Source organism: Bombina bombina, chromosome 5, assembly GCF_027579735.1.
Source record: "Bombina bombina isolate aBomBom1 chromosome 5, aBomBom1.pri, whole genome shotgun sequence".
Taxonomy (NCBI): Eukaryota; Metazoa; Chordata; class Amphibia; order Anura; family Bombinatoridae; genus Bombina; species Bombina bombina.
Genome location: NC_069503.1, coordinates 296,456,309 through 296,600,487, shown reverse-complemented (window position 1 = coordinate 296,600,487; position 144,179 = coordinate 296,456,309).

Below are 144,179 nucleotides of genomic sequence, written 5' to 3'. Positions count from 1 at the left end.
AACCAAAGCGCCTAATAGGCTGGGTCTAAGTATATAATACCAGGCGGTAATGCTGAATAAAATTTATATAAAATTAACACTTTAATTGCTTACAGACATGGATCCATGTTACAATGAACATACATAATAATAGCAATAATAAAAACAGTAAAAAACACAGTAAAAGACAATAAAAGGCAATAAATAGACTTCAGAGGTATGTACTCTCTGTGGCTAATGTCTAGTGTGAGGTACTAGAAAGGGTCCCCTTTCTAAGTGGGATAGCCTAGATATGTGGCAATAAGGGTGATAAGGTACCTTGCTTATTGCCACATATCTAGGCTATCCCACTTAGAAAGGGGACCCTTTCTAGTACCTCACACTAGACATTAGCCACAGAGAGTACATACCTATGAAGTCTATTTATTGCCTTTTATTGTCTTTTACTGTGTTTTTTTTACTGTTTTTATTATTGCTATTATTATGTATGTTCATTGTAACATGGATCCATGTCTGTAAGCAATTAAAGTGTTAATTTTATATAAATTTTATTCAGCATTACCGCCTGGTATTATATACTTAGACCCAGCCTATTAGGCGCTTTGGTTTCTCTTTTCCGATTTATCTACTCACCCTTTTGACTACTAGGAGTCATTATCCAGAGTCAGGGTCATTTTGAGGCAGGCGCTTAGTGTACCACCCACTGTTTCTGTACATCCTGACAGCTGCTACTAAATATTTATTTAGTTGTTTAGTTTTTTATGAACAAAAATCGTTAAAAAAGAAATTTAAAATATTGTTTATTGATATATATATATATATATATATATATATATATATACATATATAAATATATATATATAAATATATATATATATATATTTTTGGTTATTTTTTTTTAAATATATATATATTTATATATATATACATGATATTTATATATATATATATATTAATATCTTAATATATTCATATATATTTATTTTTTGCTTTTTAATTATCACAGATACAGAAGAGTCATCGAGGGAGGTAATCTTAAACCTGGTTGCTGTACAACCAGAAAGACCCGAGGAGGAGGAACTTCAATCCAGGGATCATGGAAGTGAGACCCCAGAATTTTTGGATGATATCATGGATGCACAACCAATGGAGATCCATCAACCTGTCCCTGATGAATCCGAAGTACAAGAACCAACAATTCAAGGAAATGTACAGCCAGCAGAACCACAATCTAATGAAAGACCAGTGGTACCTGGCAACAATGAAATTGAAGAAGTGGATGATGTCTGTCTCAATGAAATGATCTCTCTTGCTAGACAATATAGGGTGGATCATAGAGAGTTACAGAATGTTATAATCGCACACCTGGACCGAAGTGCATCATTAGCAGAAAGACAATTGCAGTTAGACAGAGAGAGGTTTGATTGGCAGAGGCGAATGGACGAGGAGCACAACGAACAGATAAACCGTTCATTACACCTCGCAGAACAAACAATGAATTCTCTCCTGTCCATTATTCGAGAAAGACAGGGTCCTTCTGAACCCAATAGGCCAGGACAGTAGTGATAGACATCTTTATTAATTGTATTAATAACTTAAGTTTATACTGTTTTTGATGTTGCACTTTTTAATTTATTTTATATTTTTGTTCAAAATATATTTATATTTTCGAGTTCCACTAATATTTTTACAAATAATTTTTGGTGTTTTATTAAAATTTAAATAAAAAAAATGATTCAAATTTTTTTTTCATTGAAATTTTTTTTTATTGCTTACAATATTTTTTTTTTATATGAAATGGTAAAAAAACAAAATTTCGATTTTTATACAAAAAAATCATCATCCCTTATTTTTTGGATGTTTCAAAATGTGTAAATTTTTTTTTCAAAACAAAATATAGAAAGTGCTTTAAAATATTTATTTAAAAAAAAAAAAACTAAATGCCATATTTCTTGTACAAAAAATCAACTTGCTCCATCAACATTCCCATTGTAGACCTAATTTTTGCCAATTTAATTTTGAAGTAATCATCCAAAAAAGTTTGTGTGCTTTCATCGATTTTTTCTTCAAAAACTTCTATACCTTAAAATAAATAAAAATAAATTAAATTTACATATTAATCACATAACAAAATAGAAATAATATATTGATATCTGTATATACCTTAATTTTCTTTGGGAGGTATGATATCCATATAATTTTCTGTCTGCACAATTTTTTCCTCTAATGTGTAAACATCGCTTGAACCAGAGGCTAAAGTAAAATAAATAAATACAATTTTAACTTTTTAATTTATTGTTTTTACAATTATTCGATTTTTGCCAAAGGTAACTAAATAAAATACCTTTGTCTATCAGATTTTTTTTAGGAGGAACCATGTTTTGTCGAATATCATTACTTGTTGGGTATACCATGCCATCCAATTCTATTTCCACTTGTACCGCTTTGTCCAAAGATTGACCTTTTTATAAATATATAAAAAATGAAATTTAATATTACATTATTTTTTCAATATTTCACTTCCCTAAAAAACAAAGATTCTAATACCTCTTCCAAGATTAGTATCATCATCTTTTGGGCATGGCTCATCGACCTCAAGATCAAAATAATAATTATGTTCTTTTTCAACGGATGGAATTTCTTCATAAGAACATCCAGGGATATCTAAATGTGCATTAGATTATTAAACATAATTTTTTTTTAATTATTAGTTATTTTATTTACAATTTCTAAAACCTTGTTAACCCTGTTCTATCTTTATGTACCTTTTTGAGTGTTGACAGCCATTTTTTTCACTGCTCTGTTATTTTTGGGAGTCATTGGTATGTCCATAAGTGTGAAAGGAAGGGGTGGTGAAGTGATCCCACTATTTGGCGTTTCAATCCTTATTTCTCGTAAATAACGTGGAATTTTTTGAGTTTTTGATTTTGATTTTTTTCATATCTGTTTGTAAAAATTGACTTTATTTTTATAGTTGTAATGATTAATAGATGTTAATTTTCATTTCATATATGCAAGTTGAAGGTATACTAAAAACAAACATTTTCTTGATTAATAATACTAAAAATATATGATTAAATCGATTATCGAATGCTATTATCAATGTAAAATTGGATTTTGAGATATCTTGATATCAATATTATTAATTTAATGCTTATTAGACAGTACATTCTAGTTTAATCAACAAGTATATAGCTTACTTAAAGGTGAATACCTTTAGAAAAAAAATAAGATACTATAAACAAGGTGCAAAAAATTAAATAACAGTCTATTAAAGCTAAAGGAACAATGAACATAATTTTTGTCTTTCAATGTTCAGATAGAAAAGTTTTAACAGAATACTGAAAGTCATATGTGTTGTCCCTTGTTCCTACTATTATTGCAAATAAATCAATGGTGAAAGGTAAAAGATGACGCAGTTATTGGACTTACTATCAATAACGTTTACAATTGAAACTTACTATCAGTAACGCTAAACATTTATACTTACAGTTTCTTATTAGTCGTTTAATTGAATTGTAATACTTAGTTTCCCTACGCCTCAAATCGCTGTACTTTCTTAGGCATTGACGTCTTGTCCTTTTTATCTTTGATACTCTATACATCCTTCTTATCATTTCGTATATAATATGATCACGACTGTCCTGCTTTACCAAACTAACTCCTCCCATACGATGAGGAAAATATCGTTCCATTGCATATACCAGAATGACTATTTCTCCAGCTGTGAAAGGCTCCGTTAGCGACATGTTAGTATCTGACGTCACAACTATACTTGTCAATCAAATTGACGCATGACTATTTTTACAATGTAGCATTATTTTTTGTTGAATCTGTATTTTTCTAATAAAATGTAACATGAATAATATTGTTGATCCGACTAACCATTAATAACAAGAATTATATAAAATTTCTGTTGGAACGATAAATTTTGCATGAGGAATGAACAATGACGATATAAATATATCGTCATGGATAATTGTTTTTTTAGTACATAACTATATGTTTATTGGTTATTGACCACAGATAACACTACTAATATATATATTCTCAAATTTTGTGATTCATTTATATTTGATACAATTACTATGTAACAAAATCACTGGTTAAATGTAGAATAGTAAGTCTAATATGTAAACTTTTGAATAGATAAATGTTGTACTTTTTTAGTTATGTAAATATATTAGTTGTATTAGGATAGAAATAGTTATAATTCTTATTCTTGTTGCCTTTTGAACTTAAAATAAATTGTTATATTATTTTCATGAAAAAAAATTCTGTTTCATGTATTTTTTGGGTGTGACCAATGCAAATAAGGTTTGTTTAGAAAAAGGGCTAAAAAGAAATAACAATATGATGATGTTGCACAAAAATTTTATTTGAAAAAAAATAACACATAACTGCAGAACACAATTTACATACAAGAGGAAAAAAATTGGTCGAGAAAGATCAATCATCAAAATATTGGTTAGAAACCATATCCCTTGTGGCCATGCCACGTCTATTTGTGTTTTCTCTGAAAATTTCTTCTGGAAAGTCATTAAAAGGCATGGCAATATCGTCATCAATGGGGCATCCTCTTTTGGTGGCAATATTATGCAAGACAAAGCAAACTAATATGATTCTTGCTACTTTTTCTGTAGAATACTGCATTGCACCGCCAGATCTGTCCAGACATCGGAACCTCATTTTCAACAATCCATAAGTCCTTTCAATGACACCCCTTGTGCTCTTGTGTGCTTCATTAAAACGAATATGTTTCCGGAGTTGGGGGTTATTATAGGGTGTCAGAAGCCATTCATAGCAAGGGTAACCGGCATCCCCTGTAATTAAAAAAAAAAATATTGATGTAAGTCATTCCAAAAAGACAAAATAATTTTTATTAGTTATTGAGGCTAGCGTCAAATTAGTATAAATTTATAGTAACAAATTAAAAATTTAATTATATTATGTGTTTTTAAAATTTATTTATATATCCTTTGTTGAAAAAATAGCAATGCACATGTGTGAGCCAATCACACAAGGCCTCTAGGTGCAGCAACCAATCGACAGCTATTGAGCATATATCTAGATATGATTTTCAGCAAGTGATATAAAAAGAATAAAAAGTCAATTTGAAAGTCGTTTAAAATTACATGCTCTTTAAAAATCCTTAAAAAAATTTTTTTGAGTTCAATTCAAGCTTACCTAATAACCATCCCTCTGGCATTTCCCCATTCTCGAATTTTTGGTACAGTCCAGTCTGCCGCAGGATATAAGCATCATGGCAGGAGCCAGGGTAATTTGATCTCACGCTTATTATTCTCATTTTGGGGTCACAAACCATCTGTACATTCAAGGAATGGCAGGACTTTTGGTTGCGGTAAATCTCCTCCCGTAACCATGGCGGTCGAACTGCAATATGGGTACAGTCTATTGCCCCAAGAACATTTGGGATTCCAGCCACACTGTAGAATTGCGACTTTATCGATTGCCACTCTTCTGTGGTAGATGGTAGACAAACATATTCGGGGAATATATGCATGAGTGCATCGATAACTTTGGAAAGATGACGATAAAAGGCAGACTGACTGAAACCAATGATGACGCTGGACACTGCCTGAAAAGATCCGGTGGCAAAAAAGTGCAAGGCAGCAAGAAACTTGAGTATTCCGGGAATGGCCCTTGAACCAGCCGTCACAAGCTCTAGAAAATGTGCTATTTGAGCATATAAAGTCAATATTGAATGTCGATCCAGACGGAACCTTTGAATAACCTCTTGATCGGAAAGGGCATCTAAAGGAACCCGAGGAAGGAATACCCGCTGTACTCGTAATCGCCTTCTTCGAACCGGATTTGGGGCATCAGGTTGACGAATTTGCCTTCTACCCCTCATTTGCATCAGACGAATAATATAAAGTTGAAGAAGTGTCTCCATAATGGCTAACAGGATCAAAAGTGAGTAACCATTCAATTGTACACCTCTTTTAAATCAGTTGTAGGCGTTGATCTGATAGACCCTATTGTTTATTATGGTGCTCGCCACCTATTAGCTGGCGAGGGATTTTTAACGAGGTAGGTGCGGATAAATTCACGAGCGTATAAATAAATAGATAGTTTAGTAATTACTGTTTTGTGCGAGATTTATGTCGAGCGAGTATTTTCTAGCTACAAAAAAGACGAGAATTCAAGATTTGCGGGCAAGTTCGCTCGACGTTTGTTAATATAAGGTTTTCAATGGATTCGTGGGATAGTACATATGGTTATTGATCCGCACGCAGAAATTTAGACGGAAATAGTGACGAAGACCTCGCAGACAGCTTAGTACATGGAGCCCATAGTTTGGTTCCAAAGCAGATACAAGGATTTCATTCTCCACAACTGTAAACCTCTCAGCAACCATTTTCAAATATCTCATCAACTGCCTCACAGAATAAAATATGATATCTATATAAATATACATGTAACCAGAGTAAAATGTAAAATACGCTGTGATTGGAGAATATTAAGGAAGTACTCATAAATATGCGTACATAAATGTATTGCAAGGTATTATGGTAACAGAAATAATATAACAATAAATATGATTGGTTAACAAATATTGCACATTGAACATTGTTTAAAACATATACGCAATTTCGTAATAATACAAATGAGTGAAAATATCTAAATAAAGAGCGTAAAAATATTTATTGTACGATTTCAATAAAAAGAATAACAAAATATAACCAGAACAGTAAAAGCAGAATTCATTGCGAAGGAGAGTTTCATTGCGAAGGAGAGGGCGTAAGATGGGCATTCCATGGGCGTAACCTGAGTAAATCTAGCAAGTTTCACAGATATGTTACGATGATATAAAAACATACGCCATACGAATCGCACATTCAACTCACATACATATCTCGCCAGCCATCCTTTGGCAAAATAACATGAATAACATTATTTACAATATTTATTTCATTTTAAAAATAATACGATATAACGTATTTAGACAATATACTATAACTGTAGTTTTACATTTTGAAATATGCAAACACAAACTGAAATAAAGTGAATCATTAAAATTACGAAGCGACGCAATGATATATGGAAACCCATTTTGAGGTTCGTGAAATGATATAAGGAGGCGAAGTCTATAGTTTACTATGGACAGCTTATCGCGTAACGTATTGTTTACAATGGACTGCCCACTTTATACGATCATTACGCAAGGCGTGAAATTTGCAAGAGTTGCGAGTCAGAAATACACATTTCTTTCATGTAATTAGCAAGAGTCCATGAGCTAGTGACGTATGGGATATACATTCCTACCAGGAGGGGCAAAGTTTCCCAAACCTTAAAATGCCTATAAATACACCCCTCACCACACCCACAATTCAGTTTTATAAACTTTGCCTCCAAGGGAGGTGGTGAAGTAAGTTTGTGCTAGATTCTACGTTGATATGCGCTCCGCAGCAAGTTGGAGCCCGGTTTTCCTCTCAGCGTGCAGTGAATGTCAGAGGGATGTGAGAAGAGTATTGCCTATTGAATGCAGTGATCTCCTTCTACGGGGTCTATTTCATAAGGTTCTCTGTTATCGGTCGTAGAGATTCATCTCTTACCTCCCTTTTCAGATCGACGATATACTCTTATATTTACCATTTCCTCTACTGATTCTCGTTTCAGTACTGGTTTGGCTTTCTACAAACATGTAGATGAGTGTCCTGGGGTAAGTAAGTCTTATTTTCTGTGACACTCTAAGCTATGGTTGGGCACTTTATTTATAAAGTTCTAAATATATGTATTCAAACATTTATTTGCCTTGACTCAGAATGTTCAACTTTCCTTATTTCCAGACAGTCAGTTTCATATTTGGGATTATGCATTCAATTATCATATTTTTTCTTACCTCAAAAATGTGACTTTTTTCCCTGTGGGCTGTTAGGCTCGCGGGGGCTGAAAATGCTTCATTTTATTGCGTCATTCTTGGCGCGGACTTTTTTGGCGCAAAAATTCTTTTCCGTTTCCGGCGTCATACGTGTCGCCGGAAGTTGCGTCATTTTTTTACGTTATTTTGCGTCAAAGATGTCGGCGTTCCGGATGTGGCGTCATTTTTGGCGCCAAAAGCATTTAGGCGCCAAATAATGTGGGCGTCTTTTTTGGCGCTAAAAAATATGGGCGTCATTTTTGTCTCCACATTATTTAAGTCTCATTATTTATTGCTTCTGGTTGCTAGAAGCTTGTTCACTGGCATTTTTTTCCCATTCCTGAAACTGTCATTTAAGGAATTTGATCAATTTTGCTTTATATGTTGTTTTTTTCTTTTACATATTGCAAGATGTTCCACGTTGCAACTGAGTCAGAAGATACTACAGGAAAATCACTGCACAGTGCTGGAGCTACCAAGCTAAGTCTGCTATAAACTTTTGGTATCTGTTTTCTCCAGCTGTTATTTGTATTGCATGTCATGTCAAACTTATTAATGCAGATAAAATTTCCTTTAGTACTGTTACATTACCTGTTGCTGTCCGTCAACATCTAATTTTCAGAGTGTTCCTGATAACATAAGAGATTTTATTTTTTAAATCCATTAAGAAGGCTATGTCTGTTATTTCTCCTTCTAGTATACATAAAAGTCTTTTAAAACTTCTCTTTTTTTCAGATGAATTTTTAAATGAACATCATCATTCTGATACTGATAATGGTTCTTCTGGTTCAGAGGTTTCTGTCTCAGAGGTTGATGCTGATAAATCTTTGTATTTGTTCAAGATGGAATTTATTCGTTCTTTATTTAAAGAAGTGTTATTTGCATTAGAAATAGAGGATTCTGGTCCTCTTGATACTAAATGTAAACGTTTAAATAAGGTTTTTAAATCTCCTGTAGTTATTCCAGAAGTGTTTTATCTCCCTGATGCTATTTCTGAAGTAATTTCCAGGGAATGGAATAATTTGGGTAATTTATTTACTCCTTCTAGACGTTTAAGCAAATTATATCCTGTGCCATCTGACAGATTAGAGTTTTTTGGGACAAAAATCCCTAAGGTTATGGGGCTGTCTCTACTCCTGCTAATGTACTACTATTCCTATGGCAGATAGTACTTCATTAAGGATCCTTTAGATAGGAAAATTGAATCTTTTCTAAGAAAAGCTTACTTATGTTCAGGTAATCTTCTTAGACCTGCTATATTTTTAGCGGATGTTGCTGCAGCTTCAACTTTTTGGTTAGAAGCTTTAGCGCAACAAGTAACAGATCATAATTTTATAGCATTATTATTATTCTATAACATGCTAATAATTTTATTGGTGATACCATCTTTTGATATCATTAGAGTTGATGTCAGGTATATGTCTCTAGCTATTTTAGCTAGAAAAGCTTTATGGATTAAACTTGGAATGCTGACATGTCTTCTAAGTCAACTTTGCTTTCCCTTTCTTTCCAGGGTAAATAATCATTTCGTTCCTTTCCTCACAACAAGGAACAAAAGCCTGATCCTTCATCCTCAGGAGCGGTATCAGTTTGGAAACTATTTCCAGTTTGGAATATATCCAAGCCTTATAGAAACCTATAGCCAGCTCCTAAGTATCTATGAAGGTGCGGCCCTTATTCCAGCTCAGCTGGTATGGGGCAGATTACGTTTTCTTCAAAGAAATTTGGATCAATTCCGTTCTTAATCTCTGGTTTCAGAAACATTGTTTCAGAAAGGTACAGAATTGGCTTCAAGTTAAGGCCTCCTGCTAAGAGATTCTTTTCTTTCCCCGTGTCCCAGTTGACACAGCAAGGCTCAGCATTTCTGAAATGTGTTTCAGATCTAGAGTTGGCTGGAGTATTTATGCCAGTTCCAGTTCTGGAACAGGGGCTGGGGTTTTATTTTATCTCTTCATTGTACCAAAGAAGGTCAATTCCTTCAGACCAGTTCTGGATCTATCATTATTGAATCGTTATGTTAGGATACCAACATTCAAGATGGTTACTGTAGGACTATCCTGCCTTTTGTTTAGCAAGGGCATTATATGTCTACAATAGATTTACAGGATGTGTATCTGCATATTCCGATTCATCCAGATCACTTTTAGTGTCTGAGATTCTCTTTTTAGACAAGCATTACCAGTTTTGTGGCTCTACTGTTTGGCCTAGCCTCAGTTCCAAGAATTTTTTTCAAAGGTTCTCGGTGCCCTTCTTTCTGTAATCAGAGAATAGGGTTTTGGTATTTCCTTATTTGGACAATATCTTGGTACTTGCTCAGTCTTCTCATTTTCGAAGAATCTCATACGAATCGACTTGTGTTGTTTCTTCAAGTTCATGGTTGGAGGATCAATTTACCAATCAGTTCATTGATTCCTCAGACAAGGGTAACCTTTTTAGGTTTCTAGATAAATTCAGTGTCTATGACTCTGTCCTTGTCAGACAAGAGAAGTTTAACATTGATATCAGCTTGTCAAAACCTTCAGTCACAATCATTCCCTTTGGTAGCCTTATGCATGGAAATGTTGGGTCTTAGGACTGCCGCATCAGATGCGATCTCCTTTGCTCGTTTTCACATGCGACCTCTTCAGCTCTGTATGCTGAACCAATGGTGCAGGGATTACTCAAAGATATCTCAATTAATATCTTTAAACCGATTTTACAACACTCTCTGACATGGTGGACAGATCACCATCGTTTAGTTCAGGGGGCTTCTTTGTTCTTCCGACCTGGACTATAATCTCAACAGATGCAAGTCTTACAGGTTGGGGAGCTGTGTGGGGGTATCTGACGGCACAAGGGGTTTGGGAATCTCAGGAGGTGAGATTTCCGATCAATATTTTGGAACTCCGTGCAATTTTCAGAGCTCTTCAGTCTTGGCCTCTTCTGAAGAGAGAGTTGTTCATTTGTTTTCAGATAGACAATGTCACAACTGTGGCATACATCAATCATCAAGGAGGGACTCACAGTCCTCTGGCTATGAAAGAAGTATCTCGAATTTTGGTTTGGGCGGAATCCAGCTCCTGTCTAATCTCTGCGGTTCATATCCCAGGTATGGACAATTGGAAAGCGGATTATCTCAGTCGTCAAACGTTGCATCCGGGCGAATGGTCTCTTCACCCAGAGGTATTTCTTCAGATTGTTCAAATGTAGGAACTTCCAGAAATAGATCTGATGGCTTCTCATCTAAACAAGAAACTTCCCAGGTATCTGTCCAGATCCCGGGATCCTCAGGCGGAGGCAGTGGATGCATTATCACTTCCTTGGAAGTATCATCCTCCCTATATCTTTCCGCCTCTAGTTCTTCTTCCAAGAGTAACCTCCAAGATTCTGAAGGAATGCTCGTTTGTTCTGCTGGTAGCTCCGGCATGGCCTTACAGGTTTTGGTATGCGGATCTTGTCCGGATGGCCTCTTGCCAACCGTGGACTCTTCCGTTAAGACCAGACCTTTTGTCTCAAGGTCCTTTTTTTCCATCAGGATCTGAAATCCTTAAATTTAAAGGTATGGCGATTGAACGCTTGATTCTTGGTCAAAGAGGTTTCTCTGACTCTGTGATTAATACTATGTTACAGGCTCGTACATCTGTATTCAGAGAGATATATTATAGAGTCTGGAAGACTTATATTTCTTGGTGTCTTTCTCATCATTTTTCTTGGCATTCTTTTAGAATACCGAGAATATTACAGTATTCTTCAGGATGGTTTAGATAAGGGTTTGTCCGCAAGTTCCTTGAAAGGTCAAATCTCTGCTCTTTCTGTTCTTTTTCACAGAAAGATTGCTATTCTTCCTGATATTCATTGTTTTGTACAAGCTTTGGTTCGTATAAAGCCTGTCATTAAGTCAATTTCTCCTCCTTGGAGTTTGAATTTGGTTCTGGGGGCTCTTCAAGCTCCTCCATTTGAACCTATGCATTCATTGGATATTAAATTACTTTCTTGGAAAGTTTTTTGTTCCTTTTGGCCATCTCTTCTGCCAGAAGAGTTTCTGAATTATCTGCTCTTTCTTGTGAGTCTCCTTTTCTGATTTTTCATCAGGATAAGGCGGTGTTGCGAACTTCTTTTGAATTTTTACCTAAAGTTGTGAATTCCAACAACATTAGTAGAGAAATTGTGGTTCCTTCATTATGTCCTAATCCTAAGAATTCTAAGGAGAAATCGTTGCATTCTTTGGATGTTGTTAGAGCTTTGAAATATTATGTTGAAGCTAAGAAATCTTTTCGTAAGACTTCTAGTCTATTTGTTATTTTTTCCGGTTCTAGAAAAGGCCAGAAAGCTTCTGCCATTTCTTTGGCATCTTGGTTGAAATCTTTAATTCATCTTGCCTATGTTGAGTCGGGTAAAAACTCCGCCTCAGAGAATTACAGCTCATTCTACTAGGTCAGTTTCTACTTCCTGGGCGTTTAGGAATGAAGCTTCGGTTGACCAGATCTGCAAAGCAGCGACTTGGTCCTCTTTGCATACTTTTACTAAATTCTACCATTTTGATGTATTTTCTTCTTCTGAAGCAGTTTTTTGGTAGAAAAGTACTTCAGGCAGCGGTTTCAGTTTGAATCTTCTGCTTATGTTTTTCATTAAACTTTATTTTGGGTGTGGATTATTTTCAGCAGGAATTGGCTGTCTTTATTTTATCCCTCCCTCTCTAGTGACTCTTGTGTGGAAAGATCCACTTCTTGGGTAGTCATTATCCCATACGTCACTAGCTCATGGACTCTTGCTAATTACATGAAAGAAAACATAATTTATGTAAGAACTTACCTGATAAATTCATTTCTTTCATATTAGCAAGAGTCCATGAGGCCCGCCCTTTTTTTGTGGTGGTTATGATTTTGTATAAAGCACAATTATTCCAATTCCTTATTTTATATGCTTTCGCACTTTTTTCTTATCACCCCACTTCTTGGCTATTCGTTAAACTGAATTGTGGGTGTGGTGAGGGGTGTATTTATAGGCATTTTAAGGTTTGGGAAACTTTGCCCCTCCTGGTAGGAATGTATATCCCATACGTCACTAGCTCATGGACTCTTGCTAATATGAAAGAAATGAATTTATCAGGTAAGTTCTTACATAAATTATGTTTTTTTTGCCGCCAATTACGAACTTTCAATCATCGAGGCCTCAGTATCAGCTAAAAGCCACCAAGCTATATTAAAATATGTAAGAAAGGCATACTAAATTCAATAAGAAGAATATGAGTCAATGATTTATTTTTAAATGTAACATTTATTCCAAATTATAAATGAAAACATCATTATAAAAGCAAAAAACACTGACAAGTTCTACTTATCATTTGGGACCACAGATTTTGATAAATATGTATTATAATGAGAAAGAGACAATTCTCACATTTTTGCAACTGACTTCAATGAAAATTAGCAGCAAAATTGTGTTGACAAATATTTCATGGAAAACTGGGGCATTAATTAGTGCAACGCATATGACCTATAATTAGTTCATTGGTGTGGAAAAATAGACTAATGTGGCGTAACCTTGAAATAGCTACAATGCAAGAGTAAATGCATTATGTGTCAGCCTTCTATCATATAATTTGTTTTGAACCAACAATTATAATCATCATTTCGAACAGAAATATTTTCAGCAATATTACTAATCCATAATTATTTACAGTGGGCATATGAGTTGTTGCAATATTCCTTCCAATTACAGTTTCTCTAAAAAAAATAAAAATAATAATAAAAAAAATTCAGGAGTAATTTTCACAGACAATAATACATAAGTAACAGTTAGATTTTCCATAGGAACAAGGGGTAAATAATGTCTGATTCTTTTATACAATCAATAAAATACAAAATATGAAACCTAACCAACCAATCAAGATCCAGTTTTTATGGCCTGCAACTATGGCAGAAAATAAAATAATAGGCAGATATCTGGGAATAACCAATAAGGAAACATACTTAAACCAATAAAACATTGGATAACAAACAAACTTATAGAAGAATAATCATTAGGTCACTTTCTTAGGATTGACAGCTATAACAACAAATCAAATGATAGATCATTTTTTAGTATCTTATCTTTGCATATTGAAATTAATTATTTATCTCTGAATTTAAATGTCTCCCCATAATCCAAATACATTTACCTACCGACTTTATATTTGTAGTTTAAAGGGATAGTAAACACCAAAAATTGTATTGTTTAAAAAGAAAGATAATCCCTTTATTACCCATTCCCCAGTTTTGCATAACCAACACTCTTATATTTATACATCTTTTTCCTCTGTGATTAACCTTCTATCTAAGCGTCTGCAGACTGCCTCTTTATCTCAGATTTTTTGACAGATTTGCATTTCAGGCAACTAGTGCTGACTCTTAAATAACTTCACGTGCATTAGCACAGTGTTATCTATATGAAACACATGAACTAACGCCATCTAGCTGTGAAAAACTGTTAAATGCATTAGATGAGGCGGCCTTCAAGGGCTAAGAAATTAGCATATGAGCCTACCTAGGTTAAGCTATCAACTAAGAATAACAAGAGGACACAGCAAATTTGGTGATAAAAGTAAATTTAGAAAGTTGTTTAAAATGACATGTCCTATCTGAATCATGAAAGTTTAATTTGGACTTTACTATCCCTTTAGGAGAGATGGGTACATCCATATCAAATATTGAATTGGGCTTTGCAAGTACAAATTACAATATTTTAAAAAGAGAAACCAAATCCTAAAATAGGATAAATCTCACTAAAAAGGGGATGTCTGGTCACTCTACCATAATAGTATGCAATTGTTGTAACTTTTCTCTAAAACTGCAATTTGTCCTTCTCAACATCCAAGATATATGTTTTTATTGGTGGAGTCACAAAAGGTACCCATTATTATACCATTAATTTGGGATTAGAATATGTTGCCTCTCACGTTGCAACTGCTGCTTGTTCTTGACCAACCCCCTGTTGCCAAAACCTGCTTTCCCCCTAACCCTGCAACTAGCTACTTGTTTTGGTCTGACTGCTGTTACCAGTGGTGGTTCTAGAACATAATATTTGGGGGGGGGGTAATTGGGGGCTAACAAGGTGGTGAAAATAATATATAGAGCATTTTGCAGCTCAATGGGGATGCTACTTGTGTGTTAAAAGGTGCATAGCGCACCTCATCGCCCCCATAGAACCACTACACCTGTAAAAAAAGCCTGCTTCAACTAGTAAGTCCTTCCCACTGGTCATCTCCAAGTATTCAAGTGGTTCAAGTTCTCAGATTTCTGGTCAGGTTATACTATTCCCTTAAACAAAAAATAGTTGCTAGGAGCACCATGGATATAGGTAAAATTCAAATACTTTATTGGTAATTTTGCAGGGTGTCCTCACCCAGAGGGTAAAATACAGTGCCTATGCAATATGCATTTAGGGTATTGCATTTAAAAGATGTCCAGACTCAATCTGTATTGCAGCATGATACCCTAAATGCATTGGATTCTTATGAGCCGTTAATACAGAGTATGGTGATCAAGTGTAACTTCACTTGGATGCTGGTGTGAACATAAACCGGGACTGTACTGGATTCGGTTTTACCCTGTTTTGGCTCCCTAATGGGAGATGGTCCCTTGAGAGGAAAAGTTTTTTATTCCGTTTATCTACCTCCCAATGAGCAGTGCCCCTAGAATACAAGTCAGTTTGGTGTACGTTACACCAAAGTTATTTACACGCGGTCCAGTGACGTCAGAGAAGTAGGAGGACTTAACAGATGAAATCAAGTTACTTGTGTGTGTACGAGCTCCTGTGAAAGGGAGTCCCAGGAGGGGAATATAAGCCGCTTCTAACACTTTGGTCACGTAAGCATTATAATACTGACTTTGTTAGCTTTAACACAGTCTGGTTTAACCTAGAGTGCGGTGATAACCGCGGTTGTGAATACCGGAAGGTTTGGGCATCTACCTTATGATTCTGTGCATATAATGGCTATATTATTAATCATCTAACTTGGACGTTTATTCACCTGCCATTACTCTGCCTAACATATTAATATAATGCAGGACACTCTGTACTATACTGTGAATTTAGAGGCTTTTTATACGGCTCATATAAGATTGCAACATTAGGTGGTTTAATGTGAAACATAAGTTATCCTATATGTTTCTACAGCTAAGCATAAGCAGTAGTCTGCCCCAGAATGCCCATGTGCTGTGCTTTTAGGGACCTAAGGTACTGTGAGTGCGTCATTCATCTTATATGAAATCTCATTTGGGCATGAAGCTGCTCTAATGGGGGCCAAACCTTTAATGTTTTACTTGGGCATATAGATAGCAAATTGTGTCATCATATACCCATCACAATCAACTATTAACTATTAACCCCTATGTCTTTAACTATAAACCCCTTTCTCATCATATACCCACCGCAATAAACTAACTAGTAGCCCCTATGCTGCCATATACCCTAAACACAAGCTAATCTAAAAACTAACCCCTCTAAACTAAACCCCCTAAGTTAGAAATATAAAAAAACTAAATAAAAACAAACCAAACCATAAACCTAAACACAATCTAACCCTACTCTACCTAACACCTAACCCCCCCCCTCTAAACTAACCCACCCTCTACACTAACCACACTAAGTTACAAAAAAAGTTACAAAAAATAATAAACTACAGTATGCAAAATAAAAAATCATTATACCTAACACTTAACTACATGGCCCATAAAATAAAAAACCCACCCAAAAAACAAAACAAAAAACCTTTAAACCCTAACACTAAAATAAATCACAATTAAAAGGGCCTTTTGCAGGGCATTTTAGCTCTTTTTAAAAAAAAAAAAAAAAAGTTACAACACCTCATATTTACATTAAAGAAAGACCCCACCCCTAAAATAACAAAATCTAACTTTAAAAAGCCTAGCGTACAAAAGAAAATAAAAAATAAAAAAACCTATTCTTAAAAATAAAGAAAACACCCGCAAAAATCATATCTAGCCCCTAAAGTGTTACAGTAACTGAGGCAAACTTCCACAGCCTCTTCCACCGCCTCCACTCTGCAATCTTCTGTTCTTCAGCTCTCTTCGGGGAGCCCTCCACTTCATGTGGCCACCGCCGCTCACTGAAATCCCGGAAGTGCGGAACCCCAATAAATAAGGGTACCACTTAATTCTGATTGGCTGATTTCAAATCAGTGAATCTATATTGGCTGATTTGAATCAGTCAATAGCAAGAGCTTTTTTAAATTAAAATTTCACTTATCCTTTTCTATTGGATAAAAAAAGGATTTTGAGTTTGTTGAACAGATGTTAAAACAGATTAAATTTGTGTCATATGTTCTTTAAATTTCAACATTGACTGTAACATTGTCTGAAAAGATTTCTCAGGCGTTTGTGAAATATTATTCTGTGACATTTCAAATAATTATAATATATAATTCATAGGATTAAGAAAGAAGAAACTAAAAAGGATTATAGCTATATGTATGTACGAGAGAAATTATAGTAGATCATAAAAGACAATATGAAGAAATAAAGTATTTATTTGCACAATACATTTTTTATACTTTTCTCAATGACCAACAAAAAGAGGGAGTGTAACAGTTTATTTCATACTATATGGACTTTTGTGTGAGCTTATTGGACACTTGTTATTTGACCATTTTATTATTTGTCATTGGTTTACATTTTTCTGTTTGACTGTTTTTCTGTTAAACTGTTATATACTTTAAAAGTGCTATTTGAGAAGTAAAAGGAAAAGTATAGCAAAATATGAGTCTCTGTCCTTATGATAAAAATTGTCAATTATGCAAACCTGTATTTAATGGTCCTTTAACACTGCCAAAATGCTGGTGTTCATCAAAAACTATTTTGGCCACAACAGTATTTGGACTACTATATCAAAGACGTTTCCTGACTTGTGTCATATCCTGTACAGTGTTTTGACCTTCTTATATGGATGGGCAACTGTTAGAATATATCCTTTGACATTTGACCAGCAATTAATAATAAATATTCAAATATTAAATGGATTTTGGACATTACTTCCTTTGGATTAACAATGAAATCCCTGAAAATCAGCATTTAAATGTTAATATTGCATGCTCAACATTTTAATTGTTGTGTCATTAATTATATTCATACTAGTCCTAAAGCCAGTGTACACAGGCCATTTTTTGCAGTACAGTGGTCCCACCCCTTGCTCTCTCTCTATCCCCCCTCTCTTCTGCTCTCTCTTTCTCCCCTCTCTTTTGCTCTCTCTCTCCCCCTCTCTTTTGCTCTCTCTCTCTCCCCCCTCTTTTACTCTCTCTGTCCCCCTCTCTTTTGCTCTCTCTCTCCCCCCTCTCTTTTGCTCTCTCTCTCCCCCTCTCTTTCTCTCCCCCCTCTCTTTTGCTCTCCCTCTCCCCCCTCTCTTTTGCTCTCTCTCTCCCCCCTCTCTTTTGCTCTCTCTCTTCCCCCTCTCTTTTGCTCTCTCTCTCCACCCTCTATTTTGCTCTCGCCCCCCCTCTCTTTTGCTCTCTCTCCCCCTCTTTTGCTCTCTCCCCTCTCTTTTGCTCTCTCTCTCTCTCCCCCTCTTTTGCTGTCTCTCTCCCTCTCTTTTGCTCTCTCTCTTCCCCCCTCTCGTTTGCTCTCTCTCCTCTTGTTTGCTCTCTCTCTTCTCTCATTTGCTGTCTCTCTCCCTCTCTTTTGCTGTCTCTCTCCCCTCTCTTTTGGCTCTCTCCCCCTCTCTTTCGCGCTCTCTCCCCCTCTCTTTTGCGCTCTCTCCCCCTCTCTTTTGCTCTCTCTCCCCCCTCTTTTGCGCTCTCTCTCCCCCCTCTTTTGCGCTCTCTCCCCATCTCTTTTGTGCTCTCTCCCCCATCTCTTTTGCGCTCTCTCCCCCCTCTCTTTTTCTCTCTCTCCCCCCTCTCTTTTGCTCTCTCTCCCCCCTCTTTTGCGCTCTCTCTCACCTCTTTTGCGCTCTCTCCCCATCTCTTTTGTGCTCTCTCCCCATCTCTTTTGCTCTCTCTCCCTCCTCTCTTTTGTGCTCTCCCCCCTCTCTTTTGCGCTCTCTCCCCTCTCTCTTTTGCTGTCTCTCTCCCCTCTCTCTTTTGCTGTCTCTCTCCCCCCTCCCTTTTGCTGTCTTCTCTCTCCCCCCTCTCTTTTGCTGTCTCTCTCCCCCCTCCCTTTTGCTGTCTCTCTCCCCCCTCTCTTTTGCTGTCTCTCTCCACCTCTCTTTTGCTGTCTCTCTCCACCTCTCTCTTTTGCTGTCTCTCTCCCTCCTCTCTTTTGCTGTCTCTCTCCACCTCTCTTTTGCTGTCTCTCTCCTCCCTTTTGTTCTCTCTCTCTCCCCCTCTTTTGCTGTCTCTCTCCCTCTCTTTTGCTCTCTCTCTTCCCCCCTCTCGTTTGCTCTCTCTCCTCTCGTTTGCTGTCTCTATCCCTCTCTTTTGTTGTCTCTCTCCCCCTCTCTTTTGTGCTCTCTCCCCCTCTTTTTTGTGCTCTCTCCCCCTCTCTTTTGCGCTCTCTCCCCCTCTCTTTTGCTCTCTCTCCCCCCTCTTTTGCGCTCTCTCCCACCTCTTTTGCGCTCTCTCCCCATCTCTTTTGTGCTCTCTCCCCATCTCTTTTGCGCTCTCTCCCTCCTCTCTTTTGCGCTCTTCCCCCTCTCTTTTGCGCTCTCTCCCCTCTCTCTTTTGCTGTCTCTCTCCCCTCTCTCTTTTTCTGTCTCTCTCCACCCTCCCTTTTGCGGTCTCTCTCCCACCTCCCTTTTGCTGTCTTCTCTCTCCCCCCTCTCTTTTGCTGTCTCTCTCCCCCCTCCCTTTTGCTGTCTCTCTCCCCCCTCTCTTTTGCTGTCTCTCTCCACCTCTCTTTTGCTGTCTCTCTCCACCTCTCTCTTTTGCTGTCTCTCTCCCTCCTCTCTTTTGCTGTCTCTCTCCCCCTCTCTTTTGCTGTCTCTCTCCCCCCTCTACTTTGCGGTCTCTCTCCCCCCTCTCTTTTGCGGTCTCTCTCCCCCTTCTCTTTTGCTGTCTCTCTCCCCCCTCTCCTTTGTGGTCTCTCTCCCCCTCTCTTTTGCGGTCTCTCTCCCCCCCTCTCTTTTGCTGTCTCTCTCCCCCCTCTCTTTTGCTGTCTCTCTCCCCTTCTCTTTTGCTCTCCCTCTTCCCCCTCTCTTTTGCTCTCTCTCTTCCCCCTCTCTTTTGCTCTCTCTCCCCCCTCTCTTTTGATCTCTCTCCCCCTCTTTTGATGTCTCTCCCCTCCCTTTTGTTCTCTCTCTCTCCCCCTCTTTTGCTGTCTCTCTCCCTCTCTTTTGCTCTCTCTCTTCCCCCCTCTCGTTTGCTCTCTCTCCTCTTGTTTGCTGTCTCTATCCCTCTCTTTTGTTGTCTCTCTCCCCCTCTCTTTTGTGCTCTCTCCCCCCTCTTTTTTGTGCTCTCTCCCCCTCTCTTTTGCGCTCTCTCCCCCTCTCTTTTGCGCTCTCTCCCCCTCTCTTTTGCGCTCTCTCCCCCCTCTCGTTTGCGCTCTCTCCCCCTCTCTTTTGTGCTCTCTCCCCCTCTCTTTTGCGCTCTCTTCCCCTCTCTTTCACGCTCTCTCCCCCTCTCTTTTGCGCTCTCTCTCCCCCCTCTCTTTTGTGCTCTCTCCCCCCTCTTTTGCGCTCTCTCCCCCCTCTTTTTTGCTCTCTCCCCCCTCTCTTTTGCGCTCTCTCCCCATCTCTTTTGTGCTCTTTCCCTCCTCTCTTTTGCGCTCTCTCCCCCTCTTTTTTGCGCTCTCTCCTCCCTCTCTTTTGCAGTCTCTCTCCCCCCCCCTCCCTTTCACACTCTCTCCCCCTCTCTTTTGCGCTCTCTCCCCCCCCCCCTCTCTTTTGTGGTCTCTCCCCCCTCTTTTGCTCTCTCTCCCCCCTCTTTTTTGCTCTCTCCCCCCTTCTGTTTTGCGCTCTCTCCCCATCTCTTTTGCGCTCTCTCCCCCCTCTCTTTTGCGCTCTCCCCCCCTCTCTTTTGCTCTCTCTCCCCCCTCTCTTTTGCTGTCTCTCTCCCCCTCCCTTTTGCTGCCTTTCTTCCCCTCTCTCTTTTGCTGTCTCTCTTCCCCTTTCTCTTTTGCTGTCTCTCTCCCCCTCTCTTTTGCGCTCTCTCTCCCCCCTCTCTTTTGTGCTCTCTCCCCCCACTTTTTTGCTCTCTCCCCCCTCTCTTTTGCGCTCTCTCCCCATCTCTTTTGCGCTCTCTCCCCCCTCTCTTTTGCGCTCCCCCCTCTCTTTTGCGCTCTCTCCCCCTCTCTTTTGCACTCTCTCCCCCCTCTCTTTTGCTGTCTCTCTCCCCCCTCTCTTTTGCTGTCTCTTTCCCTCCTCCCTTTTGCTGTCTCTACCCCCTCTCTTTTGCTGTCTCTCTCCACCTCTCTTTTGCTGTATCTCTCCACCTCTCTTTTGCTGTCTCTCTCCCCCTCTCTTTTGCTGTCTCTCTCCCCCTCTCTTTTGCTGTCTCTCTCCCTCCTCTCTTTTGCTGTCTCTCCCTCCTCTCTTTTGCTGTCTCTCCCCCCCTCTCTTTTGCTGTCTCTCCCCCCTCTCTTTTGCTGTCTCTCTGCCCCCTCTCTTTTGTTGTCTCTCTCCCCCCTCCCTTTTGCTGTCTCTCTCTCACCTCCCTTTTGCTGTCTCTCCCCCCCTCTTTTTTGCTGTCTCTCTCCCCCCTCTCTTTTGCTGTGTCTCTCCTCCTCCCTTTTGCTGTCTCTCTCCCCCCCTCTCTTTTGCTGTCTCTCTCCCCCCTCTCTTTTGCTGTCTCTCTCCCTCCTCTCTTTTGCTGTCTCTCTCCCCCCTCTCTTTTGCTGTCTCTCTCCCCCCTCCCTTTTGCTGTCTCTCTCCCCCTCCCTTTTGCTGTATCTCTCCCCCTCCCTTTTGCTGTCTCTCTCCCCCCTCCCTTTTGCTGTCTCTATCCACCCTCTTCTGCTCTCTCTATCCCCCCTCTTTAGAGCTCTCTGTCTCTCTGCAGACCGCCCCGGCATTTGGCCCCGCCCGGCCATGCCCATGTCACGCCCAGCCACCCCCACATTGTGCCCACCGGCCAGGCCCACGTCACACCCGTCTGGCCATGCCCACTCCACCACACAATGCCAGGTCAGTTGGAAGGCCAGGTGTGTTTGTCCTTGTGCGCAGTCTCTACTGCGCATGACAGCTTCGGACAAACACACTTGGCCTTTTATTATATAGGATATACAGGCATACCTTGGAGATATTGCGGGTTTGGTTTCAGACTTTTTTGTTCAGGGAAGCCTATCACCCAAATCAGTAACAAATAAATTCCACTTGCCTAATAGTTGCTCTCATCTAACTCCGCTCTAACATCAATTTCACCTTTACAGTCCCCACCTTCTGTTTCTCACCTTCCTACCCATCTAGATTGTAAATTCCCATGGGAATAGGGCTCTCAATTACCCCCTGTACTTGTTAGTTAAATTTTGTCTGGTGTCTTATATTGTATTGAATTTTATTGTATCACCGTTGCACTTTTATCTTTGTACCCATGGACAGCGTTGCAAAATCTGTTGGCACTTTATAAATAAAGAGTAATAATAAAATAATAATCACAATTGTTTTGGTTTCCCAGTGCATATAAAAGTTGTGTTTACACTACTGTATTCTATTAAGTGTGCAATAGCAGTATGTCTAAAAATCAATGTACATAGCTTAATTAAAAAATACTTTAATGCTAAAAATTGCTAATCATTACCTGAGCCTTCAGCTAGTTATACTCTTTTTGCTGGTGTTGTGTATATACATACAATTTTTCTCTGTCCTTATGATAAACATTGTCAATTATGCAAACCTGTATTTAATGGTCCTTTAACACTGCCAAAATGCTGGTGTTCATCAAAAACTATTTTGGCCACAACAGTATTTGGACTACTATATCAAAGACGTTTCCTGACTTGTGTCATATCCTGTACAGTGTTTTGACCTTCTTATTTGGATGGGCAACTGTTAGAATATATCCTTTGACATTTGACCAGCAATTAATAATAAATATTCAAATATTAAATTGATTTTGGACATTACTTCTTTTGGATTTACAATGAAATCCCTGAAAATCAGCATTTAAATGTTAATATTGCATGCTCAACATTTTAATTGTTGTGTCATTAATTATATTCATATTAGTCCTAAAGCCAGTGTACACAGGCCATTTTTTGCAGTACAGTGGTCCCACCCATTGCTCTCTCTCTATCCCCCCCTCTCTTCTGCTCTTTCTTTCTCCCCTCTCTTTTGCTCTCTCTCTCCCCCTCTCTTTTGCTCTCTCTCTCTCCCCCCTCTTTTACTCTCTCTCTCCCCCTCTCTTTTGCTCTCTCTCTCCCCCCTCTCTTTTGCTCTCTCTCTCCCCCTCTCTTTCTCTCCCCCTCTCTTTTGCTCTCTCTCTCTCCCCCCTCTTTTACTCTCTCTCTCCCCCTCTCTTTTGCTCTCTCTCTCCCCCCTCTCTTTTGCTCTCTCTCTTCCCCCTCTCTTTTGCTCTCTCCCTCCACCCTCTATTTTGCTCTCCCCCTCTTTTGCTCTCTCCCCTCTCTTTTGTTCTCTCTCTCTCCCCCTCTTTTGCTGTCTCTCTCCCTCTCTTTTGCTCTCTCTCTTCCCCCCTCTCGTTTGCTCTCTCTCCTCTTGTTTGCTCTCTCTCTTCTCTCATTTGCTGTCTCTCTCCCTCTCTTTTGCTGTCTCTCTCCCCCTCTCTTTTGGCTCTCTCCCCCTCTCTTTCGCGCTTTCTCCCCCTCTCTTTTGCGCTCTCTCCCCCTCTCTTTTGCTCTCTCTCCCCCCTCTTTTGCGCTCTCTCCCCCCTCTTTTGCGCTCTCTCCCCATCTCTTTTGTGCTCTCTCCCCATCTCTTTTGCGCTCTCTCCCCCCTCTCTTTTGCGCTCTCCCCCCCTCTCTTTTGCGCTCTCTCACCCCTCTCTTTTGCGCTCTCTCCCCTCTCTCTTTTGCTGTCTCTCTCCCCTCTCTCTTTTGCTGTCTCTCTCCCCCTCCCTTTTGCTGTCTCTCTCCCCCCTCCCTTTTGCTGTCTCTCTCCCCCCTCTCTTTTGCTGTCTCTCTCCCCCCTCCCTTTTGCTGTCTCTCTCCCCCCTCTCTTTTGCTGTCTCTCTCCACCTCTCTTTTGCTGTCTCTCTCCACCTCTCTTTTGCTGTCTCTCTCCCTCCTCTCTTTTGCTGTCTCTCTCCCCCTCTCTTTTGCTGTCTCTCTCCCCCTCTACTTTGCGGTCTCTCTCCCCCCTCTCTTTTGCGGTCTCTCTCCCCCTTCTCTTTTGCTGTCTCTCTCCCCCCCTCTCCTTTGCGGTCTCTCTCCCCCCTCTCTTTTGCGGTCTCTCTCCCCCCTCTCTTTTGCTGTCTCTCTCCCCCTCTCTTTTGCTGTCTCTCTCCCCTTCTCTTTTGCTCTCTCTCTTCCCCCTCTCTTTTGCTCTCTCTCCCCCTCTCTTTTACTCTCTCTCCCCCTCTCTTTTGCTCTCTCTCCCCCTCTTTTGCTGTCTCTCCCCTCCCTTTTGTTCTCTCTATCTCCCCCTCTTTTGCTGTCTCTCTACCTCTCTTTTGCTCTCTCTCTTCCCCCCTCTCATTTGCTCTCTCTCCTCTCGTTTGCTGTCTCTCTCCCCCTCTCTTTTGCGCTCTCTCCCCCTCTCTTTTGCGCTCTCTCCCCCCTCTCGTTTGCGCTCTCTCCTCCTCTCTTTTGCGTTCTCTTCCCCTCTCTTTTGTGCTCTCTCCCCCTCTCTTTCACGCTCTCTCCCCCTCTCTTTTGCGCTCTCTCTCCCCCCTCTCTTTTGTGCTCTCTCCCCCCTCTTTTGCGCTCTCTCCTCCCTCTTTTTTGCTCTCTCCCCCCTCTCTTTTGCGCTCTCTCCCCATCTCTTTTGCGCTCTCTCCCCCCTCTCTTTTGTGCTCTCCCCCCTCTCTTTTGCGCTCTCTCCCCCTCTTTTTTGCGCTCTCTGCCCCCTCTCTTTTGCGGTCTCTCTCCCCCCTCCCTTTTGCTGTCTTTCTTCCCCCTCTCTTTTGCGCTCTCTCCCCCTCTCTTTTGCGCTCTCTCCCCCTCTCTTTTGCGCTCTCTCTCCCCCCCTCTCTTTTGTGCTCTCTCCCCCTCTTTTGCTCTCTCTTCCCCCTCTTTTTTGCTCTCTCCCCCCTCTCTTTTGCGCTCTCTCCCCATCTCTTTTGCGCTCTCTCCCCCCTCTCTTTTGCACTCTCCCCCCCTCTCTTTTGCTGTCTCTCTCCCCCTCTCTTTTGCGCTCTCTCCCCCTCTCTTTTGCTGTCTCTCTCCCCCTCCCTTTTGCTGTCTTTCTTCCCCCTCTCTTTTGCTCTCTCTCCCCCCTCTCTTTTACTGTCTCTCTTCCCCTCTCTCTTTTGCTGTCTCTCTTCCCCTCTCTCTTTTGCTGTCTCTCTCCCCCTCTCTTTTGCGCTCTCTCTCCCCCCCTCTCTTTTGTGCTCTCTCCCCCCTCTTTTGCGCTCTCTCCTCCCTCTTTTTTGCTCTCTCCCCCCTCTCTTTTGCGCTCTCTCCCCATCTCTTTTGCGCTCTCTCCCCCCTCTCTTTTGTGCTCTCCCCCCTCTCCTTTGCGCTCTCTCCCCCTCTTTTTTGCGCTCTCTGCCCCCTCTCTTTTGCGGTCTCTCTCCCCCCTCCCTTTTGCTGTCTTTCTTCCCCCTCTCTTTTGCGCTCTCTCCCCCTCTCTTTTGCGCTCTCTCCCCCTCTCTTTTGCGCTCTCTCTCCCCCCCTCTCTTTTGTGCTCTCTCCCCCTCTTTTGCTCTCTCTTCCCCCTCTTTTTTGCTCTCTCCCCCCTCTCTTTTGCGCTCTCTCCCCATCTCTTTTGCGCTCTCTCCCCCCTCTCTTTTGCACTCTCCCCCCCCTCTCTTTTGCTGTCTCTCTCCCCCTCTCTTTTGCGCTCTCTCCCCCTCTCTTTTGCTGTCTCTCTCCCCCTCCCTTTTGCTGTCTTTCTTCCCCCTCTCTTTTGCTCTCTCTCCCCCCCTCTCTTTTACTGTCTCTCTTCCCCTCTCTCTTTTGCTGTCTCTCTTCCCCTCTCTCTTTTGCTGTCTCTCTCCCCCTCTCTTTTGCGCTCTCTCTCCCCCCCTCTCTTTTGTGCTCTCTCCCCCCTCTTTTGCGCTCTCTCCCCCCACATTTTTGCTCTCTCCCCCCTCTCTTTTGCGCTCTCTCCCCATCTCTTTTGCGCTCTCTCCCCCCTCTCTTTTGCGCTCTCCCCCCCTCTCTTTTGCGCTCTCTCCCCCTCTCTTTTGCGCTCTCTCCTCCCTCTCTTTTGCTGTCTCTCTCCCCCCTCCCTTTTGCTGTGTTTCTTCCCCCTCTCTTTTGCTGTCTCTTTCCCTCCTCCCTTTTGCTGTCTCTCTCCCCCCTCTCTTTTGCTGTCTCTCTCCACCTCTCTTTTGCTGTATCTCTCCACCTCTCTTTTGCTGTTTCTCTCCCCCTCTCTTTTGCTGTCTCTCTCCCTCCTCTCTTTTGCTGTCTCTCTCCCCCTCTCTTTTGCTGTCTCTCTCCCCCTCTCCTTTGCGGTCTCTCTCCCCCCTCTCTTTTTCTGTCTCTCTCCCCCTCTCTTTTGCTGTCTCTCTCCCTCCTCTCTTTTGCTGTCTCTCCCTCCTCTCTTTTGCTGTCTCTCCCCCCCTCTCTTTTGCTGTCTCTCCCCCCTCTCTTTTGCTGTCTCTCTGCCCCTCTCTTTTGTTGTCTCTCTCCCCCCTCCCTTTTGCTGTCTCTCTTACCTCCCTTTTGCTGTCTCTCCCCGCCTCTTTTTTGCTGTCTCTCTCCCCCTCTCTTTTGTTGTGTCTCTCCTCCTCCCTTTTGCTGTCTCTCTCCCCCCTCTCTTTTGCTGTCTCTCTCCCCCCTCTCTTTTGCTGTCTCTCTCCCTCCTCTCTTTTGCTGTCTCTCTCCCCCCTCTCTTTTGCTGTCTATCTCCCCCCTCCCTTTTTCTGTCTCTCTCCCCCTCCCTTTTGCTGTATCTCTCCCCCCTCCCTTTTGCTGTCTCTCTCCCCCCTCCCTTTTGCTGTCTCTATCCACCCTCTTCTGCTCTCTCTATCCCCCCCTCTTTAGAGCTCTCTGTCTCTCTGCAGCCGCCCCAGCATCTGGCCCCGCCCGACCCCGCCCATGTCACGCCCAGCCACCCCCACATTGCGCCCACAGGCCACGCCCACGTCACACCCGTCTGGCCATGCCCACTCCACCACACAATGCCAGGTCAGTTGGAAGGCCAGGTGTGTTTGTCCTTGTGCGCAGTCTCTACTGCGCATGACAGCTTCGGACAAACACACTTGGCCTTTTATTATATAGGATATACAGGCATACCTTGGAGATATTGCGGGTTTGGTTTCAGACTTTTTTGTTCAGGGAAGCCTATCACCCAAATCAGTAACAAATAAATTCCACTTGCCTAATAGTTGCTCTCATCTAACTCCGCACTAACATCAATTTCACCTTTACAGTCCCCACCTTCTGTTTCTCACCTTCCTACCCATCTAGATTGTAAGTTCCCATGGGAATAGGGCTCTCAACTCCCCCCTGTATTTGTTAGTTAAATTTTGTCTGGTGTCTTATATTGTATTGAATTTTATTGTATCACCGTTGCACTTTTATCTTTGTACCCATGGACAGCGCTGCAAAATCTGTTGGCACTTTATAAATAAAGAGTAATAATAAAATAATAATCACAATTGTTTTGGTTTCCCAGTGCATATAAAAGTTGTGTTTACACTACTGTATTCTATTAAGTGTGCAATAGCAGTATGTCTAAAAAACAATGTACATAGCTTAATTAAAAAATACTTTAATGCTAAAAATTGCTAATCATTACCTGAGCCTTCAGCTAGTTATACTCTTTTTGCTGGTGTTGTGTATATACATACAATTTTTTTAGAAATGAGTGCAGAACCAAACAAATTAAAGATGTATCTATTAATTTACCATACACTCCTGGGTTTCCCAGGGGTGCAAGGGGGGGCCTGAGTAAATATTACATAATTATTCAATACATAAAAAAAGAGGAAAAGAAGAGGTCTTTGAAAAAAGCTCAAATGAAACACGAGTCAGGCGTGTCGCATGCCTGTGTGTATTCTGGACATAATTATGAAATCATATATCTGATAAGTACAACTTTAATTGTGATAATATTTGTTTATTCCTATGAGCTTGATTATGCCCAGACCTTTTCCACAATAATTGTGAGTGTACATCCAACGAGAGGTATTTGTTAAGCCCAATGATATCTCACTGTTGTGGGGCTCACAAAATCATAGTATATATTTGATTAGGGATCTTTTTTAATCACTGGATGCGTCACAACTGGCCTCTAATTTTCCTTTTTCGGCTAGGTTGTTTTCAGTTGAAGCCACTGTTGCTACAATTGATTACTGTCACGTTGTATTTGTTTGTAATATTAAGCTCATTAGTGTATTTTCTCCAAATAACCAGGCAGTGCTACTAGTATTTTTCTCTTTTTTAAATTGATTTACAATTAGTATCTTATTGATAATTCTTAATAATATTAAAAGTTATGTTTTATACTTTGGTATGTTAAGGTAATTCTTTCTTGTGTGTGCCAAGGGGTTTATCTTCTTTTCCTCTTGCCAAAAATATTAGCACCCCTGCATTTCTGTCAGATAATGGACCACTTTGCCCAGAAAATTGTTGCAGTTACAAATGTTTAGGCATTCTCATTTTTATTTATTTTGTTTGTATTGGTATGACACAAAAAAGTGGTGAAAAAAATCCAAATCTACCATGAACTTTGTGTTATTGAAAGCAATGTTGAGGGTGTTCTAGAATTGTATGAGATATATAGCCAGACAGGGCTTAACTTACATGTCACAGGTTTGTTAAAGAGTGACTTGGATGCGCAATAGACTGAGTGAGATACTAAGTTTTGGAGGTGTACCATTTCATAATCCATAGAGCATAACTATATTAAGTATAGGGAATATTAGGAATTTTTTAAGTGTCTGTGATCACTAACACAATAGATTCACAACTGCATACAGAATATAGAAACTGGGCCTACTGTATGTTCATATTCTCTAGCAATATGATTTAGGAAGATATTACCGTACCTAGAAGACTGAAGTATATAGATATATATAGATGTAGATATATATAAATGGAAACTACTATAAAACATTGTCAATACTACTGTGAAGAGGATGCTTGTCCACCTTAGTATTCGTGTCTGTATTATCATGTGGTGGGTCTGGATAGGCCCCACCAATATAGCTAGCATCATCTCAATGTGAGCCATTGTATAATGTCAGACGAATGAGCTAGGTGATATTTTTATGGGCTATCACTTAATATCCTCAACCCATTCGCTGGCTGAGGGGGGCGGAGAAAGCATGTTAGCTAAATAAAAGTATGACCTTTACTATAGTTTAGTGCAATAAAGTGCTCTGTATCGTGACGAGCTAAAGGTGACGACTGTTCAGAGAGGACAGGCATCTCAAAATAGAATAAAATATTATATTAAAAAAATAAAGCTAATTACCAACGTTATAACTGTTGAGCCTAACCCAAACTTTACAATTGTTTGCTCTAATAAAAGTTTATTGGATCATAGGCTAATCATAAATTCAGACAGTGTATTTAAGCTATTGAGATAGTTCAGTTAGGTTAACCCTATTCCGAGTCAAAGGACAATAAGCCCCTTATTACTAAGGTAGAGATAGTAATTAAGGTGAAAAGTTGGTTAAGTACTGCCTACCAATGTTCCCTCTAATTTTTTTTTCCGTGCGTGCAATTATTTTTTTCTGTGTGCGGGCTTGATACCGCTTGTGTGCGGCACTATATATATATATATATATATATATATAGATGTATGTATGTGGATATATATATATGTATATATATATATATATATATACACACAATTAAACTTGAGAAGAAAGGATTGAAAACATTAACATTCAATCATTTATATATATAGGTATGTGTGTATATGGGTATATATATATATATATATATATATATGGGTGTATATATATATATACACATTATATATATATATATATATATATATATATATATGGGTGTATATATATATATATATACATTATATATATATATATATATGTGTATATATATATGGGTGTATATATATATATATATATATACACACACACACTGTATATAGGTATATACATATATATATATATATATATATAAAACACACAAAATTTGGTGAAACAGACTGAGCATAAAAGTTTAGTAGGTTGGGACTGAGAGCTATTATGTAAGTTTAGACTGTTAGTTACCTTCTCCTTCTGAATCTTGCTAGGGAGGGACTCGTGGGGGAGCAGCCCTAAAAATCATGCTGCCAGCCAGGAATCAGGATTACTGCACTTCAGCAGCCTGCCATCACACTGTCACAGTAAGGAGAGCGCAACCCAGTCCTCTCCACACTGGCCGCAATTTCCAACAGCAGGTAGTTGGTACCGTAAATGCAAGTGGCATCATGCAGGCCACAGAGACTGTGAGACACACAGCCACAGAACAGTGATTAGGTATAGAGCAAGCGGAAGCAGGCACATGCCGCGCAGCAGTCTTCTTTCAATGACGCTGAGACGCTCTGAGTCTGACCTCACCTAACTGCTGACTGTGCGTGCCTGTCAATCCCAACCATATCCCACCCAGTGACTGACTACTATACTTACCCGGTGTGAGCACTGACCCCGCGGACAGTCCGACCGACCCCATCTACCTATCTACTGAGTCTGAAATCACCTAACAACTGACCGTGCCTGTCAATCCCAGCCATATCCCACCCAGTGACTGACTACTATACTTACCCGGTGTGAGCACTGACCCCACGGACGGTCCGACCGACCCCATCTACCTATCTACTACCTGTCTGTTCCTTAGTTGTCTGAGTCAGAGTGAGACCGATGACTGAGACAGCAGGTGCTGTGCGGCCTGATATTCTGCCTGCGCTACACCAGAAGGGAAGGTGCGCGGCCACGCAGCCGCGCACCTTAGAGGGAACAGTGCTGCCTACCTATTCTACTTTTGAGCTCTGGTAGAGATATATAAATCCTGAAGTGTGTAGAAGTATGGGAGTTTAGAGCCAACCATCCTTCTTTGCAATAGTATGCTATATGATTCTTAAAGGGTACATATAATAAATAAAAGATAACAAATAGAACACTACGGCATCACCATTTCCCCATCGCCCCAAGTCTGCTGCCTTGGAGTTACACTTGACTCAAATCTATCCTTCGTCCCCCATATCCAATCGCTTTCTGCATCCTGCCGCAACCATCTACGCAACATTTCCAATATTCAACCTTTTCTGTGCGCTAACACCACAAAGCAAATAATCCACTCACTTGTTATTTCCCGACTTGACTACTGCAATAACCTACTTACTAGCCTTCCTCTTTCCTGCCTCTCCCCCCTTCAATCCATCCTAAATGCCTCTGCCAGGCTGATCCACCTTTCCCGTCGCTCTGTATGTGCTGCACCTCTCTTCGAGTCCCTTCATTGGCTCCCCATACACAGCAGAATAAAATTCAAAATTCTCACCCTTGCATACAAAGCGCTCACCAACGCCGCTCCCCTCTGCCTATCCACTCTAATCAACAAGTATACTCCAGCCCGCCCACTAAGATCCAACAATGACCTGCTCCTTGCATCTGCGACTATCACCTCCTCTCATGCTAGGATGCAAGACTTCTGTCGTGCAGCACTTACCCTCTGTCTTAGTGGACGGGCTGGAGTATACTTGTGTATTAGAGAGGATAGGTAGAGGGGAGCGGCATTGGTGAGAGTTTTGTATGTAAGGGTGAGAATTTTGAATTTAATTCTGCTGTGAATGGGGAGCCAATGAAGGGACTCACAGAGAGGTGCAGCAGATACAAATCGACGGGAAAGGTGGTTCAGCCTGGCAGAGGCATTTAGGATGGATTGAAGGGGGGAGAGGCGGAAAAGAGGAAGGCCAGCGAGTAGGTTGTTGCAGTAGTCAAGTCGGGAGATAACAAGGGAGTGGATTATTTGCTTTGTGGTGTCAGCGCTCAGAAAAGGGCGAATTTTAGAAATATTGCGTAGATGATTGCGGCAGGATGTAGAAAGCAATTGGATATGGGGGATGATCTAACTAATAACATCTAAATTTTATTTTCAATCAAGAGTTTGGAGACCCTCTGGCTAGTTAGATCATTTAATTTAACTTATCATACAATTATTTAAATATTGGTTTAGAATATGGTTAAAACAGCTGCACCTGTGTGCCCACGCTATATATGGCAGATCCTAGGGATTGATGTGGCATTTAGCTGAATATAAGTGTATAGCCTGAATTTTTTGAGTATTATTATTATTTTTATACTTTATTTATGAAGCTTCATCATATTCCGCAGCGCTGTCCTCAGATACAGTTCATTTAAATAAAACAATAATATAAAACTTCTAAGAGACAGGACACAATTTACAAACACATACAGGAGGAATCAAGGGCCCTATTCCTGTGGGAATTTACAATCTAGAAGGGTAGGAGGTTGAGAAACAGGAGGTGAGGACTGCAGGTTTGAGAACGATGTTAATGCAGAGTTAGATGAGGGTAATGTTAGGTAAGATAAATATTATTGAGTTGGGTGGTAGGCTTCTCTGAACAGAAAAGTCTTCAGAGAGCATTTAAAGGAAGAAAGATTAGGGCAAAACCTGACAGCATGAGGGAGAGTGTTCCGCAACTATCACCTCCTCTCATGCTAGACTGCAGGACTTCTGTGGTGCAGCACCTACCCTCTGGAACACTCTCCCTTGCGCTGTCAGGCTTTGCCCTAATCTTCCTTTCTTTAAATGCTCCCTGAAGACTTTTCTGTTCAGAGAAGCCTACCACCCAACTCAATAATAAATTAATTTCACTTACCTAACATTTCCCTCATCTAACTCTGTATTAACATCCTTCTCAATCTTGCAGTCCTCACCTCCTGTTTCTCAACCTCCTACCATTCTAGATTGTAAATTCCCACGGGAATAGGGCCCTCAATCCCTCCTGTAAGTGTTTGTAAATTTTGTCCTGTATCTTACAAGTCTTGTATTGTTTTATTTAAATGAATTGTATCCATGGACAGCGCTGCGGAATATGTTGGCGCTTCATAAAAAAAGTATAATAATAATAATAATAGATGTGAACTAAAAAAGAGACGCTGGAGACCAATAACAAAAGTTTATATATTAACCCCTTCAAGTCGTTAGGACATTCCATGCCATCCTAAATAGTGTTGGGCTTTAAAGCCGGACAGCATGGAATGTCCTACTTTATAAGGCATCCTGCAGTCTCCCCCTTTTGATGAACTCAAGACCGAACTGGGGGCGTGCCTAGCAACGTAGGCAGTCCCCCATGATCTGCTCCTAGCCTTGAAATCATGTGATCGCATAGACAATCGTGTGATTTCATTGTCGCATAAAGCGTTTACATCAGAATATTGCAATGCCAAGCTGGATTTCCAGCAATGTTACTGGCTAAGAGGTGGAAATGGCACCTCTTTGCCAGATAGCGAAAATAGCTTTCTGAAGGCGATCGCTTGGAACAAATAAAGGAGCTTTAAGCATGAAGTATTTTATACTTTATGAATGAAAGTCCGCTTTATTTGTTCCTATGGTAAATCCTAGCATTTAACAAACGCTAGGATTTACCATCACTTTAAAGACTTGTGTTGGGCATAAGGGTTAAGATAATGTAGTAAAATCTCATGTAAGCCTCAGCATAAAGCATTTTAGTTTTGCATAAGAATTCCCCAGTAAGTACACATTATCAGATTATCTCTTTTTATTTGAAAGATTATGTTACCACAATTTTTAATGTAACTTATTTATTCAGTTTGTGTAAATAAAATGACATAATATCATATGTGTTTATATAATTAATACCTGTATTAGTATAACTACTTGTGAACAACAAATTTCCAGTATTATTATATAGTGAACAAACTAATTATGTGTTCTTTTATTAAACAGACATGAGATGAGATAACATCATTTGTATTTGTATTGGCATTTTATAACAAAGACTTCAGCTGTTTTACCTTCTTTGTACAGAGTAATTCTGCTAGAACAGTACCAACATGGCTTGACAAAGAGTAATCTTTCTACAATATTAAATAAATATTTACACACAAAAATGTCAAAAGGATATGTAAAAGATTTGGTTAATGATACAATTGGATTTTTTTTTTAATTTTCTTATCTGCATGTAAAGCTAAAGAAATACTTATTAGTGCTATTTGAAAATTATTTACCAAAAAATCTTGCTTTATTCAAATAAGACTGAACAGCTTATCTTAAAATCCCTTTAAGAATTTCCCTTTTGCTCCAATGTATCACTCATAGCTTCTGCATCAACATTCAACAAGAAGAGCTCTTTATATCACTGGTCTACCAAGGCATTTTAACGGTATTATATAATCCCTCATTGGGCTAGATTACAAGTGACGCCCAAACTTTAGGTCTAACTATGTGTCGGGTTAGTGCACATGAAGAATTGATAATCTTACATCGCGTTTATGAAATATTATATATAAAACATTTTATAAAAAAATAATTATTAAAAATTGTTATAGATACTGTAAACATTTTTAATAATTCATAGAATATATGTAGATAGATGGATACATATATTACAGTACCTACAGTACCTACAGTACCTATAATAATTTGTATAGGTATATACACATATAGAAATATGTATTAACAAGAAAAATAACCTTATCCTTGTGAAGTACATTGGAATGTTGGGTTAGCACACGAGCGATAGGTGTTAGGTTTTTTCTTCTTCTGTGCTTTCCATTGACTTCTATGGGGAGAATAAATTGTAATATTTGATTTGCGCGTCTCGGGCTTCACTAGAACAAACATTTTACGTTTAACTTGTAATACGTGTGCAAAAAGCTTACTTCTAGTGAACATTATGCTCAAGCAAGAGAGCTAAATAGTGCACCACTTGTAATCTGGCCCAATGTTGGGTGGAAATAATAGAGGCATGGAGAGAAATCACACAATTGTTTTTTTCAAGCATTATATTGGAATTTATGCATCTATGCATATTTACAGTGTTTAGAAAAAGTTAAAATCATTTTTATTAATATTTTTTAATAGTTTATATTTAACATTTCAATAACGCGCATCGAAGATAGCAATTCTTCAGGTGCACTAACCCAATCACGTTAGTCCTAAATTGCGAACCCCAATGCGCATTAGGCATATTTTACATTCCTATGTTCTTCACATTAAAAATAATGTACTTTTTATTATTACATATATATATATATATATATATATATATAATATATACATATATATACATATATATATATATATATATATATATATATATATATATATATATATATATACAGGTAGCCCTCAGTTTACGGTTTTATCGAAACCGTTGTAAATTGAAACCCAGTTTATAATGTAAGTCAATGGGAAGTGAGGGAGTTAGGTTCCAGGCCCCTCTCTAAATTGTCATAAGTAACACCTAATACATTAATTTTAAAGCTTTGAAATGAAAACTTTAAATACTAAACAGCATAATAAACCTAAGTAAATAATCACACAACACAGAATATATAATTAAACTAAGTTAAATGAACAAAAACATTTGCTAAACATTATTATAAACCTAATAAAATAATCACACAACACAGACTTTACTTGCATTTTTTTGTAAACAGTTCTTTCTATGCATTCCAATCTGGACTGATTTATAGACAGGAAGATCTTGTTCCTTTGAAAGCTGCTCCATAGCTCAGGTCTAGCTAGCTACACTGATTCATTTCAGCCTGCTTGTGTGCTTGGCTTGCATATCTTTGCTGCAACACAAGCAGACAGCTCCACCTACTGGCTATTTTAATCAATGCACTGCTTCTCAATGCTTGTCAATAGCAGTCACATGACTGAAAAAAAAGGTTGTTATTCTGAAACGGTGCAAATTGAACTGTTGTAAACCGAGGGCCACCTGTATATACTTATATATGATATTATTAATGTAAAATACATATCTATACTTAAATATCCATAGGAATAGATATACAGGTATAGGTATATATAGATATATGTATAAATATGCATTTACAATAAAAAGTACATTGTTCTGTATCTGAAGAACATTGGAATATGAAATATTCATAAATCATGTTGGGTTTAGTGCACTTGAATAAACACGATTGGGTTAATGCGCAAGCAGGTTTTTTTTCAGTTTGCTTACTCCATTGAAGTGTATGGGGAAATATGTTAACGCAATTGTGACTTGCGAAGTCTATCTTTTTGCACGTGTTGGGTTTTGCTCACTCGCAAACTTTGTACTTTGAACTAATACGAGTGCAACCCAACACACGCTAAAAACCTCCATCTAACTGAAGTTAACACATAAGCAGGAGCGCAAAATAGCACCCCACTTGTAATCTAGCCCTTTATGAGGGAACAGTTTTGTTTTCATGGTGGTCAATGTATTAAGCATTCATTAAAGGGATGAGAATATCAAAATTAAATGTTCATGATTTAGATAGAGCATGCAATTTAAAACAAACAAAAACTTTACAATTCACTTTTACTATTATTATTTTATTAGTAAGAAAATGTTCATTAGATGGGGCATTGATACAACCTATAGGTCTGGGATTGAGCACAGTAAAAAAATCAGTACAGTGATACCCATACCCCTGTAATGCATACACAAAAGAAATATATATATATCTGTTTATATATATATATATATATATATATATATATATATATATATATATATATAAATATACATACAATCAGTTGTATATGCCCCTCATGAGACAACCACCTGGGTGCAACATAGGGATACCATATAGAAGCAAACAATATGCACTCACAGAATTTTCAATGAAAAAAAGTCCTAATTTATTGACGTTTCAGAGTCAGTGACAACCCCTTCTACAGAACCTTTTGCATTGAAAATCCTGTGAGTGCATGTTTTCTGCTTTATATATATATATATTATGCACTCTCACCATCAGCCAACAACTGCCAGGGTGCTATAATGATGCATATAGAACTTTGGAAATAAGCACTCACTGGTATTCTGCCATCAGTGACAAAACTCCTTTATTTGATAGTGACGTTTTGGGACCAGATGATGTTCCTTCCTCTGACAAACAACTATGGAACAAAACTTTTAAAAGCCTGTGTGCCCCTCCCCTCAAATAAGCAGCCCATCAGGCTATCCATGTGTGCAAGTAGTATAATAGATCATTGACAACACCTGTTCATTGAAAATGAAAATGTGCACAAGTGTAAAAATTGTGAAGAAATGTGTACATAATGTTCATCTCCTATAGTCTGATCAATCCAATATCTAGGTGGGCTATCGTACAAAAGAACAAAACACAAGAGTTTCGAAACTAATAATATGTATAATATAACCAACCAGGCGTCATCAGCAAGACGTGGTGAGCAGGGTCTAATTCCTGATGTAGATTGGCTAACGGAACGAATATACACCACTTGCACCAAAGCGTCATCGAGGAGGCGGGGCAAGTGTGTGTGTATTACAAGTAATAGCGCATCATCTTGAAGCCTGTAACACTAGTGGTCTCTGAGCTTTAAATATGAAAACAGCATAAAAAAATGAGCGACCACCTTAGATCCACACACAAAGGCACCGCCGCAATATCAGATATACACCTCCCGACTCTTATGTATAAAACAACCAGACTCACCCACCAATCATGGCTCAATATCACTGATGAGCCTCCCATCAGGATAATAACAGCAAAAATAGACGTGTGAAGAGTAAATAGTTAGTTACAGTGCCAGCTGGTAAGGTATACTTAATAGCAAAAAACATGAACCCTTATCTTCCTCTGAAACCTATGGTGACAATGTGTGGGGATGATTCCAAATTCCAAAAAACAATTAAAAAATGTTTAAAAAACAAAGTGACACTAATTTCTTCCTGCGTTTCCAATGTGTATCTACCTGTCAAATCAGTAAAGGATATTAGTGTGAGACCTATTTTGCAACCCTACAGCAATAAAGACCCAAGTATTATCAATACTATAGACTACCATTACTAGTAGAGACTAAAACATTAAACTTCTTCAATATTTGAAAAATCTAATATAATTTTAAAAATATGCATATTTTTCCTCATACTAATCTTTTTTTGAGAAGTCCTTCCCAGCCTATAATATCCCATTAATAGAAACATAGAAACATACGCCTAGATTACGAGTTTTGCGTTAGAGGCTGTGCAATGCTAACGAGCAGTTTATGCTCACTGCTCACTTACAGATAACACTGGTATTACGGGTTTTTACAAATCCGGCGTTAGAGTGTAGAGCAAAATTTAGCTCCACATCTCACCTCAATATCAGCGCTGCTTACATTAGCGATGAGCTGGTAAAACGTGCTCGTGCATGATTTCCCCATAAGAATCAGTGGAGGAGAGCTGGCTGAAAAAAAACCTAACACCTGCAAAAAAACAGCGTAAAGCTCCTAACGCAGCCCCATTGATTCCTATGGAGAAACACATTTTATGTCTACACCTAACACCCTAACATGAACCCCGAGTCTAAACACCCCTAATCTTACACTTATGAACCCCTAATCTGCTGCCCCCAACATCGCTGACACCTACATTTTATTTATTAACCCCTACTCTGCCACCCCCAATGTCGCAGCAACCTACCTACATTTATTAACCCCTAATCTGCCGCCCACAACGTCGCTGCCACTATAATAAAGTTATTAACCCCTAAACCTAAGTCTAGCCCTGACCCTAACACCCCCTAACTTAAATATAATTAAAATAAATCAAAATAAAATTACTACAATTAACTAAATAATTCCTATTTAAAACTAAATACTTACCTATAAAATAAACCCTAAGATAGCTACAATATAACTAATAGTTACATAGTAGCTAGCTTAGGGTTTATTTTTAATTTACAGGCAACTTTGTATTTATTTTAACTAGGTACAATAGTTATTAAATAGTTATTAACTATTTAATAACTTCCTAGTTAAAATAAAGACAAATTTACCTGTAAAATAAAACCTAACGTAAGTTACAATTACACCTAACACTACACTACAATTAAATTAATTACCTAAATTAAATACAATTAATTACAATTAAAAAAAATATCTAGGGGGGGCGGAGCCTACAGCTGTTGCGGGAGGTCAGGTTTTGAAGGAGCTCCTGGCCTTCATTAGGTTTTAAAGAATTATTTCCTATATAATTGGATACCTATAACAAAGATTTCAACTATAATCTTCTGGGAAGCCCTGGGAGATTTTAGAAACCTATCCTGTAAAGCTGATCCTCCCTATGCTCTTCAGCTAAGCGGCGAGGGACAGACCACATGGTAGTGAGAGCTGTGTCGTGTTTCTGTTTTCCTTCTCTGCTGGGGCTGCCGCATATACCCCCCCCAGGATTCGTAGGGTCCTGGGTTACAAGCAGCAAATGGTGCTGCTCTATATGCTCTACATTATCTACTAAAACCACATAAACATTTTTGAAAAGAACTGTGACAACAGTACTAGTCTGAGCAATGGCGACAACTGAATCAATTATTCAGGAACTCAGCATGCTTCTGGACTTCCATCAGACAGCCTTTGCAGAAAGGCTTCACGAAGCCTGTAGCTCAATCCGGGAAGTCATATACAATAAGGGCAATGGAGTTGCCTCAGATGGGGAGCTCTGTATGAGTGGTGACTTCCTGGGGTCCCGACACTCGCCATCCCTTAACTCTCACTACCGCGACGTGAAAGCAGGCCAACAAGCCTCATTGGAGTATTCACAAACTGCAGGTATACTCCGGACCTCATTGGATCAGGCTGAGCAGGCCGGTTGCAGTTAGGATACAGTAGCCCGGAGTACAGAGGTAAAGTACAGGCCTAAAGCATTATACACGGCTGAAGCCATGGCACAGCTTGAGGCGAGTAAAGTGGATAAGCAGCCCCAGATCTTAAAGAGTTCTGCAGAATCGGCTTACTGCTCTGATGAGGGTCCAGCAGGGGACTCAGGACTTCAAGATGTAAGGTTATACAGAACAGACATTTTCATGCCGGGAAGTACTGAACATGTGTGGGACCTTTATTTATTACAGCGCTACGTGGTAGAAACCCGGGACACTATGCATACTTCCCTAAAAGCTTTCACCTCACCATCTACCGACCAGCTGGAAAAGGACCTTATACATGCACGAAGAACACTGTTCCCAATCTTGCTTGACATACAGCTGACGCATGAACAGGTTCATTTATAAATAGAACAATCTATAGTAAAAGCTGGTGTAGGCTAGATGATATGTTGCTATGACAGTGAGTCCAGGCTATCATACTAGTCGGCAGAGGTCTTTGGCCATAAAGATTACAGTCTTGGCTCTGTTTGTTTATTCCTAAAGTTAACCCCTCGCATACCAGCCAATTGTGAGTTCCGGTGTGTGCAACTTTTAAGTTGGTTACTTGTTATGGTATGGCTGCCTAGATAAATGCTATATGCGGAGCTCTAATTTAGCACTGTTCTTATTTAAATATGTAACCGTTCAACTTTACTCAGCACCTGTACTGTTCGTGTAATAGATGTGTGACAATATTCTATTTGTCCCCTCTGAGGTCCATATCTTTTCCTTTTGCCACTATATAGCTTAACAATGTCTTATGATCATGCTGTGCTTACTGTGATGACATGCATGCTTGATAACACGGATGTAGTGGTGATATATGACTGATAGGATATTTAGCTGGACATATTCTATAATATTTATTATATTTGGAGTTTAGCCATACCCTAGATTAGTAAATCACACTATTCATGTTACCTGTAGTATAATATTTAGATGCCTATAATTAGCGCCCCTAGTTAATAATATATTGGCTACCCGAACAGGAGATCATTAGTCTCAGACACCTTATAGTGCAATCCACATGAGCTTCATTGCATTTGTGTATCAAGCTTTACTCCTCATCCCCATATGAGTTCTAACTTAAAATGGACAAAGTGGATGTTGCGCGGTCAGTGGCCGGGTTGATACGATGTTACCAGCAACTCTACTATATCTCGTTACTATTCAACAGAGACTATATACAATGTTTATTTATTTATTTTTTTTAGCTAGAGAAAAACAGTACAGCCAATTTCCAACACTAGGGACTTCTAGTTTATCATCCTGGGGCTATGTAAATAAAAGTGAATGGGACACCATACAGCTACGTCATTGGTCGCTTATTATTAACCTCTCTAAATGCTAGTTATTTTTGAGGAGTACTGTATGCCAGTTACATTGGCACCTATTGATATCGATATCTATTATGCATCCGTGTTAGGCAGCTGATATTCCATGTTTGTGAGGCAGGTTCCCATTGTTTTGGCTAGTTTTATTTTTGTGTCATTTCTACATTGTTATTCTAGAATGTGGTTTTTATTACTATAAGGTTCTATACTATATCAAGCCCAAAAGTGGCTAAAGATTATAAATACTTACCTCCAATGTATATGTATGCTATATCATGGTCCAAGAGTGACCTACTAATCTTAGAGGAGGTCTATATATGTTCATAAAATGAGGTTACAGCTATTTTTTGCCTTCTTTTTTTTTAAATTTGTATGTAACTGACTATGTGCCTTTTTTCTTTTCTCTTTTTTTTATGATTGTACATTATATTCCAACGTATATACTACTCCAGTTTTGGCAATTTTACATATACTGTACATGTTTGCAATAACCTCAATAAAAAAAAATAAAAAATTTCTAAAGTACAAAAACAAACAAACACTAAATTACAGAAAATAATAAACAAATTACAACATTTTTATTTCTATCAGCCAATTGGAATTAAGGTAGAAAAAATCCTATTGGCTAATGCAATTTGCCAATAGGATTGAACTGATATTCTATTGGTTGATTGGAGCAGCCAATAGAATGCCAGCTCAATCCTATTGGCTGATTGGATCAGCCAATAGGATTGAAGTTCAATCCTATTGGCTGATTGCATCAGCCAATAGGATTTTTTTCAACCTTAATTCCGATTGGCTGATAGAATTCTATCAGCTAAACAGAATTGAAGGGACGCCATCTTGGATGACGTCATTTAAAGGAACCTTCATTCAGTCGTCGCCTGTTGTCAGAAAAGGATGCTCCGCGTCGGATGTCTTGAAGATGGACCCGCTCCGAAGATAGAAGATGACGTCTGGATGAAGACTTCTGCCCGTCTGGAGGACCACTTCTGCCCGGTTGGATGAAGATTTATGCCCTTCTGGAGGACCACAACTGCCAGGTTGGGTGAAGATGTCTCCCGGTAGGGTGATCTTCAGGGGGTTAGTGTTAGGTTTTTTAAGGGGGGATTGGGTGGGTTTTAGAGTAGGGTTGGTTGTGTGGGTCGTGGGTTTTAATGTTGGGGGGGGATTTGTAATTTTTTTTACAGGTAAAAGAGCTGATTACTTTGGGGCAATGCCCCGCAAAAGGCCCTTTTAAGGACTATTTGTAATTTAGTGTAGGGTAGGGCTTTTTTATTTTGGGGGGGGGGCTTTTTTTTATTTTGTTAGGGGGATTAGATTAGGTGTAATTAGTTTAAAAATCTTGTAATTTCTTTATTATTTTCTGTAATTAAGTGTTTGTTTGTTTTTGTAATTTAGATAATTGTTTTAAATTGTAATTAATTGTATTTAATTTAGGTAATTAATTTAATTGTAGTGTAGTGTTAGGTGTAATTGTAACTTAGGTTAGGTTTTATTTTACAGGTAAATTTGTCTTTATTTTAACTAGGTAGTTATTAAATAGTTAATAACTATTTAATAACTATTCTACCTAGTTAAAATAAATACAACGTTGCCTGCAAAATAAAAATAAACCCTAAGCGTACTAGTTCCGGAGGAGGAGCTCAGGTGTGTGGTCATGCAAGACACCTGCTCTGACTTACCTCTCTTCAAGCCTGCTGGTGGGAAATCTGCGCCTCAACCCTCAGACCAAGGGTGGCTTGAGTGTCTGAAAACCATCGCTATCGGAACCTGTTTTAGTGCCATTCCAAAGCACTAAATTGCATTTAGTAGTCCTTATATAGACCTATAAAAACCCCTGTAAAATCCTTCGCTCAGATACTAAAAACTATGTAACTATTAACAAACTTGTTATACTAAGTATCGAAAGAAGCGCAGGGGGACTGATCCTTGGCTAACCAGTATACCTGTTATCCGCACCTTGCCGAACTCCCCTTCCCAGGTGCTAATGTCTATTTGTGGACATACTGGTTTTAAGGGCTAAACCTTATCTGAACTTTCAAACAAAAACTGGGTCAGCCTAAAAATAACAATCATCTTTTACCGACTGCTGATATTCCAGTTCTAGCCTTATCTGGCCCTTTGGAACAATGGAGATGAGTCTGGTACTCTGACCAGATACTGGCCTGAGATTCCTTCAAGCCCATTGACCCCTGTATGTTATATCTGACTCGGGGCGAAGACCTTGAACAGCGGGACTGCGCGGATTTGGTTGGCAGCCGACACACACTCTGATCCACAGCATCTTGAGCGTCAGGACAAAGCAGTGGCGTAGTGATATCCTGGGCGCTGACTCCCACTGGCGCGGGCTCTCCCTCCCACCGATGCTGCGTGAGGGACCCGGGCCACGTCTTCTTGCTGCGCCGCCCAACCTGACACAAGAAGCTGCTGCCTCTCGACGCTGGAATCAGGCTTCTTACTACCAGGTGGCGTGATTCAGGACTCTGCCAACTTCTTCTCTGTCTATCCGGTGCTTCCCCTCCCACCGGTGCTGCGTGTAGGGGAGGCACGGTTTTTGCTCTGAGAAGGGTCGCCCCAGTCATTCTACACTCCCGGCTAGGAGTTGGTAAAGTATAAGATATTCCAAGTGAATGCCCATGCACTTCTTCAGAAAATACAAACATTAGCCTCTGCATAAACTTTGTTAAATATCCTCATCTGCATGTTACAAGTTTGGCAGTTAAAAACAATCCTTGCTTGAAACACACTGACTTTCTTTGCCTCCTCCATAAAAATTGACATGAAGAAGGTTACCTCAGGGATCAATTCTCTCTAAGCTCTTCTGTTAAAACTCTGGGTTAAAAAGGAAGAAAAAATATATAAAAAAAAAACAGAAGGGGTAAAAAGAGAAGAGCTGAGTAATTGGAAGGATATTTTAATTTTGTCTAGTTAATTAACATATAACTGCCTCTATCATTAAGAAATTATCTGCTGCAATTATGAACTTAAACACACAGTTCAAATTTTGCTTAGATTCTTGGAAAAACAAGACTCAGGGAATTTGTAAATTGTTTATTGTTGTTGACTGCTATCTACATCTAACTATTTTCTCCCTCCCTGCATGTAATCTTGTATATATTAACCTAAGATTTAACTTTTGCTTCAACATATTGCTAATTTAATTAGCCTTTGCTTCTATAAAAAATACTGCTGTGTTTAATCACCTGAAGGGGCATTAGAAGGTTAACTTTTTCTGTTATACTTAGTCCCAATAGGATAGGTTAAGATTGAGATTTAAGTTAAGAAATCTCTCTAAACTAGCAGAAATGAGATCCCCTACAGCTGTCTGGATATTATATAAAGTATGTCATATTCAACTTAAGGTATAGACACCAGAGGAATTAATATATTGAGCACACAATATACTCCAGTGCAGGTGTAAAGCTATAAGTTTTCTTATGGTTGTTAAAAAATAGATATATACCTGGTTGATGTCTGCTATAACTATGTGGTCTTGAGCAATTTAAATCATAAAACATAAATCTTGCTCAACTGTTCTAAAAGAGAAGTTAGGAGTGGGGGAAATAGGAGGTGAAGGAGGAACAGCAGGATAGGGGGAACCCATATTTTGGTATTGCTTGCTGTTCTTCTGTGCTAGTAACTATTTTTTTCTATCCTTCTAACTAACCCTACGCATAATAATTTAAGATACTAACCGCAAGTTGACTTGTTTCTGCTCTGAATTTAAACATAGAAGTGTTTAAACTCCCTGTAGAGGAGGTAATTTACAAAGTATATCTTACAAAACTATTCATCAATCACAAAAATACCTTGTTTTGCTGTAGCAGGTAATTGAGGGTTTACCTGGGCTTCTTCCCTGTTAATTATTATATAGGCTTAGATTATAAGCCTAAAGTGAGCTCTAAGGCTGAGTATTATTCTGTAATTTAAAAAAGACATACTGCAGCAACTAACATGGGTCACAGATACTAAGGTACTAATGTACTTCACACATTAAACTATATACTATTTCAAATAAGAGTTGTGTTAGGGGAATAGTAACAACCTTTATTAATTAGATTAATAGGCCAGCTACAGTATAAATTGACTTGGGCTGGCAACTATGAGTTTATTGAGATAGACTCAGGTTTACTGATCTAATCCTGCTGTTGCTGAGCCAGATAGTTTAACTCTCTTATTTTATCAGATAAATTAATCTATATAAATGTAAAGCATTAATTTTGCTAAATATCTAGTTCGTCTCACATATAAAATCCTCCTCTAGGGTAACTGAAAGTTAGGCCATAAAACTGCCCCACCAATTTACAAACTTAAATCAGGAGTATTTTTTGCCTGCCTGGAATGGATAAGTGAAAGCCGTCCAGTGGTTTAAATAGCTAGAACAGGCGAAACAGAATCAGGCTGTTTCAATCCTACCTAGTCAGTGCTTGGTAGAACAGTCCATAGTTAAACACTTAAATAATTCACACCCCCTCGCGGATCACTGTTTTAGGTGGATTTTTTTTTTTTTGCACAAAATCAATGTTGGCAATTACACAATTCAGCCTTTTGCACCCTGTTTTACAGATTAATAACATAGAGGTTAACCTCCTTAAATTCACCCTACATCTCCCTCCCCCCCCTTTTTTTTTCCCCCTTTTTTTTTTTTTCTCTCCCCCCTTCCCCTCTCACTTTAGCAATTTACAATAACCTTCCCTCACACTATCACAGTCCACTCACTTACACTAATATAATCACGTTCACATTTTGACTTAGGGTCTATAACTCACAAGCTCTCACCCACACAGCTATTCACTCCCTTTACATAGTTCTCTTTTGTCCTATGGAAAGATTCCTTAATACTACCCCTAGAACTATTTCTCCAAGCATGGCAGGCAGAGGTAAGGATAAAAAAAACAAAGGAGTCTCAGAAAATGTATCAGATATCACTATACCTAGTACCAACCCTGCTACAGAGACTTTAAATATTCAAAATTTGGTCTCTAATATATCAGAAGCATTAACTCCTAAATTTGAAACCCTGAGATCTGAGATAAAACAGGATATAGTACAACTTTCCCAGGAAATAAGGCAATTCTCAAGCAGATTACAGGAGGCAGAACAGAGGGTTTCGGACCTAGAGGATCTTACCACCTCGCATAGCTCCAATCTAGAAGAAAATAATTCCAAAATCCAAAAATTAATGTTAAAAATCGAAGACCTTGAAAATAGATCTCGTAGGAACAATATAAGGATTATAGGAATACCTGAGGGTAAAAAATACGAAGATCTCTCCTTGTTTGTTGCTCAAACTCTAGTACAACTCTTAGAAATGCCTCATTCTCACATAATAATTGAAAGGGCTCATAGAATAGGCCCACCCCCAACTGACAATAGAATAAATAGGCCCAGACCAGTAATTGTGCGTTTCCTAAATTATAATGACAAAACTAATATACTTCAACAATTTAAAAAGAAACAACCAATCAGCTTAGATGCTGCCAAAATTTTATTGTTTCAAGACTTCTCAACTGAGACAGCCTCAAGGAGGAAAGAATTGGCACCAATATGCACAAAAATGATACAAAGAGGATATAAAGCGACACTATTATACCCACACAAACTCAGAATAATGGTCAGGGACAAGGTATATCTATTCGAAAATGCTTGCGAAGCTGAAATTTTTTTTTCTGAAATAGAATCTACAACTTAAAGAGTGTGTAGATAGACAGCAATAAATGGATAACAACTAGGTTAATAGGCCTCAATAGAAATGACATGGGTTTTTATAAATTAAAGCAGTCCTCTGAAGAGGACCATTATCAGACTAAGAACTCAGCAGGGGAAACTTCCCTGCTCAGTATTGAATTGAGATGTTATGGAGTTCTGAATAAATATCTGGAACAATTCTTTTTTTTTGCCCTCTCTCTCCCCTTCTCCCTTTGGGGGGAGGGGGTGGGGGGGATCTCTCCTTCTCCCCGTCCCCCCCCCTCCCTTTTTTTGTTTTTTTTGTTTTTTTGTTTGTTGTTTTGTTGTTCCCCTCCTCCTCTCGCCCCCATTCCTGTCTTCTGCCACATTTGCCCTATTTATATTAACAGATGGTTAAAAGACTAGATAGAATTAAACTTATATCATGGAACATTGGTGGTATTTCGACCCCCATTAAAAGGAAAGCAATTGTTTCCCATTTGAGAAAAATGCAAGCAGATCTTGCATTCCTGCAAGAAACACATCTAGACATGGATGAAATTAAAAAAATGAAAGGCTCCTGGGTTAAGGAGGTTGTTGCTTCTCCCAGTTTTGGAAGAAAAAGAGGGGTAGCCATTTTGATTGGAAAAAGATTAAAATATGAGTTAATCCACTCTGAAAGGGACCCTGAGGGGAGGTTTGTGATGATGAAAATAAAAATTCAAGATCAATTGCTCACTCTCTGTAATATATATGCACCTAACACCCTGGATTATAGGTTTTGGGACACGCTGCAATCTAAAATATTAACTTACTCAGAAGGTTATGTAGTATTGGGTGGCGATTTCAATATGGCGCCGCAATCTCCCCTAGACAGGCTTCGGCAGATTAACAAACAAACAAAACAAAAAAGAGATAATCTTGAAGCAAAAATATTCAAAACTTTAACCCAGAATTTAGCTATTAAAGACATCTGGAGGATTCAAAATCCGGAAGTCAGAGAATACACCTGCCTTTCTAAGGCTCACAAAACTCTATCCCGAATAGATATGTTTCTAATTGATGATAGATTATGTACATTGAATACCACTGCAGGTATAACTCATGTAACTTTACCAGATCACTCTCCAATTTTTTTAGAACTCCAGCTAAATCGGTCTATAAACTCCTCTACAAGATTTAGATTCCCTTATTATCTGATGAATGATTCCAAATTTAAGAACCATTTGATCAAGAAATTCAAGGAATACCTTCATTTTAACTCCGAATTTTCCGATCGCCCGGAAATATTCTGGGGAGCTGCTAAAGCAGTCCTCAGAGGCGAAATAACGGCTTATGCCGCAATGATATCTAAAAAATTGGAAAAAAAGAGAGAAAGAGGTCACAAGTTCTGTGACTAATGCTTATAACCGCTACCTGCTGCAAAATACACCTTTTAACTGGGCTAAATATATAAAAACCAAGAGCGAAAGAGATGCTATGGTATTATTAGTGGAAACACAGAAAGAACTGAGGTTTCAAGCCAAGCTCTACCGGTTTGGCAACAAATCAGGCAAATTATTAGCTAAGCTAGCCAAAGGCGATAATAAGCCTCCTATGATTGAAAAAATTCTTCATCAAGGGAACTTATTGGTAAACACAGAGGACATCTTAGAGGCTTTTACAGAATATTATAGAGACCAGTACTCTGCAAAAACTGCAGATAAAACTCAGTCTGATCAATTCTGGGGTCAGGTAAATTGTTCTCTAATTACAGCAGAAATGAACTCTATTCTTAATAGCCCAATCTCTATTGAAGAGGTTAGCAAAATAATTTTTGAATCACCAGTGAACAAAGCAGCAGGCCCAGATGGTCTTCCCAATGAGGTATATAAGATTTTGACCTCAAATATAGCTCCACATTTATGTAAAACATTTAATGAATTTTTCACTGAGGGCAATACTATTCCAGCTGATTTTTCAGCTTCTTTTACAACTCTGCTTGCAAAGGGTGGCAAGGATCCTAGTCAAAAGGAATCCTATCGACCGATAGCCCTCTTGAACGCGGACTATAAGTTCCTTGCCTCAATTCTGGCACGCAGGCTTCAAGGTAGTCTTTTACACATCATTCATAAGGATCAAGCAGGGTTTATTCATGGCCGTAACTCAGCCTCCAAAATTAGGGAGGTTCTCCTGGTAACAGAATTCTTCCAAACCAGAGAGAGAGGGGAAGAGGGCAATAAGGATCTCGCAATAGTCGCTATTGACGCGGCTAAGGCATTCGACTCTGTCTATTTTAGCCACCTGTTTACCTCATTAGCCAAATTTGGATTTAGGGATAAATTTGTTAACTTTATACATAACTTGTATACATGTCCATCCACTAGACTGATAGTTAATAATTCATTATCCTCGAATATTGCTATTAAAAGGGGAACACGGCAGGGCTGTCCCCTGTCTCCCCTTCTCTTTGACATTGCAATAGAATCACTCGCTATAAAGATCCGACAGAGTATTGAGGGCATTAATTTGGGTGATCATACAATGAAGGCTGCGCTGTACGCGGATGACGTCCTTCTTTATATCTCAAATACAAAGTCGAATATACCCAAATTGCTTAGTATCATTCAACAATTTGGCTCCTTCTCAGGGTATATGGTTAACACCTCCAAATCGGAATTATTCTGGTTAAATAAAAATAAGGATTCAATTAAAGATAGCCCATTTAAAGAGGTTTCTGGGTCTTTTAAATATTTGGGTATTATCATACCAGTAAATTACACTGAGCTGTATAAAGCCAATATAACACCCATATTAACAATGATCTGTGAAAGGCTAAAATCTTGGCAAAGCTTACCTATCTCATTATCTGGAAGAATAGCCCTATACAAAAGGATTCTCCTCCCGAAACTTTTGTACATATTACAAAACACTCCATTAATATTATACAGGAAAGACATTAGGCTGCTTAACAGTGCAGTTAGGAAATACCTCTGGCAGGGAAAAAAGGCAAGAATCTCTCTAATAAAACTAACCTCGGCAAAGGAATACGGGGGTCTAGCTTTGCCAGACATTAGGCAGTACAACATGGCTTTTTTAGCAAGAACAGTGACAGATTGGATTCTTCTTAAAGATTATGTTACAAATATTTCATTAGAAACAAATATCTGTCACCCATATCTTCTTACCGGTCTGGTGCATTGCTCACCTAAACTGTTACCCCCCGAAATTAAAAAGCTTCAAAGTATTTTGAACCCGATAAAAGCCTAGTGGAAAATAAGGAATACCTTGAGGTTGGATTGTAGTGTGTCCCAATACCTACCAATAAAAGGAAACCCAAGATTTCAGCCTGGTATTGAAACACCCATATTTGATAGATGGTCCCAATTAGGACTGAATAAAGTTAGGCAAATTTTTGAAAATGACTCAAATGTTATAAAAACATTTGAACAACTGAAAAATGAATTTAACTTATCACATAAAGAATTCTTTGCATATTTGCAACTTAGACATTATGGACTAAAGATTACTAAGAATACGGATTGGTCATGGAATCTGGGAAAACTGGAGAATTGGTTGACTTTGATAAGGGTAGGACGCATGTCGATCACCCCTTGCTATACACTTCTAAACGCCAATAAAGGAATCTCCTTATTGGCTGATTTAGCAACGACATGGTCCTGGTTAATTCCCTCTGAATCGTTAGAATCAAATAGTGTACAGAGGTCAATAGACCGAGTTACTCGGGCTACTCTCTCTGCCACATGGAGGGAAGCACACCTCAAAATCTTACACAGAACATACTTTACCCCAGCCTTAGGCTATAAAATACATAATTCAGAATTCGGGGCTTGCCCAAAATGCTCCTTCGTTGCAGCAGATCTGGTCCATATGCTATGGAATTGTCCAAAGATACGCCAATTTTGGCACAAAGTCGAATTCTGGCTTAACAAAAAATTGGTGGCTGCTCCTCTGGTACTTACCTTGACACAGATTATTTTTTGTGTCCAATTGGAAGCACGGCAACAACCTCAGGAAAAATTAATAATTCTCACAATTTTAGCTGCCAGATATCTGATACTCAAGTATTGGAAAGACTCAAGGACCCCCTCAATCCTCGAGATGAAAAATTGTTTGAAGAAACAATGTATGATTGAGCAAAGAGATACTAATATTGATAATGAAGGAGACATAAAAAAATTCTTCTTGAAATGGTCAGCCTTTATTAAGGGCTATCCAACTAATGAAATAGAAATGATAATTTTTCCATTCAGGAACTCAGAATTGGTTTTGCTTAACTTGTGGTAGGGGATGGGGGTCAGAGCTGAAGGGGCTTGGACTAAATGTATGATTTAAGTTACTTTCTCTCCCTCCCCCTCTTTTTCTTTTCCCCTTCCCCCTTTTTTCCCCCTTTTTTTTTTTTTTTTCCTTCTTTCTTCGTCCTTCTCTCCCGGCTTGGGAGAGAGGAGGGGGAGGACACATTGAGGGAGTGGGGGGGGGGGAGGGAGGGAAATGGGAGGGAGGTTAGCACAAGTGATATGTGCTAACAACACAACTAATGTATTACGGCATTATGAGTTATTATTTACATAACATGGTACATAAAGTTAATTCTTTATGGTGTCAAGATTGTTGCTGCCATGACTTTTGAATTAATTAGTAAACACAATTAAAGCAACATGTAATATATAGTATTATATATATAAAGTGGTACATTAAGTTAATTGTCCATGATGTAACAGATAGAAATGATTATATCAAGAATGTTATTGTCATGTTCATGATTTATAGTTTTTCGCTCATCCTTTTTATTTTTATTTTTTCTTTTTCTGTTGCCTTGCCTGCTTATGTATTATTTAATGTATTAACTCCAATAAAAAAAGAAATTGAAAAAAATAAAAATAAATAAACCCTAAGCTAGTTACAATGTAACTATTAGTTATATTGTAGCTATCTTATGGCTAGATTTAGAGTTGGGCGGTAGCCGTCAAAACCAGCGTTAGAGGCTCCTAACTCTGGTTTTTACCGCCCTCTAGTATTTGGAAAGGGTCTAACGCTCACTTTGCAGCCGCAACTTTTCCATACCACAGATCCCCCTACGCCATTTGCGTATCCTATCTTTTCAATGGGATCTTTCTAACGCCGGTATTTAGAGTCGTGGCTGAAGTGAGCGTTAGAAATCTAATGACAAAACTCCAGCTGCAGAAAAAGAACAGGAGTTAAGAGCTTTCTGGGCTAACGCCGGTTCATAAAGCTCTTAACTACTGTGCTCTAAAGTACACTAACACCCATAAACTACCTATGTACCCCTAAACCGAGGCCCCCCACACCGCCGCCACTCTATTACATTTTTTTAACCCCTAATCTGCAGCTCCGTACAATGACGCCAGCTACATTATCCCTATGTACCCCTAATCTGCTGCCCCTAACATCACCGACACCTACATAATATTTATTAACCCCTAATCTGCCTCCCCAACATCGCCGCTACCTTACCTACACTTATTAACCCCTAATCTGTCGACCGAACCGCTCCGCTACTATAATAAATGTATTAACCCCTAATCCGCCTCACTTCCGCCTCAATAACCCTAAAATAAATAGTATTAACCCCTAATCTGCCCTCCCTAACATCGCCGACACCTAACTTCAAACATTAACCCCTAATCTGCTGACCGGAGTTCACCGCTATTCTAATAAATTTTTTAACCCCTAAAGCTAAGTCTAACCCTAACACTAACACCCCCCTAAGTTAAATATAATTTTTATCTAACTAAATAAATTAACTCTTATTAAATAAATTAATCCTATTTAAAACTAAATACTTACCTGTAAAATAAACCCTAATATAGCTACAATATAAATTATAATTATATTGTAGCTATTTTAGGATTAATATTTATTTTACAGGCAACTTTGTATTTATTTTAAACAGGTACAATAGCTATTAAATAGTTAATAACTATTTAATAGCTACCTAGTTAAAATAATTACAAAATTACCTGTAAAATAAATCCTAACCTAAGTTACAATTAAACCTAACACTACACTATCAATAAATTAATTAAATAAAATACCTACAATTATCTACAATTAAACCTAACACTACACTATCAATAAATTAATAAATAAAATACCTACAATTATCTACAATTAAACCTAACACTACACTATCAATAAATTAATTAAATACATTACCTTCAAATAACTACAATTAAATAAACTAACTAAAGTAAAAAAAATAAAAAAGAACTAAGTTACAAAAAATAAAAAAATATTTACAAACATTAGAAAAATATTACAACAATTTTAAACTAATTACACCTACTCTAAGCCCCCTAATAAATTAACAAAGACCCCCAAAATAAAAAAATGCCCTACCCTATTCTAAATTTAAAAAGTTCAAAGCTCTTTTACCTTACCAGCCCTGAAAAGGGCCATTTGCGGGGCATGACCCAAATAATTCAGCTCTTTTGCCTGTAAATAAAAACATACAATATCCCCCCCCAACATTACAACCCACCACCCACATACCCCTAATCTAACCCAAACCCCCCTTAAATAAACCTAACACTAAGCCCATGAAGATCTTCCTACCTTATCTTCACCATGCCAGGTTCACTGATCGCTCCAGAAGAGGGTCCGAAGTCTTGATCCAAGCGGCGGCTGAAGAACTCCATCATCGGGCTGAAGTCGGAAGTTCATCATCGGGATGAAGTCTTCTATCAAGCGCCATCTTCAATCTTCTTTCTTCAGGAGCGGAGCGGAGCCATCTTCTTCCCAGCCGACGCAGATCCAACCTCTTCAACCGACGCCTACTCGCCGAATGACGGTTCCTTTAAATGACGTCATCCAAGATGGCGTCCCTCGAATTCCGATTGGCTGATAGGATTCTATCAGCCAATCGGAATTAAGGTAGGAGAGGAATTAAGGTAGGAATAATCAGATTCAAGTTCAATCCGATTGGCTGATCAAATCAGCCAATCAGATTGAGCTTGCATTCTATTGGCTGATAACTTAGTTCTTTTTTATTTTTTGTACTTTAGTTAGTTTATTTAATTGTATTTATTTGTAGGTATTGTATTTATTTAATTTATTGATAGTGTAGTGTTAGGTTTAATTGTAACTTAGGTTAGGATTTATTTTACAGGTAAATTTGTAATTATTTTAACTATTTTAGCTATTAAATAGTTATTAACTATTTAATAGCTATTGTACCTGTTTAAAATAATTACAAAGTTGCCTGTAAAATAAATATTAATCCTAAAATAGCTACAATATAATTATTATTTATATTGTAGCTATATTAGGGTTTATTTTACAGGTAAGTATTTAGCTTTAAATAGGAATAATTTATATAATAAGAGTTAATTTATTTAGTTAGATTTAAATTATATTTAACTTAGGGGGGTGTTAGTGTTAGGGTTAGACTTAGCTTTAGGGGTTAATCCATTTATTAGACTAGCGGCGAGATCCGATTGGCAGATTAGGGGTTAATTATTGTAGGTAGCTTGCGGCGACGTTGTGGGGGGCAGATTAGAGGTTAATAAATATAATATAGGGGTCGGCGGTGTTAGGGGCAGCAGATTAGGGGTACATAGGTATAATGTAGGTTGCGGCGGTATACGGAGCGGCAGATTAGGGGTTAAAAAAAATATGCAGGTGTCAGCGATAGCGGGGGCGGCAGATTAGGGATTAATAAGTGTAAGGCTAGGGGTATTTAGACTCGGAGTGGGTGTTAGGTGCAGACATAGGAAGTGTTTCCCTATAGTAAACAATGGGGCTGCGTTAGGAGCTGAACGCTGCTTTTTTGCAGGTGTTAGTTTTTTTTTCAGCTCAAACTGCCCCATTGTTTTTTGTGGGGGAATCGTGCACGAGCACGTTTTTGAAGCTGGCCGCGTCCGTAAGCACCGCTGGTATCGAGAGTTGCAGTGGCGGTAAATATGCTCTACTCTCCCTTTTTGGAGCCTAACACAGCCATTCTGTGAACTCTAAATACCAGCAGTATTTAAAAGGTGCAGGGGAAAAAAAGCACGCCTAGCTAACGCACCCCTTTGGCCGCAGAACTCTAAATCTAGCCGTTAGGGTTTATTTTATAGGTAAGTATTTAGTTTTAAATAGGAATTATTTAGTTAATTGTAGTAATTTTATTTAGATTTATTTAAATTATATTTAAGTTAGGGGGTGTTAGGGTTAGGGTTAGACTTAGGTTTAGGGGTTAATAACTTTATTATAGTGGCGGCAACATTGGGGGCGGCAAATAACGTGTACCGATGGAACCGCCCCTACAGACGTATGGCGAATCGTGGACCTCAACGGGTGGGCACGCAAACACGGTCACAGAGACATGCCGATGGAAGCGCTACTACAAGCACAGACAGTTCCGGAGGTGAACGGATCACTACCGCAATAGCCCACGGCACAGGAGTAACAGGTACCGACCCTTCACCCACCGCATCGGCTTTTTTTTTAGGGGAGCGCAGACAGGAGGCCAGAGATCGAGGAGGAGGATTAGACGGGGCAAAAACACAGGAGGAGTGGGGACCAGGTCAAAAGCGAAACCAGCCCAGAGGAGGTAAATGTTATTAATTTATCTTCTAAGCAGTTACAGCAAGAAGAAATTGATGTACTTAATAAAGGACTCACATTTTGCCCTACAGAGCAGGCTGACACCTTTGCTCTCATGAAAGACCTTACACGTTTCTATAGGGGCATTAGATTGAAGGCTTTCTTTTCTCTCAGAGAGGATTTGACATATAATCAACAAGACAACAGAGATAAAGAGACTTTTGATTTAACACCACTGGGACTAACTGTAAAACGTATGTTTAACCCCTCAGGTGACAATGAGGAGGTTGAGACATTCATAACAATAGTGGATAATGAGTACAAAAATCTGGTATGTAAAAATCCCACATATAAAGGTAGATATAATTTTTCAAAAAAAGAATTCAATATTTTACAAAAATTGGAAAAGGATGTGTCCATCATGATCAAGCCCGCGGACAAGGGCGGTGCAGTGGTCATGATGGACACAGCAAAATATAGGGCAGAAATTGTTCGACAATTGACAGATGTGTTGGTTTATGAAAAGTTGAATACAAATCCAATAGATAATGTACGCAGAGAGCTAAAAAGAATCTTGGATAAGGGTTTACAACACAATCTGTTAACACAAAAATTGTATCAATTTCTAAAACCCACGCACCCTCTTATTCCTGTTTTTTATGTGGTACCAAAAATACATAAGCAACTCATAGATCCCCGGGTAGGCCCATAGTGGCAGGCATTGGCTCGTTAATGAGCCCTACCTCACAGTTTTTGGATAAAATCTTGTCCCCATTGGTAACACAAGGTAAATTGTATATCAGGGATACGATACAATTCATTGAGAAAATTGATGGTATTAAACAGATAGATGACAATGTCATCTTGGCCACTTGGGATGTTACTTCCCTTTACACGGTCATTCCCCACCATGTGGGGATAGACTGTGTAGGTGAAGCTTTTGCAAAATGTAAGCAGTACAGCATTACACAACAAGAATGGGTTTTAGAGCTGCTAACTTTGGTACTTACTAACAATTTCTTCCTTTTTGAAAATAATTTCTATATGCAAAAAAACGGCACAGCGATGGGGTTGAATGTGGCCCCATCCTATGCTTGTTTGGTGATGGATGCCATAGAGGAAAGGCATGTTTACACCAATCCACTTTTTTCCAAATACTGTCTGGGGTGGCACCGCTACATAGATGATTTGTTCATCGTGTGGCGGGGCACCCCAGAGACATTAATGGAATTTAAGGACTGAATAGAAAATGCAGTTCCCTTTCTTAAATTTAGCAGCAAGATGGATATGCAGAAAGTGCAATTCTTGGATACAATGGTGTACAAAAAAGAGGGAGGATTAGCAACAGACATTTTTGTTAAAAGCACTGATAGAAATACACTTCTGCACAGAGATAGTTTTCACCCCCCAAGAGTCTTTCAAAGTGTGCCTAGGTCACAATTACTAAGACTAGACAGAATTGTATCTGGTCCATTTATTAGACGTGATAGGTCTGAGAGCATGAAGAGTAAATTTGTCAGCAGAGGCTATGATTCTCAAGAGTTAACAACTATAGAGGAATCTCTGAAAAATTGCCCAGTCAGAATAAACAATAGTAAAAGAAAGAACACAGCAAAGGGAGGAAGAATTAATTTTGTTAGCTCATATAGTACCCTGAGCAAGAGAGTATACAATATCATAAAAAACATTGGTACCTTTTACAAGATACCTGTCCAGAGATTGAGGAATTTAGGGAAGTCCCTAGGGCCTCATACAGAAAGGGGCATACGATAGGCAGAAAGTGGGTACATGCCATGTCTGAGACACCTAGCAGTGATACTCATAAACAATTTTTTGGAACACCCAAGGAAGGCACATTTCCTTGTTTGGGGTGTGCACAGTGCAACAATGGGGGGAGTTATATCACACCCATATACAGGGAGGAAATACCAGATTAAAGGATATTACACATGTGATTCAGCTTATGTTGTCTATTAAGTGTCCCTGTGGGCTACTATATGTCGGTGAGACCACCCAAATGATAAAGGACCGCATATGCCAACATAAGTCGACCATACGTAACACTAAAATGTTGCACTTGCCAGTTCCGGCCCATTTAGCAGAAATGGGGCACCAGGCCAATCAGCTTAGGTATTTGGTAATAGACAGTGCTCCCAAGAGACCCAGGGGAGGCGACAGGCATAGGGACTTACTAAATCGGGAAGCAAATTCATTTGGCTTCTTAACACTCTACATCCTAAGGGGTTAAACAGGGAGTTTGACCTCTTTCCATTGCTATAACCAACATGTAACATATAAATTAATGATCATCACTAGTGTTAAGTGCTGTTGATTAAATGTATTTTTTGGTATTTGCTTTTGATGCAATAGTGTTTATATGGTTGGTGACTTGCTGCAATTGTTTTTAATAGGTTGTCCAATTCTTGTTAAAGGGTGAAAAGGGTTAAAAATGACGTGTTGGCTTTTTTTCTTTTTTCCACAGGATATGTGATAATGTGAAGTACCTGCTAGACACACCCCTGCTCTGTAATTGGTTTCCTGTTTTATGTTTGACCCTTTAAAAAGGGTGTGTGTGTCATTTGTAAATTAGCTTGAGAAAGGGGCAGGAGCCCCGAAACGTTGCTCTAATAAAAGGTTCTGCCTTTGAAAACGTGTGCTACCTTCATTCTCTATATATTTGTGCTTATCCCAGACATTCTTAAAGTCCCCCACAGGGTTTGTCATTACCACCTCTTGTGGAAGTTTATTGCATGAATCAATCACCACCTTCTGTAATCAAGTTCTTCCTCCAATTACTCCTGAATCTACCACTCTTCAGCTTGAGATCATGATCCCTTGTTCTTGAATGTTTCTTTTTCTGAAAAATACTCACTGCCTCAGCTTTATTAAGCCCCTTAATATACTTGAAAGCCAGTGCCAATCTTAGAGTTTGTGGGGCTATGGGCAAGATACATTTGTGGACCCCTTAGCCCAGTGCCCTTATTCCCCTTCCATATATGCCCAGCCACTTTTATGGCCCACCCTTGTGCCAACATTCAGTATTCAGTTATGTAAAGAATAACACAAAATATTAGACTTCCTGATACCATAAACACTAAATAAACTAAATACAACATGTGATCACACCCTCTAATAACCTCACCACTGACATTGTGGGGCCCCCCAAAGAGCGGGGCCCTAGGCGGGTGCCCCTCGCCCTGCCCAAAGAGTAGGCCTGTTAGTTACTATCAAATCACCTCTTTCCCTTTTCCCTTACAAGCTATACATATTTAGGTAATTGAGCCTCTCCTGATAAGTTTTATTTTTTAGATCATGTACCATTTTGGTAGCCCTCCTTTGCACAGATTCCAGTTTGTTTATATCCTTCTTGAGATATGGCCTCCAGAACTGTACACAATGCTCAAGATGAGGCCTTACTAATGATCTGTAAAGTGACATAAGAACGTTACAATTTTTGCTGCAAATATCTCTACTAATACAACCTAACATTATAGAGTGGTGACAGTGGCAATTTCCACAATGGCGTCAGGCAATTAAAGGAACTTTAAAGTCATGCAAAAACTTTAATTATTTAGAACATAAAACTACCCAGTTTACTTCTATTGTTAAATTTGCATTATTCTGAGGCGCAGCAATGCTCTACTGAAAGCTAGGTGGTGATTAATAGCTGCACAAATATCTCTTACCATTGGTTAACTATATACACAATGGTTAGTACAGCAACTCAGGAGTGCAGTGCAAGTGAAGACAGGGTCCTGCCAAGTCCCCCCAATTCCAATGATAGATATATATATATGTCCACAGCACTGTGTCTTTCAAAATACTTTATTCTCTGTACATAACAGGTACACAAACAGCGACGTTTCGAGTGTTGCCACTCTTACTCATGCTCAGGGCCGCCACTTGAAATTTTGGGGCCCCTGACATAACCATTGATCAGCCCCCCCCCCCCTCCTTTGACGTGCAATTTTTGACCAAGTGACTAAAACGTATATGCACTTTATTCTTAAGTGTCTATTTAAATTGGAATTGTTGTAAAGGTAGTAACATACAAAGACACACACACACTCATACACTGAAACACACACACACACACTCACACATAAGGATTCACATATAGACACTCTAGCAGACACGCAAAGAAACACACTCAGACACTCAGCACTTGTTTACATTGACCTGACAAGTAATGAGGTAAACTACAGTTTTGTGAAAAAAATAGACTTAGAAAACAAAATATGGAGTTCTGATTATATTTTTTGCAAAGGAAGATGCCAACTAAATGATGACAACAGCATGCAGTGGCAGAAAGGAAGGGCCCTGAACTGCCTAAACAATAATTTAAAGGTTAAATGGTGGATTGGTGACTTCCGGAAAGGTCTTGTTAGTCTCAAAGTCTGTAGAAAGATGTGAATAATCAATAGTAAGGCCAAAATGTCCTAAAAAGGAACAGACAATGTTTTTGTGCATAGTGGTTTAGTGCACACTCAGAAATCCTCTCAAATGCTAATACTTTACTCCTTGTAATGACAATTCCCATGTTCAATTAGCACTCTGCTGTAGTACCCACTGGTGGCTGCCAAAATGTAAAAAAAAAAAAAAAAAAAAAAAAAATTTTTTTTTTTTTAGTTCTTGCCTCATGGGGCCCCATTGGGCCCCTGACAGGAGTCACCCCTGTCACCCCCTAATGGCGGCCCTACTCATGCTAGTTACAAACTATCAAATACAGCAATTTAAAAGCCTCAGTTTGGCGCCAACCACTCCATTAGGTGGATCTGCTGCCCTCTTCTGTTCATTTGTAATAATACATTAAAAACATTTCTAATTACATGATAATATGTAACTAAAATTTAATACAATGTTAGCTTACACATTGGATATTTCTTTCATGTCTTTTGTTTTTACTTTTCACATTTTTATAGGATCATATTTCAATTTATATACAAAATATTTTTTCACAAATTTCTTACAGGATTTTTTGAGCAGTAATCTCCCAAGGTTATACTTTAAACAGTAGAATATTATACTAAATAGTAAAGAATTGCACTATAATAAGTGAAGAATTGCACTATACAGAGTGAGGAATTATAATATAGACAATAGAGACTTTTATATTCTCATTGGTAAGAGATGTCATTTTTACAGAAAAATAGACCAATCAAAGTCTCTATTAAGCGCATATGGCTCCATACTTCCCATTTCAAAGATCCAAAACATTTCCTTTTGTTTTAATATCTTTTCTCTATCACCTCCATTTCTCTGTGGACCCACACTATCGATCACTTGCCACCTTAATTGGCTTATCTGGTGGCCACATTTTAGGAAATGGTGGGACACAGGGGCTTCAGTATTCTTGCACCTTATGTTTGAGCGATGCTGGCATATCCTGTCTCTGATCATACGGGTAGTCTCCCCTATGTAGATCAGAGAACAGGAACATTTTATGAGATAGATTACATACTTGGACTCACATGTATAGCAATCTCTTATCTCATATCTTTTCCCATTTCTTGGGTGATAGAAATATTTACCTTTTATAATAGAGTTACAGCTTTAGGCTGTATGAGCTGTAACTCTATTATAAAAGGTAAATATTTCTATCACCCAAGAAATGGGAAAATATATGAGATAAGAGATTCCTATACATGTGAGTCCAAGTATGTAATCTATCTCATAAAATGTTCCTGTTCTCTGATCTACATAGGGGAGACTACCCGTATGATCAGAGACAGGATATGCCAGCATCGCTCAAACATAAGGTGCAAGAATACTGAAGCCCCTGTGTCCCACCATTTCCTAAAATGTGGCCACCAGATAAGCCAATTAAGGTGGCAAGTTTTCGATAGTGTGGGTCCACAGAGAAATGGAGGTGATAGAGAAAAGATATTAAAACAAAAGGAAATGTTTTGGATCTTTGAAATGGGAAGTATGGAGCCATATGGGCTTAATAGAGACTTTGATTGGTCTATTTTTCTGTAAAAATGACATCTCTTACCAATGAGAATATAAAAGTCTCTATTGTCTATATTATAATTCCTCACTCTGTATAGTGCAATTCTTCACTTATTATAGTGCAATTCTTTACTATTTAGTATAATATTCTACTGTTTAAAGTATAACCTTGGGAGATTACTGCTCAAAAAATCCTGTAAGAAATTTGTGAAAAAATATTTTGTATATAAATTGAAATATGATCCTATAAAAATGTGAAAAGTAAAAACAAAAGACATGAAAGAAATATCCAATGTGTAAGCTAACATTGTATTAAATTTTAGTTACATATTATCATGTGATTAGAAATGTTTTTAATGTATTATTACAAATGAACAGAAGAGGGCAGCAGATCCACCTAATGGAGTGGTTGGCGCCAAACTGAGGCTTTTAAATTGCTGTATTTGATAGTTTGTAACTAGCATGAGTAAGAGTGGCAACACTCGAAACGTCGCTGTTTGTGTACCTGTTATGTACAGAGAATAAAGTATTTTGAAAGACACAGTGCTGTGGACATATATATATCTGCCATTGGTTAACTAGATATTTTCAGTCAGCACCAAGTAGTGAATTGCTGCTCCTGGACCTGCTCTTCAACAAAAGATACCAAGAGAATAAAGAAAATGTAATAATAGAAGTAAAATAGAAAGTTGTTTAAAACTGTATTCTCCAGGGGAGCTTCCGGAGGAGGAGCACAGGTGTGTGTTCAGGTGCTGCACCTGTCCTGATCTCTCCTACCTACAAGCTGTTGGTGTGGAACCACGCCTAAAACCCTCTAGTTTAGGGTGGCTTGTATTGCTGAATATCACCGCTGCTGGAAACTCCATAGTGCCCTGACATTGCACTAAATAGCTGCAGGTAGCAGCCCTGAAAAAGGACCTATCATTACAGCAAAACTAATACCCGTTAAAAAAAAAAAAAAAAAAAATGCTTGCTGTCACACAACCCCCTTATTAACCCGGGGTAATCCAAGAAGAAGTGCTCAGTTAAACCAACAGGCAAGCCAAATCCCCGACCACTGCCGAATAAATTGAAACGGAGGACGGAGCTGAGAGGCGCTGCACTTATCATAAGCTGTGTGGTCTCTGAGAACTTACCGCTCTCCTGAGTGCAGCTTTACTGAATACCTAGGAGTTGGAGCTGGAGTTACCTGTGCATCGTACCGGCATTGTGGCTAGTCCAGTGGGTGTGGATGGTGTAGCCCGCTGTTTTTCTTTTCTGCATTTCTGCGCTCAAGTGGCATTCCCCCTCCCACCGGTGCTGCGTGAGGGGGGGCCACTGCTGGAGGAGACGGGTCGATCCCTGGTGCAGGGCTGGTTCCGGGAAGGATAACGTGGAGCTGTTGGAGCGGTAATTGTGGATGCCTTCCCTCCCGCCTCTGCCTTCTTTCTTCTGCCTCTTGCCAAGGTGTTGAGACTCAGGAGTATTGTTGATGTCGGCCGATAGAGTGATTGTGGCAGCATATGAGTCACACCCTTGAGAGTAGCTGATCGGCTTTTCTGAAAAAGTCGCAGGAGACGAGGATATTGGTTTCTGTGTAGCACAGCCTGCTGATTTGTTTCCCGGCAATTGTTGTCCCCTTGACCTGGAAGACGCTCCCCTTCCCACCGATGCTGCGTGAGGGGGGGCTGAGGCTGATGACCGCTGGTTATCCCATGCTCAAATCTTGGGCTAATGGTTCTGGGTAACGTAGAACTCCTGGGATAAAACTTGCAGTTTTGTTTTCCTTTTCAGCCGCCTCTACCCTGGAATGACTTGGCTCAGTATTGGACCCTTATTATTTATTCTTTTTTTCCCTTTGCTGGGGTTTGCACACAATCTATAAGCGATGACAGCCGGCCTGACCTTGTTAGAAATAACGGCTATTTGTTTGCAAGCACTGTATAACATCTAAACTTGTTAGATCTGTTCTCTTTAGCTGCTACTTACGATAAGTTAAAACCTAGAACATCTTAGTTTCTAAATGGCATATATTTTTTCTTGAAAGTACATGCTGTTAACTTATAGCAGCAAAATGTGAAATATTGTATTATCTTATTTCCTGAACCATTTAGTTTGTTACTAATCGACTGGGGGTGTTCGCTTGTTTCTCTCTCAGACCCACAGCAAGTGTATTTTGACACCGGACTACTCTATGTAGCTCTGTTTAAGTTTTGAACTCACATCCAGCGGTGTTAAAATATACTATGAGTATTGGCCTCAAAGAAGTAAATTATATTTAGCTTAGAGGTGTGTTTGACCCCGATATAAATAACGGCCATTGGCCTATAAGTGCATTATAATACCTAAATTTGCTAGGTTTCTCTTCCTTAAATCTGTATTTTTGACAACTTAAAATTTAGAACCCCCTAGTTTCTAACTGGAATATATTTCTCCTGGAAATGGTATGTTGTTAATTTGCAGCAGCAAAATGTGAAACACTGTATTATCATATTTCTTGAACCATTCAGAATGTTACTAATTGACTGGGGGTTTCTTTTGTTTTTTTCTCAGACCCACAGCAAACGTATTATAATATTGGATTACCTTATATAGTTTTGCTCAACTTTTAAAGTTACATCAAGTTCTGTTAAAACATATCACGAGTACTGGTCTCATAGCAGTGATTTATACTTAGTTTAAAGGTGTGCTAATAGCCTACAAGTAATCTGGTGTGCCAGATACACACAGGCGAAATAATCTGAGTACCAATTAGTTTAAAAGTACCTTAAAAGCTGATTTCTTTCTAAAAATTACAAAACATTGATCTGATGGCCTAGGACTGGAGACTTGAGTTGTTAAACACTGTTTTTTCTGTTCTCAATTGAAAATTTAAAACGGTATATTAATTACTATTGAGGGCTTTCTTAAAGTTTGTGGGCTCCACAGCAGGATCCCTTCTCTGTGATATGATATATCTTATCTTGTCACCAGCATGACTGAACCTGACTCACTTAGTTCACGGTTCATTTTTCTTTTTTCTCTCTCCTTTTAGAGGAGAAGATAACATTAAACAATACACAAGTCTGCACTTTTCTTTTCCACATATCCCTCACACCTCTCTCCCTTCCTCAGTAGATTAGTTTGTCTTTTTTTCTGCTCCCTATCACAATCCACTCCTATTATTTTATGGATAAATTTCTACACACACAATCTCGCACATCACCTTCAGTCATGTCGGCCAGACAGAGGGATAAAAAACATAAACCTAATATAGAGCCTGTGGGTGAGCCACAAATGGTAACCCAAGAATCGTCAAATTTACCTGATTCTGCTGATACACAGTCCCTAGTCTTAAATATCTCTGCTGCTCTTGCACCCAAGTTTGATTCACTTAGAATAGAAATCAAACAAGATATTGCGCAGCTAGCTGCAGAAGTCAAACAATTCTCGGAAAGATTCTCTGAAGTTGAACAGAGAGTCTCTGATTTAGAAGATCTCACTCTAGCTCAAAATAGTAAACTAGAAGCCACTTCCTCAGCCCTTGCTAAATTGCAAAATAAAGTAGAAGACTTGGAAAATCGCGCTAGGCGCAATAACTTGAAAGTAGTGGGGGTACCTGAGGGGAAGCAGTTTGAGGATTTAAATAAATTCATAACACAAATATTACCAGCATTGTTGAACATACCTCAAACGCAACCAGTTATAGAAAGGGTGCATAGGATAGGGCCATCACCTTTATCTAAAGAAAATATGAGGCCAAGACCAATCATAGTTAAATTCCTGAATTACCAGGATAAGATTACATTTTTACAAGCCTTTCGTAAAAATCAACCCATATTACTAGAAGGTACAAAAATCCTTTTATTTCAAGACTATGCAGCTGAAACTGCCTCAAAAAGAAGGCAGTTGGCTCCGGTATGCACTAAGTTTATACAGCAGGGGCTGCGAGCGACAATCTTACATCCTGCCAGGTTACGACTTGTGTGTAACAACACTTTGCATTTTTTTGATTCTGCCCATACGGCAGAATCTTTTTTCACCAAAAACTGCACACCTGAGCAGTTGAGGTGACATACTATTTAGTTTTTTTTTTTTCTTTTTTTTTCCCCTTGGTAAAAATTAGAATAGATCTGTTATTTCTCATTTTATTCTCTAAGATGGGTCCTTTTCAGCAAATGGGCAACATACGGCTCAGGTGGATTAGTCGTATGTTTTGGGGTTCTCCTTTTCTCCTTTTTTTTTTTTTTTTTCTCTCTCCTCACCATCTTCCCTTCTGGAGCATAGATTCCTATTATAATGACTGGGATTAAGTTTACCTCATGGAATATAGGAGGGCTAACTTCTCCTATTAAGAGAAAAACGATAATTTCCTATTTGAAGAAAATAGGTACTGCTATTGCTTTTCTACAAGAAACCCACTTAAAGACTCAAGAAATTCTTAAACTAAAATCCTCTTGGGTTAAGGAGGTCTTTTTTTCACCTAGTTCTAGCCGAAAAGGTGGAGTCGCTATTCTTCTGGGTAAAAAACTTAAATATGAGATAATACAAAGTGAATCAGATGAGGAGGGGAGATATATCATACTAAAAATTAAGGCCTAGATTTGGAGTTCGGCGGTAAAAGGGCTGCTAACGCTCCGCGGGCTTTTTTCTGGCCGCACCCTAAATTTAACTCTGGTATCGAGAGTTAAAACAAATGCTGCGTTAGGCTCCAAAAAAGGAGCGTAGAGCATTTTTACCGCAAATGCAACTCTCGATACCAGAGTTGCTTACGGACGCGGCCGGCCTCAAAAACGTGCTCGTGCACGATTCTCCCATAGGAAACAATGGGGCTGTTTGAGCTGAAAAAAAACCTAACACCTGCAAAAAAGCAGCGTTCAGCTCCTAACGCAGCCCCATTGTTTCCTATGGGGAAACACTTCCTACGTCTGCACCTAACACCCTAACATGTACCCCGAGTCTAAACACCCCTACCCTTACACTTATTAACCCCTAATCTGCCGCCCCCGCTATCGCTGACCCCTGCATTACACTTTTAACCCCTAATCTGCCGCTCCGTAAAACGCCGCCACCTACGTTATCCCTATGTACCCCTAATCTGCTGCCCTAACATCGCCGACCCCTATGTTATATTTATTAACCCCTAATCTGCCCCCCACAACGTCGCCGACACCTACCTACACTTATTAACCCCTAATCTGCCGAGCGGACCTGAGCGCTACTATAATAAAGTTATTAACCCCTAATCCACCTCACTAACCCTATCATAAATAGTATTAACCCCTAATCTGCCCTCCCTAACATCGCCGACACCTACCTTCAATTATTAACCCCTAAACTTCCGATCGAAGCTCACCGCTATTCTAATAAATGGATTAACCCCTAAAGCTAAGTCTAACCCTAACACTAACACCCCCCTAACTTAAATATAATTTTTATCTAACGAAATAAATTAACTCTTATTAAATAAATTATTCCTATTTAAAGCTAAATACTTACCTGTAAAATAAACCCTAATATAGCTACAATATAAATTATAATTATATTATAGCTATTTTAGGATTAATATTTATTTTACAGGCAACTTTGTAATTATTTTAACCAGGTACAATAGCTATTAAATAGTTAAGAACTATTTAATAGTTACCTAGTTAAAATAATAACAAATTTACCTGTAAAATAAATCCTAACCTAAGATATAATTAAACCTAACACTACCCTATCAATAAAATAATTAAATAAACTACCTACAATTACCTACAATTAACCTAACACTACACTATCAATAAATTAATTAAACACAATTGCTACAAATAAATACAATTAAATAAACTAGCTAAAGTACAAAAAATAAAAAAGAACTAAGTTACAGAAAATAAAAAAATATTTACAAACATAAGAAAAATATTACAACAATTTTAAACTAATTACACCTACTCTAAGCCCCCTAATAAAATAACAAAGCCCCCCAAAATAAAAAATTCCCTACCCTATTCTAAATTAAAAAAGTTACAAGCTCTTTTACCTTACCAGCCCTGAACAGGGCCCTTTGCGGGGCATGCCCCAAGAAAATCAGCTCTTTTGCCTGTAAAAAAAAACATACAATACCCCCCCCCAACATTACAACCCACCACCCACATACCCCTAATCTAACCCAAACCCCCCTTAAATAAACCTAACACTAATCCCCTGAAGATCTTCCTACCTTGTCCTCACCATCCAGGTATCACCGATCCGTCCTGGCTCCAAGATCTTCATCCAACCCAAGCGGGGGTTGGCGATCCATAATCCGGTGCTCCAAAGTCTTCCTCCTATCCGGCAAGAAGAGGACATCCGGACCGGCAAACATCTTCTCCAAGCGGCATCTTCGATCTTCTTCCATCCGGTGCGGAGCGGGTCCATCTTGAAGCAGGCGACGCGGATCCATCCTCTTCTTCCGATGTCTCCCGACTAATGACGGTTCCTTTAAGGGACGTCATCCAAGATGGCGTCCCTCGAATTCCGATTGGCTGATAGGATTCTATCAGCCAATCGGAATTAAGGTAGGAATTTTCTGATTGGCTGATGGAATCAGCCAATCAGAATCAAGTTCAATCCGATTGGCTGATCCAATCAGCCAATCAGATTGAGCTCGCATTCTATTGGCTGATCGGAACAGCCAATAGAATGCGAGCTCAATCTGATTGGCTGATTGGATCAGCCAATCGGATTGAACTTGATTCTGATTGGCTGATTCCATCAGCCAATCAGAATATTCCTACCTTAATTCCGATTGGCTGATAGAATCCTATCAGCCAATCGGAATTCGAGGGACGCCATCTTGGATGACGTCCCTTAAAGGAACCGTCATTAGTCGGGAGACATCGGAAGAAGAGGATGGATCCGCGTCGCCTGCTTCAAGATGGACCCGCTCCGCACCGGATGGAAGAAGATCGAAGATGCCGCTTGGAGAAGATGTTTGCCGGTCCGGATGTCCTCTTCTTGCCGGATAGGAGGAAGACTTTGGAGCACCGGATTATGGATCGCCAACCCCCGCTTGGGTTGGATGAAGATCTTGGAGCCAGGACGGATCGGTGATACCTGGATGGTGAAGACAAGGTAGGAAGATCTTCAGGGGATTAGTGTTAGGTTTATTTAAGGGGGGTTTGGGTTAGATTAGGGGTATGTGGGTGGTGGGTTGTAATGTTGGGGGGGGTATTGTATGTTTTTTTTTACAGGCAAAAGAGCTGATTTTCTTGGGGCATGCCCCGCAAAGGGCCCTGTTCAGGGCTGGTAAGGTAAAAGAGCTTGTAACTTTTTTAATTTAGAATAGGGTAGGGAATTTTTTATTTTGGGGGGCTTTGTTATTTTATTAGGGGGCTTAGAGTAGGTGTAATTAGTTTAAAATTGTTGTAATATTTTTCTTATGTTTGTAAATATTTTTTTTTTTTCTGTAACTTAGTTCTTTTTTATTTTTTGTACTTTAGCTAGTTTATTTAATTGTATTTATTTGTAGGAATTGTGTTTAATTAATTTATTGATAGTGTAGTGTTAGGTTAATTGTAGGTAATTGTAGGTAGTTTATTTAATTATTTTATTGATAGGGTAGTGTTAGGTTTAATTATATCTTAGGTTAGGATTTATTTTACAGGTAAATTTGTTATTATTTTAACTAGGTAACTATTAAATAGTTCTTAACTATTTAATAGCTATTGTACCTGGTTAAAATAATTACAAAGTTGCCTGTAAAATAAATATTAATCCTAAAATAGCTATAATATAATTATAATTTATATTGTAGCTATATTAGGATTTATTTTACAGGTAAGTATTTAGCTTTAAATAGGAATAAGTTATTTAATAAGAGTTAATTTATTTCGTTAGATAAAAATTATATTTAACTTAGGGGGGTGTTAGTGTTAGGGTTAGACTTAGCTTTAGGGGTTAATACATTTATTAGAATAGCGGTGAGCTCCGGTCGGCAGATTAGGGGTTAATAATTGAAGGTAGGTGTCGGCGATGTTAGGGAGGGCAGATTAGGGGTTAATACTATTTATGATAGGGTTAGTGAGGCGGATTAGGGGTTAATACATTTATTATAGTAGCGCTCAGGTCCGCTCGGCAGATTAGGGGTTAATAAGTGTAGGCAGGTGTCGGCGACGTTGAGGGGGGCAGATTAGGGGTTAATAAATATAATATAGGGGTCGGCGGGGTTAGGGGCAGCAGATTAGGGGTACATAAATATAACGTAGGTGGCGGTCGGCAGATTAGGGGTTAAAAATTTTAATCGAGTGGCGGCGGTGTGGGGGGACCTCGGTTTAGGGGTACATAGGTAGTTTATGGGTGTTAGTGTACTTTAGGGTACAGTAGTTAAGAGCTTTATAAACCGGCGTTAGCCAGAAAGCTCTTAACTCCTGCTATTTTCAGGCGGCTGGAATTTTGTCGTTAGAGCTCTAACGCTCACTTCAGAAACGACTCTAAATACCAGCGTTAGAAAGATCCCATTGTGAAAGATAGGCTACGCAAATGGCGTAGGGGGATCTGCGGTATGGAAAAGTCGCGGCTGTAAAGTGAGCGTTAGACCCTTTAATCACTGACTCCAAATACCAGCGGGCGGCCAAAACCAGCGTTAGGAGCCTCTAACGCTGGTTTTGACGGCTACCGCCGAACTCCAAATCTAGGCCTAAGATTGCTAATGTTTTGTATACTTTATGCAATGTATATGCTCCAAATGTTTTTAGTCTCTCATTTTGGGATACACTTCAGGCCAGGCTCATGACATGTGCAGAGAGTTTTTTAATTTTAGCTGGTGACTTTAACATGGCTCCTCAATACCCAATTGATAGAATGAGGCAGCAGCCATTAGTCAAAAAAACTAAAAGAGATAATCTTGAGGCAAAGTTGTTCTCCAGGATCTTTTCTAATTTGAGAGTTAAGGATATTTGGAGGATATTGAATCCGGATACACGTGATTTTACATGTCTCTCAAAAGCACATAAATCACTGTCACGGATTGATTTATTTTTGGTTGACGAAAGACTTTGTAAACACAAAGTATCAGCTCAAATCTTGCCTATTGTGGTATCTGATCATGCTCCAATCTGCTTTGAGATTTATACGACTGGCCTTTCACATATAAATAATCGGTTTTTCTTTCCTAAATATTTGTCTGCTGATTCTGGATTCAGAGGCTTCCTCGAAACTAAGTTTCAGGACTTTGCCTTGTTTAATGCGGAGGCTAGAGCCCGTCCTTCTTTGTTCTGGGAAACTGCTAAAGCAGTGCTGAGGGGGGAAATTCTGGCATACACCATTAGGCGTACCAAGAAATTTAAAAAACGCGAAAATGAACTTCTTCGCGCAGTTACAAATGCTTATAACTCATATCTATTAGAAAAGACGCCCCAGAAATGGGTTAAATATATTGCTGCATTAGAAGAGAGAGATTCATTCCTACTATATAAATCTACTCAGCAGGAAGTTCGGTTTTCTGCGAAATTCTACAAATATGGGAACAAGACGGGAAAACTTTTGGCTAGAATGTTAAGGCAGGACTTAGGTTCACAGTTAATAGATTCCCTAGAAAAAGAGGGACGGTTGTTTAGTTCCTCTCAGGATCTTGTTCAAATTTTTTATGATTACTATAAGGGAATATATTCCCCCAGGACTTCTGACTTCACAGAACGTCGGAAATTCTGGGGAGAAATCTCTTTCCCAACATTAACACCTAGTCTAATTAAGGAACTTGAATCCCCCATTACGGAAATAGAAGTTGCAAAGGCAATTAAAAATTTGGCATATAACAAAGCACCCGGCCCGGACGGAATACCTAATGAGTTCTATAAAATGATACCCTCCACTGTAATACCTGATTTAACCTTATTATTCAACTATATATATATAGAGGGAAATGAACCCTCATCTAATTTTACAGCTTCATACACGTCTTTAATTTTAAAAAAGGGTAAAGATGCAAGAATGGTCGAGTCATATAGACCCATAGCTTTGATGAACACCGATTATAAATTGTTGACTACGATTCTCGCCCAGAGACTCCAGTCCCTTCTTCCCTTGATTATTAGCCCAGATCAGGCTGGTTTTATGAAGAATAGGAACTCTGCGGCTAAAATAAGGGAACTCCTGCTTACCTTGGATTACTTTTCGAATGGTACGGATGCTGATCACTCAGAGGAGGGAGGTATTCCAGACTTGGCAATTTTGGCTATCGACGCCGAAAAGGCCTTTGACTCAGTTTACCATGATCATCTTCTATTTTCATTAGAACAATTTGGGCTAAAAGGTAAATTTGCTAAGTTTATTGAAAAACTTTATCGTACAGCCTCCACAAGAACGATAGTAAATGGCCAGTTATCCCCAGAAATAATTCTGCATAGGGGGACTAGGCAAGGGTGTCCCCTTTCCCCGCTTCTTTTTAATATTGCCATAGAACCTTTTGCTATAATGATAAGACAAAGACTGGAGGGGATTGGGGTGGCTGGGCGGGAGTTGAAAATAGCATTATATGCTGATGATATTCTCATTTATCTTTCTAATTTACGTAAAAATTTACCTATTCTCTTATCAACTATACAACAGTTTGGTTCCTTTTCAGGATATAAGGTAAATATAAAGAAATCTGAACTTCTCTGGATAAGGCACACAGACTGCTCTCCTATAAATGTACCCTTCTCTATAGTGAATGACTCATTTAGATATTTAGGTATAAATGTCTCAAGTAATCCTGATTCCTGGTATTCTCTGAACATTCTCCCTGTGTTGAATAGGGTTAAATCAGTTTTTAAGAACTGGCAGACTTTACCCTTGTCCTTGTCTGGACGAATAGCAGCTTATAAGATGATCTTATTACCAAAAATTCTATATGTCCTTCAAAATATTCCTTTGATTTTGAGAAAGAACGATTTAAGTTTATTCAACTCACAACTCCGGTTTTTCCTGTGGCAAGGTAGGAAATCCAGAATATCACTTGCAAAACTCTCCCTTCCAATAGGATCCGGAGGCCTGGCTTTACCTGATTTACGAGTATATAATTATGTATTCTTGGTCCGTATTCTAGCAGATTGGCTTTTTGCTCATAATTATGTTACAAATAATGACTTAGAGACCAGTATTTTGTACCCTTTTTCACCTATTGCGTTGATTCATCTCGACACTACTCATATCCCACCCCAAGTTAAACGCTATAGATCTATTTATAATATAATTTTAGCTTGGAGAAAGATATGTACTTTGCTAGGAATAGAACATCGGGTGTCGAGTTTCCTAGGTTTTTTGGGGAACCCACAATTTCAGTTAGGAACACCATCCTCAATCTTTTTAGAGTGGAAGACCCAAGGGCTTGTGAATGTTCTTCAGATACTTGATATAAAAAAAAGATGTGTGAAATCATTTGATGCTATTAGGGTGGAATTCAATATCTCCCAGAAAAACTTTTTTGCCTATCTTCAGGCTAGACACTATGCTATGAAGTTAGTGAATGAGTATGGCTGGAATTGGTCATTGGGGCGCATAGAAAACTGGTTCATTCTGGCAAAAAATAGACTCATGTCAATTTCTCCATGCTATTTGATTATTGTCTCCGACAAGGGCACAATTAATCTTGATAAAATTGCTATTAATTGGGCCACATTGATATCTCAGGAAGTAGAATCTAAAATACCTTCTCTCTCAATTCGAAAGGTTATTCAAACAACCCTTTCTGCCACATGGAGAGAATCTCATTTGAAGTTGTTACACATGACATATTTTACACCAGAAAAAGGAACGAAATGCGGCAGCACAAACTTTATTACATGTCCCAAATGCTCGTTTCCCTCCGCAAACCTCCTGCACATGTTATGGACCTGCCCTAAAATTAAAAACGTATGGTCTAAAGTCCAATTTTGGCTTTGCAAGATACTAAAGCTCTCATCATTAAATTTGATAGGCAGACACATAATTTTTCTCTTTCCTGACCCAGAAGATAGACAACTCAATGTGAAGTTTATTAATATAACTATATTGGCTGTTAGATATCTTATCTTTAAAAAATGGAAAACGCTTACGGTCCCTAGTATATCAGAAATTAAAAACTGTTTAAAAAAACAATGCATTCTTGAACAATATAATATTAGTGCTGATAATGATGTCCATGTTGTTAAATTCTTTCTCAAATGGTCAGCATTTATAAAAGTTTTTTCTCCCACGGAAATTGAATATTTGATACATCCTTTACGTAATTCTGAACTAGTTCTGCTGGGGAGATGGTGAAGGGGTGTTTCCTTTTTCTTTTTTTTTTTTTTTTGTTGTGCTTATTTTGTTTATTTTGTTGTTCGGGGGTACTGTGCTGTTTTTCTATGTAAAAATAAAAACCCAACAAGGTATAGAGTATCACGAAGCATAATATTATTATCTGGGTTATTCTTTTTTTGTATAAGACACATCCAAAGAGTTGATGGGTACCTATAACATAGTATTGAATGTGGAATAATTTATATACTATATGTACACTAGTTATACCCAAGCTATGGTTTGGAAAAAGTTCTACTTTTGTTCTTATTTAATGGCTATGTTTCTTTTACTACTTTTTGATTGTTATGGGTCCTTGTTGGATATAAATAAATATTTGAAAAAAAAAAACTGTATTCTCCATCTGAATCATATAATTTTGACTTCACTGTACCTTTAAAAATTCCATTAAAATTTTCCTTAATGTCATATTTAATGTTATTGTTAACACAACAATAATTATTAATGCCATTATTATTTTCTTTTCATGTTTTATAAAGAACAATATATATTAAAAATAGAATGATCATTTACTAGAATCTCCATTTTAAAATGTCACCTGTGTATACTAAACATTTACCAAAAAGTTAAACAAATACTACAAGGAAACAGAATTGTATAGAATAGCTTTTATACAATGTTCATGAACAGCTAATCCCAAAGAAAATACTATGCTTCACTATTGGCAAGGTCATTATCTACATATGTAATATCTGACGCGAAATGAAGTCAGATCAGCCTTGAATCGGCTCAAGCACGCGCATTAGATCTGCCTATGCTTTCATTTACATTAATCATTTGCCTTATGTTCCTGACGTTTTAAAATGTTTCTGCATTTAAAATTTTAAACCAGTTTTTATTGTATTTACTCTGAAAAATAAATTTCAGATCTAATTATTTGGAATGATTTGTTTAATACTCTTTATTAAGAAGCCAGTGGGTTTAATAGAACCCTCATTCATGGAAGAAATTATTTGAAATGGATGATCTGACTTTTATTGTTTTAGAAGCAGAAATAAGATTCTCTAGAGATATTTTCTTGTTAAAACACACAAGGTATTAGTGACTGATCTGCTATTTTTCTGTTTCTACAGGCAGATGTTAAAAGTAGATGATTGATTCATATGTAATGCAATCACTTGCCCATGTATATTTCATCCAGCAATACAGTCTCATGAGTTCTAGTTAAACATTTTCTAGGTGTACATCTGGAACAGTGAATTACTTGAGGTGTAAAAGTAAATATCTATAAAAATATATAAAAGTAATATTTAATATATTTTTATATTTTAATGTAATTACATTTTACCTTTCTGAAATTAAAAAATCCAAACAATAGGTAATTCCTTTCAATAACAACTGGATTAAAATGGTTATAAAAACGATCTTTGTATCACCTCAAATGGACTGTGATGCCAAGATTCTATATTGCAAAAATAATTCTAAAGATATTGCAATTTAACAAATGTTTTGTCAACTGAAGAATCATTTTTATGGTAGCAAATTCAGTTACGAAAACCAATGTCTAAAGGCTATGATCAAAAATACTTGCAAACGGGATCATCTTAGTCTAGTTTTCTTTTTAATATTGTACTCTTCTTTGTCATACTGATATTTTTATTTCCTCAATTTAAAGTAAATGCTTTTTCCCAATATTAAAGTAACAGTAAAGTCAACACACACACAGGAACAAACACACACTCTTGCTCACACACAGGAAAAAACACACACTCTTGCTCACACACAGGAACAAACACACATTCTTGCCCACAAACAGACACACATGAACAAACACACACACTTACTCACACACACAGGAACAAGCACAAACTCTTACACACAAAGGAACAAATACACACTCTTGCTCACACAAACACACACACACACACACAGGAACAAACACACAATCATGCTCACACACAGGAACAAACACACACTCTTGCTCACACACAGGAGCAAACTCACATTCTTGCCCACACACAGACACACATGAAGGAAGAAATACACACTCTTGCTCACACACACAATCTTGCTCACACACAAGAACAAACACACACTCTTGCTCACAATCAAGAACAAACACACTTTCTTGATCACCAACAAGATCCAACACACTCAAACAGGAACAAATACACATACTTGGCTCACACACACAGGAATAAACTAACACTCTTTCACACACTTACACACAGAAACAAACTTACAAACTTTCTTTGACACACATACATATAAACTCACTTTAACATATATATATATATATATATATATATATATATATATATATATATATATATATATATAAACATTGACAATTGCATGCCAGTTGTTGACACTCTACCTCCTACAGCACAACTACAGGGGTTGGACTTCATTCTGAGCATTAGATAACTTCCACACACATTTTGGACCTGAGCACCAGCTGGCTCCATCACCCGTTCTGCACATCCCCTCCCTCAGCAGTATCTAGAAACACAAGCTGGGAGGAGAGAATGTTAGCCTAGTAACTGATGACTCACACAGACAACCACTCTCGTTTTTGTGAGTCACTGCACAGGAACTTTAGAAAGAGCAGACTGTGCTTAAACAGGACTGGAAATGTCAGTGCAATAGCTGTGCCAAAACCGGTACAGCAGCAATGTGAGGTAATAAAATACATAAACAGTTTGCTAGTGACTGAGACCGCTGTACTTACACCACCACTGGCCCTAATAATATAATCTACAGTGGCCTGTAACAATTGCTGTGTGCTTGCAAATTCAGGGGGTCAACCGCCCCCCCTTGTCCCCACCCCTCTGGATGCTCATATTTTTATATTATATTGTTGTTTACATATAACTGTTATCCCTATCTGCAAAGGGGATAACACATTTAAATCTAGAGCAGCAATGTACTTGCACGGACCTACCTGAACACATCTGGTGAGCCAATGACAAGAGGCATATGTACAGTTGACCACTTGCTAGCTCCTAGTAGTGCATTGCTGCTCCTGAGCCTACCTAGGTATGCTTTTCAACAAATTAAGTAAATTTGATAGTTGAAGTAAAGTCTTTTAAAATCACATGTTCTGAATATGAAAGTTACATTTTGAGTTTCATTTCCCTTTTAACTTGTTCTCAGCCAGGGTGCTCCTGACGCGCTGGTCTGTTAGTGTAAGGTTAGGGTGAGTGGAACTTGATATGCAGGAAAAGATGTACAGGAAACCAAAAGTCTTTTAAAAAGTTTTAATAAAGCAAGAGAAACAAAAACTGAGGGGAAAAAGAGCAGAGTACTTGAACAGGCCAAAGGTCAGGTACCGTGAGATCAGTCCAAAAACTAGGTACCAAGGGGGAAAACAGGAGCAATGTCCAGCAAATATAGGTGGACAGGCTGGCACAGGATACCATATAAATGCAGTAGTAACAACAGGATTCAGGTAAGCTGCTACTGGTATAAAAAGCACAGGAGACTCAGCAGGCACAGGATACCCAGTGTGTACTGTTGTTGAGGCTGTCACAGGATATCAGGTGGGTACATTGGGTACAGCAGGATTCCGGTAAGCCGCCACTGGTACAGCAGCATACAGGAGACTCAGTAAGCACAGGATACACAGCAGGTAATGTTGGTGAGACAATTATGGGATACAAGGGTGAGTGCAGCAGGTACAGCAGGATAAAAATAAGCAGCCATTGGTACAGAAGGATACAGGAGACTCAGCAAGGCTGTCATGGGATACTAGGTGAGTGCAGCAGGTATAGCGGGATACAGGTAGGCTGCCACTTGTAAATCAGGATACAGGAGACTCAGTAGGCTGTCACAGGATACTAGGTGAGTCCAGCAGGTAAAGCTAGATACCCAGTGGGCACTATTGATGAGATAGTCATGGGATACCAGGTGGGTGCATCAGGTACAGCAGGATACAGGTAAGTTTTCACTGGTACAGCAGGATACAGGAGACTAAGAAGGATGTCATGGGATACTAGGATAAGTGAGAAAAGGAACAGGAGGTCAGGTAAGCATGAGGTAATGCAGCCCAGAGTGATGGCCTGAGTAGGTTTCTCTAAGAATTCCCACACCTGTGGCCGCAAAGGTAGGAGTTCCTTTAATTAGTTGTTGCCCCTTTAAATAAGAGCAGCGTGTGGCACTGTGCACCTAGGGAGAGCAGCAGCAGAAGACAGACCTCAGTGTTCCTCTACGTGGAGGCAGTAGCCGATTGTAAGATTAGGTACGTTTCTGACAGTTAGTGGCTGCTAAGAATTGGAACTGAAGAACCCTGGACTTATAGCTGGGCTGCCCATACTATGCCCAGAGGCTATACCTGACCTGCCAGATGTTTGTTTTCTGCCCAGTGGTGCTGAGGACCACACATACATTAAGTAATCAGTTGTTTATTTGTACCACCCTAAGTGAAAGTAACTGTACTGAGATTTACAGATAGCAGCTTGCTATATAGTTAACTAAAATAATGATTATAATCTAATTTTATATTGAGGCATTTTCTCTAGTATGATATAATGCGTCATAATCCCACCATTAGTCATTAAAATAGGTACTATTCTCTAAGGGGATAGTAGTAATTTTAGCAAGCATAGAAATAGCTCCATTCACTTTGGGAATAGATTCCCAAAATTCAAATCTTGCATGAGGAATTATAAACATCTTCTAGAACTCGAAAAAAAACTCCAAAGTTTTAGGAGGCTTAAATACCAAATCTAGTTGTTTAACCACTATTTTTTCTTCAGGAACAGGTTCTTGGAACTCCTGGAGCAAGGAAAACTTCTTGCAGCAAAGTGTGCAGATAATCCATCCTAAATATATGCTCTCAGATTCCAGGTCTAGCTAAGGATCATGACTATCTAAGAGTATCTCACCTTATGAAATATCTGAACCTTACACATCAGAATCCTTAAGCAGAGTTAACAATATGATGCTTCTGTGAGATATACCAGATGAACTGAAACCAGCTGAAATATCACCCTTTGCGAGCAAATGCTTATGTTTTCTCGGGGGAAGCATAGATTCAAAAACAAAAATAGCAGAGTTCAAATATTCCTTAAAATCAAGAGAAGCCTTCCTGGGACCTTCCCTACACTGCAATGATCTCTCAGTCAGCACACCTAAAACACAGTTTCTCAAGGCAAAAACTGACCTCCACACAAAGAATGTAAAGAAATAATACCCAGGACTGACTTTAAGTTAAAAAGTGTCCTGAACCTGACAGAAAGAAAAACCTATGTGTGTATTGTCCTCAGGCTAGAAGTAAAATTTACAATATACATACCAATAGCCAATGGGCTATATGAATGCTTCTCTTCACCTACCTGTTACAACTTGCTCCACCTTTCTTACCCAGCTGCAGTAAACCTGCGTTTAGCACAATAGCCCATCCTGGTTAGATCTGAAACAGCTGTACATCGAGAGGCCAACAGGAGGAGGCTGAAGGATTATTCCCAGAAACACCTGAGGCAGGCCAGTGACAAACTCCCAGGGAGAATTACTATCACTGCCAGTTTACTTCTGTACATCCCATTTTCCTATTCCCAGCTCTCTGATAGGTCTCACATAGGTCTGAGAACCCCTAAAGAGCACTTCAATTTTCACCTTGTACTATGGAGGCAAATAAGACTGATGTGTACTGGGAAGTGGGAGGGGTTAAAGCCCCCTGGTATGTTGGGTATTTTTTACCTCTTCCAAATGGACTGGAAGGTAATCCCACATGTGATGGATTGTGGGCTCTCACCATCTTATGAAAAAAGGGATTAGCCCAAAAGAGATGGTAGATAAAATATCTTACATCTTCTTCCATTCCAAGGGTTTGATAGACCATTCTTGAAAAGCTCAAGACCTGTTTAAAAATATTACAAAAAAACATAAAAAGTTAGTTTAGCTAAACATAAAACATATCTTAGTAATAAAAAAAATATCTTACTAAATAAAATAGCTTACCTCTTTCTTCATTCCAAGGGTTTGAAGAAAAGTTCTATTTAAAACTTCTTGGAAAGAGTGAGACCTGTTTAAAAATAAACACACAGTTTGTTTACAAAAATATAAAAAATATCTTAAAGCTTTTATAAATAAAACACAAATTTAAAAATGGTTGAAACCAAAACAAAATGGTAAAACAAATAACTTACCACTTCCTCCATTCCAAGGGTTTAATGAACAGTTCTATCTTAAACTTTTTTGGAAGCTTGAGACCTGTTTATAAAATATAAAAAAAACCATAAAAAGTTAGTTTAGCTAAATATAAAACATATCTAAATACTTTAAAGACAATTTAACCCAAAAGAGATGGTAAGTAAAATTACTTACCTCTTCCTCCATTCCAAGGGTTTGATGAACAGTTCTACTTTAAACTTCTTGGGAAACTCGACACCTGTTTAAAAATATTAAAAAGAAACCATACAAAGTTAGTTTAGCTAAATATAAAACATACCTAGTTGCTTTTATCAAAAAACTGTTTTCCAAAAGAGATGGTAAATAAAATAGCTTACTTCTTTCTCCATTCCTAGGGGCCTATCTATCAAGCTCTCCCCAGAAACAGCAGTTATGAAGCAGCGGTCTAAAGACAGCTGCTCCATAACCTGTCCGCCTGCTCTGAGGAAGCGGACAGACATCACTGCAATTCAACCCGATCGACTGCAATCGGGTTGATTGGCACCTCATGCTGGCGGCCGATTGGCTGCAAATCTGCAGGGGGCGGCGTTGCACCAGCAGTTCACAAGAGCTGCTGGTGCAATGCTGAATACGGAGAGCGTATTGCTCTCCGCATTCAGCGAGGTCTGTCGGACATGATATATAGGCCCCCTAATGTTTTTAGAACAGTTCTATTTAACACTTCTTGGAAAGCTCGAGTAAAGAGACCTGTTTAAAAATATTAAAACAAACAAAGATATATATATATATATATGTTAAAAGGTCTCTTAGCACCGGGGTGCACTTATTACTGGAATTGAGTATTTCGCATTCAAGGCCTTGGCGAGCAAGTTTAGTTCATCAATGGCTTCATAGATACAAAATGGAAGCAATATAATTATATATATATATATATATATATATATATATATATATATATATATATACAGGGAGTGCAGAATTATTAGGCAAATGAGTATTTTGACCACATCATCCTCTTTATGCATGTTGTCTTACTCCAAGCTGTATAGGCTCGAAAGCCTACTACCAATTAAGCATATTAGGTGATGTGCATCTCTGTAATGAGAAGGGGTGTGGTCTAATGACATCAACACCCTATATCAGGTGTGCATAATTATTAGGCAACTTCCTTTCCTTTGGCAAAATGGGTCAAAAGAAGGACTTGACAGGCTCAGAAAAGTCAAAAATAGTGAGATTAACTGTTCATGAACATTGTATAAAAGCTATTCTATACAATTCTGTTTCCTTGTAGTATTTGTTTAAACTTTTTGGTAAATGTTTAGTATACACAGGTGACATTTTAAAATGGAGATTCTAGTAAATGATCATTCTATTTTTAATATATATTGTTCTTTATAAAACATGAAAAGAAAATAATAATGGCATTAATAATTATTGTTGTGTTAAATATGACATTAAGGAACATTTTTATGGAATTTTTAAAGATACAGTGAAGTCAAAATTATATGATTCAGATGGAGAATACAGTTTTAAACAACTTTCTATTTTACTTCTATTATTACATTTTCTTTATTCTCTTGGTATCTTTTGTTGAAGAGCAGGTCCAGGAGCAGCAATTCACTACTTGGTGCTGACTGAAAATATCTAGTTAACCAATGGCAGAGCACTGTGTCTTTCAAAATACTTTATTCTCTGTACATAACAGGCTTTACAGGGAGTGCAGAATTATTAGGCAAATGAGTATTTTGACCACATCATCCTCTTTATGCATGTTGTCTTACTCCAAGCTGTATAGGCTCGAAAGCCTACTACCAATTAAGCATATTAGGTGATGTGCATCTCTGTAATGAGAAGGGGTGTGGTCTAATGACATCAACACCCTATATCAGGTGTGCATAATTATTAGACAACTTCCTTTCCTTTGGCAAAATGGGTCAAAAGAAGGACTTGACAGGCTCAGAAAAGTCAAAAATAGTGAGATATCTTGCAGAGGGATGCAGCACTCTTAAAATTGCAAAGCTTCTGAAGCGTGATCATTGAACAATCAAGCGTTTCATTCAAAATAGTCAACAGGGTCGCAAGAAGCGTGTGGAAAAACCAAGGCGCAAAATAACTGCCCATGAACTGAGAAAAGTCAAGCGTGCAGCTGCCAAGATGCCACTTGCCACCAGTTTGGCCATATTTCAGAGCTGCAACATCACTGGAGTGCCCAAAAGCACAAGGTGTGCAATACTTAGAGACATGGCCAAGGTAAGAAAGGCTGAAAGACGACCACCACTGAACAAGACACACAAGCTGAAACGTCAAGACTGGGCCAAGAAATATCTCAAGACTGATTTTTCTAAGGTTTTATGGACTGATGAAATGAGAGTGAGTCTTGATGGGCCAGATGGATGGGCCCGTGGCTGGATTGGTAAAGGGCAGAGAGCTCCAGTCCGACTCAGACGCCAGCAAGGTGGAGGTGGAGTACTGGTTTGGGCTGGTATCATCAAAGATGAGCTTGTAGGGCCTTTTCGGGTTGAGGATGGAGTCAAGCTCAACTCCCAGTCCTACTGCCAGTTTCTGGAAGACACCTTCTTCAAGCAGTGGTACAGGAAGAAGTCTGCATCCTTCAAGAAAAACATGATTTTCATGCAGGACAATGCTCTATCACACGCGTCCAAGTACTCCACAGCGTGGCTGGCAAGAAAGGGTACAAAAGAAGAAAATCTAATGACATGGCCTCCTTGTTCACCTGATCTGAACCCGATTGAGAACTTGTGGTCCATCATCAAATGTGAGATTTACAAGGAGGAAAAACAGTACACCTCTCTGAACATTGTCTGGGAGGCTGTGGTTGCTGCTGCACGCAATGTTGATGGTGAACAGATCAAAACACTGACAGAATCCATGGATGGCAGGCTTTTGAGTGTCCTTGCAAAGAAAGGTGGCTATATTGGTCACTGATTTGTTTTTGTTTTGTTTTTGAATTTCAGAAATGTACATTTATGAATGTTGAGATGTTATATTGGTTTCACTGGTAAAAATAAATAATTGAAATGGGTATATATTTGTTTTTTGTTAAGTTGCCTAATAATTATGCACAGTAATAGTCACCTGCACACACAGATATCCCCCTAAAATAGCTATAACTAAAAACAAACTAAAAACTACTTCCAAAACTATTCAGCTTTGATATTAATGAGTTTTTTGGGTTCATTGAGAACATGGTTGATGTTCAATAATAAAATTAATCCTCAAAAATACAACTTGCCTAATAATTCTGCACTCCCTGTATATATACTGTATATATATATATATATATATATATATATATATATATATATATATATATATATATATATATATATATATTTAGGTCTCAGACTAATGTAAGTATATAACTTTAAGGGTACATGTAAAAATAGTATTTAAAAATGAAATCCACTCATGCACATTTCAATTTTGACCTTTCTATCCCTTTAGGGGTTCAAGTAAAACAGGATTTTTTTTAAATCTTAAACAATTTAAAAGTAATAACAACAAAAATAAATAAATAAAAGTTAAATCAAATAAGGAAGTATAATAATCAACAAAAATCTAATACAAAAACAAAAAAACACAACTTAATACAATATAAATTCGAAATTTAAAGAATGGATAATCAAAGTTTTATCTATCTTGTTTTTTTAAACTTTTATTTCTACAAAACCCAAACACAGACCAAACAGTGTGACAATTCCTCCCCTCTCCCACCTCCACAAGCTCTTTACCATTCCAGCTTCCCTCAGAGTATATGGGGAAGTGCCACTCTGTTTGGCTTCCGTTTGGGTCCTATAAAGGTTTAGACAACTCTCCTAAATTCTTTTATTAAAAAACACTAATTTAAAAAGGTCTTGACGTAAAATAGGTGGTAAATAAAATAACTTACCGCCTTCCTCCAGTCCAAGGGTTTGATGAACAGTTCTATTTAAAACTTCTTGGGAATCACGAGTAAAGAGACCTGTTTAAAGAATATTAAAACAAATAAGAGGGTGAAGAGTATCGATTCGCCACATGATTAGTGTCCTCTTAGGATCACTACAGATTTATATCAATGTCAGTAATTTTGTATTAAACTTGATTCCAAAAGAGAAGCTTAAAAAAAACCAAAAAAAAAACAATCATCTCATGTTTGAAAATAATGAAGCTATTTTTTTTAACATATCTTTAGGAAGTTAAAAAAAACATAAAAAATAAGGTAACAAAATTATATAAATAGAAATATTTAAAAATGCTAATAAAAAGACAATAAGACATGTACAGGCGAGATTACAAATTAAACCCTCCCCCCCCCCCACCTCGCCAGCCTCTACTGCTTTTCAGGTTTCTTACACAGTATTTCATGGGCATGCTGTCTAATCACAGTGCACCAGTTCATCTTGTTGAACTACATCTAACGTGCTCCTGCACTGGGTAAAGCAGCCGATAGCTATACCCAGCGTGAGAGTATGGTACATGTAGTTCAACAAGCGTCTAATTGCGATGTGATTAGAAACCTCGCTGTTGAAGAAACCAGAAGAGCAGAAGAGGCTGGCAAGGAAGGTAATGTGAGGTAAGTATGGGTTTGGGGAGTTAAATATTTAAAATCCTTTTCACTATCCCCATAATTCTAAGCATAGTTAATGGCCCTTTAATATAGAGGACACACATGAAAACATTAGTTATTCCACTGCTATTTACCTGCTTTTTCCAAAAAAAGGTTCATCAACCAGTGTGACAATCAATTCCTCTCTACCTCCTACATCATCCCACCACTAGTCCAATATTCCATAGAGGAAGAGGGGATGTGTCACTCTGCTTGGTGTCCTTTTCGGTCCTTCTGAGAACAAAATAAAACTGTTATTAATATTAATATTAAAACAATTAATGAAACGCACTAGTTAAAAAAATATATTAAACTAAATCCCCTTCCCTCTCCCAGCTCCACAAACTCTCTACCATTCCAGTTCACTACAGAGAATATCACTCTGCTTGGCTTCCATTTAGGTCCTCTAGAGGTGTAGGCAGCTCTCCAAAAGCAAATACTTTTATCAAAAACACAAATTTAAAAAGTGCTTTACCCAAAAGAGGTCGTTATAAAACAGCTTACCTCTTCTTCCATTCCAATGATTTGATGAACAGTTCTATTAAAAACTTCTTGGGAAGCTCAAGTAAAGATACCTGTTTACATAAAAATTAAAACATATAAAGTTAGTAAACAAAGATCATGGTGATGAAAGTCCATGAGAAATCACATGTGGGATTATACTCCAGTCCACTAGGAAGAGGCAAAAAATAATCAACATACCAAGAGCTTTTAATCCCATTTCACTGATTACCTCAGTCGAACATATGGCCAATGAAGGAAAGGAACAGAAAAGCAAGAAAGATCATGGTAGGATAAATGAAGTGCCAACAACTGAGCATTAAAATGAGACATCACATCTGTGATCTAATACTTAAGCTGTGGAGTCCACAAAAAAAACGTGAAAGCGCGGAACATAATGTTAAGGCAGGAACACTAATGGCAAGACACTGCTGCCTGGAGAACGTTCCTACTAAAACATAAGAGACAAAAAACATCAAAATGATAAAATGTAGTAAAATAACGCAAGGACCAAATAGATGTCTTGTAGATTTTTCTAAAATACATAATTCCCAAAGGCCATAGAAGTAGAAATGGATCTAGTAGAATTAGCTGTAATATACTCTGGAGATTTCTGCCTTGCTACCAGCCTTACTAATCATTTGCTTTAGCCAAGAATCAACTGTAATTGTTGAAGCTTTCTGACCCTCATCAGATTCATTAAAAAAATTGATAAGGAAGAAAGTTGTCAAAAAAAATCTTTGTGGCCCCTAAAGAAAATTTTAGAGCCCTTACCACATCCAGATTATGTAAAATATATTATCTTCCAGACAGAAGTTGAGTGTCCAAACCATGCATACATATAAAGGATGATGTTTATAACACCCGTATGGCCAAAAAGGTTCCAAGGAGGAGATACCGGATCAAACACCTGTCTAATGGTAAACAGCGCCTGTGTCATGCCTGCCTGTTTGATGCCTCTATTTCTTTTAGGATGTTACTGGTATTCCCTGCCACTCAGCTTACTTTCAGCGTCAACCACTTTTGCTGGAACCTGTCTGATTAGTTATCTCCCACCTGATCTTTGATTCAGTTTCTATTTATGAATTTCTGATCAATCCACCAGCTTAGCTGCAGTTTACTCTCGGCTAGATTTAGAGTTCTGCGGACAAAGGGGTGCGTATTTAATAGCTATCTAGTTAAAATAATTACAAAATTACCTGTAAAATAAATCCTAACCTAAGTTACAATTAAACCTAACACTACACTATCAATAAATTAATTAAATACAATACCTACAAATAAATACAATGAAATAAACTAACTAAAGTACAAAAAATAAAAAAGAACTAAGTTACAAAAAATAAAAAAATATTTACAAACATTAGAAAAATATTACAACAATTTTAAACTAATTACACCTACTCTAAGTCCCCTAATAAAATAACAAAGACCCCCAAAATAAAAAAATGCCCTACCCTATTCTAAAATTAAAATAGAAAAGCTCTTTTACCTTACCAGCCCTGAAAAGGGCCCTTTGCGGGGCATGCCCCAAAGAATTCAACTCTTTTGCCTGTAAAAAAAACATACAATACCCCCCCCCAACATTACAACCCACCACCCACATACCCCTAATCTAACCCAAACCCCCCTTAAATAAACCTAACACTAAGCCCCTGAAGATCTCCCTACCTTGTCTTCACCACGCCGGGTTCACCGATCGATCCAGAAGAGCCTCCGATGTCTTGATCCAAGCCCAAGCGGGGGGCTGAAGATGTCCATGATCCGGCTGAAGTCTTCATCCAAGCGGGAGCTGAAGAGGTACATGATCCGACTGAAGTCTTCTATCAAGCGGCATCTTCAATCTTCTTTCTTCCGGATCCATGTAGTTCATCCCGCCGACGCGGAACATCCATCTTCACCGACGACTTCCCGACGAATGACGGTTCCTTTAAGGGACGTCATCCAAGATGGCGTCCCGCGAATTCTGATTGGCTGATAGGATTCTATCAGCCAATCGGAATTAAGGTAGGAAAATTCGGAACAGCCAATAGAATGCGATCTCAATCTGATTGGCTGATTGGATCAGCCAATCGGATTGAACTTGACTCTGATTGGCTGATTCCATCAGCCAATCAGAATTTTCCTACCTTAATTCCGATTGGCTGATAGAATCCTATCAGCCAATCGGAATTCGAGGGACGCAATCTTGGATGATGTCCCTTAAAGGAACCTTCATTCGTCGTCTAGTCGTCGGAAGAAGAGGATGGATCCGCGCTGGAGGTCTTGAAGATCAGCCGGTCGTCATTGGATGGAAGAACATAGAAGATGCGGCTTGGATGAAGATGTTTGCCGGTCCGGATGTCCTCTTATTCCCGCTTGGATCAAGACTTCCGCCGGAGGATGGATGTCTTCAGCCCCCCGCTTGGGCTTGGATCAAGACATCGGAGCCTGGACGGATCGCTGATACCCGGTGTTGTGAAGATAAGGTAGGAAGATCTTCAGGGGCTTAGTGTTAGGTTTATTTAAGGGGGGTTTGGGTTAGATTAGTGGGTGGTGGGTTGTAATGTTGGGGGGTATTGTATGTTTTTTTTCCAGGCAAAAGAGCTGAATTCTTTGGGGCATGCCCCGCAAATGGCCCTTTTAAGGGCTGGTAAGGTAAAAGAGCTTTTCTATTTTAATTTTAGAATAGGGTAGGGCATTTTTTTATTTTGGGGGTCTTTGCTATTTTATTAGGGGGCTTAGAGTAGGTGTAATTAGTTTAAAATTGTTGTAATATTTTTCTAATGTTTGTAAATATTTTTTAGTTCTTTTTTATTTTTTGTACTTTAGTTAGTTTATTTAATTGTATTTAATTGTAGGTATTGTATTTAATTAATTTATTGCTAGTGTAGTGTTAGGTTTAATTGTAGGTAGTTTATTTAATTTATTTATTGATAGTGTAGTGTTAGGTTTAATTGTAGATAATTGTAGGTAGTTTATTTAATTAATTTATTGCTAGTGTAGTGTTAGGTTTAATTGTAACTTAGGTTAGGATTTATTTTACAGGTAATTTTGTAATTATTTTAACTAGGTAGCATTAAATAGTTATTAACTATTTAATAGCTATTGCACCTAGTTAATATAATTACAAAGTTGCCTGTAAAATAAATATTAATCCTAAAATAGCTACAATATAATTATAATTTATATCGTAGCTATTTTAGGGTTTATTTTACAGGTAAGTATTTAGCTTTAGAGTTAATTTATTTCGTTAGATTTAAATTATATTTAACTTAGGGGGGTGTTAGTGTTAGGGTTAGGCTTAGCTTTAGGGGTTAATACATTTATTAGAGTAGCGGGGAGATCCGGTCGGCAGATTAGGGGTTAATTATTGCAGGTAGGTGGAGGCGACGTTGGGGGCGGCAGATTAGGGGTTAATAAATATAATATAGGGGTCGGCAGTGTTAGGGGCAGAAGATTAGGGGTACATAGGGATAACGTAGGTTGCGGCGGTGTACGGAGCGGCAGATTAGGGGTTAATAATAATATGCAGGGGTCAGCGATAGCGGGGGCGGAAGATTAGGGTTTAATAAATATAATATAGGGGTCGGCGGTATTAGGGGCAGCAGATTAGGGGTACATAGGGATAACGTAGGTTGCGGCGGTGTACAGAGCGGCAGATTAGGGGTTAATAATAATATGCAGGGGTCAGAGATAGCAGGGGCGGCAGATTAGGGGTTAATAAATATTATGTAGGTGTTGGCGGTATTAGGGGCAGCAGATTAGGGGTACATAGGGATAACGTAGGTGGCGGCGGTGTGCGGTCGGCAGATTAGGGGTTAAAAAATTTTAATAGAGTGGCGGCGATGTGGGGGACCTCAGTTTAGGGGTACATAGGTAGTTTATGGGTGTTAGTGTACTTTAGAGCACAGTAGTTAAGAGCTTTATAAACCGGCGTTAGCCCAGAAAGCTCTTAACTACTGACTTTTTTCTGCGGCTGGAGTTTTGTCATTAGATTTCTAATGCTCACTTCAGCCACGACTCTAAATACCAGCGTTAGAAAGATCCCATTGAAAAGATAGGATACGCAAATGGCGTAGGGGGATCTGCGGTATTGAAAAGTCGTGGCTGCAAAGTGAGCGTTAGACCCTTTCCTGACTGACTCTAAATACCAGCGGGCGGCCAAAACCAGCGTTAGGAGCCTCTAACGCTGGTTTTGACGGCTACCGCCAAACTCTAAATCTAGCCGATTGTGCTTGTTCCAACATACCTTTTCCCTGGGTATTTCAAGTCAATCCGGTCTTGACTGATGTTCTACTGCCTGCACGTACCGTGCTGTATTATTATTTTTTTATACTGCTGTATTTATCCTGGACACTGCTATACTGTATATTCTAAACCCTACAACATATCTCAGTTAACAAAGAATCATTATTGTGATCATCCAGCCATTTGCTAGAAGTATATTCTATACCCTAATCCTGCAACATAACTCAGTTAACAGACAAGTATTAATGTGATTACCAAGTTATCTGCTACAATTGTATTGTCTACCCTGACCCTGCAACATAATTCAGTTACCAGACAAGTATTATTGTGATTATCTAGTCATCTTCTAAAACGGTATACAACTGTATTTTATGCCCTGACCCAGCAACATATCTCAGTTACCAGATTTATATTACTGTGATTACCCAGTCGTCGACTACTCCTGTATTGGATACTCTGAGCCCTGTAACATATTTCAGATTTCCAAGGAAACTCTTACTGTGAAACCAGGAAAGAAAATATTTCCAGACCTTATGATAAATCTTCCTAGACAAAGAATTCCTACCTTGAAGAAGAGCTGATTTAGAAAAACCTCAAAAACAGGCATGAAAATACATATGTACAGTCCAGGTTTGAATAAATTCTTCCACTGAAAAGGAACAGACAAAATCTGCCTTTACAAACCATATCCGACGACCAAGATTTTAACCACCAGACTCTTCTAGTTAAACGGCCAGGCTGCATTTTGGCATTGATGAAGATTATTTCCACAACAGCATAACAAAAGTAAGTATTGGCAACTTTAAACATCTATGGAGGATCTTGAATCTAATCCAGTGAAATCTTCTCAGAGACCATCTGTGATAAAGAGTCACACTATAAAGTTATAGCATCTGCTACTCAAACATCACAAACTACTAGTCTAAAGACAAAAAAACAGCCTGCTGGAAAGCTTTTCTATAATAAGCTTATATTCTATTCATTGTCATTGCCTGTTTGTGAGCAAAGGGGTCTCTGTGACATCACAGGCTCCATGGTAACTCACTACCTCTAACCACAGACAATGAGGCAGAGGTAAATTGTGACTCTAGAGGTTATTTCTTAGCAAATATGGAAAAAGTCATAAATATGTCCTTGAATAAAGTGTTGTATTCTAATGGAATAGTAGTTTGCTTAGCTAAAGTGATTCTGTCCCTTTAAAAAGGCACATGAAAGACAAAATCAAACTGTCATGGATCAGATATGCAATTTTAATTTTATTGAGAAAATGTGTTTTGTTCTCTTGGTATTCTTTGTTGAATAGCATACCTAGGTAGACACCACAGCAATGAGCTACTGGGTGCTGCTAGCAGGTGATTAGTAGCTACACAAAAATTGGGGTAATGTGTTTCTTTCAAGTGGTCTGGGTGGGCAAGTAAATTTACTAGCCCGGGTCGGTTGAGAAAATGGAGATCTTGATGTTACAGTTCTTTTAATTAAAAAAATAAAATAATAATAATCTTTATAATCATTTTTTAAACAATGGTATCTTAGATCTGTTTATTTCTGGTTAAATTTTCCCTTTACAGCAGAGCCAATGCTGCCGGCAATATCTATGTTTCTATATAAGTTTATACTGTTAGGTAAGGTGGGGCAGACTTGCTGGGCCTATGGCTCTTATCTGCCGTCAATATCTATGTTTCTATGTTTCTATAAGGCAGAAAAGATTAGGTAACCCTTGCAGCTGGTTGCAGTTTTGTGAAATGATAATGTATATTGCATAAACACACTATAGCAAGCTGGTACATTTCTAAACTATCTTGAATGAGCATAACAAGTGTAGAATTTAAATGCACAGATTAGTATATAATGCTGTCATGTGACAATGGGCATCCACAGAAGTTTTTCCGGGGGAGGGGCCGTAAGCATAAGAATATTAGTTGCAACATGTGTATACAGTATATGTATATACAGTATATATATATATATATATATATATATATATATACATATATATATATATATATATATATATATATATATATATATATATAAAATAAGAAAGAAAGAAACTGCTGCCAGACAAAGCGTATGCCTAGAGTGTTCAGTTTATTCAACCACCGTCAAGGAATATCACAAGCTAGAACACCTGACATGTTTCATGCTGGAGTACCTGCGCTTCACCAGAGGTGATTAATTCTAGGTGTTGTATTGCTTCATAAAGGCTATGTTAGCAAATCAAATGTTGATGATAAGATCAAACCCCCTGGCTACCTAATTGAGCTCCAGTGCAGTAGCGGCCTCACCACAGAGCCTGCACATCACTGTCTACCATGAAGCGGATACTGACGGATCACCTCTGTGATCATAACCCTACTGCTCAAGCAGCCGCCACCTCTTGTTTAAAGCACCCGGTTCAACTATTCCTTATCAGCACAGAGCAGATCTCTGATCCTACAGCACAGACACCGGAGTCCATCCTTAACAGTCCTCCAACGCTGGGGCCTGAGATCACCATGGAACTGAATAGTATAGATGGTGAGTCTATATTGTTTATCTCTAAACATACTGGTGGACCCTAAAGACTGCCTCATTATTCTTGGCCTTCCCTGTTACCATAAGACCTCATTATACAAATAATTTACATCTCAGTGATCCTCCTTCAAAGACCACAACCTTGCTTAGAGGGCCCTGGATAGTTAAACCAGGATCACTTATCACGTAATTGGTAGAAGTGGTACAACATCTATCTGGCAGACTCTTTAGAAAAATCCAACACCACACATATATTCTCTTGATCTGCCTCATGTGGATCACTTTTACATAACCTGTGAGACAGGATCCCACAAATTCAGGCCCATTATACCTCTCAAATCACCCAAGAACTGTGACCCTGATATCTATTTCTCTCCACAAATCTGCTACAAAGTCGATTTCATTGATGTCACCCTAATTACCGGATATACTAAGGTGGTCCATTTTCTATAATATCTGTTCTCTCTCCTCCCTTTCCCATCAGCCCTTTTTGCCTACGGGTCATATTCCATACTCCTTTTCCCTAAAATCACTCTGAGAGAGTACTTTCCCCAGGAGAGAGACAGGTACATATCTATTAAAGTATTGTCGGACAAAATGGACTCTGATTACACGTCGCTTAAACAAGAGCTCAAGATGTCTGTCTTTGAACTTAAGAGAGACATTTCATCCCTGGGAGAAAGGACTGAAACGCTAGAAAGGAAACAAGAAGATCTCAGCGTGGACCACACTAATCTACTTTCATACACCCAATCTCTCACAGAAATGATTTCAGATCTAGAATCCAAAATAGAGGATAGGTCGTAATAATATAAGGATACGTGGTATACCAGAAGATGTGGGTACAGCAGATCTTCCTGAATATCTATTGGGCATATTCAAGGAACTATTGGGACCCTTCCAGGACCAAGACCCACTAATTGACAGGGCCCACCGGGCACTCCGCCCCAGAAACTCCACTTCAGGTACTCCCAGAGATGTAATAATTAGACTACATTACTACACATTTAAGGAAAAACTACTCAGGGCATCGTTTCTAAACAAAACTTTAAAAGATCCCTATCACGCTATTCAAAATTTTCCAGACCTGTCTTCACACATCCTAGCCAAAAGACACCTTTTCCAACAAGTCACCAAATGTCTCCACAAAAGCAGTGGGAAATATAGATGGGGTTTTGCCGTCAAGCTGTTTTTTCAATTTGAATGTCTTATGTCATCTCTACACCAGATCAGGGTATGAAACTCTTGCTTTCATTGGGTTTGCATCACTCTTCTGATCAAAATAAAAATACAGCTGACAATTTGGATGATCTGAACTCTACAGCTCCTGAATGGTGCCCACTATCGCAAAGACCAAATCTTCAATCCAAAAGAAAGGATATCCCTGCTCCCAATAAAGAATCCTATATGGCATATTGCTCTTCTCTACAGGACACTTTATCATTCCAAGAACAGTATATACCTACCAAGAAAGGATTAATCTGATCCTAACATGGATTCCTAACATGATCCTTTCAGTAGGACACTTAATGATCTCCAACACACCATACATTTTCCATCAGAATTCCCAGCCAATAGTCCAGAGGTTGGAAATTCCCCACAGTCTAAGGTGGAGGCGTTTGACTTTCCACTCGCCTCCGGACTAATAATCCTTGAACTTCAAACCAGTTGCTAAGTATACATGTTGAAATGTTAATTTGTTTATAACACTATTTGGGTTTTTATATGTTAAATTTTAACTCTTGCATATATGCAAGCTAGTTCTTTAGTAAATGTTTATTTTGTGTGTATTCTAGGTAAAAGTTGATCTAACAGATTGATATATTTACACTCACTACACTATAAGACTATAAGATTTTACTTAAGAGGTGACTAGTATAGAATCTAATATATCTTACACCAGATTTTAAAGGGATTAATTTACAACCCTGCGCATGCACTTGGATCATAAAGGTTTTCTTCACTATTGTCATTTAGACAATTAAGCTGTTAGCACATTCGTATATTCGGATTAATTCCCAAGTAATTATTCAACATACTAATTTCACTAATACTCACTAGCACGTTTAAATGTTAGCGGTTCTAAATCAAGATGATGCCATAAGGAGTCTTAAAACCAGTTTCATATATTTCTAGTCCATAATATTTAAAGTATTTCATATAATCATCCCCAAAACGAATCCCAGAGTCAATATTTTTATAGAGATACCCTTATACCTACAACCTCATGTACCTGTTAGCTTCAATGTCATAACTTATGGACTTATATAATCCTGAGGCATATAAACCTCTCTTACTTAACTAAATTTCTCACGTAATTGACTACTTCATAATTATACTGCAAACAGAATCCTCCTATACCTAAATTGAATGTTATTTTTTTCATTTTTTCTTCTCTTTCTATATATTACTTACCACTGCCATGCTCCATTATACTCAAGTGTAATATATCTCTAAATATTTATATGCATGTCTATATATCAGTTAGCTCCGGTAACTTATAGTTAGATAGTAATGTTACAGAGTTCATTGGCTCTTGCCTTCATACAAGTATGCTTTTCATTAATAATTTGGTCATTATTACATTGCCAACCTCCCCTCTTCCATGTCAAATACTGAACCACACTACCCTCCAGTGGAGACCCTCCCCCCCAGCACCCCCTATATCACATCAAGGGAACACCTACTTAACACATACAGAAGACCCTCCCTCCCCCATCTCCTATATTAGCCCTACCTTGCTGATTTTATATCAGCAAATTGTAGTACTCGTACCACTTCACTATTAAAATTTATAGTTCACTCTTGCATACGTTCTTTTTCCTACATCCAAGCTCCTTTCCCTCCCTCTAACCCACAACAATTATTGAGCAGCTCTTGTCTGCTGAACCCCCCCACCTGACATTTGCGATTACCAAACAAATACTCTTATTCTCTGAACTTGTAGATACTTTACATATATTGCTTTTTATTATACCCATTCCCCATCAATATACCCAATAGGTGGCAGCCTTTCTAAACTGTTTTTGAATTACCCTTAGAACTCCCTCTTTCCCTAGGCCCCTTGCCTCTCCTCCTCTCTTACCCCCCCTTTTTTTCCCTCTTGTACCTTCCTCTTCCTTCCTCCCTCCATCATGACAGACTTACATTTCATGATGCTTAATACTCAAGGTCTTACTTCCCAAAAAAAACGCAGCCTCTTGATAAATATGCTCCAACGCACTTGAGTAGATGTCGCGTTCCTTCAAGAGACACATTGGCTTTCACAGACAGGGATCCCTCGGCCTAACAAAAGATTCCCAATAATTATAGATGCCTCTTATCCAGAGGAGTAGCAATACTAATTAATACTAACCTTAAATATGAACCCATCAACATAGAACGTGACCCTCAAGGTTGTTTTGTTATTCTAATTTGTAGATTGAATGACAAATTAGTTACTTTAGTAAACACCTACGCTCCGAATTCTAAACAAATTGGGTTTCTTAAAAAACTCCTGGAGTCAGTGTCGGCAGTCAAACAAGGTGAACTAATATTAGAAGGTGACCTAAATCTAATTTTGGACCCTAAAATAGATAGACTAGGCCCAAAGATCGCTACTGTGGAAAGATCTGTCCACTCCCTCTCTAACGCTTTTCGGAAATTATTTTGCCAATATGATCTGTACGATGTATGGAGGGCCTTACACCCCTCAGATAATGAATTTACTTTTTACTCCCCTCTCCATAAATCCTATATGCAGATAGACTTCTTTTTCATGAGCTCCTGTGCACTGGACCATATAACTTATGCCAGACTCTCCCCTGTTTACTAGTCTGACCATGACTCCCTTCTAATTTCTATAGGCCCACATTAACTAACTCACTGCCCCCCACATGGCGCCTCAGAGATTGGCTAGTCACCAACCCTATTCACAAACTAGATACACAAGATAGCATCTCTGAATTCTTGGAATTTAATGACACCCCACACATCTCAACAGAGATTTTATGGGCTTCCCTCAAGGCATTCCTTAGAGGTCACTATGTCAAAAAGGCCACTCAGATATGTAAAGCCCAAGGAGCCTCCCTATCTTCCCTAACATGTTAACTTAGAGCTCTACAAACCCAGCTATTCATAACCTGCACTGCTACATTAAGCGACCAAATTTCAGACATCACAAAACAGATCAAGACTCTTGAATACCAAAAAACACATGATAATTTGGAAAGGCTCAAACAGCTATATTACTATAAAAGTAATAAGGCGCCTTTCCTCCTAGCAACAAAACTATGAAATCGCATGGCCCAATCCAAGATATCCTCCCTTAAGATATATAATAGACTAGTGTCTTCTCCAAAAGAGATTGGTGAGGCATTCAGATCATATTACCATCATTTATATAATTTAGAGCCTAACAACCCTAGTCTCTCATCGTCATCACTAGATATTTGCTCATTTTTGAACACCCTAAATCTACCTCAGCTCCCGGAAGAAGATTTTCAGACTCCTACTGTCCCTCCGGACCAAGTGGACTTTATTCCCTCAAGAGTAGGTCCGAACGCCACTAAATGCATACTTAACATTCTAACTTAGGCCTCAGGGGATGGAGTGCCCCTCCTTGCTCTGTCCTTAGATGCTGAGAACGCCTTCGACAGAGTAAGGTGGGAGTATCTCTGGTAAAACATGAGGGCATTACATTTCCCAAATGAGTTCATACTAGCTATCCAGGCTTTATACTCTGGCCCCTTGTCGCCGCTCTTATTCACGCTCTCAATAGAGCCTATTACACAGGCGATTAGACTAGACCCTGATATCTCTGGTTTTAACATACAAGATACCCAACATAAAATTACACTATACGCTGATGCTATTACTCTCCTTCTAACCTCTCCATCAAATTCACTCCCTGCTGTTTTTAAATTACTCACCTTCTTCAGTACCATAAGTTATTACAAATTTAATGTCACCAAAACCGAAGCCCTATACATTAACATTTCATCTAACAAATTGTCTTGCTTTCATAAAAAGTATAAATTACAATGGTCTGTGCACTTTATTAAACTTTTAGGAATATACATCAGTATGGACACTTCGTTGGTAATCACTAAAAATTTCTCAGATAGACTCCCTGAATTCAGAAAGCTCCTAGACTCTTAGGAGTACAAAGAGATATCTTGGACTGGAAGGATAGCTGCCATTAAAATGTATTTTCTCCCTAAAAATCTGTTTCAATGTATTCCAATTTATATACCTAGACCAATCCTTAACAAATCTTATCACTTCTTTCATATGGCAAGGTAAAAAACCTAGGATATAAAGACAGACTCTGCAGAGAAATGCAGCCAAAGGAGGGTTGGCCTTACCAAACATTATTTTCTATTATAACGCAGCTCATCTATCTCACTTAATGAGTTGGAGCTAGGCAGACAATACTTTGCACTGGCGCGAAGTGGAGAAGTTGTTTCTACCAAAAAGCCTTAAATTGATTGATCTACCATGGATACCTTTACACTATAGGAAAGGCCTTAATATAAATCATCCCATCATACTTGACACCCTACAATTCTGGGATCAGGTTAGACATTCCCCCGGGTTTGTTACCCATCCCTCACCTCTGCAGACAGTATCAAGCTCCCTATTTTGCCTTCCTGATTCACATATTCTTACCTGGCAAAGAATTAATGCTACCTATATATCCGACTTCTATGACCATAGAAAATTGTTATCCCACCACAGACTATGCCTCCAACTTCAGATACCCCTCACACTCAGATTCTAAGTCTTCCATCTTTGCTCTGTTTTGAATTCTTGGGGATTTCCTAAGATCAACTTCAGAGACCCCACAGCCTGGGAGCAGAGATGGTCTCAAACACAGATGATCACAGGGGCCCTATCATATTATTACAATTTATTTCTCGAACCACATACACATTATAAAATCCCACACTATTTAGCTTGGGAAAGAGACCTAAACTTTTCTGCTGACGCTGACTCCTGGTACTGAAAGATCCTATTTACTGAAAAAACTCCTCCACTGTGCAATCCTGTGGGAACTTTATTATCCACTATATGCAAGATCTATAAAAACCACTCTCCAATGTGCTGGAGGGACTGTGGCCAGATAGGCACTCCAAGTCATATTTGGTGGTCTTGCCCCAAGATAAAACCTGTCTGGACTCAGCTCTTCATTATATTCAACCAGATTCTCATCACTCTCCCCTTTAAGCCACAAGTTACTTTTGCTTCACTTGGACTTCCCGACACTAACACCGGTGCATAAAACCCTAGCTATTAACCTTTTGATGTCCACTAAGTTAGAAATAGCTAGATCATGGAAACAAACCTCCCCCCTATTCTAACACAAATCATTATCCACAATAAATTATATTAAGAAGATGGAGTCTTATCCTAGCTCAGTCCTAGATCAAATAGATTTTCATATAGAAACTTGGCTTTCTTGGACAGAAAAATTCCCTGACTGAGACAACCTGATAAATAGCATAAAAGCCCAAAATACTTACATTCTCCCTTAGACTACTTAGTTAAATGCCCTTCCCTAACCAAAACCCCTCCCCCCTTTAATTGTAATCTTTTTTTTCCCTTCTCTCTTCTCTTATCCTGCCACCTTCTTCTGCTTAAACAATACCCATACTTAATTAGACTTGTTCACTCTACAAGTATCAAATTCTATATGGTATAACATTATATAAAGAGAACCAATACTCCAACCATGAGCTCCAGCCCATTGGTTCATCTACCCTACAGACAATTCTTTCTCTAATTTATAAATTACTAGATGTAATAGAATTATTCTTACTTATGTGACATTGAGGCCCATTTATCAAGCTCCCTATGGAGCTTGAAGGGCCGTGTTTCTGGCGAGTCTTCAGACTCGCCAGAAACAGCAGTTATGAAGCAGCGAAAATTTAACTTTAAAGACAGATCCTATTTCTACCCTATTCACACTAGGAGGCCCATTTATCAAGCTCCGAACGGAGCTTGAAGGGCCGTGTTTCTGCTCCATAACCCTGTCCGCTTGCTCTGAGCAGGCAGAAAGACATTGCAGCAATTCAACCCAATCGAGTACGATCGGGTTGATTGACACTCCCCTGCTAGCAGCCCACTGGCTGAGAGTCTGCAGGGAGCGGCGTTGCACCAGCAGCTCTTGTGAGCTGCTGGTGCAATGCTGAATATGGAGAGCGTATTGCTCTCCGCATTCAGTGATGTATGTCGGACCTGATCCGCACTGTCAGATCAGGTCCGACAGACATTTGATAAATTGGCCTCTAGAGATCACAGGATAGACATGTATCAAAGAACTATAGAAAAATAACTTACATTCACCTAGATTACGAGTTTTGTGTTATGAGTCAAATCATTTTCCGTAATGCAGCCATTACAAGTCTTGTCGGTATAACTGTACTGCAAGCCTTTTAGCCTGTACTGCAACGTCAGTACCGCACTCCTAAAAATAAAGTTTTTTCATGGGATTTCCATAGCACCAGTATTATGAGTTTTGCAGTGAGGCTAAAAAGCGAGCGTTATACTCTATAACTACAAGATCTGTACCACCATCTAAAGTCAGTAGTTATGAGTTTTACGCTACAAAGCTGTAACATAAAACTGATAACTAATGTGTTAAAAAGTACACTAAACACCCATAAACTACCTATTAACCCCTAAACCGAGGCCCTCCCGAATCGCAAACACTATAATACATTTATTGACCCCTAATCGGCTGCACCCGATATCGCTGCCACTTTAAAAAATATTAACCCCTTTTCCGCCGCTCCCTGACATTGTCACCACTATAATAAACGTATTAATCCATAAACCGCCCCCCTACCACATCGCAAACACTATTGAAATATTATTAACCCCTAATCTGCCGTCCGCCCACATCGCCCCCCCTATACTAAAGTTATTAAGCCCTACACCGCCGCCACTATAATAAACCTATTAACACCTATACTGCAAGCCCCCCATAACTAAATACAGTAAATAAAACTATTAACCCCTAAACCGAAAGCCCCCACATCAAAATAAACTAAATTAAACTATTTACCCCTAAACCTAACAACCCCCTAACTTTATAATAAAATTACAATTTCCCTATCTAAAATTAAATTAAAACTTACCCGTCAAATTAAAAAAACTAAGTTTAAACTAACAATTAAACTAATATAATTATTAAACTAAAATTAAACTCACTACCAATTAAATTAAACTAAACTACACATTAAAAAAATCCTAACACTACTAAAAATTATAAAGGCCCTTATTTAACAAAGGTCTATCGGACCTGATCTGACAGTGCGGATATGGTCCAACAGAACTCACTGAATGCGGAGAGCAATACGCTCTCAGTATTCAGCATTGCACCCGCAGCTCTTGTGAGTTGCTGGTGCAACACCGCCTCCTACAGAGGTTGATTGACAACCCCCAGGCCACCAGCTGGGGGTTGTCAATCAACCCGATCGTACTCGATCGGGTTAAATTGCGGCGATGTCTGTCCACCTGCTCAGAGCAGGTGGACAGGTTATGGAGCAGCAGTCTTTAGACTGCTGCTTCATAACTGGTGTTTCTGGCAAGCCTGCAGGCTCGCCAGAAACACAGGCCCTCAAGCTCCATACGGAGCTTGATAAATGTTCCCCAAAGAATCTAACTACAAAAAATAACAAACACTAAATTACAAAAAATAAAATCTGAAATTATCCAAAATAAAAAAAATTACACCTAATCTAATATCCCTATCAAAATAAAAAAGCCCACCCAAAATAAAAAAAAACCCTAGCCTACATAAACTACCACTACAGTTTATGAAGTCCCGCTTGAATGATCTTCATCCCGGAGTCCAAATCCAGGCGATGAGAAGTCTTTATCCAGACGTCCTCTTTAATCTTCATCCTGGAGGCGAAGTCCTGATCCAAGCTGCGATAAGTCTTCATCCAGACGGCCTCTTCAATCTTCATCCAGACGGCATCTTCTATGATGATCCCAGAGGCGCGGTGCTGTCCATCCTAAAGACATCCGGCGTGGAGTATCCTCTTCATACGGTCGCTGCTGTAAGTGGACTGTCAGGGAGTTAGTGTTAGGCTTTTTTAAGGGTTTATTGGGTGGGTTTTACTTTTTTGTTTAGGGTCTGGCCAGTAAAAGAGCTAAATGCCCTTTTAAGGGCAATGCCCATACAAATGCCCTTTTCAGGGCAATGGGTAACTTAGATTTTTTTAGAACTAGGTTTTATATTTTGGGGGGTTGGTGGGGTGGTGGGTTTTACTGTTGGGGGGGTCTTTGTGGGGTTTTTTTTTACAGGTAAAAGAGCTGATATCTTTGGGGCAATGTCTCACAAAAGGCCCTTTTATGGGCTATTGGTAGTTTATTGTAGGCTAGGGTTTTGTTTTATTTTGAGTGGGCTTTTTTATTTTGATAGAGTTGATAGATTAGGTGTAATTCTTTTTTTATTTTGGATGATTTCATTTTTTATTTTGTATACATAAAAAAAGAGAAGCGCTCAACCTGGGAACAAACAATAGCATAATAGCTTGTTCTATGGCTAGTTACCTCCCAAGAAGCAGCCTCTTTTTGCTCAACATGTGCCTTTCACAGAGAAAAACTTTCCTGAAGCATATCAGTATGATCCTGACTTCACAGTACAGTCCAGCCCCGAAATACCAGGCAATCCTTCTCTGAACGAGAGAAATAGCAAAACCCCAGACGTACGTTTCGGCCTATTGTGGGCATCGTCAGTGAGGTGCAGCCATATCCCTCTAGGCACACTGAGCAACGGGTCCACGTCTGGATTCCCGCATCACACTAAGTGTCATAATTTGCATACATAAAAAGAGAGAAGCGCTCAATCTGGGAACAAACAATAGCATAATAGCTTGTTCTATGGCTAGTTACCACCCAAGAAGCAGCCTCTTTTTGCTCAACATGTGCCTTTTACAGAGAACTTTCCTGAAGCATATCAGTCTGATCCATATCCCACTAGGCACACTGAGCAACAGGTCCACGTCTGGATTTCCACATCTCACTTAGGGAGACTTCCCTAAGTGTCATAATTTTCATACATAAAAAGTGTGATGTGGGAATCCAGACGTGGACCCGTTGCTCAGTGTGCCTAGAGGGATATGGTTGCACCTCACTGACGAGGCTCACAATAGGCTGAAATGTACGTCTGGGGTTTTGCTGTTTCTCTTGTTCAGAGAGGGATTGCCTGGTATTTCGGGGCTGGACTGTACTGTGAAGTCAGGATCAGACTGATATGCTTCAGGAAAGTTCTTCTCTGTGAAAGGCACATGTTGAGCAAAAAGAGGCTGCTTCTTGGGTGGTAGATAGCCATAGAACAAGCTATTATGCTATTGTTCGTTCCCAGGTTGAGCGCTTCTCTCTTTTTATTTATGTTTTTTATTTTGTGTAATGTATATTTTTAGGGGGTGTTTTATTTTTTGTAGCAAAAGAGCTGTTTAACTTAGGGCAATAACTTTTAATTTTTACTTTTTAGGGCCCCCCAAAAGGCCCTTTTAAGGACCCCCCAAAAGACCCTTTGAAGGGCCCTTGGAAGTTTGGGGGTGGGGGTTTTGTATAGTTTTAGGGAGTGTTTGTATTTTTTGGAGCAAAAGAGCTGTTTATCTCAGGGCAATGCCCTACAAAAGGCCATTTTAAGGGCCCGCCCTAATTTATTCTAGATTAGGCTTTTTTTATTTTGGGGTGTTTTTTTTTTTTTTTAAGGGTATTAGAATAGGAATATTCTTTATTTTTTTGGATAATTTCGTTGTTTTGTTTTTTTAATGGTAGGTTTTTTAATTTTTTGTAATGTTAGGTTTTAGTGTAAGGCAGGTTTGGTTTTATTTCGCAGGTAAGTTTGTATTTATTTTAACTAGGTAGTTATTAAATAGTTAATAACTATTTACTAACTAGTCTACCTAGTTAAAATAAATACACTTACCTGTGAAATAAAAATAAAACCTAAGCTAGCTACAATATAACTATTAGTTATAATGTAGCTAGCTTACGGCTAGATTACGAGTTTTGTCGGTAAGGCTTGCGGGGCTAACAAGCCTTTTTTTCCCACCGCTCCCTTAAGACAATGCTGGTATTACATAGCCGCAAAAAGGTGATTGTAGAGCAAAATTTAGCTCCATATCTCACCTCAATACCAGCGTTGCTTAAGTCAGTGGTGAGCTGGCTAAACGTGCTTGTGCATGATTTCCCCATAGGAAACAATGGGGCTGAGCTGGCTGAAAAAAAAACCTAACACCTTCAAAAAAGCAGCGTCCAGCTCCTAACGCAGCCCCATTGTTTCCTATGGGGAAATTAATTTTATGTCTGCACCTAACACCCTAACATGAACCCCGAGTCTAAATACCGCTAATATTACACTTATTAACCCCTAATCTGTCACCCCCGCTATCGCTGACACCTACATTATATTATTAACCCCTTATCTGCTGCTCCGGACACCGCCGCCACCTACGTTATATTTATGAACCCCTAATCTGCTGCCCCCAACACTGCTGAACCCTACATTATATTTTAATCACAAAAAATCCCAGCCAAGGAGTCTTAGAATTAGATTTAATTAAAGAATAGCATATATGTTACAAATGTAAAAAAAAGAAAGAAAAAACACAAAAGATGAGAGCTTACTCATATCCACACATACCCCATCCACCAAACATATCCATACTCCAAATAGTCCTAATCACAAAATAAATAAGTGTTGTCAAAACAGAAAAAAAATAAGAATAATAAATCTGAACAAAAAACAAAAAGACACCCCCCGGGCATCCCCAGGGAGTGAAGACGCACTCCACCTGTCACTCAAAAAGAGATGTTAGTATAGCTTTAAATGTAGCCACCAGTCATTGTGCACAATACTTCACAATTTTGCATATGACATCAATTTCTGTCCAGAAACTAAAAATCCATATTATGTTATTTGTATCCAAACTGGAAAGGAAAAAATAAACTTTCTTGTGTAAAGTTCAAATGAAGATACAAACTGAAATGTCCTTTCATGTATCAGACCTGAAAACTGAAATTAAAGTTCTTGATACAATGTGTATAAATGGTCTGAGAGATAATAAATTGAGCCAGCCCTTAGACCCAGATCCTGTGGGTATTAAACGTTATAGGCTGAGTCAGTGAGGTTGATGCACCTTAAGGTATCCTTTAAATGTTGTGAAGAAGGCACTATACAAAGTAACAATTCCACCCATATAATAAACGGCTTTAAACCTCAATGTTGTAGCCACCAACATATGTTACCGGTTGCCGTGCTGATAGCGAGGTATATTTATGCAGTGAATCCAACCTCACACCCTTTAGTTAATATTCACTCACGGTATATTTGCAATATTGTATAATGTGCCTGAATGCTCCTAACCTGTACCCGGACAGATTGATAGATTGAAGCATCAGTGTCTCTGTACAGGTAATTATAATTGCAGTAAAGCTGCAGAGCCAGTCATGTTCTACGATATTACCTGTGTCCTCCAGATTTGCCAGTACCGTGAGACTCTTTCCCCGGCGTGATCTTCAGTGTGGACATGGACTCACTGTTGTAATTATCCCATCTCGCGCCTTCCTTCTCACAGGCTAACCGGTAATCGAATGCAGTATGAAATGTGGCTGCCGCAGTCAGGGTAAGTGCAGGTGTTAGAGTCCTTGCTGGTTCCGACGCGCGTTTTGGGGACTCCTCCCCTTTGTCAAGGAATGTCCAGCCTCAGTGTGAAGGTGAAATTTAAACTTATTGTAAGAATGCCTATTGGTTATTAGTTATATACACCTTCAAGTGCTAAAATTATATTACTGGATACGGATATGAATAATACTCACAGATCTGCCAACCAAACAACATTTGTTAAACATCAACATATATAAAAAAGCAAAATCATATGCCAAAAGACGAAAAATGAGAGAAAACAAACAGAAAAAACACAGAACAGAGAGAAAAAGAAAAATTAGTTGATTCCAAGTATGCACACACAAGAATTAAATACATAGATAAAACACATGCTCAAGGACGAAAAACAAGAGAAAAAGGCCCAGAACGGGGAGAAACAGAAAAATTTATTGATTCTAAGTATACACCCACACAAAATAAATACATAGATAAAGTACAGATTGTACACAAAGTTGCATAAATCGCTGAATATATAAACAGAGTATTCCAAACGCATTTATTCATATTCTCCTAAGGTATGACTCCTTGCCATATAGGAAAAATAATAATAATTTATATAGACGATATGCGCTATAGGATACATTCAGCTCGGCATGTAGAAACTAAGTCAAAAACTGAAATAACCTAGAATACCTAGGAATCTATCTTAATCTATAGCCAATTTTTAATCACGCACCGTCACTAGTGTAATCCGGCATACAGTCCCAACAAACAGCTCAAAAAAGAAAAAAAGCCTACAAACTTCACTTAGGGAACTGAAATCCTCTGTATAAAAATAATTAAATTCTCAAAACAAAGGAATTTTTATTACAAAAGTAAGACGAATTTCCATAGATTATCTATACTAAGTAGAAACAACCAAACAGTTAAATTAAGTTACCCCAAGAAATGTCCCTATTCAGACCTTTGGGAACCATAGTATCTAATTTCCTAATCCACTGTGCCTCTTTTCTGAATAGTAATTGTTGCCTGCCCCCCCCCTCTACGTAGGGGTGGTACCCCATCAACAATTTGAAACTGTAATTGGCTTTTATTGTGTCCAAATCTCGTAAAATGATGTGCTACCGGGGCATCCTCATCATTGCTACCAATCGCTGCCTTGTGCTGGCGTATTCTATCTCTGGCCATTTGGGTAGTCTCGCCTACATAGGCTAAGCCACATGGACATTTAATGACATATATCACGTACTTTGAGGTACATGAAAATCGGCCATGAATAGGTATCCTTTTCCCGGAAAGTGGGTGAGTAATACTATCACCTTGCTGCATGGAATGGCATAAGGCACAGTTCATGGAAGGAAATGAGCCTTTCTAAGATATTTCCACTGGTTTTTTTTTGGGAACCCCAATCAGCCCGGATTAATTCGTCTCTGAGGTTTCTATTTCTCCTAAATAAGAAAAGTGGGGTATCAGAAAAAACAGTCCCCACTTGAGCGTCATCTCTCAGTAAATGCCAATGATGGAGTATTGATCTCTTCAGATCTCTACTGTGAAACCCAAAGTGACTCACAAATGGAACAGAAATTTTCTTAGGGTCTTGATTCTTTCTAGATAGTAGACTTGTTCTATCAATCTCCAACACTTTACTCATATTTTGATTAACAATTTAAATCGGATAACCTCGGCTCAGGAATTTCTGGGACATCTCCTCTAATCTCTTAGAACAAATTTCTGGGTCATCAACTATTCTTTTAGTTCTTAGCAGTTGGCCCAACGGAAGCTTTTTAATCAGAGAGGGTGGATGGAAGCTTTGATACAAAAGAGTATTGTTTCTATCTGTTGCTTTGGTGAATAGATCGCTTCTCAAATGATGATCCACGACAGATATCATTGTATCCAGAAAAATCACTTTAATTTTACTTGCCTCCATAGTGAATTGTAAAGATGCATGTGATGCATTGAGCCTCTGAACAAACTTAGATAAATCCTCATCACTCCCTGTCCAGATAGAGAATATGTCATCTATGTAGCAATACCAGCCTTGTATATGATCTTTATAACCTTGATCTTTGTACACTATTTCTTCCTCAAATTGACCAACAAAAAGATTTGCGTATGTTGGGGCTACATTTGAGCCCATAGCCGTGCCTTTTTTCTGCAGAAAGAAAGTATCCTCAAAGAGAAAGAAGTTTTTGTAAAGAATTATCTCAAATAGATCTTTGATAAACCTTCTTTCACTTGGTGAATATAGATTGTCTTTATTTAAAAAGTAGAATATGCTCGCAATACCAAGATCATGAGGAATGGATGTATATAGGCTGGCTATATCCATAGTTACCAATTGACTATTTGGGGGAACGATCTTAGATGCAATTTTGCATAAAAAGTCTGTGGTATCCTGTAGATAAGAGTCCAAATACCCCAAGAGTGGCCTAATCAGTTGGTCCATAAATATGGCAATGGGTTGGAAGATTGAATCTGTACCTGCCACAATTGGCTGACTGGGATGATCACACAGCCTTTTATGTATTTTGGGCAATACATAAAAGACTGGTGTGATGGGTTTATCCTTAATCAGAAACTTAGCTTGTTTAGTCGTAATGAGGTCAGAGGCTAGGGCTTCCTCTACTATTTTCTGAATTTTGTTTGTGATTCTCATAGTGGGATCACCTATAACTTTGACATAATTCTCTTGGTAATTTAGTTGTCTCAAAACCTCTGATTTGTATTTCATTTTATTCATGATGACAAGAGCACCGCCCTTGTCAGCAGGTTTCAGAATCAAGTCACTGTGATTCTGAATTTCCCCAAGGAGTTTTTTCTCTTGTCTAGACATATTAGACCTGGCTTTAATTTTAAAATGTTTCCTCATTCTCTCAAAGTCTTTTTTGACCAATGTTATATAGGCTTCCACAGAGGCATTGGTGTGAGGAGGATTAAAAGTGCTTTTAGGTTTAATTTTTTTGTAGGTGAAATTGAAAAGGGCTACTTGTATCATTTTTACTAGTTATTTCTTTATTAGCAAAGAAACTTTTTAATCTCAGATTTCTAAAAAATCTGTGTAAATCACATTCTATTGCAAAGAATTCTGGGAAAGTAGTAGGGACAAAAGACAATCCCTTTTGTAGCACCTTTAAGGTATCATCTGAAATAGCAATGTCTGAGATGTTAACCACTAAACTTTCAGTGGTCACCTCCTGTTCTGTCGGGTTGATATTTGATAACTGCTGTCCCCAGTGTTGCTTATGTTTCCTCCCCCCTCTCTTCTGCCTCTTCTTCTGTTCCTTGTGCCACGTCCTCTTAAGGGAAAAGGGACTGATGAATCACTATATTCACTATCCGAGGAAGATTCACCCTGATAGTTACTAGGTTGCATGCCCCTTCTGAATCTTCTAAAAGGTATAACGTCTGGGTTGCGCCATCTGTAGACTTTATTATTAAGATAATCAGTGAGATCCCGCTGGAATGTTCTATATTTCTTGCTTTCCAAACTTTTTTTAAAAACGCTCACATCATTATCCAATTTACTTTTAAAGTTAGCGAAATCTGTTTCTGATTTCAGCTCCTTAATAGATAGTTCAACTTTGTCACTCTCCTGTTGCATTCTGGGTAATTCCTTCTGTATATATTCTATGGTCAAAATGATAATGTCATATGAGCATTTATTTAGAATGCCTTCAAATCTATCACAGTATTCTAAATTGTCTCTAAACAGTGTAGGGTGCAAGTGGCTGCGTAGACCTCTGGGAATACGTTTTTTCCTAAAGTATTCTGCCAAAGTGACAGAATGCAGATCGTATACAATTTTTTGTTTAATCAATTGTTCTAAACATATTGGTTCCTTAACCTCTGGTTCTGTATTCAAAAAGTCTCTATTTCCTATGCATAAAGTGGCTATCCGTGAAGCATCCAGATCAGAATAAGGAAACAACTTATTGCCTTCCATGATAAAGTACAATCTCCACAAGTCCAGAATAAATCAAAGGTGTGCTGGTCACAGACCAAATAAATCAATAATATTTAAATAGTGACCGCACCACCAGCTATAGTCAATTGTGCTCCTGCAAGGGATGGAGTCTGGCCATAAACTCAATAATAATATAATCACAAAAAATCCCAGCCAAGGAGTCTTAGAATTAGATTTAATAAAAGAATAGCATATATGTTACAAATGCAAAAATAAAAGAAAGGAAAAACACAAAAGATGAGAGTTTACTCATATCCACACATACCCCATCCACCAAACATATCCATACTCCAAATAGTCCTAATCACAAAATAAATAAGTGTTGTCAAAACAGAAAAAAAATAAGAATAATAAATCTGAACAAAAAAACAAAAAGACACCCCCCGGGCGTCCCCAGGGAGTGAAGACGCACTCCACCTGTCACTCAAAAAAAGATGTTAGTATAGCTTTAAATGTAGCCACCAGTCATTGTGCACAATACTTCACAATTTTGCAATGTCCTCATATGACATCAATTTCTGTCCAGAAACTAAAAATCCATATTATGTTATTTGTATCCAAACTGGAAAGGAAAAAAGAAACTTTCTTGTGTAAAGTTCAAATGAAGATACAAACTGAAATGTCCTTTCATGTATCAGACCTGAAAATGGTAATTAAAGTTCTTGATACAATGTGTATAAATGGTCTGAGAGATAATAAATTGTGCCAGCCCTTAGGCCCAGATCCTGTGGGTATTAAATGTTATAGGCTGAGTCAGTGAGGTTGATGCACCTTAAGGTATCCTTTAAATGTTGTGAAGAAGGCACTATACAAAGTAACAATTCCACCCATATAATAAACGGCTTTAAACCTCAATGTTGTAGCCACCAACATATGTTACCGGTTGACGTGCTGATAGCGAGGTATATTTATGCAGTGAATCCAACCTCACACCCTTTAGTTAATATTCACTCACGGTATATTTGCAATATTGTATAATGTGCCTGAATGCTCCTAACCTGTACCAGGACAGATTGATAGATTGAAGCATCAGTGTCTCTATACAGGTAATTATAATTGCAGTAAAGCTGCAGAGCCAGTCATGTTCTACGATATTACCTGTGTCCTCCAGATTTGCCAGTACCGTGAGACTCTTTCCCCGGCGTGATATTCAGTGTGGAAATGGACTCACTGTTATAATTATCCCATCTCGCTCCTTCCTTCTCACAGGCTAACTGGCAATCGAATGCAGTATGAAATGTGGCTGCTGCAATCAGGGTAAGTGCAGGTGTTAGAGTCCTTGCTTGTTCCAACGCGCGTCGGCTGGATTGAAGATGAACCCTCTCCGCTCCGGATGGATGAAGATAGAAGATGCCACTTGGATGAAGACTTCTGCCGCTTGGAGGACCTCTTCTGACTGGATCGGATGAGGACTTCTGCCCCTCTGGAGGTCCACTTGTGACCGGATGGGTGAAGACGGCGCTGGGTGAAGATGACTCAAGGTAGGGAGATCTTCAGGGGGGTAGTGTTAGGTTTTTTAAGTGAGGATTGGGTGGGTTTTAGAGTAGGGTTGGGTGTGTGGGTTTTAATGTTGGAGGGGTATTGTAGTTTTTTTACAGGTGAAAGAGCTGATTACTTTGGGGCAATACCCCACAAAAGGCCCTTTTAAGGGCTATTTGTAATTTAGTATAGGGTAGGGAATTTTATTATTTGGGTTTTTTTTATATTTTATTAGGGGGATTAGATTAGGTGTAATTAGTTGTAATTCTTGTAAATCTTTTTTTTTCTGTAATTTAGTGTGTTTTTTTTCCGCAATTTAGTTTATTTAATTTAATTGTATTTAATTGTAGGTAGTTTAGGTAATTTATTTAATGATAGTGTAGTGTTAGGTGTAATTGTAACTTAGGTTAGGTTTTATTTTACAGGTAATTTTGTACTTATTTTAGCTAGGTAGTTATTAAATAGTTAATAACTATTTAATAACTATTGTACCTAGTTAAAATAAAAGTTTCCTGTAAAATAAATATAAATCCTAAGCTAGCTACAATGTAACTTTTAGTTATATTGTAGCTAGCTTAGGGTTTATTTTATAGGTATTTAGTTTTAAATAGGAATAATTTAGTTAAATATGTTAAATTTATTTTGTTTAATTTAAATTATATTTAAGTTGGGGGGGGTTAGGGTTAGGTTTAGACTTAGGTTTAGGGGTTAAAACCTTTAATATAGTAGCAGCGACGTTGGGGGTGGCAGATTAGGGGTTAATAAATGTAAGTAGGTGTCAGCGATGTTAGGGACAGCAGATTAGGGGTTAATAGTATTTAACTAGTGTTTGCGAGGTGGGAGTGCGGCAGTTTAGGGGTTAATATATTTATTAAAGTGGCGGCGATGTCCGATCGGCAGATTAGGGGTTAAAATATTTATTATAGTGTTTCCGATGTGAGGGGGGGCCTTGGTTTAGGGGTTAATAGGTAGTTTATGGGTGTTAGTGTACTTTTTAGCCTTTAGTTAAGAGTTTTATGTTCCGGCGTTAGCCCATAAAACTCTTAACTACTGACTTTTAAATGCGGTAGGAGTCTTGACAGGAGAGGGTCTACCGCTCACTTCTTCCAAAACTCGTAATACCGGCATTAGGCAAATCCCATTAAAAAGATAGGTTACGCAATTGATGTAAGGGGATTTGCGGTAGCCTAGAGTCGCGGAAGAAAAGTGAGCGGTAGACCCTTTCCTGCCTGACTCGTAATACCAGCGGGCATTAAAAAGCAGCGTTGGGACCTCTCAGCCCTGCTTTTTAAGGCTAACGCCAAACTCATAATTTAGGCGTTAGTTTTTATTTCACAGGTAAGTATTTAGTTTTAAATATGTATTATTTAGTTAATAATTGTAGGGGTTAATAGTTTAATTTAGGTTGTTGTGATGTGGGGGGCTGGTGGTTTAGGGGTTAATAGGTATTATTTAGTTAATAGTTGTAATTTTAATTTAGATCTAGTTTAATCATGTTAAAGTTAGGGGGTGTTAGGGTTATGTTAGGGTTAGGGGTTAATAGGTTGTTGCAATGTGGGGGGCTGGCGGTTTAGGGGTTAATAGGTTTATTTAGTGGTAGTGATGTGGGAGGCCAGAAGTTTAGGGGTTAATAGCTTTATTTAGGTGGTGGCGATATCGGCAGCAGCGGAATAGGGGTTAATAACTTTAATATAGTTGCAGCGATGTTGGGGTGTGGCGGAATAGGGGTTAATAACTTTAGTAAAGTGTCAGCGATATCGGAAGCGGCAGATTAGGGGTTAATAGTTTTATTTAGGTGGTGGCAATATCAGGAGCGGCAGATTAGTGGTTAATAACTGTAGGCAGGTGTCGGCGATGTCAGGGGCAGCAGATAAGGGGTGTTTAGACTCAGGGTTTATGCTAGGGTGTTTGGTTTAAACTGTATTTTCTTTTTCCCCATAGACATCAATGGGGCTGCGTTACGGAGCTTTTGTTTCCGCAATCGCAGGTGTTAGACTATTTTTTTGCCAGCTCTCCCCATTGATGTCTATGGGGGAAGCGTGCACAAGCATGTCAAAACATCGATGCTTTTGTGTGAGGTATGGGGCTCAACGCAGCCATATCGACCGCACAAGCCGGGTTTTTTTAAACTTGTAATGGCAGCGCTATAAGGGGTTAAATAATGCAACTTTTGTGCGTTCTTTACTTTCCCTATAGCGTTCAAAACTCGTAATCTAGGTGATTGCTAGATAAGAAGATAAAAACAGATACTACTAAATTTAAGGATAATCAAACATACACTGAGAGAAGAGCCCTTAGAGAACTGAATCATAACCATGACATCATAATCACCCAGGCAGACAAGGAGGGGCAGTAGTGGTGTTGAATAAGGAAGATTATCACAAAAAAATGATGACACAACTGAATAACACAGAATTATATACTAAACTTCCCTTTAACCCCACTCTATCCTTTAAAGAGGTCTTGTTATCTTTACTAGATACAGCAAATGAGTACAATTATATGGACAAAGATGTAGTGGATTATATGATCGTGAATTATCCTACCATTCCATATTTTAGAATTACTCCGAAAATACACAAAACTCATATCTCTTATCAATCCTCCAGGTAGACCCATAGTGGCTAGCAATGGATCTCTATGTGAATTATTTAGTAAATGGCTTGACCATATATTACAACCCATTGTATTCGCTCTCCCTGGCTATATTAGGGAAAGTTCCCATCTAACTGAGCAAATGGAAGATGTAATATGGTAAAAAGAATATAAATGGCTGACCTTATATTCAAATATAGCTCATGGATTGGGTTTAGAAGCCCTTACCAAAATGTTATACAGGCATACTGAATATGATACACAATTTATAACATTTATAGTATTTATAACAAGATTTCTCCTTTTACATAATTACTTTGTATACCAGGGTGATTATTATTTACAAAAGAGTGGTACAGCCATGGGGGCTAAGTTTGCCCCAGCCTTTGCTAACATCTACATGGGCTGGCTCGAACTTTGCCTGATTCTGACAGATATTTGCCCATTTGATAATAATATAGAACTATATATGTCACTTCATAGACAACCTTATACTCATATGGAAAGATGATGGCATCCATACAACAGACACGTTTTTGTAATATCTAAATACTAATAATTTCAATTTGAAATTTACTAGTCAACAAGATCACAAACAGATAGATTATTTAGATATATATCTCAACATCAGCCCTAACAATAAAATAATCACTTCTGTATATAGAAAATCTTTAGCTAAGAACACAATATTACATGCCAATTCCTGCTATATTCCCCATGTTAAAAAGGTATCCCTAAAGGACAATACCTTAGGATCCGCAGCCATTGTTCAAATATCTCACTTTATTTTAAACAAGCTAGAGAACTAACTGAAAGACTTCAACTTAGAGGCTATAATAGAGATTTTCTACTTAAGATGAAATATACCATATCAAAGATAAATAGTTTAATAATAAGAAAAATAAGTTAACTATATGACAACAACCTTATGTTTATAACTAAATTTAGCAGACAATATACAGAGGTTTGCAACATTATAAAAAGAAAACCTACCCATCCTACAGATAGATGACACACTTAAGACCATCACTTCAGGCAGTAATATTAAATACATAGCTAAAAGAGCTCCCTCACCAGGGGATATTATGAGAAAAGATCTTTCCGCTAAATCTAAGGGCCCTTAAAATTGGCTTAGCCAAACCAATGTTTTTTTATAAATGTGGACACTTTCTATGTAAAAGCTGTACTTATACACAAAACAACATTTTTTTACATCAACAGATACTGGCAAAAAAGAAATAGACTTGATTGTACAACCCAATATGTCATATACCTTATCACATGCCAGTGCTGTTTTCTCCAATATGTTGGGATCACTACTAGACCCCTAAAAGAGCGATATAGACAACACCTTTTATCATTAGACGAAAAAGAGGCCTAAACCCCAGTGGTGAAAGATTTCAGAACACACCGTAAAGGAACTAATTACTTTTTTACTCATTTTTGGGTATTTAACATATTCAGAAGTCAGCCAGAGGAGGCAATAGACTAGACTAGATATACTATCCAGAAGAGAAGTATATTGGATTATAGAATTGAACAGCAGATTACCTGAAGGGATTAATAAAATGTTAGATGTAGATTTATTTATCAGATAAATTACCTTTCTATTTTTACTAGAAATAGCTAGCTAATATCAACTTTACTTCTATAGTTCTTCTTGAATCACGATCTCTAGATAAACATTTATACATCACTATTAGTAAGTATATGAGGGCTACTTACATATATTAGCTCGATATTCTTCCTATTCCCTCCTGCACATTATGAGCTATAAAGTTTTTTTTTTCTATATGAGGACTAGCTACTCTTCTGAAATGTAACTATATATTTATTAATAGATGGATATACACTTAAAGGGACAATTTAGTACAAAATAAACTTTCATGATTCAGATAGAGAATGTAATTTTAAACAATTTTCCAGTTTACTTTTATCACCAATTTTGCTTTTTTCTGTTGGTATTCTTAGTTGAAAGCTAAACCTAGGAGGTTCTTATGCTAATTTCTAAGTCCTTGAAGGCCACCTCTTCTCTCAGGGCATTTTGACAGTTTTTCACCACTAGAGGGTGTTAGTTCATGTGTGTCATATAGATAACACTGTGCTCACGCACGTGGAGTTCCAGTGAGCCATCTCTGATTGGCTAAAATGGATGTCTGTCAAAAGAACTGAAATAAGGGGGCAGTGTGCAGAGGCTTAGATACAAAGTAATCACAGAGGTAAAAAGTGTATTTATATAACTGTGTTGGTTATGCAAAACTAGATAATGGGTAACAAAAGGTATTATCTATCTTTTTAAACAATAAAAATTCTGGTGTAGACTGTCCCTTTAAGAAAGAGAATATTAGGTAACTATAGACTATTCTCTCTCCATATTTATCTATATGTTATTATACATTTATTGTGTTATATGCAATTTTAATTATTATGTTTTTTAGAGTACATTTTCCTTCTGTTTTCTATTAATTTATTTTACAATTAATTCCTATTTTATTGCTTTCAGTTGAGACGATTTACTATATATTATATTTATCCTATGCTACTATCCTAGAACTCTTGGACATATATTTTTTATATATTTTATATATTGTAGCTTAGTTTAGATATAACTTGTCCCATGCTGATCACAAGTACTTATTATTGTTTACATTTTTATTTTTTAGGTTTAGGATTATATTTACATCTGCTTCTGTTACATCGAGTTTGACAAATTTATGTATTACCATCTGAATATTTTACGTGTACTACAAACTACTTGTAGATGTATTCTATTCATGTCCTTTATTTAATATTATGACTATTATTGTTTTCTTGTTTTTTTTTACTATGTTATTTATATTTGGTTTTATAATTGTTAGTTTTCTTTTTAAGTTGAGATGTAAAATATTATATTGTATACAATGTTACGAACAAGAAGTATTGATGAATTGCACTCCCTACTCCTCCCTCTGTATACACCTACAATTACCCATATACGTATGCTTTGTTGCATTCTAGCAGTTTGAGGGTTAATGGAGGAATAGTGGGTGTGATCTTATCATCACCATTTGATTAGCTGACATAGCCTTTATGAAGCAATACAACACTGAGAGGCCCATTTATCAAGCTCCGTATGGAGCTTGTGGCCCGTGTTTCTGGCGAGTCCTTTTGTGAGCTGCGGGTGCAATGCATTCAGCGAGGTCTTGCTGACCTGATGCGCACTGTTGGATCAGGTCCGCAAAACCTTTGATACATAGGCCTCCTAGAATCATTCACCTCTGATGAAGTGCAGGTATGCCAGCGCAAAACATGTCAGATGTTCTAGTCTGTAATATCCCTTGACTGTGGTTGAAAAAAACGCTTTGTCTGGCAGCAGTTTCTTTCTTTCTTATTATTGGATTATGTACGGCTTGATTGAGCCGACTTCACTGCTTCCACCAACAGTCGATTGTGCAGTTTTCTACTATACTTGCCTGGTTTTCCCCTTACTGCATCTTTGGACCTGCTACAGACAGCATTACTTACAGTATACCTACAACCGCACTTGGATCCAATCCTGGTCAGTCCTGGAGGAACCACCCCCATGACACAGGCTCTTTAAAGTTCTGTACAGAAGTGGCGACTTGTGCAGGGGATGGCGGGCTACCTACCTGGTAACCTCAGCACTGGATAGGACTTTTATTCTATCTACATAACTGTAGCTGTGGTGAGTGGTTGCACATTATTGTACATGGAGAGACTGAGGGGGGTAGTTATCAAGCCGTCAACCTCAAATACGCTGCGTATTCCGCAGCGTATTTGTGGCGAGGCTGATACGCCTTAGTTATCAAAGGCTCGAGACCGGCAAAAGTAGAATTTTGTGACGTCAGCTTCGATCCGCCGGACTCAGTCCGACACAGATCGATTCTTACGTCACTCCAGATGTTCCGCACACAAGTGCGGCACATTCTCACTACTTTTGCTAGCTATCAAAAAACTAGCAGGTACGCTCGGCACTTTTACGGCCCAGCGTACCTGGTTTTCAAAGTGCCAGCCTGGAGGCGGCGGATCCCATAGGAATCAATGGGAGTCTGACCATAGCGAAAGTACAAGTTCGCTGCTGACAGACATCCCATTGATTTCTATGGGAGATGTCTGCACCTAACACCCTAACATGTACCCCGAGTCTAAACACCACTAATCTGTCCCCCCTACACCGCCGCAACTAAATAAAGTTATTACCCCCTAAACCGCCGCTCCCGGAGCCCACCGCAAGCTACTCTATACATATTAACCCCTAAACCGCCGCTCCCGGAGCCCACCACAACTATAATAAATGTATTAACCCCTAAACCGCCGCTCCCTGAACCCGCCGCAACCTATATTAAATGTATTAACCCCTATCCTGCCCCCCCTACACCGTCGCCACCTATATTAAATGTATTAACCCCTATCCTGCCCCCCCTACACCGTCGCCACCTATAATACATTTATTAACCCCTAATCTGCCCCCCCTACACCGTCGCCACCTATAATAAATTTATTAACCCCTATCCTGCCCCCCACTACGCCGCCGCCACTGTAATAAAATGATTAACCCCTAAACCTAACCCTAACCCTAACGCCCCCTAACTTAAATATTAATTAAATAAATCTAAATAAATTAACTCTTATTAACTAAATGAATCCTATTTAAAACTAAATACTTACCTTTAAAATAAACCCTAATATAGCTACAATATAAATAATAATTATATTCTAGCTATCTTAGGATTTATTTTTATTTTACAGGTAACTTTCAATTTATTTTAACCATGTACAATAGCTATTAAATAGTTATTAACTATTTAATAGCTTACCTAGCTAAAATAAAGAGAAATGTACCTGTGAAATAAATCCTAACCTAAGTTACAATTACACCTAACACTACACTATACTTTAATAAATTATTCCTATTTAAAAATAAATACTTACCTGTAAAATAAACCCTAAGATAGCTACAATGTAATTAATAATTATATTATAGCTATCTTAGGATTTATATTTATTTTACAGGTAACTTTGTATTTATTTTAGCTAGTTAGAATAGTTATTAAATAGTTATTAACTATTTAATAACTACCTAGCTAAAAGAAATACAAAATTACCTGTAAAATAAATCCTAACTTAAGTTACAATTAAACCTAATACTACACTATCATTAAATTAACTAAATAAACTACCTACAAAGAACTACAATGAAATACAATTACATAAACTAACTAAAGTACAAAAAATAAAAAAAGCTAAGTTACAAAAAATAAAAAATTAAGTTACAAACATGTTAAAAATATTACAACAATTTTAAGCTACTTACACCTAATCTAAGCCCCCTAATAAAATAACAAACCCCCCCAAAATAAAAAAAATCCCTACTCTATTCTAAATTACATAAATTTCAAAGCTCTTTTACCTTACCAGCCCTTAAAAGGGCCATTTGTGGGGGCATGCCCCAAAAAGTTCAGCTCTTTTGCCTGTAAAATAAAAATACAACCCCCCCCAACATTAAAACCCACCACCCACATACCCCTAATCTAACCCAAACCCCCCTTACAAAAACCTAACACTAATCCCCTGAAGATCATCCTACCTTTAGTTGTCTTCACTCAGCCGAGCCACCGATGGAACTGAAGAGGACATCCGGAGCGGAAGAAGTTAATCCTCCAAGCGGCGCTGAAGAAATCTTCCATCCGATGAAGTCATCATCCAGGCGGCGCTGAAGAAGTCTTCGATCCGGCCGATGTCATCTTCAAAGAGGCGCTGAAGAGGTCTTCTATCCGGGCGAAGTCATCTTCCAAGCCGGGTCTTCAATCTTCCTTCCGCCGACGCGGAACCACCTTCTTCACCGACGGACTACGACGAATGACGGCTCCTTTAAGGGACGTCATCCAAGATGGCGTCCCCTCAATTCCGATTGGCTGATAGGATTCTATCAGCCAATCGGAATTAAGGTAGGAAAATCTGATTGGCTGATGGAATCAGCCAATCAGATTCAAGTTCAATCCGATTGGCTGATCCAATCAGCCAATCAGATTGAGCTCGCATTCTATTGGCTGATCGGAACAGCCAATAGAATGCGAGCTCAATCTGATTGGCTGATTCCATCAGCCAATCAGATTTTCCTACCTTAATTCCGATTGGCTGATAGAATCCTATCAGCCAATCGGAATTGAGGGGACGCCATCTTGGATGACGTCCCTTAAAGGAGCCGTCATTCGTCGTAGTCCGTCGGTGAAGAAGGTGGTTCCGCGTCGGCGGAAGGAAGATTGAAGACCCGGCTTGGAAGATGACTTCGCCCGGATAGAAGACCTCTTCAGCGCCTCTTTGAAGATGACATCGGCCGGATCGAAGACTTCTTCAGCGCCGCCTGGATGATGACTTCATCGGATGGAAGATTTCTTCAGCGCCGCTTGGAGGATTAACTTCTTCCGCTCCGGATGTCCTCTTCAGTTCCATCGGTGGCTCGGCTGAGTGAAGACGACTCAAGGTAGGATGATCTTCAGGGGATTAGTGTTAGGTTTTTGTAAGGGGGGTTTGGGTTAGATTAGGGGTATGTGGGTGGTGGGTTTTAATGTTGGGGGGGGGGTTGTATTTTTATTTTACAGGCAAAAGAGCTGAACTTTTTGGGGCATGCCCCCACAAATGGCCCTTTTAAGGGCTGGTAAGGTAAAAGAGCTTTGAAATTTATGTAATTTAGAATAGGGTAGGGATTTTTTTTATTTTGGGGGGGTTTGTTATTTTATTAGGGGGCTTAGATTAGGTGTAAGTAGCTTAAAATTGTTGTAATATTTTTAACATGTTTGTAACTTAATTTTTTATTTTTTGTAACTTAGCTTTTTTTATTTTTTGTACTTTAGTTAGTTTATGTAATTGTATTTCATTGTAGTTCTTTGTAGGTAGTTTATTTAGTTAATTTAATGATAGTGTAGTATTAGGTTTAATTGTAACTTAAGTTAGGATTTATTTTACAGGTAATTTTGTATTTCTTTTAGCTAGGTAGTTATTAAATAGTTAATAACTATTTAATAACTATTCTAACTAGCTAAAATAAATACAAAGTTACCTGTAAAATAAATATAAATCCTAAGATAGCTATAATATAATTATTAATTACATTGTAGCTATCTTAGGGTTTATTTTACAGGTAAGTATTTATTTTTAAATAGGAATAATTTATTAAAGTATAGTGTAGTGTTAGGTGTAATTGTAACTTAGGTTAGGATTTATTTCACAGGTACATTTCTCTTTATTTTAGCTAGGTAAGCTATTAAATAGTTAATAACTATTTAATAGTTATTGTACATGGTTAAAATAAATTGAAAGGTACCTGTAAAATAAAAATAAATCCTAAGATAGCTAGAATATAATTATTATTTATATTGTAGCTATATTAGGGTTTATTTTAAAGGTAAGTATTTAGTTTTAAATAGGATTCATTTAGTTAATAAGAGTTAATTTATTTAGATTTATTTAATTAATATTTAAGTTAGGGGGGCGTTATGGTTAGGGTTAGACTTAGGTTTAGGGGTTAATCATTTTATTACAGTGGCGGCGGCGTAGTGGGGGGCAGGATAGGGGTTAATAAATTTATTATAGGTTGCGGCGGGTTCATGGAGCGGCGGTTTAGGGGTTAAACTATTGATTTAGTTGCGGAGAGGTGCGGGATCAGCAGGATAGGGGTTAATAATTTTATAATAGAGGGCGACGGTATAGGGGGGCAGGATAGGGGTTACTAGGTATAATGTAGGTGGCAGCGGTGTCCGGGAGCGGCGGTTTAGGGGTTAATACATTTATAAGACTTGCGGCGGGGTCTAGGAGCGGCGGTTTAGGGGTTAATACATTTATAAGACTTGCGGCGGGGTATAGGAGCGGCGGTTTAGGGGTTAGTAACTTTATTTAGTTGCGGGGGCCTCCGGGGGCGCCGGTATAGGGGGTAGAACAGTGTAGTTTAGTGTGAGTGCTTAGTGACAGGCTAGCAATAAAGCTGGGAAAAAGCCGAAGGGCAGCGAGATCGGATGAGTGATAACTGTCACAGTCCGCTGCTCATCGCCCCGCGGCTTTTTGACAGCTTTATTTGATAACTTAGGCGAACGTATTCAAGGTCCGCGGCGGCGAAGGTAGGCGAGCTTAGGCGGACGTATTGGGCCGGCGAAGCCAGAAAAGTAGACGGCTTGATAAGTAGCCCCCCATGTGGGCTTATACAGGCTAAACATTAATCGTTCCTGGGACATTGCTACAGAGTAACATTATTACTTATACTTATGGTCTGAATCCCGGACGTTTTACCTACTGGTTACAAACTGCACAATAAATACTGGCAAACATCGAGCAGTGTGCCTTGTCCTCCCTTGCTATTTTTGATATATAGCAAAAAGAAAGAGAGAGCAAATGTGTAATTTGTAAATTCATGATGAAAGGGAATAAAATTAGTAATTTGGATGGAAATTAATTTAAAGTTAAGGGTCACATTAACTGCAAAAACAGTGGAATAGTATATTTAGTTACCTGTACATGCCCCAAATTCTATATTGGTAAAACCTATAGGGAAATCCATGAAATAATAAAAGAACATTGGAAATATATAATTAAGCAAAGGATCAAAAGTAGTGGGGTAGCCAGACATTTTATGGAATGTCATAACAGTGATGATATGGACTTGGAATTAATTGATTTAAAAAAACAGAGGGGTGATATTGATAAACTGCTATTGAAGGCTGATGGTAAATTGATACATAACCTAAATTCTTTACAGCCAGTAGGTTTAAATGAAGAGATAAATTATGCTCCATTCTTAACATAAACAATTTTCGTTTATCATCAGTGGAATGTTTTATGATCATTGTAATGTATAATGAATGTATTCCTCTTGCCTACATATTTGTCTTCCTTGACTTAAACATTTATTTCAATGTGAAGAAGGAATAATTGTTAAATAATCCCACTCTCTGTACTTTATAATCCAAATGTTATGCAAAAAATAAAAGCACAATGTATATATGATTCATAGATATTAGTTAAATTGATTAGATATATTATAATATTTGAGCAAGCCGATTTGTCCATTTCACTGTTACCACTTGGAGGTGGTATACATTTTGCAAGCACTGTCAATCCAATATGACACTTGAGAAAGCCTCAACATAATCAAGAAGGGTGAAACGCGCATAGCGCTATGCTGACATGCCCCTGTGTTTGAAGGTGGCATGCTATGCTTTGTGAAGGTTGTGAGGAGTTTGCAGCAACTACCGGGTATACCTGTATTTGCACGGAATAAATAATCTATATGCAGCAAGCAGTGTGGTGAGTTTAAATCTGCAGGCATAAGGGGTGGACATTTTAATACGGAGCCTTATATAATCCGGTGAGTAGATGTACAGAGGGGCAGATCTTGGAGGACCATGGACTGGCTTCTGCTTGGGAGACTGCTCTTAGTAACAAGGGTCCAGTGAGCTGTGGGTAAAAATTAACTTTACCTTTCCCCGGGAATAACATCACTCTAGGAGGATTTTTGCTCTGCTATGCTATGCCTTGCCTGACTTTGGACTGGATTAGTCGCTGACTTTGGCTGTCTGTAATGAACCTATATTGAATTCCATGTGAATGGTGCACTCTCCCTATGGGTACCCTGACGTTTTATTTTGAAATCATTTGTATTGTTTTGTAAATTCTCATGTTACAAAAAAGACATGTTTAAAATATACAGATGCATACAAGTAGCAAAAAATACAATTGTAATAGTATAGTGTATTCTAGAAAAGCGGTCACCAACCAGTGGTCCGTGGGCTATGAGATGTTGGTGGTCTGTGACACCATCAAGCAGGAATTAATCTCCTTTAATGGTGTCAACCCCATCGTGCCGCAACTCCCTACAGTACCTGGCTGGACATCAGTGAAAACCGAGGGAAGAGGAGTTAAATTACAATATCCCTACGCACGTTGAGTAATTCTGCGCAGCTTGCGTAGCTATATTGTATTTTTAACTCTTCCCACCCGGCGTGCTGCTCAGAGGAAGATGCTTCCATTCTAAAGCCAGCAGAGGTTGTTATAGTCTTGCCTTGAAATAGCGGAATTAAAGTATATTAAAAAAAAGAAAATATTAAAAAAAAAATTCTCTCTTATATTTCATTTATTTTCTTCCCTTTATCCGTCTCTTTGTAGTAGTTTTCCTAATTCCTTCAGATGGACTTACATCACTGTTTATCTTTCTCCCCTCCATCTTCTTTTTTTTAAATTAAATAATTATTTTTCTAATAATTTTCCTGCGCACAAAGCCATTCCACCTGAATTCCAGTAATTGCCATCCAGCAGATCAGCCATATCCCACCAGTATTATAGTAATTGACAGTAACATCAGTCGTGGTTAGCTCACATCCATATTGAGAGCTTTCTGATATAAACTTAATTTTTGACTCCAATATCTGTCCATGATCATAAGTAGTTTTCATTAATTCCTAACTGAGGAGGTAACTTGGAAGTTTTGTGGTCCTTTTAAACATAATTTCCCCCCCCCCCACTTTCTGCCTCTCTGCTTCCAGCTCAAAAGTTGGCACTCACCCATCATCTGTAATTTGGAAGTTTTCTCTCAGTTCTGTCATTCAGTTAGTTATTTCCAAAAAATAATTCTTAAAAATGTGTAAATATATACATAATGTAAACTTAGCTATGGTTATACTACTTAATTACAGTATGTGTGTATATATACATCTGCTGCTGATCTGTTGAACCGATCACTAAAGTATAGTTTCTCCTTTGTTGAATATCATTTAAGTTTAAAAAATATGATCTGATCTTTTTTAGTCACATAATAATAACCAGTGTGTACAAATAGAAACAAGTCAATAAACACAACCATAGTAATTTTTATTCTCTGTTCTGAGTCTCTAAGGTAATTAACGCTAGTTTTAGGTGTTAGATATTATTTATAGGGCAGGAAGGGGGGGAAAGGGGGGGGGGAATTAAATTTGTCCATGGGTGGCCTTCCCCGTTCCTTCCCCCTCTCCTCTCCTATTATCTCAATAAAAATTGGCAAAGTAGTAGAGATCAATTCCAATTAGGTAAATTGCTGATTGCAAGTCTGTTTAATCTAATTTGTCTATATTCCCAAGTATACTACGCCTCCCAGGTATCTAAGAAATCTGCTCTTGTGTCTGTGAGATTCGACGATACGTCCGACATTTGATAATATCGCCTTATCTTATTTAGTTCAATGTCAAAAGTAGTTATATGAGTTTTCCAATACTTAGCAATACAGGTTTTAACTGCAGTACAAATATATGCAATCAATTTGTTCTGTGATTTTGATAGACCTGTCACTGGTATATGTAGTAAAGCTTGCTCTGAAGTAAGATTGATAGGTCTATCAAAGATAGAACTTAGTAGTTTGGATGTCTTATCCTTTATGTCTTTGACGCTGGAACAAAGCCACCACATTTGAAAGTATGATCCTTCCTCTGAATAATTACGATAGCATTCTGAAGAAACAGAGGTATTAATTAAATGGAGTCTTGAAGGAGAAAGATACCATCTACACATTACTTTTAAAATGTTTTCTTTAAAATTAGCACAGTTTGAAAAAGCTGTTCCCCTTCTTAGATCTGAACTCAATTGTTCAACTGATCTCTGGGAGTCTAGGTCTATTCCCCATTTAGCCATGAATGGAAGTTTCTGTTCCTTTGTACCCAAGTTACATATTAGATAGAGACCGGCAATGGCACCTCTATTTCTGATATGTGATAGACATAAACATTCTAAATAGATTAACTTAGTTGCTTTATACACTTTCCATAAATGTCTGGTCTGGGATATTAATTGGAGATAATGATACTATGCAATATTGATCATATGTTAGATAACTGTTATTTTTATAGACATCGGCTATTCTATACAGTCCTTTGTTTGCCCAAATGCTAGTAACATCTTTACCAATGGTAGAGGTCAGGTTGGTCAGTGGGGTTGCTGGTGAACCTACACTTTTTAAAGGTAACTTTTTTGTTAATGTATCTCTCAATTAAATTGTGAAACTGATAGTTTTAAATGTCTTCCATAGTATAGGTCTATAAGTTTTGGGAGACCAAAGTAAATAATAAATCGTTTTAACCTCCACCATGTCACTTTCAAGATTAACCCACATAATCCTCTCATCCATATCATGCCACAATACAGTTTGTGCCATTCTTGCTGAAAAAGAAATATGCTTGTAGATCAGGAATTCCAAATTCCCCTCTGCTTCTATGTGTTAGCATAGATTTTTTATTAATTCTGTCTTTCTTATAATTCCAAATGAAGCCTAACAGTTCTGTTTGAATATTCTCTAAATCCTTTTGATTTATTGGAATAGGCAATGCCCAGAATAAATATAGAAGTTTAGTAATATTACAATTTTACTTACTGTAATTTTCCCATAGAAAGATATGTTATAGGTAGACCATTTTTTAGCTCTTTACTTATTGTGGAAAACATAGGAGTGTAATTAAGTTTATATAAGTGATATAGATTACTAGGTATATATACTCCTAAATATTTTATAGCTTTCTCTGCCCATTGAAAGTCAAAATTAAGGGCTCATAACTTTTTAGTGTGCTCAGGTAAGTTAGTTTCAATCGCTTCGCATTATCATTATTAATTTTAAAACCTGAAATTACCACAAATTTGCTTATCAAATCAAAAGTAGGCGGAAGGGATAATAGTGGTTTGGTGACCATTAATTTACCATCATCAGCAAATAGAGCTAATATGTGTTCTGTTTGTCCTACACGTATTCCAGCAATATCTGGATTTTGTCTGATACGAACAGCTAATGGTTCTATACTGAAGGCAAATAATAAAGTAGAAAGAGGCAACCCTGCCTTGTTCCATTTCTAATTTTGATAGTTCAAAATTGAAAATCAAAAATTATAATATAGGCGGATGGAAGTATAGAGAAGCTATTGCTTTGAAACTAGTTGTTGGGATATTCTCAAGGGTTTTTTGTATTAATATATATACAGTATATATATATATATATATATATATATATATACAAAATAAACTTTGTCAAAGTGAATTTAGATTATGGTTAGCGCTTATCAAGGTTTAAGATTACTCTCTATAATGAGGGTTATAAGATGACCACTTCTAGGGCCACTTGTTTAAAGCAGACTACTGTATATACCTCCTGGAGGTCAATATATGTGAAAATTGTGTATGGTAACAAGTATGGTATAGTTGTGATAGCACATTTCAATGTACCTACTTCTTGCAACAACAGTTTACCTTTGATTCTTCATCTGTCTCTTAGAATATATTATGTCACTCTGATTACCTTTATATTATATTAATTCTATGACTTGAATATTTCTTCTAAGAAATCTAAAGGTTATTTACTAAAGGGGTTTAAATGCATTTTAATATATCTGCTTTAATCAATGGGAACCAGAACAGGATAGCTACAGTAACCAAAGTGAACATCAAGGGCCCGATCCGATATGCAGCGTCACCCGCAAAAGCCGGCGATGCCAAATTCTGCGCTGGTTTGGTATCCTATATACGGCGTAACATAGAAGTTACGCTCGTATATTTCTGCCTTCGCCCGTAGTTTTTTGCCCCATAGACTGACACACACAACACGCGGAGTTTGGTATCCAATATACAGCGTAAGGACGTGGCGAAAATGGAGAAATCTTACTCCATTTTCACCTTGCCACAAAATACAGTCGGAGCAAACCTTACGCTGAGTATTGGAGAACTGTAACTCCCTAAACTGCCTGAAAAATAAAACCTAACACCTAACACATGCGCAATGTCTATCTACCTGTCAACCGCAATCCCCCACTGCAATACCTAATAAAGTGTTTAACCCCTAAACCGCTGCTCCCGGACCCCGCCGCCACCTACATTAAATGTATTACCCCCTAATCTGATCCCCCTACATCGCCGCCAACTACATTATATGTATTACCCCCTAATCTGATCCCCCTACACCGCCGCCACCTATATTAAATATATTAACCCCTAATTTGATCCCCCTACACCGCCGCCACCTATATTAAATATATTACCCCCTAAACCTAAGTCTAACCCTAACACCCCCTAACTTAATTATTATTTAAATAAATCTAAATAATATTAATATTATTAACTAAATTATTCCTATTTAAAACTAAATACGTACCTATAAAATAAACCCTAAGATAGCTACAATATAATTAATAATTACATTGTAGCTATTTTAGGGTTTATATTTATTTTACAGGTAGCTTTGTATTTATTTTAACTAGGTACAATAGCTATTAAATAGTTAATAACTATTTAATAGCTACCTAGTTAAAATAATTACAAAATTACCTGTAAAATAAATCCTAACCTAAGTTACAAATACACCTAACACTACACTATCAATAAATTAATTAAATAAACTACAATTATCTAAACTAAAATACAATTAAAAAAACTAAACTATAGTACAAAAAAAACAAAACACTAAATTACAAAAAATAAAAAAATATTACAAGAATTTTAAGCTAATTACACCTAATCTAAGCCCCCTAAAAAAATAAAAAAGCCCCCCAAAATAATAAAATTTCCCTACCCTAAACTAAATTACAAAAGTTATCAGCTCTATTAGCAGCCCTTAAATGGGCCTATATTATTTAGATTTATTTAAATAATAATTAAGTTAGGGGGTGTTAGGGTTAGACTTAGGTTTAGAGGGTAATATATTTAATATAGGTGGCGGCGGTGTAGGGGGATCAGATTAGGGGTTAATATATTTAATAGGTGGTTGCTGTGTAGGGGGATCAGATTAGGGGGTAATACATATAATGTAGTTGGCGGCGATGTAGGGGGATCAGATTAGGGGGTAATACATTTAATGTAGGTGGCGGCGGGGTCCGGGAGCAGCGGTTTAGGGGTTAAACACTTTATTAGGTATTGCAGTGGGGGATTGCGGTTGACAGGTAATACATATTATGTAGGTGGCGGCGGGGTCCGGGAGCGGTGGTTTAGGGGTTAAACACTTTATTTAGTGGCGGCGGGGTCCGGGAGCGACGGTTTAGGGGTTAATACATTTATTATTAGGAGTGAGAGGGGGGATTGTGGACAGAGGGGTATATGTGTCGGGATGATGTTTGGGAGGCGTGTTAGACAGTTACGGGATATTTAAAAGTTCAGTAAGTTTTCTTAGGCGCAGGCAGTTTCTAAAGTGCTGTAAGTCACTGGCGACTCCAGAAATTTGTACTTACACTTATTTCTGGACATCGCTAGTTTGTCCAACTTACAGCACTTTATAAACTGCCGGCGGGGTATATTGGATACCCCGATGTGCGAGGTGAAACTACGGGCGGCGCAGGTTCCCTCACTTGCGCCGAAAAATACGCCATATATCGGATCACGCCCCCTAGTCTTAGGGTTCCTTATATATAAAGTTATATTTTACCTTTGAGTGTCAGTTGCCTCAAATCTATGTATAACATCAACAAGGTGTGTGTGTGTGTGGGGGGGGGGTTACATAGCACTACCTCTTTCTTAAAGTAAACTTTTAAAGGGAGGGAGGTGCAGAGGGGGGGGGGTTGGAGACCAGGAACAGCTTTCTACAGAATGTTACTGTATCATGTTGACTATTCTATTAGAGGGGTTACCTTCCCATGTCAGGAGCATTAGTTCATGTAGTTCGGGCTTGCCTATTTTAAGGTAGTGATATCTTTCAAGATGCAGTTGTGTAGTAACCAAAGCCCTCCACTCTGCAAGAGTAGGTACAGATTCAGTTCTCCATTTTTTTAAGTATCAGTGTCTTAGCTCAATTTAGCATTATAATGAAGAGTGACGTATCATGTGTGCTATTAAATTTTGGGAGGTCATGATATAATAGGAGCGCAGGAATTTTTGTTTATTTCAGCAAAGACCTCCTTCCAAAAGCCTTCCAACCTCCACCAAACATGCAGTAATGTTCCCACCTGTCCGCAGCCCCTCCAGCACCTCCCGGACGTATTAGGATATATCTATTTAATTCTTTGGGGGGGGGGGGGTCCGATACCACATGCTCAGAAATGTGTACTGAGTTTCTTGCGTGTTCGCCAAAATGGAGCACTTTTTGGTAGTATTAAAGATTTTATGCCACATTTTAGGCTCAATCTCTATCCCTAGTTCTTTGTGCCAACTCTGCACATATGAGTGCAGGTTGTTAAGCCCACCATGCTGGAGCATGTCGTATAGAAGCGATATAAGATGTTTAGGCAGTTGTGATTGTATGCATAATGTTTCGAATGGTGTCAGGGATCTTAGGAATGATGATTTGTGCTTGTGCGAAGCAATAAAGTGTGATAGTTGGGCGCAATAGAACCATGAGGTAAAGAGGTCAGATTTCTTGCTGTGTTTTAAGTTTATGTCCGTGTAGGGCATTGTGGATGGCCAATCCGCTTAGCAGTAGGTTGCCTTCTGTTAAGGATGAATAATTTTGGATGCCCGTGGTCGGGTTACCACGCGCTGGTACTAGAGGTTGATATCGGGGTTGAGATGCTGCTCTGTGCGGCAGCAATCTTGTCCCACGTGTCCAAAGTCTCTTTTATTAATGGATAAAAGGTCAGTTTGTAGGTGTGGTCTTTCTGTGGGATCCACGCCAGTGCTCCCACATTACTGCAATTAAGAATGTCTGTGTTAAGTTTCACCCAGGTTTTGTGTGGAACATTTTTACTCCATTCAATGATTTGCAGTGAGATGGCCTGTCTGTATGAATGCAAGTTTGGCACTCCCATCCCTCCCATTGACCGTGTTTTGCACAATGTTTGTCTGTTAATCCTTGGGTTTTTTGCCTTGCTAAATATATTTTTCCATTGCGTTCTGTATGTGTTGGATATGTGGGTTGTTTGGTGCTATGGGAATAGTTTGTAACACATACAGAACTCTTGGCAGAAAGTTCATTTTAATTAAGTTTATACACCCCAACCATGATATGTTTCTTTTTCCAGCTGGACAGGTCAGCTATTATTTCTTCTTTGAGTTTTTTGTAGTTAGTTATCTACCACTTTTATAGGGCTATATCTCCTAATCAAATTAAAATTTGTGTGGGACTCATTAATGTTAAGGAGTTCAGATTTATTGAGATGTAGATGGAAATTAGAGACTAATCCGTGAGGCTCAAACTCCCTAAATACTTCAGGTAGTGAGTGGATAGTGTTTGTGAGGGTGAGTAGTATATCATCTGCATACATGGCCAATTTGTGTTCTGTGGCATGAATTTGCAGGCCTTTAATGTTGGGGTTCTCTCTTATTTTACTGACTAGAGGTTCTATTTAGACGGCAAACAGAAGAGGGGGGAGTGGACAACCCTGTCTCATTCTATTCAATATTTTAAAGGGTACTGACAGTACCCCATTGACGTGGATCCTAGCGTTTGGTGAGAAATATAGTGAGGTGATTAGATTAGTAAGTTTAGGACCGATGTTCATTTTAACTAGGGTAGAGAGCATGAAGGACCAATTAACACCGTCAAACACATTCTCTGTGTCTGTGGAGAGAAGGGTGAGGGGGGTAATTGTGAGCATGAGAGATCAGTATAGCACCTTTGAGGTGTTATCCCTCGCCTTTCTGCAGGGGATAAAGCCCACTTGGTCAGTAGAGACATGAATTTGTTGAGCCTGTTTGCTACAAGTTTAGCTAGGATTTTAATGTCAGAGTTGAGCAGGGATATTGGATGGATATTTTCAGGTTTATTTGGGGGTTTACCCGGTTTCGGGAGTACAATTATATGGGCTTCTAACATGGAGCCTGGGAGGGAGGCTGTATCAAAAGTGGAGTTAAAAATATCTAGAATATGAGGTGCCAGTATTTGGTAAATGTTTTATAATATTTGGATCCCAGGCCATCTGGGCCCGAGCTTTTCCCTGTGGGTAAGTCTTTGACGGTTTCTAAAATTCATTAAGCGTAAAAGGCTCCTCTAAAGAATTACTTTCCTCTTGTGAAAGGGATGGCAGAGTAACCTTTGAAAGTTAATCCTGGACCGGGGCAAAGTTGTGTATCTTGGGCGTGAACCCTTTGGAGTTTGTGGTGTGCTTTTGCAGGTTATATAGCGCTGTGTAGTAGTCTCTAAAGATCTGAGCTATGCCTTTGGCTTCCTAATAGGGGTTACTATGTGAATCTACAATCTCGTGAACATAGCTTTTTAACTTTCTACGGGCAATGCCTTGGGCTAGCATTTTCCCTGTTTCATCCCTTTGTTCATAGAACTTCTGTTTCAGGAGAAACGCCTTTCTTTGGTGTTCTTCCTGCAGGTGATTTAATAAATTGAATTTTGGCTGATTCCCACTCAGCTAAGTGGGTAGTGCTCGAGGGGTCTGCCTCGTGTAAAGCTTCACTGTGTGACAAATGGGATAGTAGGGTTTTAAGTCTATACAGGGAGTGCAGAATTATTAGGCAAATGAGTATTTTGACCACATTATCCTCTTTATGCATGTTGTCTTACTCCAAGTTGTATGGGCTCGAAAGCCTACTACCAATTAAGCATATTAGGTGATGTGCATCTCTGTAATGAGAAGGGGTGTGGTCTAATGACATCAACACCCTATATCAGGTGTGCATAATTATTAGGCAACTTCCTTTCCTTTGGCAAAATGGGTCAAAAGAAGGACTTGACAGGCTCAGAAAAGTAAAAAATAGTGAGATATCTTGCAGAGGGATGCAGCACTCTTAAAATTGCAAAGCTTCTGAAGCGTGATCATCGAACAATCAAGCGTTTCATTCAAAATAGTCAACAGGGTCGCAAGAAGCGTGTGGAAAAACCAAGGCGCAAAATAACTGCCCATGAACTGAGAAAAGTCAAGCGTGCAGCTGCCAAGATGCCACTTGCCACCAGTTTGGCCATATTTCAGAGCTGCAACATCACTGGAGTGCCCAAAAGCACAAGGTGTGCAATACTCAGAGACATGGCCAAGGTAAGAAAGGCTGAAAGATGACCACCACTGAACAAGACACACAAGCTGAATCGTCAAGACTGGGCCAAGAAATATCTCAAGACTGATTTTTCTAAGGTTTTATGGACTGATGAAATGAGAGTGAGTCTTGATGGGCCAGATGGATGGGCCCGTGGCTGGATTGGTAAAGGGCAGAGAGCTCCAGTCCGACTCAGACGCCAGCAAGGTGGAGGTGGAGTACTGGTTTGGGCTGGTATCATCAAAGATGAGCTTGTGGGGCCTTTTTGGGTTGAGGATGGAGTCAAGCTCAACTCCCAGTCCTACTGCCAGTTTCTGGAAGACACCTTCTTCAAGCAGTGGTACAAGAAGAAGTCTGCATCCTTCAAGAAAAACATGATTTTCATGCAGGACAATGCTCCATCACACGCGTCCAAGTACTCCACAGCGTGGCTGGCAAGAAAGGGTATAAAAGAAGAAAATCTAATAACATGGCCTCCTTGTTCACCTGATCTGGACCCCATTGAGAACCTGTGGTCCATCATCAAATGTGAGATTTTTACAAGGAGGGAAAACAGTACACCTCTCTGAACAGTGTCTGGGAGGCTGTGGTTGCTGCTGCACGCAATGTTAATGGTGAACAGATCAAAACACTGACAGAATCCATGGATGGCAGGCTTTTGAGTGTCCTTGCAAAGAAAGGTGGCTATATTGGTCACTGATTTGTTTTTGTTTTGTTTTTGAATGTCAGAAATGTATATTTGTGAATGTTGAGATGTTATATTGGTTTCACTGGTAAAAATAAATAATTGAAATGGGTATATATTTGTTTTTTGTTAAGTTGCCTAATAATTATGCACAGTAATAGTCACCTGCACACACAGATATCCCCCTAAAATAGATATAACGTAAAACAAACTAAAAACTACTTCCAAAACTATTCAGCTTTGATATTAATGAGTTTTTTGGGTTCATTGAGTACATGGTTGTTGTTCAATAATAATATTAATCCTCAAAAATACAACTTGCCTAATAATTCTGCACTCCCTGTATTGCTTGGTCCTAATTTTAATAAGCTCCCCCCTAAGGACACATTTATGTGCTTCCCATACCGTAGTTAGTGGCAGATCATCCACTGAGTTAGTTTGAAAGTATTCTTGGAGAAGTTTAGCGATATCAGCCTGAGTGACTGGGTTGTTTATCAAAGTGTCATTCAGTCTCCACACATAGGAGGCGACTGGGATGGTGGGCCACTGGATTGTACAGGAGACTGGGGCATGGTCTGACCAGGTGAAAGGATTGATGGAGCAATCTGATATGAGAGTTAAACCTATGGTATCGGTGAAGATATAATCAATCCTTGAGTATTTATTATGCGGGTGTGAGAAGGTAAAGTCTCTGGTGCTCGGGTGTGTTATACGCCAAACGTCATGGGCCGACAAGTCCCTCATAAGAGAGCTTATTGTTTTTTAAGTGTCCTGTGGGAGGCACTGGAGGAGCCATCGGAGGTGCCTAGGAGGGGATCTAGTGCAACGTTGAAATCTCCTCCCAGTAGGAGGATTCTTTTTTGAAATTTGAGTATTTTTTGCTCTATTTTTTTTAAAAAAAGGGTGCTTGCAAGGAGTTAGGGGAATATAGGTTTACAACAGTCATTTGCCTATTGTATAAGAGGCCCGTGATAATAATGTATTGACCCTCAGGGTCCCTAGGCCTGAAATGAGGCCTTTGTGTGGAACAGTATCCCCACTCCGTTTTTCTTGGTGGTGCCAGATGCAAAATATGCCTGCGTGTAGTGTTTATGGAACCACTTGGGTTAACGCCCTTTTCTAAAATGTGTTTCCTGTAAGAGGATTATGTCTCCTCCCATTCTCTGGAGGTCATTAAGTACAATGGACCTTTTCCCTGGGTTGTTAATACCCTTGACATTTACTGTTATCTTTTCTACACCGTGGGATTTGTTCCTTAGCTTATGTGGTGTAATTTTCCCAGGGACTGGGGCAAATTGTCTAAGGGGAAGGGGAAGGAAGTGGGGCAGAGGAGGAGAATTGGTGAGTCAGGGTTAGGAAGGCTGAGGTGAAAGATGGTGTATGGGGAAGATAATTTGTTACCCCTCTGTGCAGTGCAGTGGGGTCAAAGAACAACAACAATTCAAGACTGTGCACTAACTAGTATAGTAATAACAAACAGAATATTTTGTAACAGACTAATAGAAATAACACTAGGGGTAGATACCCTAGATTGAAGCATGTGAAAGTGTGAAATGTTGAAATATTATGAGCTAACATGTGCTGTGCGGACTGTAGCAGACTGTAGTGTATTGCAATGTTATGCGCAGGGAGGTGCGTGTAAGGGTGTGTAGTAAGTGTGTAGGGCATAAGTACAAGTGGGATGTTGCAACTCCTAGGATTATCTAGGTTATTTGTTATTGTGTGCTATGTATGATATTTTAATGCTTATGTCAGACTGGTGGTAGAGTTGTTTATATTCCACTGTGGATGTAACAGAAACAGTAATGTCATCTTTACTGTGAAAAACATAATTCGAGTCAACTTTAGAAATACAAAGACATTCTGTGTACGGCTATAAAAGCCCATTCCAGCATATTTTAAACAATTCAATACTGTTCTACCCATCACTGGCTGGAATAGCTGTTTATTTCCTTAATTGTAGGCTATGTGTGGTATTATAGTGCTTATGTCCTCCTGACAATAATAAAATGTATATTCCCTTGTGGGTGTATCAGGGACTGTAAAACCATCTCTACAGTAGAAAACTTAATGTGAAACATCTTTAATAGTCCGAAGACATTCTATATAAGGTTGAAAAATAGGAGACACAGAGGCGGCAATATGGCCTAATAACGTTGACACAGAGGCGCCAATATGGATTATTCTATATAAGGTTATAAATGTCTAATCTAATAAACATCAAAACTCAAAAATTTCAAAACTATTCTTCACTTATCTGATTAGCATAGCAGTTAATGTCCTTGATTCCTTTTGGCAAGTTCTTTACCTGTCTCAGCCTAAACGGGAGTCAGGTGTGGCCGGGGTCCTGTGAGGAAGTCTCTGGGAGATGATGAACAGATGAAGATGCTTCATCCTGCAAATGAGAGAGAAGCTGGAAGTTGAATGATAAGGCCCAGATTTTTGTTAAAGGCCTCCAGGTATGTTGCGGAAGACAGACGTGATGTCGTCTGTTGTGGCAATAATGCATGTCAGGAATCCCCAACGGTAGGAAATACCATTGTCCCTGAGAACTGTTGTTATGAATCTCAAGTCCTTTTTTTTTTATAGAGTAGTGGAGCATAAGTCTGAGTAAACTTGCATTTCTATGCCCGCATGCGTAAGAGGTGACTTGTTTATGCCCCCCCCCTAAGGATTTCCTCTTTATCACGGGAGGAGAGTAATTTTACAACTACATCCCTCGGGGGTGGTTTTAGGTGACGGGCTCTCTATGTACTCTTTCTATTGGGACTTCAGGGGCAGAGGGAGAATCTTTTATGGTGTGGAATAGGCTTTGTAGATATCCCAAGAGGGCTGTAGGGGACACTGACTAAGGGACGCCCCTAATCCTAAGGTTGTTTCTTCTACTCCTATTCTCCAGATCCTCCATGTGGTCCATGAGGTTTTGTATCATATCTGAGTGCAGTTGTGTATTTTCTGCTTGCTGGTGAAGATCTGCTCTTTGGGTCTCATGTTTCCCTTCAAGTTTTAAAACTCTGTTTTCTACCCCCTTGATATCCTGCCTGAGTTCCCCAAATAATTCCTTAACCTCTTGCATAGCTGTTCTTATGTCCTCTTTGAAGGATAATGATTTCAGGTCCTCTTTGGTGACGTAGTTGGTAAATTCTGGACTCCCATCATAAACTAGAGCTTCTGCACTCTGCCAGCTTTTATAGTGGGCATCAGTAACCAGGGCTGGGGAGGGATCCACCGGTTTCAAGTAGTTGTTCATCGTGGAGAGTTTGTGGTCTTTGGTAAGCTTAGAAGATCTTCTATTTGGCATTACAGTATTTATTGCCTGAGTAGTTATCATGCACGCTGTGCACTTGAAGCAATGGAAGTGTTCTTTCTGTGCGTTAATTGAATGCCCTGATGTCCCCCACTTAGACCAAAAGGGTTTCTTTGTTCGCCCCTATGTAGAGAAAACTTCTTCGGCCAGAGTAGGTTCTAAGTATCTGTAGCTGTGAGAGCCACTTGTGTGTCTGGTTAGTTTACCCGCCGGCCCCACTTTCAAGGGTGGCTTTATGTTAGGTCAGGGTATTACCCTGAGAGTAAATGCGTGTCTCTGCAAATATAAAAACAGTTGCTTTTATAATTAATTAAGGGGGTGCCGCTATCCCCCTCCTGTGTGTAGTGCTACAGGGTCCTGGGGTCGCCAACTCTGCCTCCCTTATATCTAACAACGAGGGTGTATGTAATCTCAGCACTGCTATGATCTTGATAGATAGGCCTCCTCTGCCACAGGACTGAGGGTTATTTCTTGGGCTACTGATCTCTTTGCGATAGGGTTATAAATAAACTGTCCCTTTTGTTAATTTCCCCCTTGCACCTTTCTCTGACTCACCTCTAGCTCTGTTATACCCCTGATGGATCTTAGAGTTTAGTCCCCTTAGTTGGTGATATAAGTGCTCAAGGGTCGTGTCGGGGTCTCTCCAGTAATAGCTTTTGCGCCCAGGATATAGAATGGAATACGTGGGGCCCGTCTCTTAGGATATGTGCCAGGCTGGCTAGTACTCACTGTAGGGACTGCTGGTCCGTACACATTTTGTGACGTTCGTCTTAGTGGCTTGTGTGCAGGTAGTCGCAGGTCTCCACAAGGTCTGTATTCAGAGGATCTTTCTAGTCACCAATAGCTCCGCGATGTAAGCTGCAGTTTTCTTTGCTTGTCACCTCTTCGGGCATAAGTTAGCCTGTCGTTGGTCCACTCTGAAGTAGGCCCGGCGGTGTCGGCAGTAAACTCGGCCTGTACATTGGGGTGTGTGCCTCCCTGCACAATTAAAGCTTAGGTCCATGTAAGAGGAGTACTCCCCTATCTGCTACATCAATTAGGCTTTGATTTTGCAGGTTGGTAGCCCTTAGATGAGCGTCTTACAGTCTCAGGGCTCTGGAGCAACTAAGTTACGTAGACATATTCCTGTGCAACTAGGCTCCACCCCCCAGGACATCTTATTATAGAGGAAAGAGAGTCTAAAAGGGAAGTTCCATTGGTATTTAAGGTTGGCTTTTATTAAAGCTGTGAGGATCGGCTTCATATCTCTCTGTTTCCTGAGTGTAAGTTGGGAAAGAGCTGAGAATATTTTGATAGTGGTATCTTCAAACACCAGTTGTGGAATCTTTATTGCCACTTGAAGGAGTTGTTCCTTTGTAGTATAATAATTACATTTTATTATCACATCCCTGACTGATGAAGCATTAGAGGGCTTATTTAAGGCTCTGTGAGCACTGTCCATCATGAAGAGGGCTAGATCAGTATCTGGTAGTAGTTGTTGATAGAGTTTTAGTAGAGTGGTGTTTAGATCAGTGTAGGTCTCTGGTAAATTTCTCATTCTTAAATTAGATCTGCGGGACCTATTTTTATATCCTCTAATTGTATTTATAATTGCTGAATATGTTCTCGCTGTTGTAGCTCATTCTGTATAGGTGGAATTTCTCCCACCACTCTCAAATTTATCTTCCAGTTCAGCAGTTCTATTTCCTATGTCTAGGATATCCTTTCTTAGATCTCATAGTGCAGATTTTAACTCTTCTTGGAAAACTGCCTTTGTGTGCTGTACCAAATCTGTCTGATCTGTGATCTGTTGTGTCCCTGTTATAGGGTTATTCACTTCCTCTGTTTTCTCCATATCATTCTGAGGTGATGTTGCTTCTTTTGGGCCTTTTTTCTATTGGACTTTATGGAGACAATCTTTAACTGATTGATTGAGGCCTTTCATGATAGTTTAGTCCGTTTCTGTGCTTGGTTAATGGCCCAGGGCTTGTTAGATACGGACCGTATGTCAGTCTATCCAGATATCTGAAAATGTGAGAAATCAGGCGGTAGTAATGAAGGACCATATCCCTTTATTTTTTATGTGATAATGGAGTCATCTCCGTGGCCATAGCCAGCTAGACCAATTGTTTAAAAACATTGCAGTCCCTTAAATCATTGCAATCATTCTGTATACTGTGGGTTTCCTTCCCCTCTTTTTTCCTTGTTTCGGTGATATTTGCAATAAGCAGGTACCCTTTGCAGATTTGCAGCTTTGCTAATAATGAACTACATCATATGAGTTAGATCTCACTTCCAATATTCTAGTAACGTGTTCTATTGTCTGTTATACAGATTCAGAAAAGATATTGCACAGTAAAAGGAGAATTTTATGTAAATCTCAAGACCTTAGTATAGCGTGTTTTAGACCTATAGACTCTGCTCCAAATATGGCCACTGTGATGTATCCCTAAAAAGTGAAGTGCGCAGATTCTAGTTTGATACTCTCTTCATTTGGGTATGTGTATAAGCAAAAAGTTTACCAGGGTAATTGTTGTTATATTATACCACTGTCCGATGCATGGTCGATTATGTCCTGTATGTCTCCTTGCTGAAACCCACCAGGCCGCACGTATACAGTTATACCGCTGAGACGTGCAGAGGTTCCATCGGACTTCCAAACTTGAAACCTCAGGTGCCGATCTTGTTCTTGGGGCTGTTCTTTATAGTTCAGTCAAGTTTGGGGCAAAATTATGCGATTATTTTGCACTAAATCGGTCAATTAGCCGGAGCTGCTCTCACTTACGTCTGTTAAGTTCGAAACTTGGCTCCGCCCTTTCGGGTACCCTGACATTTTATAACTGTGATAACTCAATCTCTGGGAGTATGGATCTTCCATGAATCTCTTCTCCTCATTATATCCTGTTTGGTTTGCTCACAGTATTTTCTGAGTGTTATATCCTGTGTATAATAAATACTTGAATTGCAAGAGTGTGAGTTTGTTCATGTGATAAAGAGTGTGTTTGTTCCCATGTGTGTATGCGTGAGCAAGCGTGGGCATTGTGGGTGTTGTAAGAAACATATATTGCAGAACTGCTTTGCAGGGTTTAGATTTGGATTTTTTTTTAAAGGGCCCATTACATTTACCTGTGCGCCTAAGACTCTAAGGGGCCGATTTATCATATGTCGGGTGGACACTGAGTGGATCATGTCCGCCCGACATCGCTGAATGCAAATTTAGATTTGATATTTAAAAAACATGTGAACCATAACATAGGGAATTATAAAACAAGCAAATTACATATTCATAGAAACTTTGGGGCCAATTTATAAATCTCTGTCTGACATGATACGCTGTAGCTACTTTCATCCTATTGGCTGATTTGAATTTGAAGAATCAAATCAGCCAAAAGGAATGCAAGGGTACTCCTATATAAAAGGGGTTCCTTGCATTTAATATTCAGTGTGTGGATGGAGATCGCATGAAGAGAAGCTCCCTGTCGTTGCCCTAAAGAGGATCACCAATGTTGCCATCGACCTCGCCGAAGACTTCAAAGCCGCCTCCGGGATGAAGATAGAAGATTTACCATGGCTGGGATGAAGATTGAAAAAGATGGTCCTACGATGGATGAAGATGGAGAATCACCGGGATGATGATGGAGCGCTGCCCTTCATCATTGGTGAGTACCAATTTAGGGGTTAGTGTTAGTTACTTTTTTTCATTTTTCGGGGTGTTTTTTTTTTTTTTTTTAAAGATTAGGGCTTTTTTATTTTTATTGGGCAGCAAAAGAGCTGTATGTTTAAGCCCTTAGGTTAAATCAGTGGGGTAAAGAAAATCCTATAGAGTGTAGTGTGTGGAAAGTTAAAGCTGCATGGAAGCAATGTGGAGTGTACAGCTCTGTGGAGCCACATGAATAAGTTTACTACTGAAAGATACTGCCCCAGTATAGTGCAGAAAATGCACCTACCAGTTTGCCTCTGGAGTTTTTTAAGGGCAATACCCATCCAAATGCCCTTTGGCGGTTTAGGGGTTTATAGTTTTAATTACTGTATGTTTTTTTCAAACTTGCAATTGCAGCATTATGCAAAATACGAAAAAAACATATAGCGCCCTGAGTTTTCACAGCAATAAAGGGATGAGACCATACATCTGTTCAGATATCTAATTTAGGCTGTTGGGCCATGTATCTGACCTGATCTCTCTTTATAGTATACAGCTGAGCTGTTGTCTCATTCGGTTAAATTCTTTTTGCAAAAATGGGGCTACAGGGACAAAGAAAGGGATGAAATAGCAAGTATGTGATTAAAACTATTTCCTGCACGTATATATATAAACCTAAATTATTGTTATTAGGTACCAATAAGTATTACACTTTGCACGCATTTCCAGGGTAAGGGAAACTTAAGACAAAGCAGCAAAGCAAATGTAGAAATACTACTGTATGTTTAAGCCCTTAGGTTAAATCAGTGGGGTAAAGAAAATCCTATAGAGTGTAGTGTGTGGAAAGTTAAAGCTGCATGGAAGCAATGTGGAGTGTACAGCTCTGTGGAGCCACATGAATAAGTTTACTACTGAAAGATACTGCCCCAGTATAGTGCAGAAAATGCACCTACCAGTTTGCCTCTGGAGTTTTTTAAGATATTGGGGACGATTTATCAAGAGCCGAATGGCCACTGATACCCCTCTTTCCATGTGAGTCTTCAGGCTTACCGGAAACAGCAGTTATGAAGCAGCGGTCTTAAGACCGCTGCTCCTTAACTGGTCTGCTGCCTCTGAGGCTGCGGACATCAATCTGCCTGATCCTATATGATCGGGTTGATTGACACCCCCTGCTAGAGAATATATACATTACCATTTCACAAAACCCTGACTGCTTAAAAGCAATTTTCTCTGTCCTGCTACAGTGTGACCCTGCAACCAGCTGCAAGGGTTCCCTAATCTTTTCTGCCTTGTAGCAGCATTGGCCCCCCTGCTGTAAAGTGAAATATAAACAGATCTAAGATACCAATGTTGAAAAAAGATTATTTTTTTTTAATTAAAAGTACTGTAACATCAAGCTCACCATTTTCTCAACTGAGCCGGGCTAGTAAATTCACTTGCCCACACAGACCACTTGAAAGTAACACTTTACCCCATTTTTTTCTCCAAATTTATTTGTTTCCAGTGATCTATTTGAACTGCTGGAGAGTATTAAAATGTTTACAAATAGCTCCTTTTACTTTATTTTGGCATTTAAAATACCTGAATTTTCCTGTGTTATCACTATCTATTCGGAATGTTTCTATAATTAGGTAGAGGTTAAAGGAAACCTGTATAAAGTTCAAGAAATTACACTTCCAGTAGGAGGTAGAAGAACTATTAATTTTCAATTGTTCTAAGTATTGGGCTTTAGTTTACAGGGAGAGGCATGTGTGTAGCTATCAATCACCTGCTAGCAGCACCCAGTAGTGCATTGCTGTGAGGTCTACCTAGGTGTGCTATTTAACAAAGGGTACTAAGGACTCAATGATATAAACTTCGCCTGCTCAAAGCCACTTTTTCTTGCCGACTCTCGCAAGGCTGCTCCAGTGAAATGATAGTATAAAAGGGGCAGTCCCTGCAAGTGGCGAGATGGCTCCTAATAAAAGTATTGGAGCTTGCTGGATAGGGATACTTCGCTCCTTAGAGCGAAGTTAGCAGGGAGCAGGGGAGCACGTTAAAATTAAAATCCTGCAGCCAATATAACTCACATTATGCTGCTTTCTGCAATGAGCATCTTATATTCAACTATATTTTCATATATATGTGTTTATCTATTAGGGTTATAATTATTTTGAGTGTTTTGAGAAAAGCTCGCCACCTTTTAGTTGGCGAGAAAATACTGTGATATCTGCAGTGCAAAAATCTTTATAGAATTATGCTGGGATTAGAGAGACATTTTCATATACGACCAAGGAATGCCCATGTTCAGCCCATTTTACGAAAAACAATTACGCTTTGCATTTTGTATTTATAAGTTCAATTTTCTGTGTACTACAATTACGCTGTGCATATTTAATTTGATGTATTCCTGCGTAAATTATATAAAATTTTAACTTTTTTTTTTTAACTTACGATTTTTGGTGAAGAATTTTGTTACGGTTTTTGATGGACCTTAACAATACATTTTTTCTTGCTTATTTTTGTGTGAATGGTTCAAATATTTGTTTTTTATGATGTTTAAAATACGAATTTTGTGGTGAACATTTCACATGAAAATGCAGTATACTCCCCTTAGCGAGACACCCTGTTTTCAGAGTAAAAAGTGGCTTTAGATCATTCCACCAGGGAAATAGGAGGACTGGCGAGCATTCTTTAGTAATCTAGGCAGCCCAGAGAGCTTTCAATCAACGAGCCCTAAGAGAACAAAACAAATTTCTCAATCAAATTAAATTGCATATCTGATCCCTGAAAGTTTAATTTGGCCTTTCATGTCCCTTTTTAAAGGGACAGAATCACTTTAGCTGAGCAAACTACTATTCCATTAGAATACAACACTTCATTCAAGGACATATTTATAAGACTTGTTCTAAGAGGTAACATCTAGAGTGACAGTTCACCTCTGCCTCATTGTCTATGGTTAGAGGTGGTGAGTTACCATGGAGCCTGTGATGTCACAGAGACCCTTTTATCACAAACAGGCATTAGCTCTTAAATCAGTGATCCCATCACACTTTCACTTACAATAGATAGGACGTTAGTAGCTTACCATAGAAAAGCTTTCCAGCATGCTGTTTTTTTGTCTTTAGACTAGTAGTTTGTGGTGTTTGAGTAGCAGATGCTATAACTTTAAAGTGTGACTCTTTATCACAGATGCTCTCTGAGAAGATTTCACTGGATTAGATTCAGGATCGTCCGTAGATGTTTAAAGTTGTCAATACTTACTTTTGTTATACTGTTGTGGAAAAAATCTTCATCAATGCCAAAATGCAGGCTGGCCGTTTAACTAGAAGAGTCTGGTGGTTAAAATCTTGGTCGTCGGATACGATTTGTAAAGGCAGATTTTGTCTTCTCCTTTTCAGTGGAAGATTTTCTTCAAACCCAAACTGTACACATTTATTTCTATGCCTGTTTTTGAGTTTTTTTCTGATTCAGCCATTGACACTCTTCTTCAAGGTAGGAATCCTTTGTCTAGGAAGATTTATCATAAGACCTGGAAATGTTTCCATTCCTGGTTTCACAGTAAAGTTTCCTTGGAAAACTGAAAAAATGTTATAAAGTTTAGAGTATCCAGTACAGCAGTAGTAGATGATTGGGTAATCACAGTAATAGAAATCTGGTAACTGAGATATGCTGCAGGGTTAGAGTATATAATACAGTTGCAGCAGATGACTAGATAATTACAGTAATACTTGTCTGGTAACTGAGTTATGTTGCTTGGTCATGGTATACAAAATAGCTGTATACAGTTTTAGCAAATGACTGTATAATCCCAATAATACTTGTTTGGTAACTGAGTTAAATAATACAAAAAGTAGAGGGCGCCACATAGTGCAGATCAGCAGGTAACCAAAAACGTTTAGATACAGGTGAAACCCTACTTACGTGATATAAGGCACAATTGTGCAGTACAGGTAGACCGGAAACAAAGGTTCATCTGGCAGACTCCTAGGCACACTAGAATCTGGGGATATCCTCGTCCCACCAAAAGGGAGTCCAGAGATATTCCCTAATACTCCAGGGAATATTGGGCCACGATCAGTGATGAAGATCGGCTCTCATAAGAGCACAATGGCAAAGGATTGTATCCACAAGGAAAAGGAAGCAGCGAGAAGATGAGTAGTAAAAATGTATTTTAAAAGGTTAAAAACATATGCAACGTGTTTCTCCGTGTACACTGCACGGTTTCATCAGGCAAGTTATGTTGCAGGGTCAGGTTATACACTACAGTTGTAGCAGATGACTGAGTAATCACATTAATACTTATCTGGAAACTGATTAGGGTATAGAATTTACTTGATGCAAATGGCTGGATGATCACAATAGTGGTTCTTCGGGAACCGAAATTTGTTGCAGGGTTTAGAATATACAATATAGTGGTGTCCAGGATAAATACAGCAGAATAATCAAAAAAATACAGCAGGGTATGTGAGGGCAGTAGAACACAGGCAGAGGAAATCAGGCGGGACCGGAAAGGCTGCTCCAGTGAAATGATAGTATAAAAGGGGCAGTCCCTGCAAGTGGCGAGATGGCTCCTAATAAAAGTATTGGAGCTTGCTGGATAGGGATACTTCGCTCCTTAGAGCGAAGTTAGCAGGGAGCAGGGGAGCACGTTAAAATTAAAATCCTGCAGCCAATATAACTCACATTATGCTGCTTTCTGCAATGAGCATCTTATATTCAACTATATTTTCATATATATGTGTTTATCTATTAGGGTTATAATTATTTTGAGTGTTTTGAGAAAAGCTCGCCACCTTTTAGTTGGCGAGAAAATACTGTGATATCTGCAGTGCAAAAATCTTTATAGAATTATGCTGGGATTAGAGAGACATTTTCATATACGACCATGGAATGCCCATGTTCAGCCCATTTTACGAAAAACAATTACGCTTTGCATTTTGTATTTATAAGTTCAATTTTCTGTGTACTACAATTACGCTGTGCATATTTAATTCGATGTACTCCTGCGTAAATTATATAAAATTTTAACTTTTTTTTTTAACTTACGATTTTTGGTGAAGAATTTTGTTACGGTTTTTGATGGACCTTAACAATACATTTTTTCTTGCTTATTTTTGTGTGAATGGTTCAAATATTTGTTTTTTATGATGTTTAAAATACGAATTTTGTGGTGAACATTTCACATGAAAATGCAGTATACTCCCCTTAGCGAGACACCCTGTTTTCAGAGTAAAAAGTGGCTTTAGATCATTCCACCAGGGAAATAGGAGGACTGGCGAGCATTCTTTAGTAATCTAGGCAGCCCAGAGAGCTTTCAATCAACGAGCCCTAAGAGAACAAAACAAATTTCTCAATCAAATTAAATTGCATATCTGATCCCTGAAAGTTTAATTTGGCCTTTCATGTCCCTTTTTAAAGGGACAGAATCACTTTAGCTGAGCAAACTACTATTCCATTAGAATACAACACTTCATTCAAGGACATATTTATAAGACTTGTTCTAAGAGGTAACATCTAGAGTGACAGTTCACCTCTGCCTCATTGTCTATGGTTAGAGGTGGTGAGTTACCATGGAGCCTGTGATGTCACAGAGACCCTTTTATCACAAACAGGCATTAGCTCTTAAATCAGTGATCCCATCACACTTTCACTTACAATAGATAGGACGTTAGTAGCTTACCATAGAAAAGCTTTCCAGCATGCTGTTTTTTGTCTTTAGACTAGTAGTTTG